General features: G+C 38.2%; 5 protein-coding genes, 2 long non-coding RNA genes and 2 pseudogenes across 8 annotated transcripts in view; 5 read left to right on the forward strand and 4 right to left on the reverse strand.

The window, feature by feature from the left end:
* Positions 1-19, forward strand: part of LOC147509213 (non-structural maintenance of chromosomes element 4 homolog A-like) — a 1,909-nt gene extending 1,890 nt beyond the window's left edge. The window contains exon 4 of the mRNA XM_086597739.1: positions 1-19. This exon is cut by the window's left edge and continues 49 nt beyond it. Within this exon, the coding sequence (XP_086453865.1) occupies positions 1-19 (19 nt within the window).
* A 23,635-nt stretch (positions 20-23,654) lies between these two features.
* Positions 23,655-47,964, reverse strand: LOC147509214 (peroxisome biogenesis protein 12-like; annotated as a pseudogene).
* A 1,502-nt stretch (positions 47,965-49,466) lies between these two features.
* Positions 49,467-49,799, forward strand: LOC147509215 (hsp70-Hsp90 organizing protein 1 pseudogene; annotated as a pseudogene).
* An 8,870-nt stretch (positions 49,800-58,669) lies between these two features.
* LOC147509216 (uncharacterized) lies at positions 58,670-63,049 on the forward strand. Of its 2 annotated transcripts, none has more exons than XM_086601545.1 (5): positions 58,670-58,957; positions 59,190-59,235; positions 59,355-59,493; positions 62,497-62,560; positions 62,664-63,049. In XM_086601545.1, exons 2-5 carry the CDS (start codon positions 59,220-59,222, stop codon positions 62,772-62,774), a joined length of 330 nt encoding a protein of 109 aa, XP_086457671.1. In that variant the 5' UTR covers positions 58,670-58,957; positions 59,190-59,219; the 3' UTR covers positions 62,775-63,049. The 2 variants fall into 2 exon arrangements, with proteins under 2 accessions (XP_086457671.1, XP_086457672.1); XM_086601546.1 differs by having other exon boundaries at positions 58,810-58,957; positions 59,193-59,235.
* A 1,279-nt stretch (positions 63,050-64,328) lies between these two features.
* On the reverse strand, positions 64,329-70,647 carry LOC147509217 (cryptochrome DASH, chloroplastic/mitochondrial-like). Its single transcript, XM_086601544.1, is given in 14 exon segments — positions 64,329-64,791; positions 65,014-65,063; positions 65,393-65,516; positions 66,890-66,959; positions 67,117-67,195; positions 67,345-67,421; positions 67,687-67,733; positions 67,822-67,938; positions 68,651-68,725; positions 68,902-69,042; positions 69,168-69,295; positions 69,298-69,379; positions 69,523-69,662; positions 70,195-70,647. Coding segments are annotated over 14 exon segments (1,767 nt in total). The 5' UTR covers positions 70,637-70,647; the 3' UTR covers positions 64,329-64,596.
* LOC147509218 (uncharacterized) lies at positions 65,873-66,884 on the forward strand. Its single transcript, XR_015218433.1, has 2 exons — positions 65,873-66,122; positions 66,391-66,884. It is a non-coding gene; the product is annotated as an uncharacterized LOC147509218 (long non-coding RNA).
* Positions 70,648-89,969: 19,322 nt separating the features above from the next.
* Positions 89,970-90,392, forward strand: LOC147509219 (uncharacterized). Its single transcript, XM_086597740.1, has one exon. It carries the CDS (start codon positions 89,970-89,972, stop codon positions 90,390-90,392), a length of 423 nt encoding a protein of 140 aa, XP_086453866.1.
* An 18,261-nt stretch (positions 90,393-108,653) lies between these two features.
* On the reverse strand, positions 108,654-110,383 carry LOC147509220 (peptide-N4-(N-acetyl-beta-glucosaminyl)asparagine amidase A-like). The gene is made up of 2 exons (XM_086601547.1): positions 108,965-110,383; positions 108,654-108,788 (listed from the first exon to the last, which is right to left on the reverse strand). The coding sequence occupies exons 1-2, from the start codon at positions 110,252-110,254 to the stop codon at positions 108,786-108,788; spliced, it is 1,293 nt and encodes a 430-aa protein (XP_086457673.1). The 5' UTR covers positions 110,255-110,383; the 3' UTR covers positions 108,654-108,785.
* Positions 110,384-115,603: 5,220 nt separating this feature from the next.
* On the reverse strand, positions 115,604-116,693 carry LOC147509221 (uncharacterized). The gene is made up of 3 exons (XR_015217479.1): positions 116,514-116,693; positions 115,770-115,816; positions 115,604-115,691 (listed from the first exon to the last, which is right to left on the reverse strand). It is a non-coding gene; the product is annotated as an uncharacterized LOC147509221 (long non-coding RNA).
* Positions 116,694-144,179: the final 27,486 nt, after the last annotated feature.

The raw sequence follows: 144,179 nt of genomic DNA on the forward strand, positions 1-144,179 counted from the left end.
CGATACGGCTTTCATTTAATTTCTACGCTGAGATGCGGGGGTTGGTAATTACTTTTCATTGGTTTTTTAAAACATGTTTTCATCAGTTTTCTCTTCTTTTTAGCTGGCTTGATGTTAAGTGTGAGTGGTCATTTCAGGTATCTTTGTTCACAAATCCTATTTGGCTTGTTAAGACTAGATTGCACTTGAGACTCCCTTGCATCGAGCCGGCCGTGATTCGGGTTTAATGGTTTGCTCTATGTTTCATTTTTTCATATTGGTAACTTGAGAGTTAGCTACGCCTTGTCATGGAAGAAATATCTCCCAAGTTTTTAGCTAAATGATTATTTCGTTTTTGGGATGCTCTATTTTATTGTCTTAACGGCTATTTCGTATTATACAATGCTTGCTACTTTCTTTTTAGTTTTTCATTTCCATGTTTATGTGCATTTGATGGTCTAGAATATGCTTTATCTTGAACAGGAAATGAAAGATCGAACATAAATGATTTGAATTTTGAGCTGCTCAATCCATCTTGGTAGTCGTTGCACATGCATTTCATTGGTAGTTATGATATATGTGTATGCAAGACTCTCTGAGAATATGTTAGTCTAGAAGTGTAGTTGTAAATGTATAGGGTATGATGATATCCGTGGTCGTGTTGTCGGTCATAAAAGTCTTAGTTATACCACCAAATTGGTTTATTTGGTCTCGCTACAAAATATGAGAAATTATTATTTTTTATTAGCAACCCATTAGCAACGGTTTATAACCGTTACAAACGAATTTTAAATTATTTTTTTTTAAATTAACTAACAACTTTGCAACGGTTAAAAACCGTTGGTAAAAATTTTAACAAATTACCAACGCTTAAAAAGCGTTGCAAAGGTTTTAAATATGTGTACGAAATAGTTATAATAAGTGTTGAAAAGTTCTGCTTGCAACGCTTTTTAAGCGTTGGAAATTTCTGTTTGCAACTCTTTTTAAGCGTTGCAAATATTTCCAACACTTTACCGATGCCATATTTGCAACGCTTAAAAAACGTTGCGAAAATTATTAGCAACGTTTTTTTGCCGTTGCAAATAGCCTGTTATGGTGTAGTGCCCTTAGATCAATTATTTTGAAAATTTTAGCCGGCTACCCATAGAACGGGAATAATTGAGGGAAATTTTAGAAAAATATGGATATGATAAAATAAAAAACGAGTAACAAAAAAAGAGAGAAATAGAATGATTATAGTTATAAACGACCCGATTTTTTGATCCTCTGTTTTGAGCGCTCTGAAAAGACCTTTTTTTTTTTTTTTTTTTGAAACGTTTATGAGGGGTTTGGCAGACCCCAACCTGTATTAATCAAACTCTCTGGTACAACTTACCAATAGCATCTTCCTCTACTATTACATTAAGCTCATACGTAAGAGGAGGCATGCTTACAAAAGTAACTCCAGGATTTATAATTCTATCCCGAGTAGTACTAGACTTAGCCATCAAGTCTGCTGCTCTATTCTTTTCCCTATACACATGGGACACACTAACCGACCCACCTTTGGTTCATTAGCCTCCGGATGCCTTCCATCAGATCGAGATAGTACAAAGGGCTCATCTCCAATGCATTAATAACTTGACTGCTCTTAGAGAATCGGATTCAACCGGAATCATATTACGCTTAACACCGAGCTGCCGGAAGACCCGCCTTTAATTCCTTTTAACTCTTGGATAATCACCGATCGTGAAGTTCACATTTCCCATGTATAAGAGTATAGGAGACCCCTCATGGTTCCTCAATATACCGCCATAACCAAAGACTATCTTGACCACCCGACCCATCCAAATTAATCTTGACGAACCCAAAAGGTGGTTTGGTCCACTTAACTAGCTCAGACGCTCGCTGCCTTATAGTGATCTCAATACCAAGTCTCGCAATCAAATTCCTTGTCGCTAAAGAAGAGTCCTCAGTGGACTTGATTACTCACTGCAAGTAGGTTTTCATCTTCTCCATGATGTAGCTGCTAATCGACTCTGCAGAATGTGCTCTGTTCCTGAACCTCCTGCTATTCCTCTCGTTCCAAATCCCATACACAGTTGCACAAATCATCACCCTTGTTATCTCACTTGAGATCAAGTTCGATCTTGTCGTGCGCAATAGAAACTGCCACTCAGCAGTGGATTCGCGCACCACTCCCAGCCCCAGATTATCTTTTACCACAGCCCAAATCTTTTTTGTGAACGCACAATTGAAGTAGAGATGCTTCAAATTTTCTGGGAGTTTGTCGTTACACAAGCAACACTCTGAATGAGAGAGAATCTTCCTATGAATCAGCCGATCTTGTGTTGCCAGACATCCCAAAACGGATTGCCGGTGATGAAAGAATGTTTCGAAACATTATATTTGCCCCACACCAATTTATACCAACCAACCTTTTCTCTCATCTTCTTGATGGACATGTAAGCTGACTTAGTGGAGAACCTACCTGAACTTGTAGCAGTCCACACTACCAAATCCTGAGCCATATTGACATTGATGGGAGTCTCAGAAGATTTTTGATTTCAACTCACCGTCTGGCAAGTTGAGGACCTTATCGTTCCAAGTACCGTTCGTAATCAGCTCACTTACTTTAGCATCATCTGGTTCATGGATGAAATTTCTAGCTTGTGCATTGTGGATTAGCAACATAGAGGCTATCCAAGGATCGTGCCATAAACTAGTTCCTTCTCCGTTAGCAATCAAGCATCTAATATATTTCCGAGCAATCTTTCTGTGTTTCAGTATACTCCTCCACACCCACACCCACGAGCAATCTGAAAAGACTTAAGCTAAGTTGTTATATAACAAAATTTATGAGGTCCTTACTCAATGCTGCGAAAGCATTAATTCTTCAATTCATTTCAAAATACTTCAATTGGTACACGCAAAAAATAGGCCAACTCCGCAGCCCTTTTTTCAATTTCTCGCGGAGTTAAATTCTCATCAGTACGAGTCAAGGGGATGGCACCCTGGCCTCTAATTTCCATATAAAGTACACGCCGAGGATAAATACCTTCTTTAACCTCTATTCTAATCGACTGAATATCTCTCATAAGGAATCGAAGGAAGATGCGACGATTTCTTCCATGGAATCCCAACGAAAAATGTACAATATTCCCTTTTTTCTATCGAATCTATCATAACCACTACCTACATTCCACGAAATTGTGCACCACAAATAGGAGCTAATGAACAAACCTGCGATCCCATAGAAAGACATCACGATCCCTTGTGGAAAATTGCTGAGAAGGAAATAAGGATATAAGATTCCTACCAAGGTAACTAGAAATTCCAACCAATAAGAATCCTAGTGAGCCTAAAAAAAGGATACAGTCCCAACAGAAATTACTTGTTTTTCAAGACCCCGCTATAAGTTCTATCCATATACGTTCTGATCGCCAGTTCATACTAGATCCAGTTGTTTCATTTTATTGGAATTGAGAGAATAACCCAAATTAATTTGACTTTCTTTATTATTTTTTTTATTCCCGAAGTAACTCTCATCAACTAGCACTATTATTATCATGTGAACCATTTGGAACCAGTTAGTTATATATATTATATATATATATATATATATATATATATATATATATATATATATATATATATATGATCCCACTATGGATATCTACATCCATATAGATACTTTTACTTTTAATTTCAGACATTTGCTAATTCCTTTTAAATAAAAATAAAATAGATATAATGCACCATACCATATATCATGTCATGGTTACACGTGCATACAACTTTTTCGTTTGTGTTCGGAAGAAGACTCGCACCGTACCCTATTCTACTAAATGGATATATATATTATGATCCAAGTCCGAGCCTTGAAAAAAATGGATGAGATTAGATCCTGAATAATCTAGACAATATTGTTTTTTTGAACATGAAGAGATAGAGAAGCCATTGCAAGTGCCGGAAATACTAGACCCACTAAAGGCACACAAAAAGAGGGTAAGTTGAAAGTTGTCATAGAATGGATACCTCGATTTAATATTTGTACCTATTTTAAAGATATCTTATGATAAGTATATCTATTATCAGTATATAATAATAGGTATAGGTACAAGAAATATAGAACTAAACAAGTGTACCTATTTACCTTTATATTTATGATTATTCTTGTTTTCTTATACTTATCTTCTAATAAAGACCAAAAGAGTTTCTTACAAGTTATCAAAGGATTCGTTAGAATACTATCCAACAGGGATTCCTAGTAAAAAATGGAAGTTATCAGGGAATCTAGAAAAATAAAAGCAAGATTTCTATTCTTTATTTTCTACATTTTAATAAGGTAAGGGAACATTCATTTTTTTTTTTTTCATAACTTATGATAAGAATTGACTCTTTTATCCTATTTATAGAGTTTTTACAATTACTAATTATGAATCTAGGTAGGAATAAAATGGATCTAGAGGAAATAATAAAAAGTAATTATCAAAAACTTCGGATCCTTTATACAATTAGATCTTATGACCTCAAGCAAAACTCCATGCTTATTATTTTTTATTTTTACTTAGAATTTGATTACTATAAGATAAATACTTATGCACCTAAAAAAAAACTGAATTAGAATTAACTGATCTACTTAATTTCATTTTGATTCAAGGAAAAGAAACCGTGAAGCTGAAATAACTCACCCAGAACACCTTTTAAAAGATTACGTGGTACGATTGGGTCGAATAAGCCCTTATGGAATAAATACTTAGCTTCTTGTGAACCGTCCGGTACTGTCTTATTCAATGTTTGTTCAATGACTCTTTTACCCGCAAATGCAATGTATGCATTAGGTTCGGCAATAATGATATCTCCTAACATACCAAAACTAGCGGTCACTCCACCGGTTGTAGGAGATGTAAGGATTAATGCTACGTAGAATAATTTTTTATTTGATTGATAATGATATAAAGCTGAAGATATTTTATAAGAATCAATATGATCTTTATAGGGTTCCTCCTCCGAATGAAATTCAATGGGATCCACGGAAACCATGTCCTCGTCCATAGCATCCCAAGTGCCTGGATCAATCAAAAGTTCGATTCTTTCTGAACCACTCATTTTCAAATGATATCCACATTGTTCACAAATATTAAGTTTTAACCTAAAAAAATTCTTATAATTTAATCCATAACAATTTTTGCATTGAACCCACAAATGCCTATATTTTTGGCTTATATCAAGATCAGTATATCTTCCTATCATATCGAAATCGCTTCCATTTGCGCTAGTTTGTATATTGAAACTCTCACTGTCAATACTATTTACACTTTCACTACAAATGTAACTATAAATATAACTCTTACTGTAATTGTTTCTACCATTTGAAATGGAACTGTCCATATTTATTTCAGAATGAAGATAATTCTCAATGCAACTAGTAATGTGATTATTCCAACTATATTGAGTATCATACATGTAACGGTCATAGTAGTGATTGCCACTCTTAAACCAATCATTTGGATAACTAGAAGAAAAAAAAAAACTTTCCAGTTCACTCAGAAAAGAACGATCATTTTCAATCTCAAAAAAATTATTTTCAATATCAAAATATATGGAATAATTTTCACCATTACTATTCCTAACTAAAAAAATGTCATTAGAGATCAAACTCCGAATGTCTCTGATACCAAAAAAATGATCAACATTATTAGAGCTATCATCCCAACCATAAATCATATTATTCATAACAGGGTCTTCACTCCCGTTGGTATTTTCAATGGGACCAATACCTGCTGGTGATTTACTTAGCCCACACCTGTTTTCTAACTCTTCCTTAGACAACATTGAATTGAACCACCATTTTTCCATAGAGCCTTCCTGTCCCCTATTTGAATGAAAATACAATTGATGAATAGCCGTTCGATGAATAATCATTTGAAAATTTCCTCTCGGAATAAGCATATAGATCCAATCACTAGGATCATTAACTAATAACAAGTAAGTATTGAAAGAAATGATTCTATTGTGGAAATCGGGGTATCACTTCACTATAGATGATGGCACCCCTTCTTCAATTCAAAACATAAAGAGAGGTTTCTCCCATGTTGTGAACAAATTTTCATCATAAAGATAAATATTTTTTCTCTCTTATATATATATTATATATATTCTTATATTATAAATATGAATAATTACTTTTCTTATAATTTCGTACAATAATAAGTTTCTAGTGCAACACGAAACGAAAAGGACAATATACGGGGGTGGGTAGAGGGCGCTGTGCTCCTTGGCTCAATCCATGGTATATAAATATTAAATAATCTACCAATCCCAAGACCCCTAGGATTAATTATGGATACAACAATAGAAAGACACATTTTGGTTGTTTATTCTTAATAATTAAATTATATATGATATGAAAAATATAGTAACTACGGACCTCATTCTTTATTCAATTCGGCTCAATTCTTTTAAGAATTGAGCCGAGTTTAATTGCAATTCAATTAAGGTAACAAGCGGTAATTAAATTACTAGATTACAATTACAAAGTGTCCATTGCTTCAAATTCGAATTTGATCTCCGTCCATACTTCACAAGCAACAGCTAGTTCAAGGCTCCATTTGCAAGCCTCGCGGATAATTTCATTACCTTCACGAGCAAGATCACGTCCCTCATTTACGAGCTTGTACAATGGGCTTCTAGGGCTACTCGATTAGCTATGGCACCGGTGCATTTCCCAAGGGTGTCCTAAAGTTCCTCCACCGAATCAGTAGTAATGTAAATCATCCCCAAAGATCTCGGTCAAAGCGGGGGCATATGCCAAACATGAATACCCCCTCAAGCAACAAAAGTAACACCTAGTAGAAATACCCAATCTTGAGTGAAGTAAATACCGCGACTTCGGTCTTTTTCAATAAAATCATAGTAAATCAACAAAGCCTAGGGTGATCTCTCTTTCCCCTTCTAGTTTACCTACTACGGTCCCAGAGTGAATATGATCTCCACCAGACGTACGTAACGCTTTAGCTAGTGTACACGGAAATGTATACCATGATTTTTCTGTCTATCAATAATTGCATGCATTGCGCGGTGAACAGGGGCGGCCTTGAGTTTTGGGGGGCCCTAGGCGAGATCCTAAAATGTGGCCTCTACCGATAAATGATGAAAAATACATAAGCCAATTTTTTTTTCTTATTTGATCAAAAATTAAGTCCAAATTCCTTCATACTCTTACGGAATCAAATGTGTGGTTAATATCAACAAATTCACACCAAAATTCAATTACAAAAACTAAGCACTACTGAAAAGCTAGTCTTTTTATATTTTTAGCTGCGAAATCTCTAATTAAGTCTTCATAATCAAGTTTTTCTACTAAAGACTTTTCAATAGATAACATAGCTAATCCATTTAATCTTTCTTGATACATGCTCGATCGAAAGTAAGATTTGATCAACTTCAACTTTGAAAATTTTATTTCTGCAGATGCGATGGTAACTGGTATAGTCAACAAAAGAGAGAGGAATGGAGACCGTGGAGTGTAGGTTGGAGAACTGGAGAGACCTTAGAGAATTGCAGAGACCGAGAGATTGAGAGGAGAAGTGGAGTCGTGGAGAACAAGTCTTTGTACAGTTTAGTATCAATGTTTAATGATTTATGTTTGGGCAAAATTTGGAGCCAATGTTGGGCGAAAAAAAAACAGTAGGATGTTTGTTTGCTAAAGTCTTTTTGGGACGAAAAAAAAATAATTGACCACAACTGCTTTCAACCATGGGGGCCCTAATATTTGGCCAACTTTCAGGGCCCCATCCGCCACCTATGGTCCTCAGGGCGGGCCCTGGCGGTTAATGTGAAAAAGTAGACCATTATCTCGGCAATAATGAGACAAGCTAGTATTTACGGTGAATCCCCCCGTTAAGTAGTCATGCATTACGATGGGCACCCCCAACTCTCTGGCAAATACAGCCCTTTTTATCATTTCTTCGCATGTACCCGCAGTAGCATTCAAGTAATTGCTTTAGCAAAAAATAGGAAACGGTCTCTCCAACCCATAAATGGTTGGGAGTTCACGTTCTCATCATCCTTGGTAAAATCAAGCCCACCGCGGAGACATTCATAAACCGCTCTACCGTAGTTCTTAGCAGATAATCCCAATTTTGGTTTAATAGTACATCCCAATAGGGGACGGCCATACTTGTTCAATTTATCTCTCTCAACTTGGATACCATGGGGCGGCCCCCGGAAAGTTTTAACATGAGCAATAGGAATTTGCAGATCCTCCAAACGTAGGTAGCACTTTGAACCCAAAACATTACCCACAATGGAAGTAAACATGTTAGTAATGTAACCCTCTTCAAAAGGTCTAAAGGATAGGCTACATAACAAATATATTGATTTTTTTCTCCAAAGAACGGGCTCGATGTCGTAGCATCGCCCTTTGTAACGATCAAGGCTGGTAAGTCCATCGGTCCACACAGTTGTCCATGTACTGTAGAAGATTCGGCAGCTATAGCGGCCGCCCGCTTCTTCCGGTGGAACTGTGTTGAGGAGTTACTCGAATCTTTGCCGTGGTATCAATATCTTTGGGTGTATATTGAGGAGTATAATAAGTCAATTTGTAATCTTTAACACCCGCTTTGAAGTCAACACTTGCTTTAGTCTCTGTTTGTGGTGACATAAGTCCCTCCCTATAACTCATGAATTAAGAATTCTCACAAGGACAAGGTATACTTAACATGGATTAGGCTTTAATGAAAACCTTTCACAGGAATCCTTCACAAAATTATCAACAAATCTTATCAACTAATTCGAATGGTTCGTTATTACACCATGGTATTTAATTCGCCAAATAAATCTATTTTATATGTATGGCGTCAACCCAATCCCCTTTTTTGCAAGTTTTGAATCACTCACTTTGTGAACTTGTGTAGCAGCTGGAGGCCCTAAATATTAGCAATCAAATGGGGGCCCTAGGCGGTGGCCTATGCTGCCTACCCCTCAGAGCCGGCCCTGGGGACTGCCTGGGGAGGTTTGTTAAGATGATTCAAGATTTGATGTCGAACCCTAAGAATCATTTAGACTTGCTTTTGAAAGAACAACAAATGATATTTGCACTTGAAAGTTTGCTTGAATGGGATATAATCTTTTTAATCTGCAGGGCAAATAGGTTTATGCTAGATGATGTTGTATTAAAGTAACATGTGAAAACAATGTTTTAACATACTAAATCATGCATTCAATCAATCTATTATACTCTCAATATCATGTGATAAAGAGGAGAGTAATCGTGTTCGAACCACTCTTGTTGTTACTTACTTGACACAAATCTAAACTAAACTACTATTAACTAATGAGAGTAATATGAAAACATTAAAAAGTATATACTAAAACAATGAATTAAATTAATGAAAGAGAGGTATAGAGAGGCAAAAATCCACCACGTAATTCAAATGGCTATTAGTTAGTCATTGAATCGATTTCCTTGGTCCCTAACAAACTTATGATTATCTCTAATCATAGTTTTGTTAGCTAGAGAGATTGCACCCCACAAATCTCTTTGATGGGGCTACAAATCTCTAGCCCATTGTTATGAGGTTTATCTCTAAACCACATCCCAATGGACTTAAATTTTATTCTAAACAACAACCAAATTAATTAACAAATTATCCTCATGTGGTTTCTTTAACCCCCTATAATGGAGGTTTAGCCTCGAGTCATGGGATGAGATATATCAAAGCAATAATAATAAAAAGACATTAAAGTAAAGAGATTTCAATTAGAACTTGAAGCTTTTATTGATTGGGTTTTATGGAGGCTACACTACAAACTAATTAATTTAAACTAAACTAAAACTAGTGAAGGAGAGAGAGAACCCTAAACTATATTAAACTAAAGTGGGAGAAGCCAAGTTTAGTTCAGCATTAACCCTCTTTATATAGGAGAAGGTTAGGATTATATTTTCGTGCATGGGCCAAAAAGGAAGACTTTAGGTCTCTAATGTGAGCCCAAAGTCCATTAGGTTAAGTCTAAAGCGCCACAGGTTCCGGAAATTACTTGATCGCCATTTTCATCCATTTTACAGCTCTAATTGGGGGCAAGACCGGGTCCATTGGAAAGTTTATTCGAGCGGTCATTTTGACAAAAAAAGTAGGCCCAAGTCAAAGATACAGCCTGTTGAAGTTCGTTGACTTTTATGTTCTTTTTCTATCCGGATTGACTTTGACTTTCCAGCTTTGACTGGGCTTGAAAAAGGCTTTTCTTCATGATTCTTGGGCTTTAAACGTAGAACTTCCTCGACAACCATCTTGACTCGTTTTCTATGCAAAAATGATGTCATTAGTCACGTAATCAGCTTCAAGTCCTGAAATACACAAAAACATGTAAATAGTGCTAACTTTTATTTATTATAAACATAATTGACCTAAATGTAATACTATTAAGGGTTCAAAACTACAGTTTTTGGTGCTTATTAACCACCCCAAACAGCATTTTGTGTGTCCTCAAGCAAAGATGAGAACTTAAAACAGATAAGTGGCAAAAAATGTGGTCCTAATTAATCTTGTTTCAAAGAGTGTGATTGCATTGACCATATGCATAAGGCCTTTAACTACTAGGAATTCCCTAGTGGGTGAGTTATAGCCTCGTGAGAGTTTTCTAGAGAAGATACTCATAAACTTCATTTATACTACAACGACTAAGAAATAAAAGTAATTGTTCCCTAATTTTATCTCAGAATCTATACATCTCACTAGTAGTTAAACAAGGATTATCAATCTAACTCCTAAATTAATACATGCTTAATAATCAAATCATCTTAAGATAAACAACTATACAATGAACTATGCTATGAAATGCAATGGCAGGTCCGTTTCTAAAACTTTTGGGTAGCGTGCCTAAGTAGGTTCTCACAAGGAATGTGTCAAGACACATAACACTCTGATTTTTCCACTCAAGTTTGCTAACTCCAGTATGCAGTGGGCACACGTTTCCTCACAATCTTAATGACAATTAATCTAAGGAAACTGAGGTCGATCAAACATATCTACCACTTACTATCACACCAACCTATTCCTAATTGAGCTAGAGGTCTTTATTAGGTGATCTGCTGCATAGGTGTTGGTTAAAAAATGAAAGATATGGATAATCAAAAAGACAAGTTTGAGATAATAGGGTCTTCATATTATGTAACTAGAGAAAATCTTATTCTTACTTTGCTTCTACACTTTGTCTTAGCCCTTTTGTTTTGGCTTTTGACTCCTTTGATTCTGTTTTTGGAGTTCTAACTTTTTATTTTATTATTCTTGTCTTTGGATGGAAACTTTCTTTTCTTTTCTTTTTATATTTCTTTTTCTTTTGAAGCGACTAACTAATTTTTGTTTACACAGGTTTTTCTCTTCTCTTTTCTTCACTCATCTTATTTCTCAAACTTATCCATATAGGTAGGCTGATTTTATTTTTTATTTTGCTTTATTGGGTAAAGGATTTGTGGTTTGTGAAAAGGCTAATGAAGAAGACTCAGTGGGGCAACTAGCAGATAATTACTTATAGGTATGAATTTTTAGCTATATCGATCCAAAAATAGCCTAAATTCTCGCTTAGGATATGGTATGGTGATCAAGCAAGTGGATGTGTGATTTCTCTACTTGGAATTTACTTCTCCCTTATGTCATCACTCAGATATTTCACTCTTATGAGGCTTTTAGGCTAGATGCTCATAGGATATGTATTAAGTACTCTAACCTAGGTCTCAGAAAAATACTGCCATGTACAATCATAGATGCTCATACAAGATGTCCATGAAAAGATGCAATGACTATTACCTACATATTAATCTAAGTTTTAAAAATTAAATCCTAATTCAAGTACTACGTGAGATTTCTAGACTAGCTAATATCATCATAAAGAAGAGAACAATACCATTATACACTAAGTGCATAGTATAAACTATTTTTATGATTTTTATACTTATCTAATTTTTATACAACAAATAATACTACGTAATATGCAACCTAATATGTGCTTAAACATTTACAACATGTTTCTATACCACCCCCAAACAGAATCATGCTTTGTCCCCAAAGTATGGAATGAAAATAAATGATAGAGAGTACCATAGAAACGTGCTTGTAAATAAGAGTACCTGAAAAAGAAAGTTAATCTATACTAATATAAATAAATAAAAACATACGGAACTCCTATATGAGTTCCTCCCATTATGGGGATAACATTAAATAATAATTAGCGCTTGGGACATAAGCGAACTCTAACAGAAATAAAATAATATCATATGTTCACAAATCAAATAGCATTATCATGACTCCTATAAGATTAGCTTTTGAAATGCCGTGAAATAGGAAAATTTTAGGAAATTAAGGTACCTAATTACATTATGCATCAACAAGGCCCATGGGTTATATATTTTAAAATTCCTACATGCAATTTTAATATGTGAATGTACAATGTGCCAAAATTAAATATACTACCCCCAAACAATTTGGGAGAAGGGGGTTCATGAAATAATTCAATAGCACAATTAAATTACTTAACTAACTAACCTAGACTCTATTGGCGTAAATATGACAGGCAAAGGGTGGCAAAAAGTTTTGAAAAGAAAGACCAAAATACGCCACCCCCAAACAAAATTTGAAAACTCTTTTTAGTTAGAAAAATTTTGTTTGGCCTATACTCTAGAAAGTTGGTATTTTACAAAAACTTGGGTCTTTTAAAGTCAGATTCCCTAGACTTACTCATATATGTTTTTAATTTTTAATTTTTAATTTTTATAGGTTTAATTTTTGAAAAACAAAATTACGACGAAATAAAATGAGTCGTTTATAGTCATATACTCAAGACTTTATCTAAAACAGGTATTAACATGCAATTTACCATATATCAACAACCTAAATAGTTGTGGATCTTTCTATAAATAGTTAACACAAAAAGCACGTTCAAACAGAATTAAGCACCAAAACTTCCTACGACGTGGCTTAGCGGAATGAGAGTGAAGTCTAATGGACCTAGAACCTAATCGAGCATGTAGTTTCTTTTTTTTTTCCTCCAATAAAAGGGTGTCTAAGTGAATGATTATGAGAAAATGGATGGTTATGGAAGATATATGTGGGATATGGTAAGTTTTAAAATGAAAGAATGATTGTATTGTCTCACATCGGAAAATGAATGGATTGGGTTGCTTATCCTTGAGTATTATTTCCTTACCATCTGGGTTTAGAAAATCATGAAGCACAGGAGAAGCAAGAAGGTCAAGTGCAAACTCACGGTTGTTTTGAAAAGGTGGAGGGTGGGGAACATTCGTGATGGAAGGTGAATGAGTGACAGGATGATGTGAGGTGGGTGAATGGTGCTCGGCTAGTGTTCTTAGTTCTAGGTCATTAGAAGCTTTGAGATATGCAAGACATTCCTCAATAGGTGGGTTAGAAGGGTCACTAGGATAGAAGGTGAAAAATTCTTCTTCCGTCATGGTGTCAAAGGATGAATGGATGTTAATAAAAGAGGACTCGCGAGGTGGCAAAGAAGGGTTGCAAAAGAGTTGAAGGAAATCTTCCTCGATTTCATTAATGTTTAGGGAGTCAAAATTATGATCTTTGTCTTCTTCCCTAAGAGGGGTACCGACTAGGGTGGGGGTCAGCCGTACTTATGTGAGAGAAAAAATTCTCAATATAATTTATTTCTTCTTCTACAGGCAAACCTAGTTGTTCATGCAGTGTTTTATCCCTATACCGGCCTAGCATGAGGGGGAACATATGTATTAACCGTTGCTTTATCTTTTATTGGATTCCCTTTTGGTTGTGGTTTAACTGGGACTTTTATAGTTGTAGGATCTTCAGTTTCTATTACAGTATTATGTAAGGTTCTATTTTCAGTTTCCGTTTGCGGGTGATCTTCAGGCATAGTCACTTTGTTATCAACTACTCTACCCAAACGAAGGGTAGTGAGTGTCTTTAGCTCACCCTGGTTTAGATTACCATTTATCAATAATTCGCTCACTTCGGCTGTGATCGTTTCCTTTGAATATTGTTGACTTAGGAGTAGGCATTGCTTGACCTAGAAACACTCCCTGTTGATTATTATTTTGGTTAGGAGATAGATCAATAACCTTTTGGCACAAAGACTACATCATTTGCATCGTTTGTTGTAGCATATTAGAGTTTTGATCATGCTGATCTTTCATAAATCTAGAGTTTTGTTCATTTTGTTGCTTCATCAAGTTGGAGTTTTGTTGCATAATTTGATTTTGATGTTGCAGAAAAGTTACTATTACATCCTCTGTAGATGGGTTAAGTGGTGGAGTGGTCATAGGAGGAGTGACTGGAACTAAGGCTTGTTGAGCGTTGATGTCTGGATGTTAATAGTTCTGGGTAATAGGCACTAAACCTCTGTTCTGGCCACCTAAATCTTCTTGTCCTAGATGTTGGTTAAATTGGTGGAAGTCTATAGTGGGCCTAACATTTTGATTATTAAAACATGGTTGTTGTTGTTGATTATAATTAGTGTTCTGCCTCTATTGTGTGTTAGGGTTGTTATTAAAAGCACAAACATTGTCTGGCTGTGGTGGTGGATGTTCATGGACAATAGGACAATAGAAGTTAGAATGCTCAGGACTAAAACATAAATTACAACGAGGAGAGTTGATGTTCATGACTGGAGTGGGTTTCAGTTCATGTTAATTTGTTAACAGTGAGGGCATCGACCTTTCTAGTGAGGGATTCAATTATAGATAGTAACCTAGGGTTGGGTGTGGCCTCAACTATATTGGTTACCGTAGTTGTTGATGAACAAGTATTGGAACGGGAGTACTCACTACCTCCCCAGTTGCTACTTTTATTGGATTGATTATCTAAGAAGTTATATGCATCTGTGACTCCTTTACTTAAGAAATTACCTACATTCATGATATCTAAAGTCTCCTTATGGTGTTGGGATATGCCTTTGTAGAAGGCACGAACTAATGTGTCTTTACCAAGATGGGGACATTCTACTAGAAGATCAGTGAAACGATTCCAAACCTTAGAAAAAGATTCTTGAGGCTTTTGGCAAAAGAAGTGAATATTTTGTAGCATTTCATCAGTCTTCTGTAGTGGGTAAAATTGTTCCATAAATATTTCAACTAGTTTTTCCTATGTGTCGACAGAGTTTGGCTTTTCTGCTGTTAGCCAAGCTGCTGCTTTGTCAGCTAGGGTGAAAGGAAACACCCTTAGCTTTATTTGTTCAAGTGTTACGTTAGGATGATGGAAGGTGGTTAGTACGTACTTGTTGTATCCTACGTAAGTGTTGATAGGGTTTCTTATGGTCTAAGTCATGGAAAACAAGTAGCAGATTAAATATATTGTGGGATTCTAAAATCTCCCGTAGTATCTGCAAGAATTATGTAGGACTTAGGTCCATCGTTTAAAGCCTTATAAAAATCAGAGAGGGGTATCTTTGCTATTTCTTCACCCATTACAGATGTAATGGGGTGGGTGTAGGTGTTATGTGTGTGGTGATGTGTGATTTTCTAGATAGACGATTATTTTTGCATTGTGTCTATGATAAACTAATAAGGCAGGTTTATGCGTAGCAGATCTTAATCTCATGCAAGTTTTAAGTCTAATAGGCAATTTCTAATGAGCATGCAAAAATTAGCCTGATTACTACTAGAAATAGAATCTTCTGACAGTAGATTCAAGGATGTATAAAGGTGTTACCTGGAGCGTCCTTGCTACGTGTATAAATAGCACCTTCAACAACCTTGAAGCACATCTATGTTATTTGAACAATTATACGGGTACTGGTCCAGGTGCACGAGGTGGGTAGTGAAGTCCTGTAAAAAGTTTTGACCTGATTAGTTCAATAGTTTTAAGAATTAGGTTAAGGCTTTTTACTATGGGGTTCGTGTTGGGCCTAGATGTTAGGCCTGTGAAACGGGTAGTGGGTAGGTTTTACTAATTTAACTAATATTAATTATTATTTTTTTGTATTTTTTTCATCAAACCAACGGCCAGGTCACTTAAGAATTGAGAGAGATTGTTCGTGCGTGCACGTTCTTTAATTAGAGAACCCCGATTCTTTCAGTTTCCTTAGACACCGTATAGAATGAAAAATTAATTTTAAAACTTTGTAGTTGGTAGCATACGAGTACTATACTGTACTCGTGAGATAATATAACAATTAATATAAAAAATTGAACTTAAAATAATTAATTTAGGACACGTGCGCGCTCGGAGACAGAGCAAATTGGGCGTGTGGCACACTCAAGCAGTAAGTCACGGGCCGTGCTCACTCAAGGCAAATTGAGGGCGCGTGCGTGCTTGTAAGTTAAAACAGCAGGTTGAAATTTTTAGGGTATGGTCACGGGAATGCAGGGAGTTGGTTTCTCAACTCGTATGCACTCAGGCAGTAGCAGAATTTTTTTGGAATTTCATGAACAGTGAAAACAGTAGAGAATAGTGAAAATAGTTTTTCGCAGTTTTAATCTAAACACGCAATACATAAACAAACAAGATGGCAAGCGGCGCCATTTGATGTTGGAGAAAAGTAAGATGTGGAAACAGTAGATATGAATTGATGAAGAAGAATTAGAGAGGGGTTATTCCACCACGTGATTCAATTGGCTATTAGTTATCTATCGAATCGCTTTATTGATCCCTAGTGAATACCAAGTCCTCTCGGAGCAAGGATTCACTAGCATGAGAGACTAGCACCCCCACAAATCTCTTTGGTGGGATTTCTATTCTCTAGCCCTTTAGTTATGAGTTCTATCTCTAGAAACTCACAACTAAGGACTTGAAATTCTATTGCAATACGATAATAACTAAAGACTAATCATCCTCACTTGGCTTCATAAACCCCCTCTAATGGAGGTTTAGCCTCGAGTTATGGGATGAGATATATCAAAGAAATAATAATAAAAAGACATTAAAGTAAAGAGAATTGAATTAGAACTTGAAGCTTTTATTGATTGGGTTTTATGGAGGCTACACTACAAACTAATTAATTTAAACTAAACTAAATATAAAACTAGAGAGGGAGAGAGAGAGAGAGAGAGAGAACCTTACACTATATTAAACTAAAGTAGGAGAAGCCAAATTTTGTTTAGCCTTAACCCTCTTTATATAGGAGAGGGTTACCGTTACATTTTCGTGCATGGGCCAAAAGAGAGGACTTTGGGCCTCTAATGTGTGCCCAAAGTCTATTAGGTTAAGTCTAAATAGGCCACAACTATTGGAAATTACTTTAGTACCCTTTTCGTCCACTGTTATAGCTATGATTGAGACAAGACTGGGTCCATTGGAAAGCTTATTCCAAGCCGGTCGTTTTGACATAAAGTAGGCCCAATTCCAAGGCCCGAGTCCAACGATATGGCCTATTGAAGTTTGTTGACTTTTCTGTTCTTTTTCTACTCGGATTGACTTTGAATTCCCAGCTTTGACTGGGCTTGAAAAAAGATTTTTCTTCATGATTCTTGGGCTTTAAACGTAGAACTTCCTCTGCAATCATCTTGACTCATTTTTCATGCAAAAATGGTGTCATTAGTCACCAGCTTCAAGTCCTGAAATACACAAAAATATGTAAACAGTGCTAACTTTTATTTATTATAAACATAATCAGTCCAGCTAAGTAAACATCAATTTCGTAGACAACAATCTTACAGCAAAATTTCGACCGTTGGATCACCAAATCTAAATCAGGCCCAAATCTAAATAGAGCAGGGGTATTTTAGTAAATTTAATTATTTCTCTCCCAAATTTCATTTCTACTCTGCGATAAAAAAAAAACCCTTACCTTTCAAGGCTCTCTCTCTCTCCTCCCACTATTGGAATCGAGATGGGTTCTTCAAATTTGGGTCTTTGAAAATCAAAAGAATAGTTGGTTGCTTGCTTTGATTTTGGGTTGGAAATTTTGGGTTATTTTGAAGTTTTGTTGGGGTTAGCAATTTCAATTTTAGATTTCAGTGAGTGGAGGAAAGAGAGAGCACGAGAAGTTAAAGGTTTTTATCGTGAGAATAAAAATGAAATTTGGGAGAGAAATAATTAAATTTACAAAAAAATACCCCTATTCTATTTAGATTTGGGTTTTGATTTTTGATTTAGATTTGGTGATCGAACAGTGAAAATTTTCTTTGTAAGATTGTTGTTCATTTAAATTGATGTCTACCTAGGCTGGAGGCTAGGGAGACATGAGTTTCAGCTTGACCAAAAAGCGCCAAAAACAGCCATTGGATCCAAACCATCCTGAATCAAGATTAAAAAACAAAAATTGGAAATTAACCTCACAAAATACGAAACAAAATTTTGAAAACTCGGAATTTTCGTAAACTCACAGAAACAAACTCACGAAGGGTTTTGAATTGGGCGTTTTCATATCACCGAAAATTAAACCACCAAAAATTAAACCGTTTTCATATCACCGAAAATTAAACAAACAACAAACAAACTCAACAAAAGAAGGAAGGACGAAGCTAATCACGAGTTTTTTTTTTTCCAAAATTGAAGGTAATTTAGATTAAGTTTATAACTTTGATTAAGTTTGAGTTTTCCCTTGCTAGCTAGCATTTGAACTCGAACCCAAAATTTAGAAATGGAGTCAATAGGAGATAATGTAAGAATCAGTATCGACAAGGACGTAGTTATTGGGTCTTCGTCGAATAAATCCCCGGATAGACTAGTTGCTCCATTTGTAGGTATGGTTTTTAGTAGTGTTGACGACGCAAAGACTTACTACAAACAATATGGTCAACAAGAGGGATTTGAGACTCGTGTTCGGTCGACAGAATGGGGAAAAGGCGGTGTGGATTTTGTTACGAGATGTTTAATAGTTTGTTCATGTGAAGAGGTCCATAACAAGAGATAAGTGGGAGAAGTGGGTGTTTCTAGAAATACTAGCACTGTCAAGTGTAGTTGCCCCGCTAGAATGTGTGTTACAAAAAGAAAACACAAAGATATATATTATCTAAGTTGCGCTGATAATGACCATAGCCACAGTTTGGTTAGTCCAGCAAAGAGAAATTGCATGAGATCGAACAAAAATATGCATGAAGCAGCGAAGAAGTTGACTGAGACTTTTGGTGAACATGGTTTACTTGTCGGTAAAGTTGCAGTTGTTTTTAGTGGAGAAGAATTTAGGTTTACAAATAAGGATTGCGTTGGAACCATCATTATGGTTTGACTAGAAATATGCCTAAATAAGGTTATGCAACTGCCGTGCTTAAATATTTTATGCAGAAGAATGCCGAGAATCTCCAATTTTACTACGCTATTGATCTAGATCAAAATAGGACTGCAGTAAACTTTTTCTGGGCTAATGGGAGGTCTCGAGTGCAGTATGAGTATTTCAGGGATGTTGTCTCTTTTGATACCACATATCATACGAATGCATACTCTATGCCTTTTGCCCCTTTTACTGGAGTCAATCATCATATGTAGTCGATTCAGTTTGGTTGCGCGCTGTTACTTGATGAGACATAAGATACATTCATATGGTTGTTTAAGGCCTGGCTTGCAACCATAGGTGGTCGTGCGCCAACTGCAATCATCACTGACCAGGATAGAGCGATGACTGCAGCTATTGCAAAAGTATTCCCTGATACTTCGTCATCGTTATCGTCTTTGGCATATTATACGAAATTTCAAGAGAAACTATCCTTTACTAAAATTGAGATGCCGGGTAAGTGACACGAAAAACATTATTTCTTACTCGTATAAGATTGCTGATTTTGAAAGAAGATGGTGTACAATAATAGAGAAGAATGAGTTGTCCGCAAATCCTTGGTTGACGAAATTTATAATATGTGGGAGAAATGGGTTCCTTATTATCTCGGTGACACATTTTTTTTCTTTGGTATGCATCTGATTGGGAGGAGTGAATCGATGAATTCTCATTACGACCAATTCATAAATCGAAAGCACTATGTTGATGGAGTTTATACATGGTAATGAGAGATCTTTGGCTTTGATTGCTAGGAATTAAAGAGATGTTGATTACGCGACGGAAAGCATAGTTCGAATTGTGGCTAAAGATGTTTTCCTCCTTATGCATGCTGCGAAGGTCTATACGATTAATGCATTCAATAAATTTAAGGAGCAATTAGAGAAGGCAAAGATGGAGTACAAAATTGATGGGGACGAGATTGTCAACAATGGAATCGGAAGCTACATGGTGAAATTCAGAGACCCATAGAAAAAGTCCATTAGGAAAGTGAGTTTCAATAGAGGAACCTTAGAGGGAGACTGTGAATGTAAGTATTTTCAATTTATAGGGTTACTTTGTGGTCACATGTTAAAGATTTTTCAGCATTACAAAATCGAAGAGATTCCAAGGCCTTTTCTTTTGAAGCAGTGGATGCAAAAGGCAAACACGTATAGAACGGAGTTTCATACTGGATTAGTGGCTGGACATGAAAACCATGAACTTTTGAGAGTGGCTCATTGTAACAAGGTTGCTTCTCAAGTGGCTTACGATGCGGGGAGTAGTGTTAAGGCTTATTCATATTTTATAGAAAAGATGGATGAAATGGCTAAGCATGACTCAACGTTGAATATAGCTTCGAACGAAGGAGACGAAGATAATGAAGATGATCTAGTTGAAGAGTCTTTTGTTGATACCTCACAGGTTATGATTGTGATATTAATGTTTAATTTGATATAAGTTTTGTGTTTAATGTTATTTGATTTTTATTTGATTTATTATAATGTTTAATTTGATATAATTTTTTTTTTTATTTTGACTTTCAAATCTTTATTTCAGATATTGATTTTGAATCCCAACATTTCTCAAACAGAAGGGAGGAAGAAGAAAGCAGAGAGATGGAAATCCCCCAGAGAGATAGCCATAAACAATCCAAGAAGAATGTGTAGAAACTGTGGAAAGATTGTTAACCATGACTCGAGAAATTGTCCAGAGAAAAATAAGACGTAATTTGTGAAATGTAAGTATTTTTGGTTGCTTGGTTTGTTGGTTAATACATAATCTATGATATGTTAAAGGAGTGCACATACTTTGTGCATTTTGGTATTTCTCTGACCCTCTACTTGATATATGAAAGTGATTATGCTGTGGTTGTTCATACCTATTTGGGGTATGAACAATCACTATTCATACCCCAATATGAGCTATGAACACTCATTGTTCATATGAACAATTATTGTTCATATCTATTTGGGGTATGAACAATCAATGTTCATACCACAATATAATATATGATCAATAAGAACACATGAGCAATTATTGTTCATATCTTAACATGAGCTATAAACACTAATTGTTCATATGAACAATCATTGATGATGCAGTAGCCAATGCATATGTCAATGAACTTGGCATATGTGATGCAGTACAAGTTGCCAATGCATATGTCAATGAACTGGAAAAGTGGGTTGAGTACAGGTTGAGTTTGTTTGTTGTTTGTTTAATTTTCAGTGATATGAAAACAGTTTAATTTTTGGTGGTTTAATTTTCGGTGATATGAAAACGCCCAATTCAAAACCCTTCGTGAGTTTGTTTCTATAAGTTTACGAAAATTTCAAGTTTTCGAAATTTTGTTTCGTATTTTATGAGGTTAATTTTGAAATTTCGTTTTTTAATCTTGATTCAGGATTGTTTGGATCTAATGGCTGTTTTTGACAGTTTTTTTGGCTGTTTCAGAAACTCATGTCTCCCTAACCAAATCGTGTGTGTATATATATATATATATATATATATATATATAGTCATATGGAAGTATTCAAAATTTCAAACATTTTCAGAAAAATGAAATGGAGTCAGGTGGTACATATGACTATTTGATTGCATATTCGTATTTGTAGGAAATTATCATTGCATCCAAGTGGAAACAAGGACATAAATGAGAAAGATCATATTTCTCTCTATTTGGCTATAGCCGAGAGTCCGAGACCAACTCTCTTCCAACTAGTTGGGAAGTAAATGTATTTTTCAGGTTTTTTCTGTATGATCAGATCCAAGACAAATGTGAAGGTGGAAGGTAATCTCTTGTCCAATTTTCTTTTATGTAGTTTGTCATGCCAACACTTTTGCTTCACAATATTGGTAAGAATCTGAGAGAATTGTTACTGCCACTTAATTATTGCAACAATTAGACCACGCACACCCAAATTTGTGACATTGAATTTGAGCCGTAAGAATATTGTGATGCTTAATGGACGGAGAGTTCGCCGCTTTCGTGCAATATCATCCAATATCGAGTAAGCAATTTAAAATCTCCTTATTTATTTAATTTAGAAATACCTTCCTCACTAAATTTAGAATAAATTCCACTTTTATTAATATAATTTAAATAAGGTCTTTTTTTTTTTTATTAATAATTTAGAAACACCTCTCTAATGCGACTTAAATTAAATAATTACCTCCATTTCCCACATTGAAATTAAAACAAACCCTATTTTATTATTGATAATTTAAAAGAATCTCCCTAATATCACTTAAATAACATAATTATCTCCCATTTTGTTTTTAAAAAAAAAAATAGATGAGTCTCTCCTATATAATTACAATTACCATTAACAATTAAAATCCAAAAAAACCGTGCTAACTATTGATCTCGAGAGACGGGTTTCAAGACTTAAAAAAACCAATGCGGAGGAAGGTTTGCATACTTGTGAAGACAGAATGGGGCTTCCCCACTTCATATCCCTTACAACTTTTAATGACCCTTCTAATGGATACCTTCTCAATGACACTTTTGTTTTCGGAGCTGAGGTTTTTGTTTGCAAGAATAAAGGACAAGGTGAATGTCTCTCACTTATAACAGACGCAAGTAGTATAAACTATATTCATGGAAGATTGAAAGATTTTCACAGTTGAAGGATGATTTTTATTACTTAAGTTCTTTTATGGCTGGAGACTACAAATGGTAAATAAAATGGAACTATCCATTCGGCATGTGACTTCTGTCATTTTCAGCTTACGAACAAGAAGAATCTTCAACTCTTCTCCATCTTATCTTCTTTGTTTCTCACTTGATTCAGGCAAATTAAGCTATGTCCCAGGGGCTCTGAAATGACCAAAGATGCTAGCATTTCTATGTATTTAGCATTGGATCGTTCAACACCATTTCCTGAAGGTCAGAAAGTGTATGTAGACTACACACTGAGAAGAAAAGTAAAATCTTAACTTACATTACTACATGATTCTCACGGAGTTTTCTCATAACGTAAGTCTGAACCCTTTATTTTTTCTTGGCAACTAACTTTTGGTTTACTGAGCAAGGAATTGGCTATGGCTTTCCAAATTTCGTGTCACTTGATGCTCTTAACGACAATACAAAGGGTTTCCTGCTGAAAGATACATGCATCATTGAGGCAGAGGTTCTTGTACTTGGGACAGTTAGTAAATTTCCATAGACCCTAAACCCTAAACCCTAAGGAGCAAGGTCCAACACCACTATAACCTTTTAGACTCAGTTATTAACTACAACTTAATACCTTATATTTCCTGTGACCTCGATCCCCTCAAGGTTCTCTAAATTGTTCATCTTCGTTTTCATCTTGGATTCAGATCTATCTGGTACAAACTATGAAAATATTATTTAAGCTTTTTCGTTTTGTAAATTTGAATTGCTCTTCATGAATATATTTGCTCTTGCCAGTTATCAATCATACAATGCAGTATTTAGACACATTATTTCTGGACTCCACGTTAGTAGCCTCCTTTTCTGCTCTAAATTACTGGTGACGAGAACATAGGTGACCAGTCTATTATACAACCATAGTAGAAATTTGAGATTATCATACAAACATCCATGTTCGTTATTTTCGTAATACAAACACTTCAATTAAGTGTGCCAAGGACATCACGCTTGAGATGACTGCATTATCTCAAATGAATTGACTAATTTTACACCATTTCAGCAGATAACAAAGGGAAAAGGAACAATAACAAGGATGAATATTTTGACATTATTTTAACGACATATGGTGTGTTCCTGTGTACATTTCCTGATTTTCCATTTGCGCTTCTTTGGGAGCATACCTGAGTCAGGTCCTACAAGCTAAGTATAATTGGTTTCCTAACTTCTGAGTTCTGACTGGATTATTTCTACATATCATGAAAAAGCCTCCGTATTTGCTTAACAGTTGTAGGCATCAAGGTCACTGGACAGCGCTTATACTGTTGTGCAAACAATGAATAAACAAGATCATTTAAAGGTGAAAATTGACATGGTTCTGTTGGAGTTATCCCTCACATGAGGAGAGAAAATAGAAATTTGGAGCCGTAAACGGCGAATTTGGCGTTGGAAATGCAGGCGCCAGCTGCTCGGATAGATCAAGCGACTGTGGTTCCGGGGGTTCGATAGAATAGAGGCGACCAGCGCTTCATAGAGGCGACCAGCTTCGGCTTCCGGTGTCTTAGCGCGACTTCGGGCCTTTTCAGTCTATTTTTCGTGGGCTTGCTGCTACGATACCTTGAAAGTTGGTTTTGGAGATAAAACCAAAAATCAAGATTTTGGAAAATCTAACCAAACAAGGAAAGGATTGAAATCTAGACTAAAACAAAAGAGAACCTTTACTGAGAGATCTGACCACAGTAAAGAGATAAGAGTGATCTAGTAAAGAGATCTGAAAGAGAGATTGTAATCTTCCTTCCCACTTTATTAAGAAGCGGCTCTTGTGGAAGTAGGCATCATTGGCCGAACCACGGTAAATCTTTGTGTTGTGGTTTGCCTTTTACTGCTTTACATTATTATTTGTTGTTGATAGTTGTTTTTAGCGAGTTGGGCATGTTAGTATAGGTTGTAGTTGATATTTAGATTTTTGTCAGGAGTTGAATTGTGTTCAAATACAAGTTATCTCAGTAGTGGGGAACCGATTGGTATTGGTGTAATCCCTGACAAGTGGTATCGAGCCTTGGTTAGAATAGCCACAAGGGTGTTATCCGAATCTTGGTCGGGAAGGTGTTTGTGAAATTCACGAGAGAAGATTTGAGGTTAAATAACTTGTAGAGATGGACCATTCCGTGAACACACTCGTATGATGAGTCCGAATAGGAAGAACTACACCATCACGGAAAGCCAAGATGGAAGACTTGCTATCTTGCAAGGACTTGGCACTTCCATTGAGAATGAGGGGAGTAAAACCGAGAAAAGGCGATGAGGCCGAGTGGAAAAAGCTTGACGTAAAAGCGATTGGATACATTCGACAGTGGATTGGATTGCGGTGTCTTTCACCATGTGGCCCAGAGAGACTGACCCCCGGTCATGGAAGAAACTTCGAAGACCTTTATGAGAGGAAGTCGGGTGGAAACAAAGTGCTAGTCGTTAAGAAGTTCTGGAACCACGAAGTACCAAGAAAGGTTCTTCAATGTCCGAGCATCTTAATGAAGTACAGAATATCATCAATCGGATGCATTTGATGAAGATCAATTTGGGAGACGAAGTTGAGGCCTTGTTTCTATTAGGCTCTCTACGAAAGTTGGGAGACATTAGCGGTTTCTCTACATGGAGCGACCAAAGGATGGAATTGTTACCATGGAGATGGCTACCACGTCTTTGTTGAATGAGGAGACTAGAAGGAGTGCAGAAAGCGACTCTTCTCACTCGAGAGATCCTTTTCACAGAGAAACGGGGAGAGGTCGAAAGCAGAAAACCATCTCGTACTAGGGTGATGCCGTATAAATCTAGGGGGTGAAGCTAGAACTCCTAAAGGCGAGAGGCAATGTTACTATTGTGCCACAAAAGGCCACTTCGGATATGAGTGCGAGAAACATGAAGAGGGATGAGAAGAATAAGCGCGGTACATGAAGACATGGTGCGGAGGAACGGAAACACTGGCGAGATACTACCGCACCTGGTCGGCGACCTAGTGGGAATTGTGTCGATTGTGGTGTGTCTTTGTCTTAGTACCTCATCGGGATCTGAGTGGGTGATAGATCTGAGGAGCATCCTATCCGTCACACCGCCGCGGGGATTCTTCACTACCTACGGTGTGGTGAATATGGTGAAATAAGGATGGGTAACGATGGCGTCTCAAAGATAATAGGCATTGGAGATGTTCATATAGAAACCAATGTCGGCTACACCTTGACACTCGAGGATGTAAGACATGTCCACGACATACGGTTAAGCCTAATTTAAATTTTGGGAAATTAGATGACGATGGCTTTGTAAACTTCGTTTGGTAACGGGGTATGGAACCGGGCGAGAGGTTCCATTGTAGCGGAGAGGAAGGAAAGAAAAATTTGCTCTCTTTACAAAACACGAGGCTAGTTTGTGTAAAAGCGCGAATTGCGAAAGAAGAAGCTTCATCTGAGGCGGGTGGCACAAGAGGCGCGGTCACATGGGCATAAAAGGGATGGAAGTTCTTGCTAAGCAAAAGGCCATGCCGGACATTAGAGGTACACATTTAAATACATGTACCCCTGTTGTTTGGTAGGAAAGCAACACAGGGTGTCTTTCCAAAGATTCCGTCTCCTCGAAAGGACAGCGTCCTTGAGCTAGTGCACCACGGACTTATGTGGTCCTATGAGAGTGAAGTCCCACCCGGGGAGGCCGTGACTTCTTGACATTCATTGATGATCGTCAAAGAAAGATATGGGCCTATAGTCGAAGACCAAGGATGAAGTACTTGGCGTGTTTGAAAAATTCCACATGGTGGAAAAGAGGCTGGGAAGTTGTTAAAGTGTATTGGGTCGGATAATGGGGGTGAAGTACATTGGGCCATTTGAAGAGTATTGCGAGTCATGGGATTAAATCATGAGCGCACCGTTCCCAAGACACCGCAAACAGAATGGAATAATAAAGAGAGAATGAACCGTACCATTGTAGAGAGGATGAGATGCATGCTATCTCACTCCAAAAGCTACCTAGAAACTCTTGGGTAGAAGCAATCGCGTCACACCCGTGCATGTGATCAACTTTGTCACCGGCAAAGCCTACGAATAGTGACTATCGAGGAGAGAGAGTATGGTCGGCAGAGATGTTGATTATGGATACTTGAGGGGTATTTGGAGTGCGGGGCATTTGTGCATATTCCGAAGGATGAGAGATCCAAGCTTGATGACAAAGCAAAAGCGATTGCATTTTTCTGGGTTATGGAGATGAAAAGTTTGGTTACAAACTCTATGATCCGATTAACAAGAAGGTAATCGAAGTCGAGATGTTGTGTTCTGGAAGACCAAACCATAGCGGACTTTGAGGAGGGTGAGAAGCTCTGAGGGCTTTCACCAATGATCTTGTTGATTGAGAACCCGAAGTTCCTCTCGTGGAGCGTGCGAGAAGGCATTGAGAATGCAGAGAACCATGAGTTTGAAGCTCATGATGAGAATCCTATTGCTCATGATGGGATAGAACCTATTGGTATAGAAGATGAGATGAGATGCATGAACCACCACCTGAGCAAGTAAGTGCAACCTCACGAGGCACCCGATAGATGGGGCAGCGAGGTCCGAGGAAGGAGACTAGCTTCAACCGGTATCCACCACATAATGCGTGCTACTATCGGATGGTGGAGAACCTATGTACTATCAAGAGGCACTTGAAGGTGCAGACAAAGAAAAGTGGTTGAAGGCCATGCATGACGAGATGGATTCTTTGCATAAGAATCACACTTATGAAGTTAGTTGAAAACCAGCGGGGAGAAAAGTTCTCAAGAATAAGTGGATATACAAAGTCAAGCATGAGGAGAACAATCCTCACCCAAGGCACAAAGCTCGCCTTGTTGTGAAGGGATTCGGTCAAAGGAAAGGAATTGACTTTGATGAGATTTTTCTCTCGTAGTGAAGATGACTTCTATCCGGGTGGTATTGGGTATGACCCATGAAGTATGAACCTAGAGGTTGAAAGCACTAGATGTTAAAGGCGACTTTTCTTCATGGAGACCTTGAAGAAGATGTCTACATGGACCGCCGAGGAGGGTTTGAGGTCAAAGGCAAGGAGCACCTAGTATGCAAAAGTGATAAAGAGCTTGTATGGGTTGAAACAAACAGAGACGATTGGTACATAAAGTTTGATTCCTTTATGGCGAAAGCAAGGATACAAGAAGTCCGCTTCCGATCATTGTGTGTTTGTTGAGAGATTTCGGATGGGGATTTCATTGTGCTATTCTTTGTATGTGGATGATATATGTTGATAGTTGGCCCAAACATCAACAAGATATCAAAGCTGAAGAAAGACTTGAGTAAGTCCTTTGAGATGAAGGATTTGGGTCAAGCAAAGCGGATACTTGGGATCGCGGATCACTTTCGTGTGAGAAAGAGTGGGAAGTTGTGGCTTTCTCAAGAAAGCTACATTGAAAGGTGTTAAAGAGATTCAACATGGATCAAAGCGAAGCCCGGTCGGTTATCCGCTTGGTGGCCAGTTCGCATGACCAAAGAGATGTGTCCTAAGGGTGAGCATGAGCAGAGTCGGATGGATGGAAAAAGATTCCTTATGCATCCATGATGGGAGGTTTTTGATGTATGCCATGGTGTGTACTAGACGGATATTGCTTTTCGCCGTTGGGGTGGTAAGCGAGATTTACGCCGAATTCGGGTAAAGAGCATTGGGAAGGTGTTAAGTGGATATTGAGATATCTCAAAGGCACTTCAAATCATGTTTGTGCTTTGGTGGAAGTAAGCCACTTACTTGAAGGCTACTGCTTGATCGGAACATGGCGGTGATGTTGATTTCGATGAAGTCCACCTCCGGTTATCTGGTTACTTTTTTTGGGGGGGCGGTTTCTTGGCAATCTAAGTTGCAAAAGTGTGTTGCCCTCTCCCCTTCTGAAGCCGAGTATATTGCAGCCAGCGAGTGTTGCAAAGAGTTGCTATGGATGAAGAGGTTCTTCGACGAACTAGGGCTAAAGCGAGAAACAGTTTTAGTTCTATGTGGCGGTCGAGGCGCCATCCACTTGAGCAAGAATCCGAAGTTTTCATTCTAGATCCAAGCACGCATTACGTCGCGTTATCATTGGATTAGAGAAGTACTTTCGAAGACAAGCATTTGTGTATCGAGAAGATCCATACCGACAAGAGCGGGTGGGATATGATGACCAAAGTCTTACCGCAAAAGGTAAGTTTGATGTTTCTTGTGCTATTGCGGAATGGCAAAGACACTCCTCCCTATTGATTTGGCAATTGCATGGAGGTATCCCCTCATTTGCCGGGAGGGAGATTGTGGAGTTATCCCTCACATGAGGAGAGAATTTGGGCCGACAGTAAACGGCGTTGGAAATGCGGGAGGTGGAAAGCGCTTCGAGATGAAGCGCGACTTCGCTCGGGGTTCGATAGAATAGAAGGCGACCATCATCGTAGAGGCGACCAGCTTCGGCTTCCAGTGTCTTAAGCGACGACTTCGCTCACATGGAAGGCGCTTCGCTTTCAGGTCTATTTTTCGTGGGCTTGCTTACATTACGCGAAAGTTGGTTTTGGAGATAAAACCAAAAATCAAGGTTTTGGAAAATCTAACCAAACAAGTCGGAAGGATTGAAAATCGGACTAAAACAAAAAGAGAACCTTTACAAAGATCTGACCACAGTAAAGAGATAAGAGTGATCTAGTAAGGTGAGATTTGAAAGGAGAGATTGTAATCTTCCTTCCCACTTTATTAACCGGCTCTTGTGGAAGTAGGCATCATTGGCGAACCACGGTAAATCTTTGTGTTGTGGTTTTGCCTTTTTCTTGCTTTTACATTATTATTTGTTGTTGATAGTTGTTTAGCGAGTTGGGCATGTTAGTATAGGTTGTAGTTGATATTTAGATTTTGTCCGGAGTTGAATTGTGTTCAAATACAAGTTATCTGTGTAGTGGGGGAACCGATTGGTATTGGTGTAATCCCCAACAGGTTCAAATATTTGTAAGGAATGGCATGAAGTTTCCCACCTGCAATACATATCTGAATATGCATGGGCAGCAGAAAACAAACCCTGAGACTGCAACCACCGATGGATTTACACGCTTCTGCGAGCACAGGGGGCAACTTGTTCCATCGGGGTGTAATGGAATTCCCGCCTCTGCAACCTCCTTTACGTGTGTTTTTTCCACAGAGTTGGATTTTATTAATTGGGAAATGAAATTATCTAAACTTAAAGAAATCACTATCCAATAGAAGCTAACTCTGGAATCACTAGTAGATGACACCATAACACCTAGTGGGTAGAAAGACTAAGATGTCATTGGTTGCGTCTCCTACCAAACAATAAACATGTAACAAAGTTGCAGGTTCTAAATTACTTTTCTTATTAAGAAGCCCAATCTTGCAACTCAAACATTCTATGAGAGCAATTAAAATGCAAAGATTAGAGTTGATGTGAAAGGAGACAGTAAGGAAATATGTGACAGCATGCACAACTGATTCGATATTAAATAGGTTACATGCTCCTATATTAGCTATTGAGATTTGTTTGTGTGATCATGATTTATTTACCAATCTTAAGTGTGTTGTGACTGTGCAAGACGAAAAGCATTTGATTTAGTAAATCCCTTGCTACTTGGAACATAGACCACATGAGGGAAAATGCAGAAATGTATTAAACAATATGAGTGAAAAGGTACATGACAATTACCTTTGGAGGTGGTGGCGGAGGAGGTGGTGGATATACATTAGGAGCTGACATTCTTTCTTCCATGAGACTGGTACCACCACTCCATCATATGTAAAATTTCAGTGGTGTGTTAGTTTCTATTAAACTTTGGTGCATTCAACTCAAAACTAATTGGTGATGAGTGGAGATGCCCAGGAACTTATATCTTGTTATGCAAGGTATTCAATATCCCATATGGGACTATATTCTCAACAGCCCCTCACATGTGCCGTTACTTGACCCTAATCGTGGACAACATGCAGGGGCGATGGAATAAACAGGGCCCTTGGGAAAAATACAATAGCCTGCTCTAATACCATATTAAACCCTAAAGCATCCAACTCGCAACCAATTGGTGGTGAGTGGAGAAGCCCGGGAACTAATAACTTTTTAGTTTTTTTTATAAGCCCGGGAACTAATATACTGTTATGCAAGGCACTCAAAATCCAATTTGGGACTGTATTCTCAACTCTTCCAAACTTTTATGGTAGGTGACGCTAGATGAAGGAAAAGAGCAAGCCTGAGTTTAATGCTTTGACTGATGAAGCATCTAAACTAATCAAATGCATGCATCTCCTTTTATGTCTTTTGAACTAAACATCACCAATATTCTAATTTGGTATGAGTGCAATCATCTTGCTTAATACCAGCAAAACAAACTTCCCATTGGCTCCTAGGGTCCAAGGAAAACAAAACCAATCTGACTTCCCTCCTTGATTATCCGCCCATTAAAAACAAATCAAAACAACAATCATTCATTTCCACCTATTCATCAAACAAGAAACATTTTAATGAATGACATCAACCAAGGAACATTATGTCCATATGCAGTCATTCACGTGCACTATTGACATGATGTCTATGTCCATTGTGATAATAATTAAAGAATAGGACAGAGTGAATGCAACATGAACCAAAGAATTGTTATATAAGATATGAAAGTATTACATTACCAACCACAGATCACACAGCAGTGTTCACAAAATAGCAATGGCACACTCACTTTGAAGAAGAACACTGCAGCAATGAGACCAGTTTGTGCATAGTCCAGTGTGGTGTACATACAACTCAGTAACACTCTTTGTAATGTCTGAAAAATGAAAAGGCATTCGAACGAGAAAATTAGATAGAGCTCAAACACTATCAATCACATGTAAACTGTGTAAGATAATTTATACCTTTAACCAAGGAGGTCCACGAAGTCTCTCACGCTCCCGGCTCCTTATTTTTGAAATTCTAGAAGAAGTGTCCATCTACCTTGACATCAAAATAAATTAAAATTAAGTACAAGGTACTGAGCTTTTGGAAGGAAGGAAAACAAGTCTAAATGGCCCTATCATGTCCTATTTATGAGGATAAAGGCAACAGAAGCATAAGAACAGAAAAGCGGGCTTATAAAGCCATGTTACCAAGGCACGCCAACTTTCACTAGGTAATAATAAGAATAACCCCAACGGCTACAAGATGATTTAGTAATGGGGGTCATCCCTAACTACCCTAATAATTATTCGATATAGAGGTCAACATGGATAGTTGTATATCTGGTTTTCGCCTTTACTAAGCCAACACCATAACAAGGAAATCATATGCCATCATCACAACCCATCAAAAGGACAATCAAGTCAACATTGCTTGGGGCATCCACATTGCCAAAAAAATTCTGATAAGGGTATTATTGTCCACATAAACTTAAATTTGCAGGTGAAATATTATCACAAGTATTGTAACCAGCCCTTGGCTCATCTCCATGCAGGCCCATGAGACGACCTCAATTTAGTGTAGTAGTCTACTATCTACTATCTATATACTAAAGCAGAGACCTCTAATAGAGGATTTTCTCTCTCCTATGTGGCACTCTAATATGAGAGTTAGTTTTTTTTTCTTATGTGAAACTCTAATATGAAAGATAATCTTTTAATAGCCTACAATCCGCGTACATAGAATCTCTTTGAAGAGTTTGAGTGTATTTTAATTCTTATATTTGGAGAGTTGGAGTGTATTACAACTTCTTATATATTTGATCGAGGATAAACAAAATTGCTAAAAATAGGTGATTTATAAAAGGTAATTTCCTATTACGAATCAAATATTTTTAGTGTTCCAATTCTTATATATTTGATCAAATAAAAAAATTGCTAAAAATATGTGATTTGTAGAAACTAATTCCTATTACAAATCATACAATTTTAATAAGCACCGACTTATTTGAATATATCCTTAACACTTTGCCACATAGTTAAAAACAATTATACAAAAAATAACATCACAAAATATATAATGGAAAATTTTTAAAAAAAATAACGCAAAACAATAATGACAAATATTTTTAAAAATATATAATCTTGAATGAAACTAACGTGAAAAAAACAATTAATGGGAACCGAAATTTGGATGCAAATGCATCAAACTATAACCTCAAATAATATTTTAAAAAGAAAATCGAAACCTGGATGCAAATGCAAGTATTAAATTAATCTTAAAAAGTAATTAATAGAAAATTGGAATATGAATACAACTGCATTAAACTAACCTTAAAGAATAATTAACAGAAAATCAAAACTTTGATACAAATACATCAAACTAACATAAAAAATAATTTGTCGGAAAATCGAATTTGGATGCAAATGCATTGAGCTAACCCTCAAAGATTAAATTAATGGGAAATCGAAACTGGATGCAACTGCATTGAACTAACCTCGAAGAAAAATTAATTATAAATTAGAAACATGATGCAAATGTGTGGAACTAATCTTAAAAATTAATTAACGGGAAATCGAAAATCGGAAACTAGATGCAAATTCAATCTTATCAAATAATAAACGAGAAATCAGAAACTAGATGAAAATGCATTAAACTAATCTCACAAAATAATTAATGGGAAATAAAAAACTGGATGCAAATGCATTGAACTGACCTCAAATAACAATTGACATGAAATTGAAAATTAGATGCAAATGTATTGAACTAATCGAAAAAAGAATAATTAACGAGAAATCGAAACTGGATGCAACTACATTGGTGATCTCAAAAATAAATAACGGAAATTGGAAATTGGATGCAACTACATTGAACTAACCTCAAAATATAAATAATGAAAAATCGAGGAAACTACATGCAAATACATTGAACTAACCTCAAAACATAGTTGGGTTATATTGTGGTAATATCTCGATAAGTATAGTTTTGCATTTAAAATGGTGTTTATCTTATCTCCAAAGGTATGATTGGGAACTCCTTGCTATTCAAGTAGCTTCAATATATATGAACTTCACCTTATTAGGCAATATATCTCACAAAACTTCAATCAAACTTCTATTATTAAACAACAAAATGAAGTTGAAGGATTTTATCAAATGCGAGTTATTTTTTTTTAATGGAGAGTGAGGTTTTCATGTTATAAGAAATTTGGTTGAGTGATTAATATAATATTAATATATAATAGTTATGCATATTTACAAATATTTTTCAGAATAATTAATATAACAACACCCGTTCATAGATAATCTTTGAATATTCCACATAGTGAGTCATGCATAATTTAAATAATAATTAATGGAAAATGAAGGCTGGATAATCTTCGATGATCCCACATAGTAAATCAAGCATAATTTACTTTCTATGTCATGTTTGCAAAGGACACTTGAGATGAATCGATAGAAGTTGGTATTACACACCACATTGGATAATTAAAAGGAAATCTTAAACTGGATTTAAATACATAATAGAGCTCAAAAGAGTAATTAACTGAAAAATCGAAATTTTATGCAAATGCAATAAACTAAACTTAAAAAGTAATTAACTAAAAATCGAAACGGGTGCAATTGCATTAAACTAACGTCGGATAATAACTAATGGGAAATTAGAAATTGGATGAAAATCCACGAAAAATAATTAATGAGAAAATCGAAAGCGGTATGCAAATACATCAAACAAACCTCATATAATAATTAATGGAAAATCGAAACTGGATGCAAATGCATTGAACTAACCTCATAGAATAATTGGTGGGAAATCGGAACTAAATGCAAATACATTGAAATAATCTCAAAGAATAATTAACGGAAATGAAACTTGATATAATTGCATCGAACTAACCTCAAAGCATAAATAATCGAAACTAAATCACGGATGCATTGAACTAACTTTTAAAGAGTTATTAACAAGAAATCGAAAACTGAATCAAATGCAATGAACTAATATCAAAGACTAATTAATTAAACATTGAAAAATGGATAAAAACTGTATTGAACTAATCTAAATGAATAATTAACGGAAATTATAAATTTGATGTAACTGCATTGAACTAACCTTAAAAATAATTAACGGAAATCGGAAACTTGATGCAAATGCATTGAACTAACTTTAAAGAACAATTAACAAAAAATCGAAAATTGGATGCAACTGCATTGAACTAACCTCAAAGAATAATTAAAGGAAAACTAAAACTGGATGCTGTTGCATTAAACTAAAATCAGAGATTAATTAACGAGAAATCAAAAATTGGATGCAAATGCATTGAAATAGCCTAAAAATAGTTAAGCTGGAAATCGAGTCGGATGTAAGCGCATCACGGTGACCTCAAAGCATAAATGTATGCATTTTTTAGCCTTCTCACATGAGTAATTAGGAACAAAAAAGCGAAAGTGAGTTTATAAAAACAGAGACTCTTATATGTATGCAAACTGTATAGAAATTGTAAACTATCGAACTAACCTAGAAAAACAATTAATGGGAAATCAGAAACTGGATGCAAATGTATTGAACTAATCTCAAAGAGTAATTAATGGGAGATTGGAACCTAGATGCAAATACAATGAACTAATCTCAAATACTAATTAACGAAACATCAAAAATTGGATGCAACTTTACTGAATTAACCTTAATGAATAACTAACGAAAAATCATAAAGTGGATGCAATTGCACTGAACTAACCTCAAATAATAATTAACGAGAAATCGGAAACTTGATGCTGTGCATTGAACTAACCTCAAAGAATAATTAATGAGAATTTGGAAACTAGATGCAGCGTACTACATTAAACTAACCTCAAAGAATAATTAATGGAAAATCAGAAACTTGATGCAAATGTATTGAACTAATAACCCTAAAACATATTTGTATTATATGTAGGGGGAATAAATGTCTCGACAAATATAGTTTTACATTTTAAGTAGTGTTTATCATAATTCTTTTATTGTGATTGGGAATGTTTTGCTATTCAAGTAGCTTCAATATTATCTTCGCCACATTGGGCATTCTCACAAAACTTCAATCAAACTTCTATTGTTAAACCTAACAATAAAAAGAAGTCGGTAAGTTTTATCAAGGTTTGATGCTTCCTTTTTATAGAGCTATGCATAGTGGTGCAAGAAATTTAAATGAGTAATTAATATAATTTTTATATCTCATAGCTATGCATAGTTGCTAATATTTTTTTAGAATAATTTAATATAACGCACCCGTTAAGTAAACACGTTCATATGACAAATCTGTTCAAGTGGGAGTAGTGTATTATTTGAGGATATGGAAACAATCAATCTGTTTTTTAGTGATTTGTACATATTAATACGTAGTAAAAGGCGGTGATGATTTCTTGCTAAATCACAATAAATATAATAAAACTATTATACAAGCTAGATCGAGTTTAAGATAATTCTATTTGAAAATTACGGATTAATATCCTAAACCACAAAGTGAAGAGGCTATTTCAATTTGATCTCTTAGTTTCCAAATACTTATGCACCATAATCACTTTGCCCATTAAACGTATTTCGGTTTATTTTTAAATAAAAATATATTGTGATTAAAATTTGCCGCTAAATCACCATAAATCTAAAAAACTATTATACAAGCTAGATCGAGTTTAAGATAATTCTATTTGAAAATTACCGATTAATATCACGAACCACAAAGTGAAGAGGTTATCTCAATTTGATCTCTTAGTTTCCAAGTACTTATGCACCATTATCACTGCTTTCATTAATGTATTTAGGTTTATTTTCAATAAAAATATATTATAATTCAAAATTTGCCGCTAAATCACCATAAATCTAAAAACTATTATACAAGCTAGATCGAGTTTAAGATAATTATATTTGAAAATTATGGATTAATATCATAAACCACAAACCTGAAGAGGCTATCTCAATTTGATCCCTTAGTTTCCAAGTATTTATGCACCATAATCATTTGTTCATTAACTTATTTCAGTTTATTTTCAATAAAAATATATTCTGATTCAAAAATTTGTGTAAAACATTTTGTGAAAACCTTTTCAGCACACAAAATATTTAATAGATCCCGGGCGTATGCCCGGGTTCAAAATCTAGTATCAAACATAAATTTGTGTCATGATAGTTCTCAATTCTCATAAATATGTTATCTACGTGTTTGGGATGGTAAGCAGGTAATCCAACCATAAAGTTCAATGCAATTTGAGTAAATAGAAAACTTATTTGGAGAAAGATTACCTGACTCTTGTCTGTTAGACTACGCGGACATGAATGCCAAGTGCATGCAATCCAGGGGAATAAAATCCAAGTAGCATCAACAGAGATATAACAGCTGGTAAGCAAATGTGAGTCCCTGCACCAATTTACTTTAAAGTGAGAGCGAGAGATCGAAAGCATTCAATGGCGGATATTTAGAAGATGCTTGTTCGCCCCCACAAATGTGGTGGTGTGTTTTAGCAAATCTTCTTTCAAAGCAGTACAATGAAAATAAAAGTCAACAGAGAGACTATAACTCTTATGATTACTTAAGGATAGCTAAGAGTGCCTAGAAATCATTAATCTGGTACTCTCATCCAAGTTGATGTTAAATGCAGATAAAAGTCAAATCAATGTAGAACTGTGAAGGAGATCATCCAATAGTCTTATTTTTTGTTCAAAATTCTTTACATCATTAAACCGAGAGAACTTTTATCATGGAACTAAATTAGTGTATAAAGGTAATGCCATGCTCAAAATACAACATTGACGGGTTGTTCTGCATCCATAACTTTTGAAGAAAAGGATCATGAAAAACAATCTAAATATGAATTAGATATAATGGTTAGCAAGATATTCATTAAAATCGGTTCAAGAATGGTAGTTTCATTAAAACAAAGAATGGTGCATTTTTCTTCAAGATGGGCACGAAGTCGAGCTACAAATATAAAACATGAAATTTCAACTCCTATGTCATATAAATAGAAGACATGTAAGCAACAATTACAATGTGATGCATTTGATAGTCTCGGAGGAATATTAGGCCTCATGCATAATGCTTTAAGTAAAGACCTTCAACAACATTTAATAGACTGACCGAGTTTTATCATCGTCAATAAGCTCCACTAGTGTAGTAACATTGGCTTAAACTCATATTCACTTTGCATAAATTGCTTCCACTAAATAAGCCATTTTATAGGAGACTCAAACCCCGTACCACTCGGAAACCAATTTTTATATTTGCCTACTTTTTCCCACTATTACTTCATTACATGTTTCTTCCTACTTTCACGGTTTGCCCCTCGTAGAAGTCGTAACCCTTAGGGCATCTCCAATGGGGGGTGTAAAATTACACCTCCACCTAGGCTCCACGTAGGTGCCATTAGGATTTTACACCTCTAATTGTATAGTATTGTATAGCTCATAAATATCCACACTCTATACTCTCCAATGGAAGAGTAAAAAAAAATAGATTTTAAACTTCGGACGTCACTCCAAGTGGCGTCCCCTTTAATTTAAACTGGGGCGTCACTTGGAGTGGCGTCCGAAAGTTAAAATAAAGCTTCAAGCGTGTGTTGAAGTGGCGTCGAGTTTTTAAGTTAAGCAGGCGTTATTTTAAGTGGCGTCCGGGCTTTTTATTAACTAATAGCGAGAGGGGGAATTCCCCACCCTCTCTATTAGCTAATACACTATTACCTAGGGTTTAGCACCCCTATTGGAGAGAGTTTTTTTATATTTGGAGTGTAAAATTTCCACTCTATACAGTTTACACCCCCCATTGGAGATGCCCTTAGTGTTCCCGATTTCCCACATCAAGCAAAAAAGTTCAGAGGCCATTTCCAATTTAGCTTTACCGAATCATTTATGACACGCCCTTCATACTATGGCAACTCCGTAATCAACAACAATATTACATAGCCACACCTGACTAATGACTAATATGCACTTCAGAATAATATGTAAGATCTAGATACTCATACAACAAGGATATTAAAATGATGTGAGTGAGTTTCTTGTTTGAAAGTTTGTTGGAAATAAAAATTTGGATAAGCGCCACGAGGATAAGGATAAACCACCAAGATAAGGATAACCACCGGTATTAGGATGAGTGTAGGACTCTATCCTATCTTATATTAGATGAGTATAGGACTCTATCCCTATCGATATTAGATGAGTATAAGACTCTATCTTATCAATATTGAGGAGGTGGGAGAGCTCTATAAATAGACCCCCCAACCCTCACATATTGATCATCCCAATAAAGAAAAGCTCTTTCTCTTTTAATGGTGGCCTCCAACATTTTCTAAAGAAGAAGCTAGTAATTTGTGGAGATTCCAAAGGTGGTAACCTCCCTAGCCATTGTCGGTTATTGGTTCGTGAACAAAGGTTGCTTCCCGTTCGTGGTTAGAACTTGACTCCAGCTAAGTTGAGAAGAAGAAGATCTTGGTTGTGCCAAGAACATCATCTTCTCCTGTAGATCAAAGCTTGGAACTTCAAATTGAAAGCTATGACCAAGGTACGATCTTCTGTTTCCGCTGCGCTATTTTATGCATGTGATATAGTGTAATTATACATATCGTAGGAATCATGTATGAGATATCGGTAAAAACCCTACATTGGCATCGAGTCAGGTTTTCCATGGTTTGCATGCTTTTGTTTGTAGTTTTGATATTGTGATCTACATTTTTTTTGGAAAACTGTTTTTTTTTTCAAAATCTTTTAATTAATTTTTAAATAATTAGGTTGTTTAAAATTAATTAGAAATTGCTTAATTTTTTTGCAAAATAAATTATTTATGAGAAATAATTTGGCTATTTTAGGGGAAATTTTTTTTTAGGAAAATTTTTTTCCTTTAAATTTTTTATTTTTCCACGATTAAAAATTGGCATTAGGATGTTTATTTTTACTATACAGTAATTATTTAAATCTAGATTTTTACTATTGCATGTAAATAAAATTGTATGTTTTCTATCAACGGTCATATGAAAACTAAGGCACAATGCCTAAGTCGCATAGACCCGAGACTTGTAGGAAAATTGAACCAGATCTTGGGAGACGGGCTTCCAAGAAACGCATGATTGCAAAGCAATATAGGAGAGTTTTGCAGCGTATTGTCTTGAAATCTGATAAGATAAAGACAGAGCCACCATCACCAAAATATACACCAAAGCCCCCAGTCCTATTCGGGATAGGAATGAGGCTCGACCACTTAAATCTCTCCTACATCGATTATGGGACGATCTTTGAGGAACCAAATCCATATGATGTGTCATCGGGGTTTATTTTCCCACCTCACAGGAAACAAAGGAAGTGGCTAGTAATTTTCAAATAGCCGATAGTATTTGTGAGGATGAGGATGACTCCCACAGGCACCGGGGCGTTTCTATGTTCATGGTTGGACTGGCTCTTTTTAGTTCCACATTGTTTTGAAAAATAGAAAACTCCTTTGTGTAGAAACAATTTTATTAAATGGAAATTTAAGTAGTAGATTTTTTGTATATTCTATGCTATTGATAGTCAAATGCATTGATTTTATTTAATGGCTAGAATCATGCTAGTAGATTATAATGATCATCTCATATGTGAAAATATGGATTACTTAGATTTATTTTAAGAGATGATTCTTATTCGTAGTATCTTATTTTTGGAATTCAAACTTGATAGAATGGCACCCGATGGAAAATCCCCATTTACGATGCTACCTAAAAAGGACTTGTTAAACGATAAAATTACGAACTTTCGTCTAGGAAAGTTAGGCTAATTCTCGCGGAGATAGGAAGGTCATTGACGTAATAAGCGACAACCGATAGCATAACCTACATGCCAAAGGAATAACACAAGCTGCTTATCTGCTGCACTTAGGAAGTACAATGAGTATACAAGTAGAGACAATGTTGCCCGAATTGCCATACTTGGCACCATGAGGAATGACTTCATGATCTTGATTATGATGGCCTTGGATCGGCTAAAGAGCTATGGGAAGCGGTAAAAAGGCGGACCTTGGGGTGCGACTATTGCACACGGTGAGGAGGCTACAAATGAGCTTTGACAAATTTATCAAAGCTGCCCCATACCTCTATGACACAACATTGCGGTGATGAGGAACATGGTTCTTTGAGTTAGCCCAAGCAGCCAGTCTGTCAAATGAACAAACAAATTCAAAGCTGTCATTAGGTCTTTACCTAAAACTTGGGAACAATTTCGTCTTATCTTAACGCATGACGACAGTATCACAAACTTTGCACAGGTGTAGAGGAAATGTGAGCATGAGGAACAAAGGTTTCTCAATGAAAAGCATGTTGTTCAAACTGAAGCAAATGTTGTCAACTCCAAAAAGAGGAAGGCTCCTTGGAACAAGAAAAGTGGAAAAGGGAAAGGCAAGGAAAAGGCCAAGCCTGACCCACAACAAAAGAAACCTAGGAAGTCGATAGACATGACTAGTGTTGAATGCTTCCGTTGTCATCAGATGGGACACTATGCTAGGGCATGTCCTTCTCCTGAGGTAAGTTTTACTTTAAGTACTGTCAATGTGATAAAATCTTGTCATCTTTGTCCGATTCATCACAATATTGGATTGTAGATTTAGAAGCGACAGACCACATAAGCCGGGATAGGTCCCTATTTGAAGATTTCCGGAAACTTCCACAAGGAACTCGGAGAATCCACATGGGAAACCAAAGTGTAGCTGATGTTTTGGGCACAGGCACTTGTAGGTTGGATTTTGCGAGTGGGAGATATATCCTTATTGAAGAAGTACTTTTTGTACCCTCAATTAGGAGAAATCTTTTATCAATTTTGAAATTACTTCAAGAATCCTATGTGTTTAATTTTTCCCAGAACTCGCTTGAGATATCTTTAAATAACAGTTTGATAGGTCATGCTTATTTAATGAATTCTTTTATGACATTACACTAAGCACAAACTGAAGTTTTTATGTCTAAAATGGTTGGTTGCCAATTATGGCATGCTAGACTAGGACATATTGGACACAGTAAGATAGACCGCTTAGCAAGGGGAGGGTTGTTAGGTAACTTAACCTCTGTTAAAATGGAAACCTGTGAAAGTTGTCTTGCTGGAAAAGCCACCAAGAAACCTTTTGGGAAAGCCCAAAGGGCAACTTATCCTTTACAACTTATTCACTCGACATCGTGGACCAATGAATGTAGCAAACAAGGCATGGGGCTTTGTATTTCATTACCTTCACAGATGACTATACACGTTATGGGGACCGTGTACTTGATGTCTCACAAATCGAGGCCTTGGACTGTTTTTAAAAAGTACAAGAACCTTGTTGAGAATCAACTTGATAGGACAATAAAGGCCTTAAGAACCCAGCGGGCGTGAATATCTTTACGATGAGTTTAAGGAACTCTGTGAAAATAAGGGTATAGCTAGGCGACTAACTATTCCTTATACCCCTCATTGAGAATAGTGTCTCGAGAGAAGGAATAGAACCCCTGCTGGAAATGGTTAGATCTATGATGGCTCGGGCTAACTTGCCCATCTCATTTTTGGGGTGATGCATTGTTAACGGCTGCGTACATACTTAACCTAGTTCCTTCAAAATCTGTTGACAAAACACCCTATGAATTATGGACTGGTAGACAACCTAGTTTTGAACTACCTTAAACCATGGGGGTGTGCAGCCTTTGTCACTTCTCAAAATCGAGAATTTAGGAAGTTGAGTGCTCCTGGAAAGAAGTGTGTCTTTATAAGATACAGTGAGACTTCTAAGGGGTATGTCTTCCTAGAGGAGGATACTCAAGGGCATGTCACAGAAATAGAAACACGTAACGTCAGATTCTTAGAGGATCAATACCCAATGAGGGGTGAGGTTAATAAGGATATACAACTTTACGAAGTTGACAACCTTATAACTGCTGATGAACAAGGCGAAGATGAAACTTTCATCAACCCTGATTCCAGTGACAATAGCATTGGTCAACTGATTGATCAATCCCAACCTCGTAAGAATGTTAGAGGCCATATCCCCAAACGTCGGTTTGAGATTGAAGGGGAGATAAATATGACCAATGCACTTACAGAAATATCGATGAACCTAAAAGCGTTCAAGGAGGCTATTTCTGGGTCCAATACAAGTAAGTGGATGGAAGCTATGAAGGAAGAATTGGAGTCGATGAAGAAAAACAAAGTATGGGACTTAGTTGATCTACCTCCAAACAGGAGATCTATTGGGAACAGGTAGGTTCTCAAGATCAAGAAAAATGCGGAAGGGAACATAGACAAATTCAAAACCAGGCTTGTTGCAAAAGGTTACACCCAAAAAGAAGGAATAAACTATGAGGACACCTTCTCACCAGTAGTGAGATTTGCCTCTATACGTCTCCTCTTGTCGATGGTTGCCCACTTAGATTTAGGGCTTTACCAGATGGATGTCAAAACTGCTTTTCTCAATGGAGAATTGCAAGAGGAAATCTATATGGATTAACCCACTGGTTTTTCAATCAAGGGTCAGGAACACAAAGTGTGTAAACTGAACAGATCCATTTATAGTTTAAAACAAGCCTCTAGACAGTGGAATCTGAGATTCCATGAAGCTATGCTTCAAGACAAATTTGAAATGGTAAATGAGGACCATTGCGTATATGTCAAGACATCTAAAAATGGTTTTGTGATTCTATCTCTATATGTGGATGACATTTTGTTAGCAGGTAACAATAAGGCATTGATAAATTTCACTAAGGAGTGGTTGTCATTAAACTTCGAAATGAAGGACATGGGTGAAGCTAGTTATGTCTTAGGAGTTAAAATAACTCGGGATCAGCCCAAACGCTTGTTATCTTTGTTTCAGGAGACATATATCAAGAAGATTTTGGAAAGATTCAACATGGTGATTGCAAGCAAGTGGATCTCCAAAGAAGTCTAGGAGAGTCTTTGAGTTCTAAAATGTCTCCCAAGAATCCCATCAAACTCGGGCTATGAAAAATATACCATACTCAAGCAAATCGGAAGCCTTATGTATACAATGTTGTGTATTAAGGCCGGACATCTGCTATGCGATTGGGTTAGTATCAAGGTTCCAAACAAATCCACGGGTCGCGCTTTGGAAGGCATGTCAAGAAGATAATGAGGTATCTTAAAGGCACCGTGGACTACTCACTTGTCTACCAAGGGAAAGATCTTAAAGTTGATTGGGTACTCCGATGCGACCGGGGAGACCTTGATAAGAGGAAGTCAACTTCAGGATATACCTACATAATGAATGGAGGTGCTATATCCTAGAGCAGCAAGAAGCAAACTTCCATAACACTTTCAACTATGGAAGCTGAGTATATTGCATGCTGCTCTGCCACACAAGAGATTGTGTGGCTCAGACGATTCATCAAACACTTGTCAGTGTTCAAGAAATTTCTTGAACCGGTTCACATCCGGTGGCGGACATGGCTGCTCTTGCATATGCTAAAGATCCAAAGTACCATGGAAGAACCAAGCATATAGAGTTAAAGTACCACTACGTATGACAAATAATACTAAAGAAGAAAATGGTTCTACAACATATATCCACTGATCAGATGGTCATGGATCCACCGACCAAACCTATTCGAAAGGAACTCTTCCTTGCACATGTAAAAATGCTTGGGTTAAAGAGGATGTGATTATGCTAAGAACACTTTGATGGTTTAATGAATAAGCGTGCATTCTTTCGGATCGATTGCATTCTCATTATCTTTGTTTATCATCTCATATGTATGTCGGTAGGGTTATTTGGTTCACTCACATGAGCGATCACTTCCATTTTAAAACAAGTGAGAGTTTAGCTTGACAAGTCACTAAACCTTATGGGAAGGGTGGACCTAGTGCGAGTCATGCCCCTTCTTATAATTGGATAAGAAGAAACAAGCTTCATAGAAGATTCTCATCTAAACCTACAAGCGGTTGTTGCCAAGTAGAGACAAAGTATCCTTGGAATTGTCATTAGGGATGACAACACTTGCATGGTATGAGTGGACATACAGATATCTATTGTTGAGTAAACAAATTAGATACTCTTGCCATGACATGTTTTCACACAACATGTGTATAGTTGACCACCTAAGAGCAAGAAAATAAATATCCCTAAAAATTCTTGCTATGTGAGCTCTATTGATATGTTTTTTGTTTAAGACATATCGAATGGTACCCTCCTTGAACTTTTGACTCGTAACTTTGGTTTGCTCCCCATAAGCTCTTACTAAAAGGATGACTGGATGCATACTGGGAAGTTGGTAGAACTCTGACGACAATGACTTGCGTGCAAAAGGTAAAAGAACTGAAGGTTTATCACACAATCACTGGGGATTCTACGGCGGGACAATTGATGATAATTATGAATCATGTGATACGTTTTTTGATTTTATGGTGTGGACTCATAGGGATGAGTGCTATTTTTCAAAGTGATGAAACAAACAGATCTTCGGGTATACACACACTCTCCGGATATTAGGTTTCTGGATTCGTCTTCTTTAAGATCACTTTCATGGTGGATCACTGTGTCGTGCTTTTCATTGAGACTTGCTACTTCACAGATATCATGATACGTGTGCTAGGGTCACACGAACCATTTGTCGTGTGAGACACACAAATGGCTGAGCATTCTACTTAAATGCTTATCTTAGAAACCTTCTTCACCGTTGTGGGCGAGTGGGAGATGTTGGAAATAAAAATTTGGATAAGCGCCTACCGGGATAAGGATAAACCACCAAGATAAGGATAACCACCGGTATTAGGATGAGTGTAGGACTCTATCCTATCTCGATATTAGATGAGTATAAGACTCTATCCTATCCAATATTGAAGAGGTGGGAGAGCTCTATAAATAGACCCCCACCCTCACATATTGATCATCCCAACAAAGAAAAGCTCTCTCTCTCCTTTAATGGTGGCCTCAATATTTTCTAAAGAAGAAGCTAGTAATTTGTGGAGATTCCATAGGTGGTAACCTCCTAGCCATTGTCGGTTCTTGGTTCGTGAACAAAGGTTGCTTCCGTTAAGTGGTTGGAACTTGACTCCGGCTAAGTTGAGAAGAAGAAGATCTTGAATGTGCCAAGAACATCATCTTCTCCTGTAGATCAAAGCTTGGAACTTCAAATTGAAAGCTGTGACCAAGGTACGATCTTCTGTTTCCGCGGCACTATTTTATGCATGTGATATAGTGTAATTATACATATCGTAGGAATCATGCATGAGATATCGGTAAAAACCCTACAAAAGCAAACCAAAATAATCCTTCAAACTGATGTAGCTTATAAACAGCGAAATGTACCTTCATTGCCTGCGTGTATCCATGGGTAGCAAGCACCAATAATTGCCTCAATCCTCTTCTGAATGCATGTCCATTGCAAATCTTCCGAACTCAAAGTTCCTGAGGTAACATGAGAAGTTTCACCGCTATCAAAATAGTCAAAATCATCAAATCTCACATCACTAGGTCCCCATAGACTAGCTTGAAGTGTAGCTTCCCTCTCTTTGTTGTAGATAGAATGCAACTTTGATTTAAAATATGGCAGAACCACCTACAAGATCAAGTAGAAACTGAATATCAATGTGTGAACTTGAACGGGGGAATACACATACACATACAGAGAAATATGTGTGCTCCAAAAGATTGTAAGCAAATTAGATAACATAGTTTATTCCAGGAAGCAAAGGCAAAAACTATCACAATAATGAAATACAATCTAAAAAGTAAAAAAGATATGTAAAAGCGATTGCAAAACGCTACAAAAAGGCGCAACAGAGATTGCTAAAGAAGAAGGTTATACCAGAAATGCAATAGAGAGGACTCTTTGGTGCTTCTCTAGTCCCGAATGATGAAGCCTATCACCTTCTTTTGTACGAGAATTGTCCTTGCTCGCTTTTAACTTCACTGCTCTCCTTCATGAAGCCATACGAGACTTCGGCAAAAGAAGCCTCTGCAAAACAAGTTAAGTAAACCGAGGAAAACAAGTGTGAAACGTCAAGTGAGGTAATGACTACAAGTTAGGAACTCTATTCAACCAATTCATCCTTATCAAGACCAACCAACTCAAATATTATTGGAAAGGAAATCAAACTCCCAAATCCCAATAACTAGATCTCAGCCAAGTCACTGTTCAACAATCTTTACATAAAATACATTGATGACATGCATATGACAGCATGACCAAGTGCTAAATCACACATGGATGACATATATAGAAAAGCAGTAATAATCAACATGAATGACGTGGACATGACAATATGTTGATAGTTGATACATCAACTCTCACTAGGAATTTGTCATGCGCCTATTAGTCACCTTAGACCTTGCACAATTCTAATAGATGTTTTCGTTCATCAAGCACATAAGTTTTTGTGGCTCAGTAGTTGTGTGACACTGCCATACTGTGGGAGGTCGTGGGTTCAAACCGAAAGCAGTGACTAGGGAGTTTAATTACTCGTGCAACGATGACTCTTCAATAGTCAATACGTTCTGGAGCTGGTGCCCTTGAGACACGGTGACATGGTTTCCGAGAAGTCGAATAGTTTCTGAGCCAAAATGTGCTCCTAGAAGTCGTATATTTGTTGTCAATGTCCAAGACAAACAACGTTCAATGAGATCCACTTTGTGGATTTCCAAGAAGAAGTAAACTACATATTTAGTTAGAGCAATGCTAAAGCAGACTACCCACTTTGCGAATTCCATACATGTCACCTCAAAAATAAATGTCTTGGGATTCAACAATGTACTTCATAGTTCAAACCCCAAGACCAAAATAATTTCTTTTAGTGATGTGGCATGTATGAAATTCACAAAGTGGGCTGCCTTCTAGCTTTGCTCTAATCCTCGTTCGAAAATCCCAACGAACTCTTTGAAACTTTAATACCAAAATTAAGATGATATGCAGTCTGCTAAACAAACAAAACAATGGGTAATCTCTAAAACACCTGAAAACACAAGCAATAACACAAAATTAACAAAAGCAGGGTGACATAACAAGAAGAAAAACAAACACAGTAGTTCTCAAGCTATGAGTTTCAAGGACCAGCATCAACAATGCAAAGAACTCATCATCATAATCCAACACTTTATGTAGAAAAGGTCTTCTCAAAGCCAAAACCTGCATCAAACCAACCAAAAAACCAATTATCCAAACCTTAAATTAACTAAATACATCCAAAAATCATAAATTTAAAAGAACCCACTCAAGTAAAAAACAAACAGGTGAGACTTACACCAATGGAGTATGTTAAAGCAGCTGTTATACTTGCTGGAAGTTGTTGTGCTGCTGCCATTTCAAAGAAAGTGGGACGAAACCCCTTGTCCACCCACTAGAAACAACATCTTTTTTTAGATGAAAGCTAGATTTGAAGTTTGATTAAGTGTTGGGGTTTTAGGAATGAGCTCAATGAAGCACAGAAAGAAGAGGGTTTTTCAAATTGAATTTTAAGAGGGTTCTTCAAATCGAAAGAATAGTTGGTTTGGGTTATTTTGAGTTTTGTTGGGGTTAGCAAATTCCAATTTTCGATTTCCAGCGGAACAGTTGAATGAGTTGAAGTCTTCGGGAGTGTTGGACATTGATCTTTATATTGCCTCGTTGGTAGCTTTTTTAAAAAATCCTGGGCATGACAAGATGTTATCAACTCCAATTTTAGTCCATAGTGATCAGAATTTCAATTAGAGTTGTATGCCTCATCCGATCCGAACAACACTAGTACAGAAAGTCAGTACTGTGGTTAGTTCTCGTCTCTTTCATCGATTTTAACTTTTTCGTACTAAAAACTTTTCGTTTTTGCAATTTATCTGCCCATTTCTTGGTTGTGCTTCATTTATGACTTGTACTTGAGATTGAGTTTCATATCCCACTTCCACTCCATCTCCATTTGAATCTGCTTCCCTTTCCTCTTCTTGAGTAGTCGGCACTTCATTGTTGTTAATAACCACCCGGGGAGTACTAGGACTTCTAGTAAGAATATTGTCAACAATGTCTCTTGAACAATGACATCCCCTTCCGGAGTTGGTGAAACTAATAACACCAACAAAAAATTATGCAAGAGTCAACGGGTCTATGAAGGACACTAGGATTTTCATGTGACCCGTCGCCCTATTATATGTAATGCGGAATGCCCGCTCACGAGAAACCAAAAAGGAAAAAAATAGGAATGCTTTTGACTTTAATAATATATGTTAAATACGAAATATCATATTACTAGATAACTGCTAAACAGTTGGGGCGAGAGTGGAGAGTGGAGAAAGGAGAAAAGAGAGAGAGAGTTAGGATTTGGTTGAAAGGGAGAGGCAAAAGTGACTACAGATAGACAGAAACCAACCAATTTAGTTTTTGTCCGTATAACCTCTCTTTCTGCCCCAGATAGTTCGATTATGATATATATCACTAAGTGTTGTTGCTTTCCAGTTAAAAACACCACAAAATCCCTCCTTCCTCAACTCGCCCTAGCTATGTAGCTCTATCTCCATATCACGCCAAGGTAACTGCTGTTTTTAATGGATGAAATTTCAGTGCATTTGCAATTATTTGCTTGTCTTGTCGTGTGGGTACATTGCTTTGACTTTATAACAATGACATGCTTTTTGAAGTACTTACTTTGTAACTTGCCATACACATTTAGATGATAATCATGATACATCTTGCTTATCTTTATTACTTTGTAGTTGGGATTTGTAAGAACTTGAAATCCTTGTTCACCTTGAAGAATGGTGTTGTTTTTTTGTACTAGTATTCTGTTCAAGTAACGATATTATATGCTAAACCTTACATACTCTAGGGACTCTTGGAAGCTCAGAACATGAATACAATGAGCAAACCAAACCCCCAAGCTCTTTCAATGGCGGAAGCCAAAGCCAGAGGTGAAGCTGATTTCTCATCTGGTAAGTTTTGGCAAGCTGTTGGTCACTTCTCTTTAGCAGTCCAACTTGCCCCACAGAACCATGTCATGCACTCATATCTTGCTGCTTGTTATTTTTTTCTTGGTAAACATGACTTGGCTGTAGTGATTGCAAAGCAAGCGATTAAACTTAAACCAGACTGGCCCAACGGCTACATTCGTCTTGGTGAATCTTATTTGGAGTTGGGTAAACTGGATGAAGCTATAACCACTTATCAAAAAGGTGTAACATTGGATCCGTTCAATAAAGCTTTTAATTTTTGTTGGAAATAAGGTTGGATAGACGCCCACCAAGATAAGGATAAACCACTGAGTATAGGACTCTATCCTATCTGATATTAGATGAGTATAGGACTCTATCCTATCAGATATTAGATGAGTATAGGATTCTATCCTATCAGATATTAGATGAGTATATGACTCTATCCTATCGATATTAGATGAGTATAGGACTCTATCATATCGATATTATATGAGTATAGGACTCTATCATATCGATATTAGAGGAGGTATGGGACTCTATCCTAAATATTGAGGAGGTGGGAACCTCCCCCCACCTCTCACATATTAATCATCCAGAACAACAAAAAAGCTCTCTCTCCTTTAATGGCGACCTCCAACATTTTCTAAAGTAGAAGCCCGGTAATTTGTGGAGATTCCATAGGTGGTATCCTCCCTAGCCATTGTGGGTTCTTGGTTCTTGGTTCGTGAAAAAAGGTTGCTTCCCGTTCGTGGTTGGAACTTGACTCCAGCAAAGTTAAGAAGAAGAAGATCTTGAGTGTGCCAAGAACATCTTCTCCTGTAGATCAAAGCTTGGAACTTCAAATTGAAAGCTGTGACCAAGGTACAATCTTCTGTTTCCGCTGCGCTATTTTATGCATGTGGTATAACGTAATTGTATATATCGTAGGAATCATGCATGAGATATCGATAAAATCCTACATTGGCATCGAGCCAGTTTTCCATGGTTTGCATGCTTTTGTTTGCGGTTTTGATCTTGTGATCTACAATTTTTGAAAACTGCGATTTTTCAAAATCTTTTAATTAATTTTTAAATAATTAGGTTGTTTAAAATTAATTAGATATTGCTTAATTTTTTGCAAAATAAATTATTTATGGGAAATAATTAGTGGAAATTTTTTTTCTAGGAAATTTTTTTTCTTAGAAATTTTTACATGGAAATTTATTTACGAGATTATTTCTCTATAAATTTTAGAATTTTTTTTCACATGTATTTTTCCACAATTAAAATTGACATTAGGATGTTTATTTTTACCATGCAGTAATTATTTGAATCTAGATTTTTACTATTGCATGTATATAAAATTGTTTGTTTTCTATCAGCGGTCATATGAAAACTAAAGGCACAATGCCTAAGTCACATAGACCGAAACTTGTAGGAAAATCCAACCGGATCTTGGGAGGCGGGCTTCCAAGAAACGCATGACCGCTAAGCAATATAGGAGAACTTTCAAAGTAATCTTGTCTTGAAATCGATAAGATAGAGACAGAGCCACCATCACCGGAATATACACCAAAGAGCCCCGGTCCTATTCAGGGATAGGAATGAGGCTCGACCCTTAAATCTCTCCTACATCGATTATGGGACGATGCTAAGGAACCAAATCCATATGATGTGTCATCGGGGTTTATTTTCCCCTCCTCACGGGGAAACAGAGGAAGTGGCTAGTAATTTTCAAATGGTGATAGTATTTGTGAGGATGAGGATGACTCCCACAGGCACCCGGGCGCTTCTATGTTCATGGTTGACTAGCTCTGTTTAGTTCTACATTGTTTTTGAAAGATAGGAAACTCTTTTTGTAGAAACAATTTTATGAAATGGAAATTTAAGTAGTAGATTTTTGCATATTCTATGTTATTGATAGTCAAATGCATTGATTTTATTTAATGTGGCTAGAATCATGTTAGTAGATTATCATGATCATCTCATATGTGAAAATGTGGATTACTTAGATTTAATTTAAGAGATGATTCTTATTAAGTAGTATCTTATTTTTGGAATTCAAACTTGATAGAATGGCACCCGATGGAAAATCCCCGTTCACGATGCTACGAAAAGGACTTATTAAACGATAAAATTACGAACTTTGGTCTAGGAAAGTTAGGCTAATTCGCGATAGGATAGGAAGGTCATTGATGTAATAAGCGGAGGCGATAGCAAAACCTACATTTGAAGGATTAACACAAGTCGCTTATATCTTTGTGTACTAAAAAAAGTACAATGAGTATACAAGCAAAGATAATGTTGCCCGAATTGCCATACTTGGCACCATGAGGAATGACTTCATGAAGCGGTATGATGGCCTTGGATCGGCTAAAGAGCTATGGGAAGCGATAAAGGTGGACCTGGGGGTACGACTATTGCCGGTGAGGAGGCTACAAATGAGCTTTGACAAATTTATCAAGCTGCCCCCATACCTCTATGACCTGACATTGCGCGGTGATGAGAAACATGGTTCTTTGAGTTAGCCCAGCGGGACATGTCTGTCAAATGAACAACAAATTCAAGCTGTCATTAGGTCTTTACCTAAAACTTGGGAACAATTTCATCTTATCTTGACGATGACGACAAAGATTATCACAAACTTTGCACAGTGCAAAAGAAATGTGAGCTTGAGGAACAAAGGCTTCTCAATGAAAAGCCTGTTGTTCAAACTGAAGCAAATGTTGTCAACTCCAAAAGAGGAAGGCTCCTTGGAACAAGAAAAGTGGAAAAGGAAAGGCAAGGAAAAGGCCAAGCCTAACCCACGACAAAAGAAACCTAGGAAGTCGATAGACATGACTAGTGTTGAATGCTTCCGTTGTCATCGGATGGGACACTATGCTAGGGCATGTCCTTCTCCCCGAGGTGAGTTTTACTTTAAGAAATCTTGTCAATGTGATAAGTATCTTGTCATCTTTATCTCGATTCATCACAATATTGGATTGTAGATTCAGCAGAATGACGGACCACATAAGCCGGGATAGGTCCCTGTTTGAAGATTTCAGGAAACTTCCACAAGGAACTTCGGAGAGTCCACATGGGAAACCAAAGTGTAGGCGATATTTTGGGCACGAGGCACTTGTAGGTTGGATTTTTTGCGAGTGGGAGATCCATCCTTATTGAAGAAGTACTCTTTGTACCCTCAATTAGGAGAAATCTTTTATCAGTTTTGAAATTACTTCAAGAATCCTATGTGTTTAATTTTTCCCAAAACTCGCTTGAGATATCTTTAAATAACAGTTTGATAGGTCATGCTTATTTAATGAATTCTTTTATGACATTACACTTAGCACAAACTGAAGTTTTATGTCTAAAATGGTTGGTTGCCAATTGTGGCATGCTAGACTAGGACATATTGGACACGATGGGATAGACCGCTTAGCAAGGGGAGGGTTGTTAGGTAACTTAACCTCTGTTAAAATGGAAACCTGTGAAAGTTGTCTTGCTGGAAAAGCCACCAAGAAACCTTTTGGGAAAGCCCAAAGGGTAACTTATCCTTTACAACTTATTCACTCGGACATCCGTGGACCAATGAATGTGACAAGGCATGGGGCTTTGTATTTCATTACCTTCACAGGATGACTATACACGTTATGGGACCGTGTATTTGATGTCTCACAAATCGAGGCCTTGGACTGTTTTAAAAGTACAAGAACCTAGTTGAGAATCAACTTGATAGGACAATAAAGGCCTTAAGAACTGACCCCGGGGCGTGAATATCTTTACGATGAGTTTAAGGAACTCTGTGAAAATAAGGGTATAGCTAGGCGACTAACTATTCCTTATACCCCCCCGTGAGAATGGTGTCTCTCGAGAGAAGGAATAGAACCCTCTTTGGACATGGTTAGATCAATGATGGCTCGGGCTAACTTGCCTATCTCATTTTGGGGTGATGCATTGTTAACGGCCGCATACATACTTAACCTAGTTCCTTCAAAACTGTTGACAAAACACCCTATGAACTATGGATTTGGTAGACAACCCGTTTTGAACTACCTTAGACCATGGGGGTGTCTTGCCTTTGTCACTTCTCAAAATCGAGAATTTGGAAAGTTGAGTGCTCTGGAAAGAAGTGTATCTTTATAAGATACGATTGAGACTTCTAAGGGGTATGTTTTCCTAGGGGAGGATACTTCGAGGGCATGTCACGAGAAATAGAAGCACGTAACGTCCGATTCTTAGAGGATCAATACCCAATGAGGGGTGAGGTTGATAAGGATATACAACTTTACAAAGTTGATAACCTTATAATTGCGATGAACAAAGGCGAAGATGAAACTTTCATCAACCCCCGATTCTAGTAACAATGGCATTGGTCAAATGATTGATCAATCCCAACCTCGTAAAGAGTGTTAGAGGCCATATCCCCAAACGTCGGTTTGAGATTGAAGGGAGATAAATATGACCAATGCACTTTAAAGAAATATCGATGAACCTAAAACGTTCAAGGAGGCTATTTCGGGTCCAATACAAGTAAGTGGATATGGAAGCTATGAAGGAAGAATTGGAGTCGATGAAGAAAAACAAAGAATGGGACTTAGTTGATCTACCTCCAAACGGGGGAGATCTATTGGGAACAAGTGGGTTCTCAAGATCAAAAAAATCGCGGAAGGAACATAGACAAATTCAAAGCTAGGCTTGTTGCAAAAGGTTACACCCAAAAAGAAGGAATAGACTATGAGGACACCTTCTCACCAAAGAGTGAGATTTGACTCCATCGTCTCCTCTTGTCAATGGTTGCCCATTTAGATTTAGAGCTTTACGGATGGATGTCAAAACGCTTTTCTCAATGGAGAATTACAAGAGGAAATCTATATGGATCAACCCAATCGGTTTTTCAATCAAGGGTCGAGGAACACAAAATGTGTAAACCCGAATGCATCCATATATGGTTTAAAACAGGCCTCTAGCGGTGGAAATCGAGATTCCATGAAGCAATGCTTCAAGACAAATTGAAATGGTAAATGAGGACCATTACGTATATGTCAAGACATCTAAAAATGGTTTTGTGATTCTATCTCTATATGTGGATGACATTTTGTTAGCAGGTAACAATAAGGCATTGATAAATTCCACTAAGGAGTGGTTGTCATTAAACTTGAAATGAAGGACATGGGTGAAGCTAGTTATGTCTTAGGAGTTAAAATAATTCGCGGATCGCCCAAACGCTTGTTATCTTTGTCTTAGGAGACATATATCAAGAAGGTTTTGGAAAGATTCAACATGATTTGATTGTAAGCAAGTGGATCTCCCAAGAAGTCTAGGAGAGTCTTTGAGTTCTAAAATGTCTCCCAAGAATCTTATCAAACTCGAGGCTATGTAAAATGTACCATACTAAGCGCTTGATCGGAAGCCTTATGTATGCAATGTTGTGTACAAGGCCGGACATCCGCTATGCAGTTGGGTTAGTATCAAGGTTCCAAACAAATCCCGGGTCGCATTTGCTGGAAGGTCATCCAAGAAGATAATGAGGTATCTAAAAGGCACCGTGGACTACTCGGCACTTGTCTACCAAGGGAAAGATCTTAACCGATTGGGTACTCCGATGCCGACCGGGTGGAGACCTTGATGAGAGGAAGTCAACTTCGGATATACCTACATAATGAATGGAGGTGCTATATCCCGGAGCAAAGAAAAGCAAACTTCCATAGCACTTTCAACTATGGAAGCCGAAAGTATATTGCATGTGTTTCCGCCACACGGAGGAGGTGTGTGGCTCGACGATTCATCAAACACTTGTCGGTGTTCTCAAAATTTGGCGAACTAGTTCACATGACCGATCGACATGGTCGCTCTTGCATATGCTAAAGATCCAAAGTACCATGGAAGAACCAAGCATATAGAGTTAAAATACCACTACGCACGACAAATGATCGAAGAAGAAAGTGGTTCTACAACATATATCCACCGATCGGATGGTGCGGATCCATCGACCAAACCTATTCCAAAGGAACTCTTCCTTGCACATGTAAAAATGTTTGGGTTAAAGAGGATGTGATTATGTTAAGAACACTTTGATGGTTTAATGAATAAAAGTGCATTCTTTCTAGATCGATTGTATTCTCATTATAATCATTTTATCATCTCATATGTATGTCAAGTAGGGTTGATGGTTCACTCACATGAATAGTCACTTCCATTTTAAGCGATGGGAGTTTAGCTTGACAAGTCACTAAACCTTATAGGAAGGGTGGACCTAGTCTTCGAGTCATGCCCCTTCTTATAATTGGATAAGAAGAAACAGGCTTTATAGGAAGATTCGTCTAAACCTACAAGCGGTTGTTGCCAAGTGGGAGCATAGTATCCTTGGAATTGTCATTAGGGATGACAACACTTGCATGGTATGAGTGGACATACTGAGATATATATTGTTGAGTAAACAAATTAGATACTCTTGCCATGACATGTTTTCACACAACATGTGTATAGTTGACCACCGAGAGCAAGAAAAGAAATATCCCTAAAATTCTTGCTATGTGAGCTCTATTAATATATTTTTGTTTAAAACATATCGAATGGTACCCCTCCTTGAACTTTTGACCTTGTCAAGAAAATAAGATGACTACTCGTAACTTTGGTTTGCTCCCCACAAGCTCTTACTAAAAGGATGACTGGATGCATACTGGGAAGTTGGTAGAACTCTGACGACAATGACTTGCGTGCAAAGGGTAAAAGAACTGAAGGTTTATCACACAATCACTGGGATTCTACGGCGGGACAATTGATGATAATTGTGAATCATGTGATACGTTTTTGACTTTATGGTGTGGACTCATAGGGATGAGTGCTATTTGTCAAAGTGATGAAACAAACAGATCTTGGGGTATACACACACTCTCCGGATATTAGGTTTTCGGATTCATCTTCTTTAAGATCACTTTCATGGTAGATCATTGCGCTGTGCCGTGCTTTTCATTGCGACTTGCTACTTCACAGATATCATGATACGTGTGCTAGGGTCACACGAACCATTTGCCGTGTGAGACACACAAATGGCTAAGCATTCTACTTAAATGCTTCTCTTAGAAACCTTCTTTCGCCCGTTGTGGCGAGTGGGAGATGTTGGAAATAAGGTTGGATAGGCGCCCACCAAGATAAGGATAAACCATCGAGTATAGGACTTTATCATATCCGATATTAGATGAGTATATGATTCTATCCTATCGGATATTAGATGAGTATATGATCTATCCTATCTATCCTATCGATATTAGATGAGTATATGACATCGGATATTAGATATCCTATCGATATTAGATGAGTATAGGACTCTATCCTATCCAATATTGAGGAGGTGGGAACCTCTATAAATAAATAGACCCCCACCTCTCACATATTAATCATCCCAACAACAAGAAAAGCTCTCTCTCCTTTAATGGCAACCTCCAACATTTTCTAAAAAGTAGAAGCCCGGTAATTTGTGGAGATTCCATAGGTGGTATCCTCCCTAGCCATTGTCGAGTTCTTGGTTCTTGGTTTGTGAAAAAGGTTGCTTCCGTTAAGTGGTTGGAACTTGACTCAAAGAAAGTTAAGAAGAAGAAGATCTTGAGTGTGCCAAGAACATCTTTTCCGTAGATCAAAGCTTGGAACTTCAAATTGAAAGTTGTGACCAAGGTACGATCTTACATTTTCGGCCGCTTATTTTATTTTATGCATGTGGTATAACGTAATTGTATATATCGTAGGAATCATGCATGAGATATCGATAAAATCCTACAATTTTGGTTTAGCTGAAGCACATTTTCGTGCTCAAGCGCGGCATGAGTTGCAAATGAAGTTAGTTAATGATCAGTCGGCAAGGGAGTCTTTGCCGCGTTTTGTTAAGATGGTTCAGGATCTGTTAGCAAACCCTCATCAAATTGATTTGCATTTGAAAGAAGAGAAAATGATGAAAGCACTTGGAGTTTTGCTTAATGTCAAAGTGAGGGGTTCGAGTGGCAGTGAGAAGAAGAGTGTTATGCTCGATGTGGAACCTGAACAACAGCCATTGCCCGAGTTGGGGAAAAGGAAGGGACAGGCAGATAAGGAGTTGGAAAATGTGGCTAACAAAAAAATGAAATTTGAGAAAACTATTGATTTTAGTAGCAAGCCAGTTGAACTTGACCACAATGGGGATTCACGCAATGCTCCTCCATTACAACAAGGAGAGCGAGGATGGCCGCCTGGCAACAGGCTGCGATGTGAATGTTTTATGCACTGGCACATAAGGAGATGGAATTGGGGAAATGTAACAATGGGAATGTGCTGCGCCCTCCTGGATCACAACAAAGACAGCTAGTGAATCATCCTTTGCAACAGCTGGTACCGGCAGAGACCCCATGGAATGCACTAGCACAAAAGGAGAAGGAATTGGGAAAGTTTGGGAAATATAAAAATGGGAATGCGCTGCGCCCTCCTGGATCACTACGTAGACATCAAAAGGTTAATCCTTTGCCGGTAGAGATCCCATGGAATGCACATGCACATAAGGAGAAGGACTTGGAGAAATCTGAAAAATCAGGGGACAGTGATGCAAGTGTACACGACGGTGATGCAAGTAGCTCACGAGTTTCAGGATGTCGATGTAAAAGAGCTACTTTTAAGGAGGATCCCTTGGTAAAGAAAATTGGAGAGCTTGTGGACTTAATGAAGAGTCAGTACAAGCCGGAGGGACAAGTCTTAAATGAAGCCATGGATCAGTTAAATGAGTTGAAGTCTTCCGGCGTGTTGGATACCGATCTTTATTATATCCTGGTGTTGGTAGCTTTTGGAAAACATCCTGGGCATTACAAGATGTTCTTGAGCATTAAAAGTACTGAACTCAAAGTTCGTTTTCTTAAGAACATCATAGCACGTTAAGAATATTGGTATGTACTGAACTTAGGAATGTATTGTTCTAGATGATGTTATTTTTATTTTGGTAATCTGTTGTCAGTAGTACTGTTCTTAGCATTTTGATATAATAAACATTGTGATATGTTGTTATTATATACCGTAAGTGCATTAAACCTTTAGTGTTTTATATTGGAAGGTGGAAGAGTAGATTTTTATATTTGTACCTATTTAAATCTATGAAAGAATGCATAGCGTAATAAGCGTAAGCATCAACTATCCAATGTAATGCTCCATTTGCCAGTGTCGGAGCTTTGGAACAAAAAATAATGTTGGAGATCCATGTAAATGAATTATGGATCTAGTGACAATCTTATCCTAACAATAAAATCTTCCCCACGTGTGCAGATGACGCAATCAATCTTTTATCTGTCTGAATATAAAAAGGCCTTTTCCGTAAAAACACATAAGATTCCTATGTGGTATCTCCCCGTGCCAACTTATATTATCACACTGGCGGTAGAGAAAAGAGAGAGCATCTCAAAAGATTGAGAGAGATAATAATATAACAAACAAACAAAGACAATCTCTCTCTCTCTCTCTCTCAGACAGCAAGGTCAGTTTTTTTTCTTCATTTATGTTCAAGTTTTAAGATGGCATATTAATATTCATTTAGTTGTCAGCTGGAATTTTTTATTTATGTTTTAATTTCAGAATAACTAATGAATTGTAGCTGCCAAATTATGAATTCTATTGAATTGAAATTACATGATTAATGAAAGAAAAATCAATTGAAATTGTGTTTGCTTGCTTTTCTTATTAGCTAAGCCTGTACCATTTTTTCGCAGAAGATCGTGTAAGTGGTCAATAAATTTTCAATGGAGACCTTGGAAGGTATTACACTATTTGTTATACTGTTTTTTTGAAAATGGTAATTTGAGTAATACAAGCTTTATTGTTTAATGAAGTCTTTTGACATGGTAGTTAAGGTTTTGAATGTAAATTATTTGTAGTGAGTTCGAGAATGCATCAGAAGAGTTTGTTTGATGAAATAAAGGAATTAAGGAAACTCAGAACTGCTGCCATGATGGAGAAATGTATGGTGAAGAATGAAATAGTAGTGTGTCCTAAGCCACGAAGACGAGATTTGAGGTTTGCCAATCCTACTTTTGTTATTTAGTAATGGGAAAAGGACATGTGTTGCTTACGTAGATGTTGCTGAGATAAAGCTGTTATATAGAATATGTTGTCTCTTAACTAAATATAACAGTATTACCGAGCAAAAGAAAAGGATATATAACAGTATTTTGTCATTTCTGTGTAAAAACCGGTTCTGTTATTATTAATCTCCCCTAAATTGCACTGTTACCATAATTTCAACCGAGTAACAACATTAACTGCATAGTCATAATTGCCTGCTATTGGAGCATCAAAAGTGAAAACAACTTCTCCACATCTCACCTTGTTTTGTCCTTTTCTTGTTTTTTTAACTTTTAGGTCTATGCTGGTTAGTGATTGCAATATCTCGTGCATACATTCCAAGATATGCTGGATATGTTTGTTACCATTAGCTGCTATACATTTCGAGATGATAGATTATTTTGCAAAAATGAAAGTCCACATTTAAAAAAGTTAATTTATATTTACAACATAACAGTACCTTGAATAAAAGAAATTGGAACATCAAGATCCAACAGTAGTATCAGTATGACATTAAAGTGCCAATCAAAACTTTGACACCCCAAAATCTCCGCATATGCTGGATATTTCTACCACTGTTTCAATAAATTGCATTTTCTTCTCGTGGGTGAAAATCAGTTACCGTCATTACTGAATGAAAACTATGACACAGAATACTTCATTGCTTGTTTCTAAAACTTTGGAGGATATCGCTATATCTTGCATTGTTTGTTGTATTATCATTATGGAAATCATCAATTGAAGCATTTCTAAGTTATGAACAATAAAGGGAATTTGCACTACCTGTTGTTAGCTAGTGAAGGAAGTCACATATATTAGTAGCAACCATAGTTGAATCCTTGCATGACCATGTTTTCATTGTTACAGAACCAGATATTGTCTTGTTTCCAAACATAGACAAAGACTGCCATGCTGTCTCAAATACAGTATCTGTACTTAATCCTCATTCCTCGCCATCAATACTCTGAGCAGAAGGAAAGAGATTATTGTAACTTTTCATGCCTTGTGTATTCAGGATGGTGAAACAAATCTTTCTTCCATGTCCCATTTCTTAGGAAATTCCGTGTCTTCATAGAACTTAATTGCCTTTGGATTTTTCTGGGAAAGATGATAGACCTCCTTACCCATTTACTCCAAACTGAAAGCAGGTATGCATTGTCTCAAGATTTGTGGTTAGAGCGCGACAATTGTCATTCTGGGGCATTTTAACTAGGCATAGGAGATAGAGAATTAAGTGCCTGTTAGTCTCTTAAGTTAGCCCTTTAGGAGTTGAGACGGTTTTCTTTTGACTAATTGAGCTGTATATGCTTGTCTTTTTGGTCATTTTGTTTCTTTAAATGCGCCTTCTATACTTGTCGAGTATTTCAACCTACTTCCTTTTCTGTTCGGTATTATCGGGATGCTACTTTTTTCCATCCGTTGTTGTTAGTTGATAGTTGACACTCATTATTGAGCAAAAGTATTTTTTTTAAAATGATAAAAGTAAATATACCCCTGCAGAGCAATACATGGTTGACAGATGATTTACAAGGAGAACAGCAGTTGATTGTGCATTATGCAGTCAAAAGTGTGCCTATGCTCTAAACCCCTATTACCTCGGCCTAAGACCGCCTAGGATCAGAAGTCAGGCTTACGGCCTCTAAAATTGCTTATTTTATCACGTTGCTCGTAGATTGGCCCCTAATTTGTAATCAGTGCAAGCGCCTTTAACTGCATGGATTAATAACTTCTTTCTTTCTGTTAGATTTCAACGGTACTCACTGCTCCACACATACACACACAAAGAAAATAAGGAAAATCAGTAGTAATTATGGTTCCTAATAATATGTCATACATCGCTGATATGCTTTTTCTACTTGATAGTTTGGTCCATCTAAGATAAATATCTCTGTAGATATGGGGGTGATATTTAAGGGTGTTGATCACTTCTGTCTTCTGAAATGTCTCAAAGGGGCGTCATACAAGCCTCCCCTCACACAAATAACTGTATAAAACAGTTTTCAGGGTGTAAAACAGTTGTTTCACCTTTTATGCCTAGTCAGCTGATCATTAATCATTTGAGTTCAGGTACCTGACTCTACATGTGCATACCCTATTAATGTTGCTTTATTTTTAGTCCCAATTTATTTCTTAATATCATATCGTGGTGTGCATGTTCATATGTAGTTTAATATGCTCTTTACTTTACTTTCTGCTCTTTAGTATTTATGTGCTTCAGGTGATGTTATAGCATTTCACAATAGCATATCATCTTTATTAATTCCCCCCTCCCCCTCCTCTTTCTTAACCTAAAGCCACCCTCTCTGAAAGTATAATTTTGGGTATAGGAAACAATAAATTGGCAGAATTTTTACAGAAAAGCTTTTGTCCAAGTTTTACCTAATAATGTAAATAAAAAATGGAGCTATTCTTTTTGGACATACTCACTCCCAATGGCTTTCTAGGTCATGTATGGCTGGCTACCTCTGCATGTCATTAAGTATTATCTGCATGCCTACTTTTTAAGGTCAAAGAAAACAAACAATTCGCAGAATTTTGTGTTTCTGGAAAAGCTTTTTTCCCTGTTTACCTTTGAAGCTACGGTGGAGCTATAGTTTTGGGGACAGACAGGTCTCAAATCTGAACTCCCAATGATTTTCCTAAAGAAAGATAATGTAGGGTTTGTTCTGAACGTATTATTTTATTGTCCGCATTCCTAGGAAGTTGGAAAAGAGAACAGAGGCTATTAGGTGTATGAGAAAATACATCTGCATATCTAATCATACAGGCACACTTAAACACGTATATGCTCATTTTATAATTGTCTATATGTATGTCGATATATATTCTCTAACATGTGCTAATCTTCTATCACTACTTTGACAAGCTGTTAATCCTTTTGCTGTTATTCTGTCGCATTTAGCATTGTACGTGTACATCATTAATGACATTAACTGATAACGTTACAACCTTCAGGCAATGTTGGGAGCAAGTTGACGTGAAAGTTGGATCAGAGCTTTCTGATATTATCATGAATAAGGTTTGTCTCTTGTCGGCTGTTGAAAGGCTCATGTTGTTTACACTCTAGCTTTCATCTTCACCGAAGAAGTTTTTGATGTTTTGTATGTCATTGCTTTTGGCAGGCATCCCCACCCTACTATTCAGGTTCTCCTCCTGTCCGTGCTAACAACCCACTTATCCAAGATGTGCGGTTCCACAAGCAAAGTGTCCAGCAAACTCCTAGTTTGGTGTAGATGGTGGTGCTGTTCAGTGTCCTTAGCATCCCAGCAATGACGTGAAGCAACTTTTGCATTACCACTGCAGCTTTTATGATGTACAGGGTTTCTATTAAGCTGAGAAGTGTCTTCAGTTTGATCAATGGTTAGTTGTTCAGTTTATCCTGGACTTCATGTACATATATAACTTGTCTCTGTGTCTGAGTGATGGCGAGGGTCTCTCTATATGTATAACTACTGTCTTGGACGTAAGAGCCTTGTTGAATAAAGCTATTTGACTTGGGATCTGAAAACGATGTTCTGTGTGTGTGTGTGTGTGTGTGTCAACAGCATATGCCTTGTTTTTGTTTCTGTTATTTTGCCCCAACAAATGACTTTGGACCGCCAAGTGATCTCTCCCCCTATCCTCAAATACCTTTGGTGTTTTTATTTTTCGATGATAATATACCTTTGATGTTGAATGTTGATGCTTACTTTCTGATGGTTAACCTGGAGTGACTAATAAATCTTGATGTCGTATACTCGTATAACTGATCCATAAATAAAATGAAATCCATAAGAAATTCAATGAACAGAGTAACTAATAAGACCGGGATCAAGTTTCTTCAGTGTTTTTGTCTTACATTCTTACATGAGAAAGTTTTGGAGGTTTTGTCCGACGCTGGACCCCTCATATTTGTCGTCTCTCGTTATTTTCACAGTTGGATGCCCTACCTTCATAAATCCAGTTAACTTTTTTTCTTTTCTTTTCCTTTTTCTTTTTTGTTTTATAATTGAAAATGTTATTATAAATCCAGTTAACAAAATCCGAATGAAGGACATTTATTGGATTCAGTTTTATGAAAGAAAGAAACTTGGACTAGAAAGTCAAATTCCTTCATCGTTTCTGTGGTAGATGTTCTACACTTTTACTGATCTTTACACGGTGAGGTTTCTGAAGTGCACATAATCCTAGAATGATCGTCCCTATAGACATCATGTATGGCCATGAAGGTATTCATATGTTAATCTGTGACTTGTTGGGATACTGTATCATTGCAACATCTAGCTAGCAGCGTTGTCATACCCTTATGCTCAAGCACCGAAGCCAGGGGACTGCCTTCAAAACAACGAAACCTAGAGCTATCAATACATTTTTGAGCCCTACAGTTTTTTCGTTTATATATATTTCTCAGGAGAAACCTGCCTTGTATCCAAACTTTGTCAGTAGAGAAGGCCGGATGAGAGCTCTTGGGAGTCGTCAGGCCGCTATCCTAGAGGTCTCCACCCCAAGAGGGGATTGCTAACACCACCCTTTTTCCTCCCATTGCATATGAAAAAAGAAAAAATGATGGACCCTAAGGGCGTCACTGCCTAGTGGAATTGATTGATGTGCTTCTTCACGATATCGTTCCTCCCGTCCAATATGTCTTCGTGTGGTCTTCTAGCTAAGAAGAATTCATATCCTCCTAGAAACCCTGGCTCTTCTCTAATGAGTCCTGCGTCTCAATCAAGTTTTGTTGCAACAATTATTTTGAAAAAAAATCATAGTAAAACTAGCTAGCAGTTCTGCGAGAGTCCAGATAGAAGATAGGGCATAAAAGACCGATGCACTTCATTTTTTACTTTATTTTTCTTTAAAAAAAAGTAAATTGTTATACAAAGTCAATAAACCAACCCAGTAATTGTAGTGTCTATTGCACGCGTTAGGTGTTATACGTCAGTACATACTCTTCTGTGCTTACTGCTCCCGCTTTGGCTTGGTACTCTTGCCTTTGAACCCTCACTTCACAAAGAGCCTCGATAAAAGGACAGAGTGAAGGTTCTCAACATTCTACTTTGAAATGACTAGAATAGCGACTCACTTCCTCTTCCATATGTTCTGTCTCCTACTGCTATTGCTCTGACCATGCCCATGGTTGCTGTTTCCAAACTTCAAAGGTACAATTTGCTTAATATAAGATTTCCCAGGGGAGTTCCTTTTATCTTTTGAAAGTGCTTGTAGCTCCGGCAACCAGTAAGCAACATATTCCCCTTCAGGGTCATAATTTTGTGCCTGAGAAAATTATAACAAGAGTCAGTTACTCTATTTTCCATAAAAACAAATAATTTCATCATTAATATTGTAGACTAGTTTATATCTGGGTATCCTACTAGCCGCTATCAAGGGGTGAACTTAAATAATTCTTTCAAATTAACAGTAGAAAAATGACTTTGTTAATTGAAAAGGGTTCTTTAAATTACTAAAAAGTTAAGAAAGAACAATTGTTACACATACTTGCTTGGGAATACTGAAGTATCGATCCTCCCTTGGGTCGTTCCCCACACCTATTAGTATAGAAACAAGAAGAAGTGTCAGCACAGTTGTGATGGGATTTTATGTTTCTGGTGTTGGACAACCATCAAATTTTTTCTCTCCAATCATTCACTCTAAGGAAGTATCTTTTCGACAAAAAAGATTAATGGATCAGACTTTTTATCTTTGAAAGGTTGGAGAAGTTCTACACCCATGAGCACTGGTTTATATGGTGTATTTGAAAGGGAGAATGATCATGCTTGGAAAATTCAGAATGATCAAATCAATATGAGTTATTATTTTAATGGTTAAATATGGATATTACTAATTTCAACGTTCCAACAGAAGATAGACAAATAACCTGCACCATAGGTCCAGTTTCCATAATTTGAGCATGGATCGTAGTCTAAGAGGCATGTTTCAAACCACTCAGCTCCCATACGCCAATCAATGCCCATATCGCGAACGAGAAAAGAGCAAACAATCTGTTCAAATTGCAAAGAGTAGACATTAGGTTTCTTGTAAATACTCCAAGAAACCCAAACAGGCCAGAAATCTACTTGGGCAATCAAAACAATACTCAGGCATTCCTACAAATCTTCAAGTCACAGCGCTAAAAAACTTCTCACAAGATACAACTTCAGACAATGAATGCTTATTTGAATATGAACAATTAGAATGTGAAACTAGATGTTGCTTTGATTGCCTTGTGTGCCTGAAAAGTTAAATTTGCACTTAAACTCAAGAATAGCAAGTATAAAGATATCCTTAACATCGAAAAAAGAAGTACAGAGTGAAACTATTGCTAGCGTATATAAGGCACTAAGCGTTATATGTGCAGTATTACAGGGGAACCAAACTTTCTGCTATGCTGAGCATTGGAACTGTATAATAGTGCGCAAGAACTGATTGTACTCCAAAGACTTGGTGTCGCTTGTAGATCTCGATCTGCTCCTGATATTCGAGAAGTCAAATGGACTAACACAGATGGTTCCAAGCTTTTGGCAGATTGGGTCGGTGGTAAGGCACAGGTGCCATGGTACTTTTGCAACATTGTGGCTTTTGTTAGAGACTTTATGTCTTATTTAGAGGTTTGTAAGAGCATCAGATCATTGTTATTGTTGCATAATTGTGGATTAGGGAACCTACACATCTAGCCACTAGATAGGTGTAGTTGTTTTTCTTCCAATTCTTTGAATGTAAGTTTTGAGTAGGGGTAAGGTTAATGTCCCCCCTTGTAATCCATTACTAGTTTGTTTTCTTTTAATTAACTGGTAGGGAGCCTGCCAAACCCCCACCCTCCTCTTGGGTGATTTTTCTTAAAAAAAAAACACTGATGGTAATCAGGAATTCTGACAGAATTGGAACTGGAGCAATATTCAGGAACAGCGCAAATCAGATGGTTGGTGTCTTAGCCCATGGGTGAGGAAATGCAACAAACGTTGAAGTTTGGGCATTCTCCTGAAAGTGGAGAGAGCAGTACAGATGAGCTGGATGCAAATTTGGGTAGAATCTGATTCCAAGACTTGGTGCTTAGCCTTAATGGTGATAGCACACCTTGGAGTATCAGAGCAAGCTGGAAGAAAGCAACTTCAAACCTTACTAGCTGAAGACTACACTCACACTTGTCATGTAGCCAACATCATACAGAGGGTGAACCTATACCTGATTTTGTTCCTAAAGGGACCTGTCCATTCAGGATTTATTACAGGTTTTGCTAAGTCGGCTGTATTGTGACACACCCTTTAAGCCTTGTAACATTGCACATCACTCTAGTATAATTCCTTGTTTGCATGCAAAAGACAATGTTACATGTTGTGAATGGCAGTTTTTCATATATTAAGTTTTTGATCCTTACCTGCCGTCCTCGGTTTGACATGAAACCAGTGGTGGCTAGTTCCTTCATATTTGCATCTATGAGAGGGTACCTACAGTTTACCACAACGAAAAATATGGAGCACAAGTCATGTTATTGAAGCGTAATTGGGAGTCGATTTGGAATTCTTTACATTACCTCACAGAGTTGAGAGAGGGGGCCAAAAAAAAGAATGAAAAGAAAGAAAAGAGAAAAGAAAGAAAGATTACCCTGTATTGCCTTCTCTCCAAGACTCAAACAGAACTCTGTCCTGGCTCCACTTCTTGGTCTCGACTTTTCTTGGGCCTCCTGTATAATGGCATGATAAGAATTAGATTCAACATTCGTCGATGTTCAAACAAGGAGTCGAGAACACAGAATCACAGTCTAACCGGTAATATTGAATATCACACAAAGTACAAGCTGTTACTATCACTAGATTCATTGTGACCATTTACCTATTTGGAACAAGGAATTTCCATACTTGACAGATAAAAACCTGAAGTAGTCCCTCCATATTAATTCAAACAACACCCTGAAGTCAAAACAAAAAATGAACTGAGATAAACTATGACGTCTTGAACTTATTTGATTAGTTAAAAAAAAAAAAAAAAAAAAAAAAAAAAAAAAAAAAAACCATCCTCATTCATCATGTAAGTTTATTGAACAATATCTCTATTCATGTAAGCTGATTTCACATTACTTCTTACTATTAACAAGCACTGAATCTTCAAATTAAAGATAAACTTCCATTCTTACAGATTTTAAGGAATACCAGCTAACAGAAGTGGAAGGTATACCAATATGTTGAATCATTTGCAAGCCTTTCCTTTTCATATCTCTTTACCTATTGAAATTGTGGGATTCATGAGCTGGATTAGAATCATTAAAAAATGAAATATGTAATAAGCAAGTATCGCCAAGACATCTCTTACCTCCTCAAACACCAGACGTGGAGAAAGACATCCCGATGCAAGCCAAGGAGAGAATTTTGTTGAATAATCAGGTCCTAACATTCCATTTCTTGTCTCTTTGTAAACCCTAATCAAATCCTACATGAAGAGTTTAATAGAACCTGATAATCATGTAATCTTTTTCATAAACATTTACCAAATTGTAAGACGATATAGATTATGGCGCCAAGACATATACTGGATATAAAAACGCTGGTGCTGAAATTTCTATGAACAAAAAAAAGATAGAAAATGAATATTGGATGTATAAGGGCACTCACACTTAGAGGAACTTAAGTTACCCAACTCTTTGGTGCACTAATACATGCAGTGCAAGTAAAGGGGTGGGATCTACTGTTCATGCCTGTATGCTTTCTGCAGGACATTACCACCACATGTATACTTCTCCTGATAGCACTACCCTCGTCACTAAAAACTATGTTTCATCACAGAAAGTATACAATAAATTGTTTCATTTTTCCTACCTGCCAAAAATTAACTGTAGATTTCCAATTTTCCATAATTTCTTAAAGGGAAAAGAAGACAACCTTTACCGACATTGAAGGGAAGACTGTAGAATTTTTCTTTTTCTTTTTTTCTTTTATTCATACTTAGTTTGGTCTTACTGAAAAAAAATCCAACGGAGAGACTTGGTCAGCAGATAAGTTGAAAGGTATATCTCATTTTCTTAAAAATGTAATGCAACTTTTACACTTTTTACATATATTTTCAGTTTTTCAACAATGCATCTTTACTTTCAGAAACAATATGCAATTCCATGCCAAGAAAATTATAAGGAGCAATTTGTTACCTTACTCCAAAAGTACTCATTGACTCTGCTCAATGCTGCACTTTCACCTCCAAGACAGCACATACCTTTGCTCACCTGCATCTCATATAAAAATAGCAGAGAAACACAGGTTCAGTAGGATTCTCTTTCAACCTCAACTCTGATGGATATAATACCAGGTCAGTTTTCTACATATTACAGTCAATTTATTTTGAATTTGAATACTGTCAAGAATCTCCAAGTGATGAAGCACGGAATAGTAGTTAGCTTGCCTCTTCATGGTGAAGCCCTAGCTGGCCAACTGAAGGGAAACATCCCCATCCCCCGATTTCATTGAAATCACAACAGGGAAGTGGCCCAAGTGATGATGGAAGCTTGAAGCAACTTCGAACTGTGCATTTGGATTCAACAGACTGAAAATTGTTCACATCAAAACAACTTTAGTTAAATTGCTTTGGTGAGTTTGTATTTTCGGACCTATCATAAGCTTTAAGACCAAGTACAACCCACAAAGAGTGATACATGATTCTGAATTTACCTTACGAAACTGAGTATACACATCTGGTAAATCACGTGGAGGAAATGGAAGATCATCAATATGGTACATAGTACTGCCCCACAAAAGCTCTAACTTCACGCCCTGGGTTTTCCATTTGGCCCCCGTGGTTGTCCTGCAACATTTTGGAGGCCTTTCCTGACGCGTCGCTCCACCGTCAACTCTTCACAACAAGTTTCTGTATGGGCATAGACCTGAGAGCACAATAGAAAATCAGCCAGTCATTCTGAATTGCAAGAACCAACTACTTAGACCTTATCTAGGCTTCTGAAATAAGCTTAGCTAGGGTAATATTTCATCTACTTCCAGCTCAACTCAAAAGAAAGATATACATAACTGTGTGGGCTCCAATAGCTTTTGCTATTGAAGGGATAACATCCTCGGGTTTCCCATTTTGTATAAGCAAGTTCAGGCCACGCTTCATTAGATTCTTTTTCAAGTCATGCAAGCACTCTATCAGAAATTGTGCCCTCAAAGCTGTCAAAAAAGCAGTAGAGATTACAATACCAATGCTACATGTTTCACTTCATGTTGAGCTCAACTTAATCAACCAACTACAAAAGGCTTCAATTTGTCGGCTCCATACCCTGGCAATTGCCCATTACATTATTCTTTGATCTTCTCATTAATTGTTTCAGGAATTTATTTGATTGCCCACGAATTCAGGTTAGCTAGATGTGATCGATAGGGAATGGCAGATTTTAAGTTTTAAAGGGTGTCTTTACGTCCTCGGTCCTCCCTACTTGGTGATGATACTAAAATGTATATATTGCTGTGTTTGCAGTATGACCTTTCTCAAGAATCAAGATCAACAAGACTTCTAAGTTCACTTTCAGGTAAACAAACAGAAATTAACTGTTAATTTCTCCATATGTACATTTTCCTAATTCCTAACAATAGCTTCACCATAGAATTTTACAATCAACATTATCAACAACGAATAAAAGTAATCCAAACTGACAACAAAAATTCTTAATACTAGTTACTATATAATAATGTAACCAATTACCTCCAGTTTTAGGGAATCCAAAGTAATGAGTAGTACCAAAAAGCCGAGGATCGACACAATATACCGGCAAAACAGCCTCCGATGACATCCAAGCTCGATACAATGCTTCATTATCCAACAACCTCAGATCATTTCTAAACCAAACAATGGCAACCCCAGCTCCATTTCTTTCCACATTGGAAGACGTAGTGTATCTTTGAAAGGTTTCATTGGTAATTTGATCAACTTCATCAGAACTTAGACTAGGAACATGAAAAGATGTAGTGGAGGAATGAGGTTTGGGTTGGGAGTTTGAAGCAATATTGTTCATGATATGGATATGGTTTGAGAGAAGAAGTTGAGTGGAGAAGAAGAGTTTTGAGATGGGTCTTGTTGATGAGAATGTGACAAGTTTAGAAGTAGATGAGGACATTAAGGAGAGGGAGAGTGTAACAGTCATCATGAAAGTTAGTTAAGTTTGTTGGGGAGAGAAAGTAGGACTACATGTGTTGTTGGGCAAGTGACACGTGTCCTTTTGAAGTTTGTGTTGACGTGGAGCACTATATAGCATTCACAATATACTAGTTTTGAGCACGTGGGCTACGCCACGTGTTTATGCCACAATTTTTTTTCAAAATACTCTTAATATTTTTTACCCCTAAAGTATAGCAATTATTACAATGTTATAAAAACAATTATTTTGTAATTTAAGATGCAAAATAGGGACACAATTGTCTAAATAATTTGTATTTGATAGAAACAACTCAATTCAAAATTTGGCCAAGTAAACCTAACCAACCAAAACCAACTAAAGCTTTATCTTTATAGTATATTACATATTAACCCCAAAAAATACAATAAATATTACAATTGCAATTTAACTGATTCTATTTTTAATTTAAAATGGAAATCTGGGGACAAAACCGAATCAAAAGTTTTGGGTTGTGAACGGATTTGCCACGCCCAAACGGCTCACTTGCATGCGCCTCATTACAGGATAGAATAGATTTACACTCCGCTAAACAACTGGGCAATTTTGATATAACTTTTTAAAATATTTATTTGCTCTGGTTTTTTGTGCAGGGTCCTTCACAAAACGATTAGCTCTCGATTCATTCTGTAACTCCAGTTTTTAGGAGTGGAGTAAGGCTGGAGTTACTATGAATTATAAAACAGGGAGCAACTCTAGAGGACAAATCAACCCAAAAATAAACTCTTGACGCGAAATAACAACGGTTCAGATAGATGAAAGATCAAGTATACCCCTGAAGAAAAAAAAAACGGCCCGACCCAACCGAAACAATCCGATTATGAATATTGATTGTTCATACCCACGATAGATATGAACAATGATTGTTCATACCTATCCATGTATGAACATTAGCTATGAACATTGATTGTTCATACCCACAATAGGTATGAACATTGATTGTTCATATCTACCCATGTTAAACATTAGCTATGAACATTGATTGTGGCTATGAAAACATGAACCCAAAACAAATATGAACAATAACTGTTCATACCCAAAACAGATATGAACAATCATGATTTATACCCCCAATTATGAACATTAACTATGAACAATGAGTGTTCATACCTATTAGACTATGAACAAAACAAATATGAACAATAAATGTTCATACCCAAAATAGATATGGACATTGATTGTTCATAGTTAATGTTCATACCCAAAACAAATATGAACATTGATTGTTCATACCCAAAACATATATGAAATAATAAATGTTCATACCCAAAATAGATATGAACATTGATGAGTCTCAACATTGATTATTCATACCCAAAATATATATGAACATTGATTATTTATACCTATTTTAAGTATGAACAATATGTGTTTATACTTAAAGTACGTATGAACAATACGTGTTCAACAGTAAAAAATAAACAATCATTGTTTGATTAACGTTAAAATTTTAGAGGATCTTGGTGGAATCGAACCACCATCACCTTTGGATATCTCCAAAGTGCTCGGCAATTTGAGCTAAAGATCCACCAGGGTTTAATTAAAAAAAAAAAAAAGATATAAAATGATAATGGTGTGGTACTTCATCTTCGATGTCTTTGATTTTTTGGATAATGGTTGCCGTCTTTGTTCAACTTCTTTAAAATAACTAAAGTTTCGCACAACTTCGTCTATTTATCGACTTTGGTTTTGGGTTTTCTCTATCGTAATTTCGTTTGATTAAAATAGGGAAGAGATTCGATTTGTAGTTTGATGAGGTAGGTCATGAATCAAAAAGTCTAGTCAGTTGGAGAAGAAAGGGGTTTTGGGTTTTCTCACTCGTAATTTTGTTTATTAATAGGAAATGGTAAAAGTGGTATTTAAGAAATATAAAATAAACCGGGCCAACTTATTTTGTCCTTGAGAGTTATTAAAATTAAAAAATTGGGTTCGTGAGTTATTTCATTGATGAAAATGGTTTTGTGAGTCATTATCAAAAAACTTTGTCCTCTAAAGTTGTTTTGAATCCAAAATGGGCCTTGGGACCAATTTCTTGATTATAAAAAGTAGAGTTAATATCTATCTATCTTCCTAGAGTCCACTGACTTAATTTCTTCTTGATTCAACCATTTTGAGAGCAACAAATGGTTGGTACTTGAAAAGAGACTACCAACTAATCTTATAAAGTTATGAGACATGATTGGTGGGCGACGATTTTTTGAAGAGGTGTTTGTTTTGTTTCCTGGTCTTGTTGGTTCAAATGTTAGCTTCATTTTGCAATCACATATTGTAGAGGTAGTATTTGTTTGACTGAACTCGGTTATGTCGAACTGCCTACGTATCGAGTTCTTTAGTGAACTCAAATCAAGTCGGATGTAGTTCAAGCTTTTGATTGGTTGATTGGATGGGAGATGGAGATAGATGATCGAGAAGATGGAGAATTGGCCTCCCTTGAGAATGGAGAAGACGCCTCCTTTTATAGGCGTAGATCCCTTTTTGCGTTGTCTTGATGATTGCTTTTACTTTTTCCGTTATGAAGTAATGATCTTTCATTAATGATATTGTTGACTAGCTTGCAGCGGTTATGTTTCTTAGGTCATTTGGACGACCTAACTTTAAGTCGTATGCATGACCTGTTTGTAGTCTGGACACGTGGTCTGCCACGAGTGTTTGAGAGTGAAGGATACATATGATATATATATATATATATATATATATATATATATATATATATATATATATATATATATATATTTTGAGGAACAATTTTAACATTTACTATTTCACTTGTCTTGGTTTCCGATGAGATTGAATCCATATACCTCACATATATGGTTGATAAAAATACAAATGGTTCTCATCACTTGTCATGAACTACTAGCATGTTTTTTACATACATAGTTCAGCTGCCCCTTCACTTACCACTCTACTCTTCCGGCCAGCTTCAGCAGTGCTGATTTTCGAACTTATTTGTGATGTTGTATGTGTTCAACATGAAAAATTGAAAACTATACCTACATGTGCATGCAATTATATCACTTGGAATGTGTATGCCTACGCTTCCTTCTATAACACCACCTTAATACCCTTGATTTTATTGAGTGTTACTTTGTCCTGCGTGCATCTCTGAACCTGCTTAGAAATGACCATGATAGCTATACAATGCATTGTATGCTCTATAATAACCCACGATCATGACATTATGTCTGCCTATTGTGTACAAGTATGCAAACCTTATTACGCATCGGTTTTTTTAAGTCTTGAAACCCGTCCTTAGCATGGTTTTTTTGGATTATAATTGTAAATTGTAATTATAATTATATAGGAGAGACTCATCTATTTATTTTTTTAAAACAAAATGAGAGATAATTATGTTATTTAAGTGATATTAGGGAGGTTTTTTTAAATTATCAATAATAAAATAGAACTTGTTTTAATTTTAATGTGGAAAATGGGGGTAATTATTTAATTTAAGTGACCATTAGAGAGGTGTTTCTAAATTATTAATAAAAAAATGTATTATTTAAATTATATTAATAAAAGTGAAACTTATTCTAAATTTAATGAGAGAGGTATTTCTAAATTAAGTAAACTAGTAAATGGGCACGTGCGTTGCACGTGGTACGAAATAAATTGAAGCAAACTACAAAAAAAAAAATTCTACGAAAAAATGTTGTGGATTAAAAAAAATGAATGAACGCAATTACATTAGAATAGTGACAATGTCCATGCGGTATGTATTGAATGAATTCGTAAATGAAATCTAAAACAACATTATTTCTATGAAAAATTGGGATTGAAAAGAGAAATGAAAGTAAGTACATTGATATAAGTATTATAAAATTAGATCAAAAAAAAAAAAAAACATAATTCATTCATAAACCAACTTCAATACGATAAGTGTATTTTCCAGTATTGGCTTCCTCTTCGATCAATTTGATCTTAGCTGCTTTTTCACGTTGCGAATAAATATATTTGAAGAGGTATTTAACCGCCTATATGTTAGTTTGTTTTTGTATAATCCATTAGATAAGAGAGAATATATGTCTTAGAAACAGGACATAGGCAAACAACTAATGAAGAAAGAAACATGTATTGTTGATGTTAAACTTTGTGCTACTGTTGGTGTAATCCTCTTCTAGAGCATTTAGATGTGATGGAGGAACATTGTTGGATTCCGATGAATGTAAGACCTGTAAGATGCAAAACATTATGCAATGGTAAGAAGCATGATTGCTATTCTATATTGGAATAACATTTTTCTTTTTCTCATTGTATTCAACATTGACGGCTGCAATCGTTTCGTAGGCATGTGTGACTCGCCATTTTGGGTGGGGAATCAAGTTCGGAATAGTCAAATAATCAACTGGTTCATCACTTCATTGTAGATAACATGTGTGAGTCTAAGCGAAGGGTAGCAATTGAGACCCTCCTTCTGGGCTGATAAACCTGAGTTGAAGCTTGAGGAGGCCGCACTGCAATTAAGACTCGCCTTGGTTGCATCAGAATTTTGGTGTTGCTTGTTCTCACTGTCCTAAAAATATTCTCTTTTTCATCTGTTGATGATGAGGTACGATGGGCAGTGCTTGTTTTACAGGGGAGCTTGGACATTGAAGGAAGGTTAGTGATGCATCTTGGAGGCCTCAAGTTGGAGGGTCCAAGTGGTGGCTTTTTCTATGTCCGGACTTTATGATTTTGGTATGAAATCCCGTTTACATCAAAAAAGTGCAAAAGCGAAGTTAAAACTTTGATTAGATCCAGATAAAAATAATTTAATCAATATTCTCAAGTCGTTATCTTTACCTTCTCTTGAAGACTCCTCGCCGAAGTTGTTCACGAGGGCATACCTCACCGCAATGCAATGATTGGAAGTTATTATGTAATTTCATTATTACCCTCTAATCCCGCCTTTGCTTCTCGGTTTGCTCGTAACATAAGAAAAGGGAAGCATTTATACAATCATCAAGAATAAGTACCTTCGATACGAAAAACCCTTTTGATAGTATTAGTGTACAGATATGAGAAACATACCATTTGCTTGTACTTGAACATACAACTCCTGAGAATCTGCTTGTTATGTGCATGTCCATGCTCAAAGAAAGATGCCTTTGATCGAGCAAAGACTGCGAAGACATCAGCTTTGAGCTCGGCCAACCAAGAGCGAACCAAGAGAAACGGTAAGGGGGGCAAAGGCCGGAGCGCAACACTTACTGTATTTAGTGTAGTTCAGCAGTCTCTCTCTCTTTGAATGAACACTTGAAGACTGGTTGTAGTCTGATATCCTCGACTCTGAAGCAATATAGCCATCATTTGCATCTGTTTTATATTTTTAACTGTTCCGCTCTCGCTACCAACCATTTCAACTCTGCTTTGCGTCGGTTTTGGTGACATCGATGAGGTTCCTTTCATAAATATTTTCTTTGCTTCTTCGGTGAGGGAGGTCCGATCCGATTTCTCTGAATTGATAAATAACGTTGACCCCTAATGTGTAAATCGTGAATAAAAAGCGGGATCGATACTCACCAAAACAAAGTGTCCTACTCGCTCACGGCTTCTAGAGTTGGATCGAAGTCTCATAGACCAATTTAGTACCCGCTTCAATCGCTTGAGCGGGCTTCGATAAATGGGCGATATAAGGTCGGTGCCTCCCCGACTTGTGAAGTTCAGCAAACAGAGGGTCTCTACTGAGTCTGCAAAACTTGGGCTGATTTGAACAAACATAACCATCTTGCAATCCCACTGTATTTCACAAAGCATTTTTTATTTCCACTTTCAAGGATATTCTCAAGGAGCGTCAACTGATTCTGACTTTATACACTTAAGAGGTAAGACTGATGTGACATATTGGTAGAAAATCAACTTTTAGGAAATATTGAAAGCAATGTTTTGAGTTTTGAATGGAGGTATTTCAGACTAATGTTTCCCAGAATAGAAGCACATCCTAAAACAGTAAAATAGACACAAAACCTAAAATAAAAACAGAAATTTACCTAGTGAGCTCTGCGGCAAATGGATGCGCTTAGAGTTCCTGCTAGAGTCCCAAGATAAAATCAATGAATAACTAAAACACACATTTGGATTTCGGAGCCTGAAGCAACTATGAATAAGTAATATGTGCATACCAATAAAAAAAATTCAAAGTGAAACTTATTCTAAATTTAATGAGAGAGGTATTTCTAAATTAAGTAAATAAGGAGATTTAAATTTGCCTCCGAAAGACCCGGTTATTATATAGTGGTGTAGAGATGCTCATTGTTGCAAGTTCATCCTTCTGTACGTCAAAATAAAATGGTAAATGAAAATCTTGTTGGAAATCGGGAAGAACAAGATGCAAAACATGGTATAAACTGACCTCTATATAATTCAAAGCACGAAAGGGGATGCAATCTCCACGTACTTTCTTTTTGTTTATTTAAGTTCAATAACAAAAAAAAAAAAAAGTTAATGCTACTATCTCTTTAACACACTTCTTTTCAGATCTTCTGTTGAACTTTCCTACTTAGATTTCTGCCAGCTTACGTGACTGTTCTTTAATCAGTTTATAAATAGATGACAGACCAAATTCAGTAAATAGTGCAGGTTTCTTTAGAATATGGTCACCATCATAAATGTGAGAAAGCATCCATTCTTAGACAAATTTCAGTTTGTCTTCGATTTCTTGGCCGTTTTTCTTGATTATAATTGTACACTGTAGATGTACTGTTCTCAAGGTTGTGGTTTTGAGATCGATAGAGGTAAAGTCGATATTTGAGATCTTGGAGTTACGAATAAAATCAGAACCCAAGCTAATTGCCCAGTCTCTCGGATTCTTTCTCAATTTTTCGGGGCTTGTAGAACCATAAAAGCCTTCAAAACCCACTGTAAGTAGATGATTCTTGTCAATTAATTTTACGAACCTTGCCATTTCTTCAATCTAATCCTGCAATTCTTTATGAGACAATTTAATTGAACACAAAAATATCAATAATCTACATTACTGTTGAGGATAAACAACTGCGGAAACAACGCTATCCACTAAAAATAGATTAACCCTACACTAGGATTGATCTTTCTCTCTAGACAAGACTTCAACACCCTCAAAGTACTATCCCAACACTTCTCAATATCAACTAACAAGCATATAAAGTAAATAGAAAAGATAAAAGCATACTCACACAAGACCAAGTTTTACGTAGTTCAACAATTTGCCTACGTCCACACGGCGAGCCTTTGATAGATTAGATGTACTAGATACAATATTACAAAGAGGAGCACTCAACACTCACTTAAAATGTATCACTCACACTCATAAAGAATGTTCACTCTCTTTTCTTCTTGCTTTAGTTCTCTTACAATCTCTCTCACTTAGAAAAAGATTTCTCTCACAAAGAAATGTTAAGTTTTTAGAAAAAAAAACTTTTCTTTTTGTACTGGACCGAAAATGATCGAAAAACTGTAAATTCGATTGGCGTAATGCTTGGCGCTTTGGCAAAAGGCATAGTAGAAGCAAGCGCCAGCCTCTACTTTTCCAACTTCAACTTCCAGTACTGTAGGTGTGTGCGCCCCTTGGGCCTGGGCGTAGAAGAGCGCGTGTGCGCCCTCTTCTCTGATAGCAAAAAACGAACAGTACTAAAAAACAATATTCTCCACTTCGGTGAGATTTTAACACATAAAATCGAGCCAAACACTATTCACTATCCACCAAGAATCACTAGTATTCAAACCTCATCTTGAACTCACCGTCAATCACCCCGAAGTGTCATGCCCATGAAGAGCACCCACAAAGAGTCATGCCCACAAAGGGCTATCTTCACAGAGAGTCATGCTCACTAAGAGCAATCATGCCCACGAAGGCCCATGCCTACGAAAGGCATTAATCAACAATGCATTAGCCTCCACCGTTTGTGGAGTACCTCCAACCAATGTTGGAACTCAACTCTATAGTGAACCTTCTACAATCCAAATGAAACAAATTCCCAAGTACAAAATTTGTCACGAGCTTCCACCATTTCATGCATATCCACTGACCAGTCTTTGCAATGACCATCTCTAATAATTTCTTCGAAGTTGTTTGGTTCATCACCCTCGATATTCAGTGTGTAAGCAATCAAGTCCGGTCGACCATAATGCTTCACTAGCTTATCATGCTCATACTTCATAACTTGTTTCACACTTCTTTTGGCTTTGATCTAGCCAAAGCTTCCTACTCATGTTGTTGTAGCTCTACTTCTTGTTGAATAGTTCTTTCATTAAGAGCCTCACTCTTTATAGCATCCTCTGACGCTTCCATCTCAATCGCTTGAGATTCTATAGAATCATTACTATTTTTAGCCTTCTTCGACCTACTAAAATGTAGCACCAAAGTCTTATCAAAGGTAACCTCACTACTGACCAGGAACTTGTGGTTCTCAAGACACCACAATCCGTATCCCTTTCCTCCCTTTGCATAGCCCAAGAATATAGCTTTCTTAGCTTTAGAATCAAACTTACTATCCTTCATATGGTAGTAAGCACTAGATCCAAACACGCGCAAAGTATCATAATCAGCTGGTTTTCATGTCCACACCTCATAAGGTGTCTTGTAGTCTATCACTGGAACTGGTGATTTATTATACAAGTAACACGCCATGGCTACTGCATCTGCCCATAACTCTTTGCTAAGATTGGCATTAGAAAGCAAACACCGAGCTTTCTCAAGCAATGTGCGATTCATTCTATAAAAACCTCAATTTTTAAACAACATAAATTACATTATTTGAATTGAAAATAACTATTATATTATGAAGTCTAGCTTGTTCTAGAATTTGTATGGCTGTTGTTGATTTTTCAAATTTGTTTTTACTTGAATTGTTTGTTAGAACTTGTGTGGGCATTTTAGAATCTTTTTTTTTTCTTGAAAACATTGTTAAAATGTACCCATTTATATAGGTATGGACCGTACCTTGGGTGTTTTTAGACCCATTTGAGGCCCATAGGTTAACTTAAACAGACTTAAAACATTGAAAAAAGAATACATGTGAAATTCCTCTGTAAAAATCTTATTATTCAAAAACAAAACCCTAGCCTCCATTAAAAAGAATATTTTTGATTGAAAGAAATTAAAAAAAAAAAAAAAAAAAAAAAATGAGAAGAAGAAGAAAGGGATTAGAGAAAAGGAAGCATTGGTATTCTTTTGCAAATTCAATTTCAGGTGAGTAGACATAATTTTATCAAAAATATATATATAAATCGTTTTTTTTTTGTGATTTTTTTTGTTTGCTTCATAAATGCTTCATTATCATTTTATAAAAGTTTCATATTTAATTATGAACGTTTGCTATTTGTTTTGCAATTTTGATTGTTGTTTGGAACGATGATATGTTTGCAGAATTTTGAACAAGTACTAACTTGTGACTTGAATTCAACTAATTAGATGATGTAACTAATTTTTCAACATAACTAAACAATTTTAGTTCTCTGAGTCATCTTTCATTTCCAATTGGCCTTGACTGATTCCAGTTTATATTCTATTTGATGTGAATTTTACAAGAAATTGCGTCAGAAAATTGAAGCAGAATTTAAGTTGTTGGGTCTGTTCTATCACATAGTTTAGGGTATATATTAAACGAATTAGTGTTTATGAATTTTTGTATTGAAATGCATTTTCTATCTAATTTTCAGAATGGTATAATTGATTAAAAACTTTCATTATATGAATTCTCTAGAATTTTTAGAATGGACAAAGTTCAAACTGTCCTAACCAATTTCTCATGCATAGAACAATATACGTAACTTATTTGTGTAGGTTTTAGTTGTACAAGAAAAAATATAATGATCATGCAATTTGTATCGTATTAATATTTCAAATAAATGTGTATTGATTGGAGGAGTAATTATTTTATTTGCCTAAAGAGTTTTATTACATGTATTAGAATAAAAGTTGCATGCATAATTGTTTGATGAATATTGTATGTATAGAGCGTATATTGGTAGCTAAAGATTTGGCGTGGTATTATGTAATTATATATATTAGCACTGATGGACTTTGACTTTGACTATGTGGCTGATAAGAACTACAAAGGCTTGATTCCAATCTTGAAAGATTGGATACGTATGCAGCCTTATATACAGGTGCATCCACTATATTATATATTATATATTAGTTTTTGTGATAACTATATGTGTATAATGTTAGTATTTAATTGTGTGCGTGATTGTGGATGTTTGAATTATATTTGATTGATGACCATTCGTGTTGCGTTCAATGATATTGAAATGCGTGATTGATTTGCATTGATGTGTAAAAATAACTTTTTGCACGTGTGATCAATTGTTGTGCATGATTAATGCTAGTACAATGATAAGTGAGCTAAGAATAATATTTTCAACAAGTCGACCACACCTTTAGAACTCTCCACACCTCAAGATTTGGTAATGATATATTATGACTTGAGATGTCATGTGATAGGAAGGTATTCATTGAATGTGCCATGAATTACTTGTTAGTGTTATGATGGGTATTCCTTAAATGTAGCGGGAATGACCCAATGTATTCATTGAATGTGTCATGAATGACCTGGTAGTATTATGATGGGTATTCCTTGAATGTGGCGGGAATGACCCAAGGTATTCATTGAATGTGCCATGAATGATCTGAGATATTGAATGCCCATAAGAGGTTATGATTATATGCATGGAAAGCCCAGAGATGGCTGTGACTCACAAGTTATGAGTTTGCAAGATGTAAATATGTTATTGGAGGCGATATCCCTGCTTGGGACATATGTCTTGTAGTAGTACTCGTTGTGAGAGAGGCACACGGGTATGTGTGATTTGGCAAATGTGTGAAGTGCAAATCGTGGAGTAGGAACTAAAGATGAGGTCAGTAAATAAGTGATTAATAAACAAGATACATTGTGAAATTGAATGAACAAAAAGTATGTGAATTTGTGTGATGTTATGGATGTGAAGTGTGACTGTGAATAATATTAGTGAATGTTTGTGATCTTTTATGTGATTGCAAAATGATTATAACTTGATATGTTATTATGAAAATATTAATGACTTGTGATAGTCTAAGATCTATGGTTATGCACGCAGAAACTTTATGATGTAATGATATCATGTGAATGACTACCCTTGATATAGGTATTATGATAAGTGGTATTCCCCGAATATGCGGGACGAACCAAGTTGTATAAATTAGACTTAAATGTCTTAAATGAGGTTTGCTTATGAATAAAAATTTGACTGGCTGAGATAAATCATTTTATTATGATGTCTAACTCTGTTTTGCAGGAGGGTAGGATCTATTAATCTTTTATACAGGAACGTAAATATCCTACCCTAAGACGACGTGTTGGCTTAAAGGTAAGGTATTGATAGGGTTATATACTAAAAACATTACTTTTGTATTAACTCGAATTCTTTATATTTTGAATGAGAATCATATATATGGGCAAATGTCATACATATTATATATGTCATTAGTTTTATGCATGCGTTTAATACTTTATGTTGTAGATGATATGGTGTGTGGTGACACATAGAAGATCATATCATCAGTACCTTATAAAGTATAAGTAAACGCTCACAACTTAGATGGATTTGGACAAACCATTGGTACGGTTGTAGTATAATCTGGTATTAGTCTATCTTGACTACAGGATTACACTAGTACACTTTGTGTGTATTGAATAGGACCAAGTGAGGTTGTTTCTCTTTATACTGACTATATAAGAGAATAAACACCTCTGTTATTATGGATATTTGTCCTCTTAATCCGGATATAATAACGGGCACTTACGTGCATTGTACATTGCTTTAAATCATCAATGAGTGAGATTCATTTGTGAATCAACAAACTCGATGGATTGGGTAATGACATTGTATGTAAGGTGTCTTTATTGATTATAGAAGGAATCCGTGACCCGCAAGAAGTCGGGTTGATGATGTCCCCTTGAGGAGCTCATAAGGATTGTCATGTAAACCCTGCAGGTGGATTTAATCCGACATGATAATGAGGTTGAGTGATACTACTCAAGGATATAAGAAGTTGATTAATGTAGTTGTCAGTAACTTGACTAAATCAACGGGCATTCGATATCTTAAACACGGGGAGATCCACAAACATATAATATGGAGCCCATAAACATAACACGTAATTTGGGATTAGGCGGTAGTGCAACAATAGCCTTTAGTGGAATAAACCATTTATTGACGGAGTTGGGCCGTGTGTTTTGGGCAAACATGGGAAGCCCAATCCCGTCAGGAGGCCCAACCCTAATTTCTCCTCATGATCCCTGTTGTAACCTATAAATAGAAACTTCTTTCTCTGGCCATTTTTAACACAACAAAAACTCAGGTTTTGCTCAAGGAAAGATAGATCCAAAATCGGTTCTAACTTTGTGAGTGAGAGAGGTCAAGAGAGAAAGAAAGAGGTTGGAAGATCGTTTCCCACATAACGTCCAATCTAAGGATAGAAATACAACAGAAGATCAAGAGGTTGCTAATTTTGTAGATCTTGAATTCTCAGAGATATCACAGCCGATCTAAAGGTATGAATTTCTAAACCAAATCGTGAACACCTTTATTCTGCTGCGCATGGTGTTTCGCGGTTCGTAGTCATTCGATGTGACCATAACGGTTCTTATAGGTATATCAAACTCATATTTAATTAATTATCATATGTGCATTTACTAAGTAGAATGTAAATGGTATTTATGTTGTGAGTTATTTTGGAAAGTGGAAATGATGAGTATTGTTATATGAGATTCTTGGAATTGTATATTGGGGGTGAAATCTTACTTAGGAAGAAACTACATGCCGTTTTGAGAAAACGGAACTAACTTGTCTTCCAAGTTGAAATGATTGTTGTGTGTACCCTACGTCATATTTCCGGTCCAAAGTATACTCGGACTATGAACCGGGTGTAAGACCAGCGGCGGACCAGTTTGGGGGCAAACACTTTGGATAATCCGGTCCTCTAATCCGTTAGAGTTTACAACGGGTTTAGGGCCCATCCGGGTGGCCCAAGTTCATGGACCCAATCCGTCCAGATCATTCTGATCCAGTCACCCGATAAGATCCTAATGCAATCCGATAAGATCTTGCACAAGGATAGAATGGAATCTTAGAAAATGATCCTATTTTAGATAGAGTCATGATAGGATTCATGAAAGAACGCAATCTCGAGAATCACTTTCTTTGCCGCCAAGGCGGGAGATTGCTATATATATGGAGCTCCTGCGGTCTCGAACCACGTGAAAAAAGAGACTTGATCCCGGTTCCTCACTTGGACGAGGGCAGGCAACCGAGCGTTGGTGCGATCTCTCTTCCTAAAAATCCCAATCCCCATCTCTTTCGAGCGCCGGAAGCACCATCACATCGGGAGTGTCGGGTTAACGTTTTGCCCCGACATTCTTTGGCGCCGTCTGTGGGGACCGAACCCACGACCACGTGGTATTTCGTTGGAGTTTGATATCATCGGCCTTATTTTTCATATGTCCTTGTTACCATGGCTGAACAAATTGCGATGAAAGAAATTCTGCTGCCAGTCGGCATGTAGCAACTCTGCAAAACATGGAGACAATTCCAGGCACCATTACGGAGGTGGGGCAGTCGAGCCGTCGTAGATCTTTCTCTCATAACGGAGGAAACAGACTGTCTGAAGTAGTTCCACACACTCTGGAGCCAATAGGGACTCGGGAATCTAATCCCCGTGTCCCTCGCCGCCAATCTTTGTCGCGGAGCACAAGAGTCGCCAGAATCCACGTCGAGGGGATGGTCCTGAACCCACTCGATGATGCTCTTTGGCGGCGTCAATATACCACTCGGGAGGCCGACATGCTAACCACGCCTCCATCCGGAACTTGCAATACCAATCGGATCCAGCTCTAATCTCTCTTTTGACAAGAGTAGTTGCGGAAAACGAAAATTTGAGAAATCAACTAGGCAAACGGCCTAGAGACCCTGTGGAGCACCAATCGGTCGAGTCCCCTTTATCTGCACGTAGGCAAAGGCAATGGGCCGAACCGGGACAGCGCGAAGATCCTAATAATGGCCAAAACCTTATTCACAATAATGGTCAAGCTAGAGATCCAAGCCAAAGCCGGTTGTCCCACCTATCGGTTAATGCGTCCACACTCATTCACAAATCAAACAATGTATGCGGGATCGTTTGGGCACAAATCCTCGAACACACCGATCCACAACAATGAACGCTTAGCAAATGCATTGAGTTCCGGTTGAAACGCCAAACATCCGTGGATGTGTCCGGATCAAGATATGAATCCCAACACACAAATCGGAATGAGAGTCCGCTACCGCGCTAGCAGTGGTGGCGTAGCGGTGGTAGAATCGAACATCGGCAACGACCAAATCCCCTTCGAATCTTAGCCCCGCAATGAAGCGGATCTGGAGAGAAGAGAATCAAGATGAGGACATTTGTGAGAATATGAATGAACAAAGGGTTAAGGAATTGATTAACCAAGCCGTGACCGGGCAAACCATCCGGACGATCCACTCTTGGAAAGGGTTGTATGCGAGGTCTGAAATTTTCACCCTTTGTAAATGACATTCGGATCGTGGTTTGCTCATCCGAGGCATTCAAACAGCCCCCTCTTCCGACTTACGATGGCGTGGATGGCTGTCGAATGAGCACGCGTCATGAGCTACCAAGCGGCTATGACCTTATGGGAATTTCATGAGTCGTTAATGTGTATATTTTCAGCGACGTTGAAAGGATACGACTATCCCCGATTCAACAAGTTGCCTCAGCGTTCAATTGATTCATTCACCAAGCTTAGCGATATGTTCATTGAGCGTTTTCAATGACAACATGAAGGCGAAGAAGAGTCCGAGCATAATCGTTCAATCTCGCTATGGAGAAAGGCGAAACAATTAAGAGTTTGATACGACGGTTCGGGAAGCTTCGCGAAGTTCAGGATGTGAGTGATGCTTTCGCCAATACAAGCATTCCATCAAGCGTTGCATTTACCGAGATGGACTTTACAACTCTCTCACTCGAAAGCCACCTACCACCCCCTTTCGATTTATTCGCCGAGTGGAAGGGTGCGTTCGAGTGGAAGATGATCAAAAGTCTCGACAGAGAAAGGATGGCTCGGATCCCGCTTCCAAGGACTCCACAAAGGATAAGATTGTCGGTCAAAGGTAACAAAAGGAGTACTTTCGAGAATAATACAAAGGCCCCAAATATAGAGGAAAAGGTATTCACCCTTTAACTCTTGGCCTTGCGACTGTATGAAAAATCAGAACTAAAAATGTTATGCCCCGGCCACCACTACCGAAGATCCTACGGGTAGGCGGGATAAAATCGAAAATGCAAATATCACGATGATATTGGGCATGAAACAAATCACTGCAGAGCTTTGAAGAAAGAAGTTCAACGCCTCGTTGACAAGGGACAACTTACTGAGTTTGTTAAAAACAAACCTCGGTCAGCCCATATCAACTTGGCTGAACACAACGTTATCGACGTATGCCACGCGCGTGTTGATAGCGTCTCGTGTCGTCAGCGCAAGATAGAAACACGCTTGAAACTTTGTCATATACAAGATCATTACCAGGTCAACAGTTTCAATTTTGGCCAAGGTATCAATACGGAAACCTATGAAGGTCACGAGTTGAAGTTCACTGAGAATGACGAAAAGGGGGTGTATTATCCTCATAATGACGATGTTGTCATTACTGCATGGATAGGAATCTTTAGGGTGCAAAAGATTCTTATCGACACAGGAAGCTCAGCTAGCGTGTTATTCACCAGGGCTTACTCCAGAATGAAACTTTCAGAGGACTTGATCATAGAAGACCGTAACCCAATCATTGGATTCAACGGCGAACCAGCCCATGCCATTGGAAAGGGTCATCTCCCTGTCACAGTTGGGCATCAATCTGTCGGGATAAATTTCCTTTTGATAGATTGTGGTTCTTGTTACAATGCAATTTTTGGTAGGGATTGGATCCATGCAAATCGGTGTTGTATCCACCTTCCACCAGCGTTGAAATTCCCACGCTACTGGGGAGTATGTAAGATCGCGGTGACGGATGATGTCACATCAGTGTCATGATTTGGCACTAGAAGATACACGGAAATCCGAAGTCCGGGGCAACATGATCCTCCAAGTTGATCACGCCAAATAGCAATTACAGAAATGTTGGGCTTATCAGGTACGAGAAGCCCGACGCTCTGGAGAAGGTCCCTCGATCGATCAGTTGGAGGAAGTTCAGATAGGGGGCGAGAGCAACGAAACTACTTTCATCGCTGCCGGCTTACCTCTAACCGAAAAAAAAGCTCTAATTCACCTATTAAGGGATTATCAAGAAATATTTGCCTGGGATATCAACCAAATGCCCGAGTCGACCACGGATGTCGCCTTGCCAATTTCGATATTGACCGAGATTCAAACCGGTTCGACAAAAGACCAAGGCGATGGCTCCTGGCTTAAAAACTGAAGGTCAATGACGAGATTGGTAAACTGCTTGGAGCAGGGTTCATCAAGCCCATCCAATACCCGACTTGGGTATCCAATATCGTCGCAGTTCCAAAGAAAAATGGGAAGCTCAGGGTTTGCATTGACTTCACCAACCTAAACAAAGCTTGCCCAGTGCATCCATACCCATTACCTCGCATCTCAGATCTAGTCGATGCGACCTCGGGTTTTGAGCGTTTGTCGTTCATGGACGCTTCCTCTGGTTATAACCAAATATCTTTGCTTGAGGAGGACCAGGAACACACGGCGTTAAATAATGCACCGACCCTGTATTGCTTTAGAGTCATGCCATTCGGTCTGAAAAATGCAGGCGCCACCTATCAGAGGATGATGAATACTATGTTTGCCAATCTGCTTGGGCGTATCATGGAAGTTTACATCGATGACATGGTGGTCAAATCCAAAGAAACACCCGATCACCTTCAAAATTTACAAGAGGTATTCGATAGGCTCGTACGATATAAACTGAAGTTGAACCCTTCGAAGTGTTCTTTTGGGTTAGCATCTGGAAAGTTCTTAGGTTTTCTGATGACTCGACGGGGTATTGAGGCAAACCCTGAACAGATTCGGGCCATCCTCGAAATGTCCCCACTATCGAATAAAAAAGAAATTCAGCGGCTCGTCGGTTGATTGGCAGCCCTGAATAGATTTATATCAAAGTATTCAGATCGATGCAGGCCATTTTTTCAAACGCTGAAAGGTGCCTCAGTTTGGAACGAGGACTGTGATAGGGCTTTAAAGAAATTAAAGCATATTTGGTATCACCCCGTCTGGTTAGTCCAGAACCGCCAAGACATTGGAATTTATTTGGCGACTTCGAGATCGCGATAAAGCGCAAATATTGTTTGTGGACAACCCGAGGAGCTTCCAATATACTTCATTAGCAAAATGTTGATTTGGATCGGAGAGTAGATATTCTAAGATTGAGAAAATCGCTTTGCTTGCCCTGGTGCATGCAAACCGCGTGGACTTAAGCCATATTTTTCGGGGGACGTGTGGTTAAAGTGTATCTGAGAATATCCCCTTCGGAAGGCACTTTCGGACGAGCGAAGAGTCCCTTTGTTGATTGGTCTAGCTACCTAAGTGCTTACCACATCTTATATGAGCCTCGCGACCGCAGAAAAAGGTCATGCATTAGCTTCTTTGATAGCGGATTTCCCAGTAAAAGATATCGTGGTTTCACCCGAGTTATTCGAGGAAGAACAACTGCCAGATTTTCCCAACCACCAACGACTCCGTTGAAGAGAATTTCACCGAGGCGCAGTGGGTTAGGTTATATCTGATGGTTCAAGTAATAGGAAGGGGTCCGGGATCGGTTGTGTGATAGTCGACCCAAACGGTAGCCGAATCGAGAGGTCCGTCCGACTTTGCTTTCCTGCTTCCAACAACGAAGCCGAATATGAGGCAGCAATATTTGGAATGAGAGCGGCACTCGAAATGAGGGCAAAGGAAATCAATATGGTAACGGACTCTAAGCTAGTTGCTTGTCAGTTTGGAGGGTCATATCAAGCACGAGATGAGCGAATGGCGGCTTATTTAGATGTGATACGCGATCCCGCTGCAAAATTTGAGCGCATCTCAATTTCGCAAAGACCAAGGAATGATGTTCGGCACGCTAATGCATTGGCCTACCTTTCAGCAGCAGTTGATTCAATTGAACCTCGCAATATCAGGGTAGAGGTCTAGTTACTGCCTAGCATTGACCTCCCATTGCCCGATATCGACGGCGTCTATCTTTGCCGAATCGCGCGGCATTTCACGCAGATTTATCACGATCACTATCGCAACAAAGTCGCGGGACAAGCACCAAGAGCATCTCACTCAGGATTCTCCTCACAGCCATGAGGAGGATGCCGACATCTCCCCCACGGTGGATACTGATTCTGCAGTGGCGAAAAATGAGGTTATGCGGGGAGGGCGACTCTGCGAATCGATTCGACACGGATCTTAGCGACAATGCTCCTGAAATACCAGATGATCATTTTTCCAACATTGAGTCAATGGAACTTCTATTTCCCGATTGGCGTCAGAATATGGTTGAATTCTTACGAACTGGAGAACTCCCCTTAGACAGGGCTTTATCTGACAAAGTCAAACGAGATGCATGGCGGTTTGTGTTGTTACCTACCTCGGGGGGATCCGCCTTCTGAGAAAACCCATGGGTTCGGCCCATCTCCTCCGGTGCCTTACTCTGAACAGGGGACAACAAATTTTAAAAGAAATTCATGAAGGCATTTGTGGTAATCATTACGGTGGTCGGAGCCTCGCCACAAAGCTCTCACCCAAGGATATTGGTGGCCATATATGCAAAAAGATGCCAAACGGTTTGTCCAAATATGTGTACCATGCCAAAACATGCTTTCGGATCGTTAAGCTTTCTCGCGAATGAGCTTCATCCCATTCTTAGCCCTTGGCCATTTGCTAAGTGGGGACTTCGACATTGTGGGTCCTTTACCTAAGGCCCCCGAGGTAATGTGAGGTTTCTCTTGGTCTGAACCGATTACTTCACTAAGTGGGTTGAAGTTGTATCCTTGAGTCGATTCGGTCTTCGAGGGCGTCAAACGGTTCATCCGGGCGCGATATTGTGTGCCGATTCGGTGTCCAAAATTTGAAATGGTATCGGACAAGTGCCGCTTAATTTGATTCTGGCGAGATCCACATCTTACGCAAATCCAAGAAGATACGCAGATAACTTCTCCCAGACCCTATTATCCCTGTGGAAATGGACAGGCGGAAGCAACGAACCGGGTTATTCTGGACACGTTGAAGAAAAGGCTTGAATCAGCTAAAGGAAACTGGGTTAAACAGTTACCAGGGGTGCTTTGGGTTTATAGGACAACCCCCGTCATTCAACAAGAATGTCTCCCTTTTCATTGGCATATGGAATGGAAGCAGTACTCCCAACTGAAATAATCTCCCCAACAGTGCGCTCACAAGCCATCTCCACAGAGGTCAATGCTGACATCTTGGCTCGCGACAGAGCCATGGTGGTGGACCTTAGAGATGAAGCCCTGCAGAATCTCATGACTTACCAGGATTCTATGAAGCGCAGTTATGACAAGAAGTTATGCGCACAAGCATTCAAACCAGGCGATTGGGTTTTACGTACAAGGCAAAGGAGCAACGAAGAACCCAACAGCGGGAAACTCGGTGAGAACTGGGAGGGGCCTTTTATCATTGAAAGGATCGCATCCAAAGGTTCTTATTTTCTCAAGAACTTGGCTGGCGATGTCCTAACCAAACCATGGAATGCGTACCATTTGCGCTTATTTCACAAGTAATTTACTTATCATTAGTTCCACCAATAAATTTCACATACATTGTACTTTCCTTCCATTTTTCATCAATAAAATTCTTTTCCATTTATGTTGTGTTTTAATTTCAAATGGGTCATTTAGTTTTAAATTTATTAAACCCGGGTGGCGAAGGCAATCCTACACTTTAGTTTCGGCTTGCGTGGTGCAGTGTGCCTACGCCTTGCATCATGGTTCGACAATGAAAATCCAAGAACGATAATGTATCGCTTTTGGTCTGGGTGCGATTGTTTAAAGTACATCAAGCGTATACCCTTGGTGGCGGAGTCTAAGCTACACTCTGATTTAAACCCAACTACTGAGGCACTTCTGGGTTGTCTGTTGGTCTCCTCAAAGATCGTCTATGGGAGAATCTTTGCAGTGTCACTACGCTTGTTCGTCAAGTGACTTAGTGGCATTGTTATCGTCGTGGCAACAGTAGACCACCGTATAATATTTTATAAAGATGGTTAGATATTACACATATTCTATCCGTGTTATGTCCACTTTCGCAGGTTCTATGAAGAGAATCTTACGGATTAGTGTCGATTCGGTTAGAGATGTTGTCCCAATTCCAAAGATTCAAATTCTATTTCTCCTGATTTGGCTTCCATATTTCTATACCGGGACGTGTAACACAAGCGGGGGCATTTTAGTTGATCCATTTACGAAGTCAGCCATGTCGGCTAGATTTGCCGCATAGAGCATATATAGTTTAAGGCTTGACTATCAAATAATTGATCAGCCACAAGCCCAGTCGTTCAAGACATCCGAAATTCATTTTTCGAATAGCCTCCCATGTATTCAACAAAAGCCCATCCAAAGGGCCCATTCAAAAAAACCGCGACACGCACCGCCGGTTCAGGCATTTTTCCAACCGGTTCAGGTGGTTTCCATCCGGTTTCGACATTTTTCCAGCCGGTTCAGGCATTTTTCCAACCGGTTCAGGTGGTTTCCATCCGGTTTCGACATTTTACCAGCCGGTTCAGGCATTTTCCAACTTGTCCAGGCGGTTTTCCTCCTAGGTCCAAAGCACTTCCCAGCCGATTCAGTCGGTATACAGGCCGGTTCAGGCCTACTTAGATCTGGGTCTGGTGAATTTCCTACATTTTCAGGCCGGGTCATCATTTTTTTCTTCCTGGGTCAGTAGTGTGCTTGCCGAATCAACCGGTTTTCTAGCCAATTTTAGTCTTTTTTCGACCAGGTTAGCCTCTTCCATGGTCATATCATTTAATTGGCCACTCGTTTTATCCACTCAAGTGTTTAAGCTTTTCAAACTTTCTGGCCTATCTCCATTACACGTTCCTTCTTACTTCATTTTGGTTTTTTCGATACTTTAATTATTCAACACATCATCTTCATCTTCGTTTTGATCATTTGTTGAAGAGGGGGCAATGTGTGTACCCTACGTCATATTTCCGGTCCAAAGTATACTCGGACTATGAACCGGGTGTAAGACCAGCGGCGGACCAGTTTGGGGGCAAACACTTTGGATAATCCGGTCCTTTAATCCGTTAGAGTTCACAACGGGTTTAGGGGCCCATCACGGGTGGCCCAAGTTCGTGGACCTTAATCCGGCCCGGATCATTTCGATCCAAATACCGATAAGATCCTAATGCAATCCGATAAGATCTTGCACAAGGATAGAATGGAATCTTAGATAATGATCCTATTTTAGATAGAGTCATGATAGGATTCATGAAAGAACGCAATCTCCAAGAATCACTTTCTTGGCCGCTAAGGCAGGAGATTGCTATATATATGGAGGCTTCTGCAGTTTCCAGAACTAGGTGAAAAAGAGACTTGATCCCGGATTTCTCACTGGGTACGTAGGCAACCAGAACGTTGGTGCAGTATCTCTTCCTCAAAAATCCCAATCCCCCATCTCTTTCGAGCCTTCGGAAGCACCATCACATCGGGAGTGTCGGGTTAACGTTTTGCCCCGACAATTGTAATAGTATATTCTTTTATTTGAAATATTGAACATATTGTTTTTATATTTTGTCACACCCTGAATTTCGACAGAATTCGAAAAAACAATATTTGTTCCTGACTCTTCGATTTTCGAGGTGTGAAGCACTCTCAACTTCCAAAAACTCATAAACAGTTTAAACATGCGGAAAATTTAAAAACCAATAAAAAGTTTAACTTAAACAAAAGTCCTCTTCATTACTAAAATTCACAAATAAGATTAGGTTACAAATCTCTTTTCAATAACTCTTTATTTAAAATTACAAATTAAAATACAAATAACATTGTCTCAACTGAAAATTTATATCACCTCAAAGGAAAACAAAGCCTATCTTGAAATGCGACGCTAACGCAAACCACAAGCAGCAACCAACCTTTTTCAACACTAAACCTGTCAAGACTTATCAACTATGTTCATTTAATGAACACACCCGAATAAGCAAATATACAAATCAAGTCAGCATTATAAACAATGCTGGTGTGAGTAGCCCTAAAATACAATATATATTTATACATATATTTACACACTAAATAAGGCAATTAGTTCCTCCATCGAGGCGCCTTAACATCCAACGAATAATACAACATCCTTAAGTACCATAATTAAAGGCGGTAGTTCCTCCATCGAGGCTTTTAGCTTTCGACAATAATACAAAGGCATTTAGTTCCTCCACAAGGCGCCTTAGGTTCTAACTAAACTAATAACCAGCCAAGCATATTTTATACTTACCGCATTTCATGCTCAATTACAGAGTGGGTCGTCTCTGCACAAGTAATTAGTTTGACCCACCCTTATGCAAAACCATATATAATCATCTGTCTAAAGATATATCATTAACCAACATATTACCATAATTATATAATTTAAGGCTTTCTTTGCGTGTCCCTAAAATCACGTCGTATCTATGTCTTACCTAGTTTCTTTGGCTACCACAATCGCTACCCAACGCCGAACATGTACATCCACATGTCTCCCCTCACATAACGGACCACTCTGTGCGCAATTATCCTGAGCGAGATGCCGAACACCAGGTAACCCTCACACGAAAGCCATTATGTGAGTACTGCCATTATTCGGCATAAAATATCGCGATCTCGTTCTAATTTTGTGAACGGAATAATCAAGCCACTATTCGGCTACGCCAGAAGGGCCATTCAGATTCACTGAAACGCCAAAAGGGCCAATCACATTACTTTCGCCAGAAGGGCCATTCATATTCACTGAAACGCCAGAAGGGCCAATCATATCACATACGCCCATCACCAAGGCAAATCCCATGAGTTGTGGTAGCTAGGTTCTAGGATTTTCGTTACGTAATTTATTCAAGTGTCAGACATATATATCTCAGAATAATTCTTATTCTATCCCATGCCAGTATACTTAATTGTATTGAAGCTCAACGTTTCTCGTTATAATACAATCCACATTATCACGTACCAATACTATTCATTGCACGATATCTAAATATCTCTATATCAAATCTCAAAACTTATTATTTCACGTGCCAATTATATATTGCACTACACCATATAGAATATCTCAAGCCTTCATAAATACTACAATTTATTTAAGTAGCAACTCATAATAGTAATCAATCATGTAACGTATTCGTTCAATATATTTATGTAAACTCAAGTCACCATCAAAGCCCAATACTAAAGTCCATGAATCTAAGTTTGTATATAATTTAGGGTTAGATAGACTTACCCCCCCCCCCCCCCATTTTCAAAAATATTAGTGATACCCCCCTCCATTTGTGAGATCCAACGGTCAGATTTCTTCATCTGAAAAAAAAATCATCTCGCAGCCGTTAGATCTTGCAGTTGGGGGGGTATCACTAATATTTTTGAAAATGGCGGGGGTAAGTCTTACTAACCCTATAATTTAATTCTCATAAAAACGTATATATCTAAGTCTTATAAGAATTTCCCTCTTGTTACGTGCCAGTACTTATATTTTTTACACACTACTCACGTTAAATCTGAATTAGATAATGACAAACAAAGTTATACAATTTTCGACAATATTTTCTTACTACATTTGTCCATATTCTTAAATATGTGAAAATCTGGAAAAAGTCAACATTCCACAGTCAACGGTTAATGTCAAAGTCAACCTGTCATTGACAAAGTCAAACTGTCGTTTCCATGTTCAACAGGTTCAGGGTCATAGCCCTGGTTCATGGCTAAGGGCAAAGGTGCATGGCTCATGGGCTCATGACTAAGGAAACGGTTCGGACCCAACTAGCCGAGCCCAAACCCAAACCTTAGAACCCGGCCCCAAAACAAACTTGAAACTGGCCCAAAACTTTAATTGGTTCAGCCCAAAGAAAATAAAATAGAACGGCCCAAAATAACTAATGTGGTTTGGCCCAAAACAAACTAACCAAATTGGCCCACGGAAACTAATCGAATCTGGCCCAAAACAAAAGGCTAATTTCGACCCAACACTAACAAAATAAAACTGGCCCAAAGGAAAACCAACTAAGGCCCAACTAACACAACTAAAGGCTTTGGCCCAAAGCCCAAGCCCAACTGGTCATCTTCTTCACCTCACCAGGCAGCCTCTCCTCCACCACCAGCCACCACTAGTTCTTCTCCTCCACCACACAAAACCTAACTGAAACTACTCCAATGCAAAACCCCTACCACTTTAATTAAGGCAAAAACCTCAAATCCTCAAATCCAAACCCTTCATCCAATCTAAATCTCAAATTTGCGCCGCCATTAACCGCCATTAACAACCCTTCAAAGCTCCGAACAGCACCCAAATCTCCAGCACTCCATCACCCCACTACCACCAAACATAAACTAACCCACAACCACCACAGTATAAACATTAACAAGGTTAAAAATAGTTAACAATACCGATTTCTATGGGTTGGCGGCTCCATTAACGCCGGTTCAACGCTTCCACAACACCCCAAATCGTATACAACAACAACCCAACATCCATCCCTAAACACAGTTCAATCAACACACTTCACCCATCCACCCCGACAATTTAACCATTGATTTCAATCTCGACAGTTTAACCACCGATTTCAACCAACAAATACCCCAATCCACAGTTCAAATATAAATATCTACACCACCACAGTATGGGTTCAAAACCACAACCAAGAGAGTTCAAATACTAGACCTGATCGATTCTCTCTTTTGGGCTTGGCGACGCCATTAACAGCCCATCAAGCTTCGACAGTTAAATGTCGAATTTTCGAGTCTCAACAGAGTTTCAAAAGACAATTTAACCAATTTTAACAACTACAGGATGAATGATAATAACAGAATAATGAACCGAAAACATGAGCAGAAACTTTTAACAGTAAAGTTAGACGTGAACTAAAAAACTAATCTACTCACCTTTATTAACAGCTCGACGAATCCCTCCTAGTCCGAATCGTCGTGCTCCAACGCTCTAGCTAACAAGCTTTTATCTCCGCCTCCATTTTTTTTATTTTATTTTTATCTCTCAACCCTAATCTCTAGAAAAATATGAATATATACTCGGGTTTGAAACCTAAGCCCAACACAGACTTGGGCCCAGAAATCAGGTCCACATATCCCAAATCCAATCCAACAAATTTTAAATAAATAAATAAATACATACATATTTTAAATACGGGAGTTACATATTTAGTCTTACTCATACCAACAAATTCAATTTGCTGACCCATGTTTGCTTTGTTTTGCAATGTGGGTGTGTTCTTGGAAACATAGATGGTGGAGTGCAGTGGATGAGGACACGTGATTTGGATTTGCTCTTGGAGTCTTATGGTTTAAGTTTTTCTGAAGTGTACGGTTTTGTTTTGAGATAGATGTAATAAAGTTGGTTAGTTTCTTTGTAGTTTAGTAATGTGATTGAAAGATTGTTCCTTTTGGTTTTAAATTTGATCTCATATTTTAATATCGTGGTTGATAATATGTTATTAGGGTTTCGTTTCATCCTAGGTTTTTAGATGATTGAATAGGGTGACGATTGAGATAATTATATCTTTGATAATTCCCTATTTCAAATTTTCTGGAAATTTGGGGTGTAACACATTCTTTCTGCTAACCCATTCTACTGTGGCATGCCCCTCACTGTCTAGTGTCTAGCAATACCCTATGCGCACATAACTCTTTGAAAGGACCATAGGTATACTCAATATACCATTATCAGACCTCAAAGTCTTTATCTTTCTTTCTATGTGTTTCTCAACTATTGCTTTCCACCTTTTAAATGTCTCAAAAACTTCATCCTTGGACTTCAAGATATATACCCACACATAGCGTGTATAATCATCGACGAAAGAGACATAATACCGATTACCTCCCTTAGAAGCCACTCTAGAGGGTCCCCACACATCCAAATGCACATAATCCAGGATGTCTCTCGTCTTGTGTTTGCTTGTACCGAACTTGACTCTGCACTGCTTGCCATAGACACAATGCTCACAGAATTCCATATATACTTGGTTTCTCTAAGTCTTTCAGTATCCCTCACTTGCACAACTCAAACAATCTCTTTTGGCTCATATGCCCAAGGCGCATATGCCATAATTTTGTGCACTCAAAATCAGCACCACATATACCCACTGCTACATCGCCTATCACTGTACTACCCAACAAAGTATATGAGTTTCCATGTCTTTGACCCTTCATAATGACTAAAGAGCCACTAAGAATCTTTAGGACTCCACCATTTCCCACAAACTTGTGGCCTTTGGAATCCAAGGTACCAAGAGAAATAAGGTTCTTCTTTAGCTCAGGAACATGCCTCACATCGGTTAAAGTCCTCACTACACCATCATGCATCTTGACCCGAATAGTTCAAATTCCTACCATCTTACAAGCAACGTCATTACCCATCAAAACGGAACCTCCACTCAAGTTCTCATAGGTAGAAAATCACTTCCTATTTAGACACATGTGGTAGGAACACCCGGAATCAAGAATTCACTTTTCGGTCATGTGGTTGTCTTGTGTAGACACCAAAAAACTTACATCATCCCCATTGAAGCTGGAAGCAAGACTTGCTTCACTAACATCCTCATTCTCAAACTTACCACTAATCTTGTTACCCTTTTTCAGGCTAGGGCAATCACATAGATAATGTCCCTTTTCCTTGCAATTGTAGCACCTTACATGTTTTAAAGGCTTCTTAGAACTACCCTTCCACTTGCTTATGGAAGTCATATCATTCGACATCACCATCGTCGTCTTTTCTTATGCTTCTTTATCAAACTTTTCTTGTTTAAACTTTGTTATTGACATCTTGGGAGCCATTTCTACAAGTCACACAAAGTAACCCACAAGACAACTCACTCGGGAATTTTATCAAACACCTTGTCTACGCAAATTCCGAGCACTATGGTTCTTCACCAAAACTCAAAATCCTAAGTCGTATACCGCTCTCTGATACCAATTGTTGATGATAAACAACTGCAGAAACAACGTTATCCACTATAAATAGATCAACCCTACACAAGGATTGATCATTCTCTCTAGACAAGACTTCAACACCCTCCAAGTATTATCCCAACACTTCTCAATATCAACTAACAATCATATAAAGTAAATAGAGAAGATAAAAGCATACTCACACAAGACCATGTTTTACGTGGTTCGACAATTTGCCTACGTCCACACTGTGAGCCTTTGATGGATTAGATGTACTAGATACAAGATTACAAAGAGGATCACTCAACACTCACTTAGAATGTATCACTCACACTCACAAAGAATGTTCACTCTCTTTTCTTCTTGGTTTAGTTCTCTCATAATCTCTCTTTCTTAGAAAAAGATTTCTCTCACAAAGAAATGTTAAGTTTTAGAAAAAAAAACTTTTCTTTTTGTACTAGACCGAAAATGACGAAAATGAGATCGATTGGACTCGCATCTTGGCGCTTTGGGCAAAAGGCATAGTAAAAGCTAGCGCCCTCTACTTTTCCAACTTCAACTTCCAGTATTGTGGGCACATGTGCCCCTTGGGCCTGGCTAAAGAAGAGCGCGTGCACGCCCTCTTCTCTGACAGCAAAAAATGAACAATACTAAAAAAACAACAATTACTATCTTGTTATCAGTACTACTCCTAGGAGTCCTAGCACATAAAAAGGAGAGAACTGATGATGACCAAGACCGGTATCTTAAAAATACCCATAAGAGCATTCCTAATGCAAGTCATTATTTTTCCCCTCTTTTCACCTCCACGTAGGCAGTATTTTCTCTCTTTTTCACTGTTTTGGTGAAAAACAAGGTGAAGCTGCCCAATGCAAATGTGAATATTAACCTCGGATGGGATGTTAGATTCTGTCTGGATGTAAAAATCGAAAAAACGCTCTGAACGGAATGAAATATCCCGTCTGAAATTTTAAAAAAAAACCGAAAAAAAGTTGAAAATCATGCGAGACGGAATGAAAAAAAAAAACCCCATTTAAATTTAAATAAATAAATAAATAAAAAAAAACACACACACACACACACACACACACACACACACACACACACACACACACACACACACACACACGAAACGGAATCCAACATCCCGTCCGAAGTTCACAATTCAGCCACTATCTCAGTTGAAGGTTTCACCTTCGTTTTGACTTGGGAAAATAGTCACCTTAGTATTCACCTTTGCATTGGGCAAATAGTTTAAACCATTTGGAGGTGAATAAAGTCACAAACCCACCATAATGACTTACATTAGGAATGCTCTAAAGCGAAACATATGCATGTATTTGTAAACATCTTATCAAAACGAATTCTTCTATTGTTTATGGTTATCATTTGCATTTCGCTAAGAGACTTGCAATAAATGGATCTTAAATAAATGGCAGAGAAAATAAAACGTCTTTGTGGAATAGGTGGAAATGGGTGAGTTTCCTCGAATAAATGTTTGTGGATAAATCCTTTAATTCATTAATAGTTATTAAAGTTCAATCTTTCAGAGATGTTTCAAAATGTTTCCAACAATATTTTGAAAAAAAAGGAGAAGAGATAAATCATGTGAGGGAGTAATATCCTCATTAAAGAATATTAAGCACGCGTTGAGCATAAATAGAGATCGCTGCGTAATCAGGACGTCGTCCCCCAAGATCGATCCGCGAGCAGCTCGCTTTACGTAGGTGGTACACTCCAGATCGCTCAAGAAGATTGAACGACCTAGAGTGGAACGCTGCGGATAAAGACATTTTCCTTAATCCAAGGGTAATCATTACCAAAGCCATATCTGTACTTCCAATTACCGGGAATTATGAACTACTGCACCCACTCCCAATGATCACCGCCTTCCTACCAGAACCAACCTAACACTCATTCGTAATCTCCACCCTACATATGTATAAGGGGATACACGTGTCTGAAAGATGAACACCCTTTTGTGCCTATAAATACCACCTACATGAACTACGTCAGACCTGATTCTTCTCTGCCCCAGAATCAAGAGAAGATACGTAGGCAACTCGCTACTTAGCGAACTCGGTCTAAACCAAATCCAATCCCTTTCTTCTTCCACCCGTATATGTAAAGGAAGAACGCACCTTTACATTGGCGCCGTTTGTAGTCTCGATTACTTGAGATACTAATTCCACACAGATCATCAAAACACAAAAACGAAAATTTTCAAGCCCACGAAGCATGGCAAGCCTCGAAGCTCAAGTTCAAAGCCTTGCGAACCAGTTAGTTAGGTTTGACCAACGAAAGCATTTCCTTGCTCCGGCAGGAAAATGTCGCTCTTCGTGCGCAAGTGGACGCACAACAACAACCAGCTGGGGAATGTTGCTGAGAACGGCATCAATGAAGTTAATCAACAAATTAATGAATTATCGCAAAGGATTGGTCAAAGCGCAATGAGAAAAGACGTAACCCAAATCGTTCAGAAAATGCTCAAGACGTATCGTGCATCGCCATTCACCACAGAGGTACTAAATAAACCCTCTCCTCAGGATTTCGTTCATCCACGTTTTCCGATGTACGACGGCAACACATGTCCTGGGCAACATGTGGCTCGTTATATCCAAAGCTTGGCATTATATAGTGCACCAGAGTTCGATCATCTCCACTGTCGCTTGTTCCCTGCAAGTCTAAAAAATGGAGCACTCGATTTGTTTTTCTCACTCGAGCCGGACTCGATAAAGACCTTCAAGCAACTTACCGATTCATTTGCTAGCCAGTATGTGCATAACAGACGAAAGAAACCTGATCTAGACTCGCTGTTCCAGCTCTCACTAGGTGAAGACGAAACAATTCATGAATTTTTAAGTCGGTTCAAAGCCCGAACTCCATCGCGGCATGGAAGCAGGATTGAAAGAGTCTTTTGCCACCTTGGCATTTTACAACGCTTGTCGTGTGCGCAACACAGCACTCGCCAAATCGCTGATGAAAGAGCGTCCCGAGACTTTGTCCGAGCTATACGCTCGAGTCGACAAGTATATAAAGTTGCAAGAAGGCCTGAAGCGTCAAGGCCTACCGGAAGAAGAAGAGGTCGCAGCAATATCAGATGATCCCCCAATCTCCAAAAAAAGCCCGCATAAATGAGAGAAAGAAAGGGTGTGAGAATAAATAGCAACCGCGAGCTCACCATCCTGACACGCTCGCCCAATTACATCCTAGAAAAGATCAAGCGAGCTTCATATTTCCGACCTGATGTGCGGTAACCAGTGGACCGACCTAACAAACCGTACTGTGCATTTCACCGAGCCAAGTGTCACGAGACTGATGCATGCTGGGGTAGGGGTGCAAGTGGATATCCAAATATTCGAATCCGATTCGAATTCATATTCGAAAAATCGATATTATCCGAAAATTTCAGATTCGAATTCGGATATTTTTTTTTATGTTCGAACTGGTTTCGATACGGATTCGATACTGACATATCCGCATCCGATAATATCCGATCCGATTTAAAAAATTAATAGTTTTTATATATAATTTATTTATTTATTTTTTATTGTATAAAATATTATATAAAATCATAAACTAATAATATAAAACTATAATAACAAAATAATAATAATAAATGACAAATATATATATATTTATACTAGTTTTTATAGTGGTAAAATGAATTATTCAAAGCAAATAAAATTTAAATTAATTTTTATTTTCGGATCGGATATTATCCGATATCTGTTTTGGATATCCAAATCGGATTCGATAAATTTTTAATATCCATCGGATTCGGATTCGATTCGATATCGGTATAAATTTTCGGATTCGGATTCGGATACAGACATATCCACATCCGAACATATCCGTTTGCACCCCTATGCTGGGGGCTAAAGCACTACCTCCAAGATCTCATCGAAGTAGGGCATATCAAACAGTACACTAACATAGCCGACGGAGATTTATGCCATAAACTCATGGCTCACCGAGTGCGCAGTAGATCCCCACCTCGCCATAATCATCACAAGATTCAAGCTCATTCCAGCAGCAGAGGACGTCCCCGCGACCGTGACCGTTCTCGCCAAGAATGCCGACAACATTCGTCAGATCGCGACAATGCCAGAACTATTCATATGATCAGTTTCCCTGATGATTCTGTGACATCTTCCAGAGAAAAATGCAGGCGCGTCGGCGCTCTCCAAGAAGTATATCACTTTTCTTCGCAGGCGTCACACGCTCCGCGGAGTTCAGGGCGCAACACAGGGGATATTACGTTTACTAAGGACGACCTCAACAAGGTTTGCCTCCCACACAACGATGCACTTGTTGTCCATGTCAAGATCAACGACTGGATAGTCAAACACCTCCTGATAGACCCTGGCAGTTCGTGCGACATCTTGTTCTATCATACAATTCAAGAGATGAACCTACCTAAGTCAGTCTTTATAGATCCGATTGCTCCTCTTTACGGGTTTAATGGCTCCAGGGCCGACCCAATCGGAGTTATCATACTTCCAGTGTCAGTGAGATCTAGAGAGGACAAAGTCAGCTTCAATACACGCTTCAGCGTTCTAGACATCAAGTCATCCTATAATGCTATTCTAGGGCGGCGCTGGATTTACCAAATACAAGCTATACCATCCACGCTGCATCAAGTTCTCTGCTTCCCAGGACCAAGAGGCATGATGGAGCTTCGAAGCAATCAACTTGAAGCTTATCATTGTAATCAAATCCTTTCTGCAAATAAGACCGCTGACATGTATGTTCACACAAGGAACGAGCCCACCAGCTACACAATGGCCAAAGACGGTCACGAGGTCGAGCCAAAACATCAGCAAAAGACGGGGGCTCCAGAAGAAGGTTCATCGCCCTTTTTCGACTCCAGAAAGTAATCCAGTCATTGTCGCTCCACCAGGTTGGATCCCCGAAGTTACATCAGTTATTGTCAATCCAGCAGTTAAGAACCCAGAAGTCACATCCGCCGTTGTTGTTCCACCAGTTAGCACATCAGAAATCGCGCCGCCAGATGGTGCACAACAAATCTCAATCCTGAAGGCCACTCCAGAATCTGTTGTCATAACCACAGAGGCCATTCCAGCCCCTGTTGTCATCGCCACAGACATCACTCCAGCTCATGCGGCCAATTCCACTCTCCCTCGGATCGATAAAGTATCCCCATCTGAGGACGCATCCGTACCAAAGACAACATCTCAACAGGCAGACAAAGAGCGAGTGAACCTAGGAACCGAAGATGATCCCAAATCCGTATATGTAGGGGCTAACCTTGACCCCACACTCAAGGCCCAAATTTTGTAAACTTTTTGGCCATGAATAAAGATGTTTTCAGTGGTCGATATCGATGTTTTGGAATAGATCCTAATGTTGCGTGTCATAGACTAAACGTGAACCCTAATGTCAGACTAGTTCGCCAACGACCTAGAAGACTCTTTCTGCGATTCCAAAAGCCATCAATGATGAAGTCGAAAAACTGAAGCAAGTAAGGTTCATTAGAAAAGTAGACTATCCGTGATCGATCGCTAACATTGTCGCAGGTTCAAAAAGAATGGCGGTTAGATGCCTTTTAAGCGTCGACTTCACGAATGTCAACCAAAAAACGCCAAAGGATAGCTTCCCCCTACCTCGCATTGACCGACTTGTCGATCAAACGTGTGGCCATGAGCTCATCTCTTTCATGGACGCATACAGTGGATATAACCAAATTCCACTCGCTGAAGAGGACCAAGAAAAAACATCATTAATCACAGAACAAGGAATCTATTGTTACAACGTCCCTCCCCTCGGACTTAAGAATGCTGGAGCAATGTACCAGCGTCTTGTCACTGACATGTTCCAGGACATGTTAGGTGACACCATGGAAGTTTACATTGACGACATGGTCGTCAAAAGCAAGAAAGTGGAAGATCACCTCACTCATCTCGAGAAAACGTTCTCCAGGTTGCGCCAAACTCAAATGAAACTTAATCCTGAGAAGTGTCTCTTTGGAGCATCCTCCGGGAAGTTCCTGGGATATCAAGTATCACAAAGAGGGATCGAAGCTAATCCAGATCAAATCCGAGCGTTCTTGGACATGCCCGACCCACAGACAAAGAAGCAAATTCAGAAATTGTCGGGAATGGTCGCGGCACTTAACCGATTTATATCAAGGGCGTCAGACAAGTGCCGACCTTTCTTGCAACTTCTCAAAAAGGGACAAGTTTTTAGGTGGAGCGACCAATGCCACCAAGCCGTTCTCCACCCTCAAAGAGTACTGACTACACCCCCATCCCGCCAAGCTTCTACGGATGGCTTAAACGCCGGGCTATATTTTGGCAAAGGTCGACTTTGCCATTAGCTCAGTTCTTTTCAAAGAAGAAAACACTGAAAAAACCCGCCTACTTTACAAGTAAAACGCCATCTAACCGAGAAGAATTACTCGTACATTGAAAGAGCAGTACTCACATTGTTGTACTCAGCAAGAAAATTCAGGCCCTACTTTCAAGCACATCCAATCAAGATTCTCACCGACTTACCTTTGAAGAAAATTCTTCACAAAGAAAATAAGACAACTTGCATGGCAGTATGGGCAGAAGAGCTCGGAGAACACCACATGGAGTTCACCCCTCGCACTTCACAGAAAGGGTAGGTCGTGGCTGACTTCCTAGCAGATTTCCCTGTAGATGACCCAAATTAGGAACCATAAGCAGAGGTCATACCTGCAAAGGAAACCACCAAATCAATATGGTCCCTTTTCGTCGACAGTTCTAGTAATCTTGGAGGAAGTGGAGTCGGCGTCGTCTTAACATCCCCAGAGGGAGCTATGGTCGAGAAGTCAGTTCGCATTGACTTCGCGACCTCTAACAATGAAGCCGAGTACGAAGCGTTAATAATGGGACTTCGCATGGCGATGCAACTCGGTGTCAAGGAGCTTCAGGTCTTCAGTGACTCACAACTGGTTGTTCCCCAAATTGCAAAAGAATACATTACTCATGAAGGTAACCTCGCTAAATACCTTCAAGTAGTTAATCAGTTACTTCCTTCTTTCAACAAAGTCACGGTACACCATTTTCTGCATGACGAGAACCGTCACTCAGACAGTTTAGCTTATTTGGCCACTCAAACATCGAACTGCGCCCCTAGACAATTACTCATTGAAGTAGTTGACCGACCTACTTATCAAGTAGAACAGGTATTAGAGATCAGCGACCTATGCCCGCTCTCTGCCAATCAAATGAGCCAAACATGGATGCAGCCCATCATTGAATACATCCAACATGGCGTGCTCCCAGACGAGCGTACCAAGGCCAAGCAAATCCCATATCAAGCGCGCCCTGTTTACTGCGTGCAATAACAAGTTATTCAGAAAATCCGCTGGCGGCCCTCACTTGAGGTGCGTAACCCCAAAACAAGGCCAACTGATTTTCGCGGAGATTCATGAAGGAGAGTGTGGCAACCATTCGGGAGGTCGCTCGTTGGCTCACAAAGCGATCTCACAGGGATACTTTTGGCCTCGCATGCAGATCGACGCCAAAGCATATGTACTCAAGTCGTCAAATGCCGGACCTTTGGCCCACAACATCATACCCATTTCAAAAGTTGATTAGCATCGCGAGCCCTTGGCCATTTCATATGTGGGGCATGGACATCATGGGACCATTCATCCCACAAAAAAGTACTAGATTCCGTTTCGTCTTAGCTGCAACTGACTATTTCACTAAATGGGTCGAAGCCATTCCACTAGCAAATGTCAAAGAATCACATGTCAGAAACTTCATCTAGACTCATATCATCACCAGATTTGGTTTGCCGCATACACTGGTGATGGATAACGGATCACAGTTCAAAGGCAAAACGGTCAAAGAATTTCTGGCTAAGTGGAAAATAGTGCATGCATTTTCTACTACTCAGTACGCACAAAGTAATGGTCAAGCTAAGGCTAGCAACAAGGCAATTTTAGAAAATTTGAAGAAAAAGATTGAGAAGACCAAAAGCCAATGGCCAAATCAGCTAGAAAACATTTTGTGGGCTCATCGCACCATAGCTCGCGCAAGTACAGGCAAGTCGCCATTCTCCTTATGTTACGGCACAGAAGCCGTTATTCCAACCGAGCTAACAGTCACCACTACTCGGTCGGAACTTGTCGAGTCGGGAGACAATGATTCCGTGTTAGCACGAGAGGTCGATCTGCTGGAAGAACGGCGCGACCTAGCCGCTATCAGAGTAGCATCCTATCAGCAAATTCTAAAGAAGTCCTACAACAAGCGAGTGCATCCTCGATCTTTTCAACCCGGTGATCTAGTTTTGAAAAAGACTCGGGATGACTCCAAATTAGCTCCAACTTGAGAAGGCCCATACATAGTGGAACGCGTTGTAGGCAACGGAGCATACTGGATCAAAACTCAAGAAGGAAAATTATTACCACGACCCTGAAATACCTTTTTGTTGAAGAAGTTTTATCAATAAAATTACGTTGTTGTATACCCCATATTTTCTTTTACTGTAAATTTCTAGTTACTCTACTTTTGTTGATCATTACAATTCACTACATCTACTCACAATGGTGAATCTAGCAATATGCTTTCATAAGCCCAAATGCTCCCTGTGAGCAGAACGCTCTCAAAGAGCTTACAGGCTCCACAGCCTCTCCGAGTCTCGCTAGTCAAGGACCTATACTTCTAGGATCGACTCAGCGAGAACGCTCTCAGTGAGCATCACGCTTTCATAAGCCCAAACGCTCTCCGTGAGCAGAACGCTCTCAAGAGCTTACAGGCTCCACAGCCTCTCCGAGTCTCACTAGTCGAGGACCTATACTTCTAGGATCGACTTAGCGAGAACGCGCTCAGTGAGCATCACGCTTTCATAAGCCCAAACACTTCCCGTGAGCAGAACGCTCCCAAAGAGCTTACAGGCCCCACAACCTCTCCGAGTCTCGCTAATTGAGGACCTATACTTCTAGGATCGACTCAGTGAGAACGCTCTAAGTGAGCATCACGCTTTCATAAGCCCACACGCTCTCAGTGAGCAGTACGCTTTATTAGGCCAACACGTTGTCTACGGGCAGAACACCATTTCCAGCTTACAGGCTCCAACGCCTTACCAACTCACCTAGTGAGAAATCCTTAATATTAAGCTCAGCTCGACGAGAGTACTCCCAATGAGCCTCACAGCAGAGCGCAACAACTATGAAAGAAAGTGATAACTACAAGCATAACGTTTTCTTAAGTTAAATCACAGGTTCCTTAGACATTCCATCCCATACGCATTATAAACAAGAAGCTAGCTACAAACATTCAAGCAGAAACACTCACCTGAGAAACCCTAGCTTGCAGTTTTGCTGAAGACGAAAACAAAAAATAGCTTTTCAGTTGTCCCAACTTTGATTTTGTGCAACCGCCGTTCATTTACCAAGGAGTTATGATTACAACCTACGGCCTAGCCCACACACGTGGCACAAGGAACTGTCTTTTCACGATTCCGGGAAATGCGGCGACACGTTTTCTCTACCAACTGCTATGAGTCAGTCATATGCCAACCACGTGACAACTTTTGTTTTCCAACCGAATCGCCATGCAACCCAAAGAGAACGTTACAGCGTGCCAATCACTTAACCTACACTAGCCGTTGGTCCACTTATGCTCAACACGTATGATTGTTTTCTCTCAGTAGATCGCTTTCATGAACATCACAATCTACTGAGAGGGGGCTGTGTGAGGGAGTAATATCCTCAATAAAGAATATTAAGCACGCGTTGAGCATAAATAGAGATCGCTGCGTAATCAGGACGTCGTCCCCCAAGATCGATTCGCGAGCAGCTCGCTTTACGTATGTGGTACACTCCAGATCGCTCAAGAAGACTGAACGACCTAGAGTGGAACGCTGCGGATAAAGACATTTTCCTTAATCCAAGGGTAATCATTACCAAAGCCATATCTGTACTTCCAATTACCGGGAATTATGAACTACTGCACCCACTCCCAATGATCACCGCCTTCCTACCAGAACCAACCTAACACTCATTCATAATCTCCACCCTATATATGTATAAGAGGATACACGTGTATGAAAGATGAACACCCTCTTGTGCCTATAAATACCACCTACATGAACTACGTCAGACCTGATTCTTCTCTGCCCCAGAATCAAGAGAAGATACGTAGGCAACTCGCTACTTAGCGAACTCGTCTAAACCAAATCCAATCCCTTTCTTCTTCCACCCGTATATGTAAAGGAAGAACGCACCTTTACAAATCACATGAGCATAACCTGCAAGGCTGTAACCACTACCACACATTGCATTATGTTTTCCAGTATCGAAGCTTCCTAGCTTGGAAAAAGACAAACCATTCTTCCAAGGCCAGTTTATTGATTTCAAAAAATAACATAACATCAAATTATTCACTACTTTAAACAAGCATTGGCATTGACAAATCACAACAACATGCTCAAGAGATACTATGCAATAATTGATTCAGTGAAATATTGAAGCAAATTACGAAAAGATGATGAGATATCCAGTGAAGAGTTCTTCTATGTTGAATCCAAAGAGAGTTACTCGCTTCCCTGTTGGGTGTGACAATGGTGCATAGCTTTTTGAAAAGTATCCCATTATATCCTGGATTATGTGAACTTCTAGCTTAAACACGTCTAAAATGACATAAACCATGTTCATAATTCATATTGTATTATACAAATCAAATGGAAACGAAAGGGATCTTCCAACAGATAGCCTGAACTATGTCGTTTGCTCAATTGCTCCCACTGCAATGGTTTCCTGATTTATCATATAGAATGATGTAGTTTGAACTACTTACATTCCTAAAGTAGCAACCTCCAGTACCATCAAAGTTGTATACTTGTTGAGTGCTTACCAGTGCACTGGTCACCGAGTTTCCCTTTACCACTATAAAAACTTGTCCATTCTGCACATTCTTGAGCGAGCTAGATACGAAGCCAAACCGGCTTTGACCCAAAATCCTGTCCTCGTTGTATCCCAGGGAGAGGTTCGTGATTAAAGTGTAACTGCCATTTCCTTGGCCCACATTCTCACTGTACAAATAAAGGGGAAAATTTTGGAATAATCTGGCCTTGTAGATATGAGATGGGAGTTTGGAATCAACGCTGTAGTTAGAGTTAATTGTTTGATTCAAAATTTGCAAACTTCCATTTTTCCCCATCTGCATAAAGTTAGTGAAACTAAATTCTTGGGTGGAATGTGTAACTACCTTTCCATGAGATGACTCCACCCATCCACTTGAATAGATCGACCTACTCGCCTTAGTCAAGAAAGTCCCGTCAAGACCACTAAAGTTTGAAACCAAAGACACCACAGGAGTTGGGCTCTCGTATTTGATCAAATTTCCCTTAGTTTCCACGCTCTTACTGTCCAACCATATATGCAAATTTGCGTCAATGTACCACACATCCAAAGCATTTGTAACACCAAATCCAAACTTATGTTCCTTTCCATCCAAAATCTTCCCTAGAAAAGGAGTAACTTCGATGTCGTAAGAAGGAAGATCAAATGAACCAATTCCAGTAATTGGTCTCCAAAGGAGTGGATTAATTCCTCCGGTATAGATCACAGTAAAAGGATAAACAGCACCAACTACCACACCATCAAGGCTGATCAAAATTTCTCTAAAAGGTCCATTCCCAGGCACCGTAAGATTATTGGCAACTATATAATCATTAGGAGGATTCCCATACCAGAATTCATCTTTCTGATGGAATGACACGTACACTTCCAATACCGCCCTATATCCATTTTGAGGTATCGTAAATTCCTTCAATTGTACATCAGTAGGACTCTGAACTAAAAACCATAGCCCATCAGTCAATGGCAGATTCCGGGAAATGGGTAGGACTATATCAGCAGGGGAATCATACCCAGATTCTAAATTTGCAGAATTTGGCTTAAACATATGATGGGGTTGCTCTTGTTCAGCAGGATAAAAATGGAATGTTATATTAACATGGTATATTCCGGTATAAGTTGAATCAACAAGATTACCAAGATAAACAGCTAATGTTTGAGGATTCTTAAGCAATGAAGAATACCTTGTAATATCTTTCTCAACACTCCAAACTATCCCAGTTGCTCTTGGTTCAGCAGTGCAACTTCTTAAAATCTCAACACCACCCAACCAAACACCAAAAATGCGATCAAATTGCCTTCCTTTAGAAGTTGCCTTCCATTCAAGTACTATTTTTGAGATGTTTTGAGATGGGCAGTCTCTAGGTGGGGTGTAGTTAGCAAAAGCAGGTGGTAAACCAAAAGTGAAACCAAAATCATGTTGAAGGACAAGTGTAGAACATGGTTTTGTTTTTGGTAGTTTTATTGGTTTTGTTACTTGGAAATATTTTGTAATGGGTGTGTCTTGCTTTTCATTTTGAGAGAGTAGCAGTTGTGATCCTAAGAGTTTAGTTTTGTGGAGATTTGCATTTGATGTAGAAGGTTGGTAAAGAAAGATAAGAGAGAATGTAAAGAAAGCTAGAAGAGAAGAAGCAGCCATTGTTGGTGATGTTGCTTGTTTCTCAACTGAATCGAAATGTGAAGAGATTGAAAAAAAAAAAGTATGTGGTTTTAAGGAAGAGACTCGAGATAGGAGGAGTGTAGTGTCGGTGGAATCCTATGATTTTGCTTGGAATGTTTTACATTGACTCATCATTAAGCTAAGTTACTCAGAAGCAGTGAAAAGGACAAATCTGTCGCTTTAAATGCCCAGCCAAGACCACTTCTATTTCAAAATAACCCATATGGAAGGGACGGTAAATTGACAAGTTTATCCTTGACGTCAATAAAAAGCAGCCCGGCCCGACCAGAACAGCCGCCATATTGAGGTCTGGCAGTATCCACCGATTATGGCATGTACAGCAACAAATCAGTTTGAATACCTAAAATAGGTATGCACAATCTGTGTACCTTAAGGTATGCACAACGATTGATTTGAATACCTAAAATATGCATACCTAGTGGGTATGCAACACAATTTATGTGTATAAATATTGAGGCATGCACATTCACATAATATGTGTATAAGTATTACACTAGCTTTCGAATCCGTCCTACCAAGGGGTGCCATTATATTAAATTATCTTAAAAAATATTAGCAACTATACATAGTTATTATGAGATATGAAAATTATATTAATCACTCATTCAAATTTCTTGCATCACTCTATATAAAAATGAAGCACAAAATCTTGATAAAACTCATCGACTTTTTTTTTTTATTAGATTTAATAATTGAAGTTTAATTGAAGTTTTGTGAGAATACCCAATGTGGCGAAGATAATATTGAAACTACTTGAATAACAAGTCATTCTCAATCATAATAAAAAAATTATGATAAACACTACTTAAAATGCAAAACTATATTTGTTAAGACATTTATTCTCACACTACATATAATACAAACATGTTTTAGGGTTATTAGTTCAGTGCATTTGCATCAAGTTTCTAATTTTTCATTAATTATTTTTTGAGGTTAGTTCAATGTAATACGTTGCATCCAATTTTCAATTTCTCATTAATTATTCTTTGAGATTAGTTCACTACAGTTGCATCAAGTTTTCGATTTCCCGTTAATTATTATTTGTGGTTAGTTCGGTGCAATTGCATCCACTTTATGATTTTCCGTTAGTTATTCATTAAGGTTAATTAAGTACAGTTGCATCCAATTTTTGATGTTTCATTAATTAGTCTTTGAGATTAGTTTATTGCATTTACATCAAGGTTCCAATATCCCATTAATTACTCTTTAAGGTTAGTTCAATACATTTGCATCCGGTTTCTGATTTCCTATTAATTATTTTTCTAGGTTAGTTCGATAGTTTATAATTTCTAGTTATTTATGACTTTGAGGTCAGTGCGATGCAGTTACATCCGGCTTTCGATTTCCAGTTAACTATTTTTTTATATTATTTAAATACATTTGCATCCAATTTCTGATTTCTCGTTAGTTAATTTCTGATTTTAGTTTAATACAGTTGCATCCAGTTTCTAATTTTCCGTTAATTATTATTTGAGGTTAGTTCAATACAGTTGCATCCAATTTCCGATTTTATGTTAATTGTTCTCTGAGGTTAGTTTAATGCATTTGCATCAAGTTTCCGATTTCCTGGTATTTAGTTTTTGAGGTTAGTTCAATACAATTACATCAAATTTATAATTTCCCGTTAATTATTCATTTAGGTTAGTTCTATTAGTGCAGTTTCATCCATTTTTCAATGTTTCATTAATTAGTCTTTGAAGATTAGTTCATTGCATTTGCATCCAGTTTCCGATTTTCCGTTAATAACTCTTTAATGTTAGTTTAATACATCTGCATCTAGTTTTAATTATTTATGTTTTGATATTAGTTTTATACAATTATATCCAGTTTCTGATTTCCCGTTAACTATTTGGATTTGTATTTAGTTTCCGATTTCCCACCAATTATTCTATAAGGTTAGTTCAATGCAGTTGCATTCGGTTTTTTATTTTCTGTTAATTATTTTTTGAGTTTAGTTCAATGCATTTGCATCAAGTTTTCGATTTCCCATTAATTATTATTTGAAGTTTATTTAATGTATTTGCATACCGTTTCTGATTTTCCATTAAATATTTTTTAAGGATTTGCATACAATTCTAATTTCCCGTTAGTTATTCTCTGACGTTAGTTTAATGCAATTGCATCCGGCCAGTTTCCGATTTCTAGTTAAGTACTTTTTTAGTTTACTTTATTACATTTACATAAAGTTTCCGATTTCCCATTAATTACTCTTTGAGCTCAGTTGTGTATTTGAATCCAGTTTCCGATTTCATTTTAATTATCCAATGTGGTGTGTAATACCAACTTCTACTGATCCATCTATAGTGTCCTTGCAAACATGACATAAAAAAATAAATTATGCTTGATTTACTATATGGGATTATCGAAGATTATCCAGTTCCCAATTTCCCGTTAATTATTTTTTAAATTATGTATGACTCATTATGTGGAATCTTCAAAGATTATCTACGAACGGTATTGTTATATTACACTACAAAAGGAACGACTTTACCCGACAGACAATAACTGTCGCCAAAGGTATTACCCAGCAGCCAAAAACCGCCGCACGACTGTCGGAAAATGCTCGGTCGGCATAGGCTTCCGACATTTATTAACGGTCAAAACAAGCCATCGGGGTTGATGATCTATGCTGACGGTTATTCCCACTGCTTTGGACCATTGGGTATTCCTGCTGTCATTGACCGTCGAGTAGGCCTGCTGTCATCGACCATCGGGTATTCCTGCTGTTTTGGACCGTCGGATATGCCATCTGTTGTTAACTGTCTGAAATGTTTCTTGAGCGATAGTTTATGTTTGTCGGATATTAGTTTTTTTAACTAAAAAAAATATTTGTCATCCCAACTTCACATTCTTTCAAGTATCCTAACATCACAATTATTACAGAAGAATTGATAGAATCCCCAACATCACATTCTTTCAAGTATCCTAACATCACAATTATTACAGAAGAATTGATAGAATCCCCAACATCACATTCTTTCAAGTATCCTAACATCACAATTATTACATAAGAATTGAGAGAATCTTAAGAAACTAATCATATTCCTTTCTCATTCAAAGGGGAGTCAAATGTCAATAACAACAATTAAAATCAAGGTTTTGCTGGTATCTAACTGGCTAATCTTCCACTTAAGATGATTGCAATGACATCCACCTGTTAAACAAATTGAAGTAGTATAAGAACATGTGTGCATTTAGTGAATATATTGCAAAGCTCAACATCACATTTCATGATCAATTTGACTAGTTCAACTCCTACTCAGCAACCATGTGCAACTACAAGTACACTTACTGCTAGATGTTCACACAACACCTACACATGCAAACCCAACACCAAGTACAGGCAAAAGAATATAAGACATACAAATAAACAACACACAGGAAGTTCTGAAAGTTTAAAACCCATAATCAACTGTTAAACCATGAAGAAGATAATAAAGGAAATGTCGTAAAAGTCTTAATGACAAGTAGTACACCTGCTATCGCAAGATAGGAAACTTAATATTGCAACAATCAACCCATCACCTAAATCATAATGAAAACGTATTGCTGCAAAAACCAACCCAACATCAGAAATATAATGGGTGTCTTAAGATTTACTAAACAAGTGTGGTCAAGGATAAAGAGAGCCATGGGACTCATTATAACAGTAATGAACAATAACGGATTGGCTACTTAGGACAACAATGAAAACTGAAGTAGATTTTGAGATCACTAGATCTATGGTGTGTGCCACAGTGTATGGCGTATGGAATGAAAGGAACTGTCGACAGTTTGAAGGAGGGGGTCATGGTTCTAAGATCACATTCGACCAGCCCCTTGACGTCCATGTTGAACCACAAAAAAGATGGTGGTAACAACTAACACGATTCCATGTAAAAGAGTATCATACACAAAAGGAACTTACACTAGCATGACATCCTCAATTGTTGCTGCAATTGTTCAAATTATTCTACCATTCCAGTCACATATTGACCTGCCAAATAGAAGTTCAAAAATTAAAAAGTTTGTGTGAATGGTGGTGCTGAAGATACAGGTGCAGCAACAGGTTCATGAAGAGGCCTTGATATACTATAATGTGCTTCAAAGTTCAAAAGACGATTGTTTTAGTAGTTCTCGCAGAAAAAGAAGTGGTGCCTATGGGCTAATTCCTAACGGCCCCAAATAAGAAAAAATAATGTTTAGACAACAACCGTAATTGATTTAATGACCATTTGCAGAACTTTAAAGTTTAAACAAATGAACGTATATTTTCATATTTCAGTCTTAAGTACCTCTAACCATAACCAAATGCCTAAAATGATTTAGCTACTTGATTAGAAATATGCAGATTTCCTGTTTCACTAGAAAATGAAAAGACTCAAATGATTTAGCTTCAGGATTTAAAAAAGACGCATGAAAATCCAACCCGAAGATGCATGGAACAACCAATATATTAGTCAAAATATAGGAATGACTACATGAGTTTTAACAAAATGTTATATGTTAATGAGACAATATTGCTTTAAAAAGCTTATAGTGGGCGAGTGTATGTTGTAGCTAGACATTGAACAAATTCTAACTCGAACAAAAATCATTGGAACCCATCATCAGGATCCTTGTACAAGATAGGTGGACTGGGCAAAGTAGCCAAAATGAAAAAAAATTATTAATATATAACACGATTCACCATAAAACTAGAAAATACAGTAATACTAATGGGAGTAATGGCTTTAGGTGATTAAATCATTAAGCGCTCTACTGTAACGTGATTCTATCAATAACATGATATATTCTAATAAGATGCTTGAAGTAAAATACCGAGCAAAACAAAACTATATTAATATAAGAAACCCACGAGCAGGTAGACAACTAGCAATAGTGAAAAAACAATATACTGCACAAACCATAGTTAATAAGCGTATCTACCAAGTATACAGACTATAAAACATCACCTCAATAGCTAGTATCCAACATTGACGAGGACGAAATCCACAATAACAACCGTCTGATAAATTTAAATAACAAATAGACAAAATCCAATTCCTTTAAAGAGTAAAAAAAACAAAAGAAGAATAGAAAGAAAGAAAGAAAGAAAGGAAGAAACAAATAATATCTCAATGTAAAAGTAGTAAGAATTCTACAAAATCTGGTCATAGACCATAGATGACTTGAAACCCCAGTGACTAAAGAAACTCAAATAATCCAATTACTATCATCTTCCTTAATTATCTGAAACATGCAATATCTCAACAATCCAATGTTCCTTATTCGAATTAATAAGACAATAAACCCGGTATTCAAATATCATCGAAATCGTTAACTTACCTTTTAAAGAGGACTGATGTGTGTCATATGCAAATTGACCATGGTGTGTTCAGACCTCTCTCAACAAGCATTCTCCTTGTCAGCATCACTAACAAAAAATAAAATATACCAATAAGTAAATTGTCATCATATTGTGCAAGATATCAAAATATTTGGGATTACCCACCATCTTCTCCCTCCTCCTTTATCTGGGCTTGGGACCAGCAATGCAAACTTCTCATAAGTATGCACAGGCAGAGTTAAAGAGGAGTTTAGTATAACATAACTCCATTGCTTGCCTAAGAATCATATTACTTGGTCATTAAAGCATAGACATCACAACCACGAAATCCAAAAGGAATTAGCAAAAAGCCCATAGATAATGAATTTCAAATTCCACAACAGAAATAAAGGTAGAATTTCAATACTTCTATCGAAGCAAGAAATTGAAAACTTGCATCGAAAAAGTATCACAAACATCAAAACTGCATCAGAAAATTAGCATTCCAAGCAACATTCATAATAAGTTACTAACAACAAACTGGTCTTACCAAGCCCTAGAGAACTTAATGACAAAGTCATTCTGCAATTCATGCATAAAAGTATTTTTTTTAATAAAAAACAGATGAACAAACCAGAAAAATGAACTGATTTGTTGACACCATGTATATTAAAACATAGAGAACTGAAAATGTGTCATTGTATACCCACAAATAACTTACAAAGAATACTTGACAGTTGAAACAAAGACAATTAACAATACTCTTGAGTGACCAAGTATACATAGGTAAATTTATTATGTAAGCAGGGACAACTTGTTTAATAAATTCAGAAATGAAACAAAATCTCCCATTTCAACATTCAAACATAAGACTGGAAAATTAACATAGACAAATTAACTTATAAAAAAAAAGGAGTGAAGCTTGTGTACTTGGGCAAGTTACAATCTTTGGGTTGCCAACGCCACTTAGTATAGAAACATCAGGTCTACCATTCTCAGAACTCCTAAAACCTTCATCCAAAAACAAACAATCTTTTTCCTGATACAATGTATTTGTTTCATTCTATACCCATTTCCCTTTAAACAAATCACACTATTCACCACCATTTTCAAAAACCCACATTTCTTAAATAATCAAATTATTTTAGAAAATAATTAGATTAACCCCAATTACTTACTTTGATGGCTTCAACCTGATGAAGAGTTACAAAACAACCTACAAAATCACCAAAACAAAAGATTAGTACATATGAAATTAAAACTTGATTTAAAAATATATATTTTGTGTTTAGTTGAGTGTGAGAGCTAGTGAGTGAGAGTGAGAGTGAGAGATTTGAGAGTGAGTGCACCTTCTTGGAGTGGTAATGAGAGAGGGATGAAGCGGCTACAACAAGGCTGAGAGAGGGATAACAGTTTTTGGGTTATATTTTTTGACTATTTGTTTTTTATTTTTCCAAAAAATTAAGTGTGGGAAGTGAATTAGTTTGGGTGTTGCTGTATTTGCCTATTTGGAAGAGATATGTCGACAGCCCAAACTGGTAAGAGCAAATCTGATGGCTCGAAAACATTGAAAAGTATTGAAGCAACAATCGAGAAATTACTCAGTCCGCCCAAAATTAACAACAATTAAAAACCGTCGAAATATCTGACGGTCAATAACTCTCTTACAACCGTCGGCCACATGTAAAACAAATGAAGTACCTAGGGAGCTGACTCGACAGATGGAAATATTTTACCCGACGGAAAAAATTTGTCGGGCACTTCCTGTAGACATAAACAGTTGGATATTCTTTATGACATCTCTCGGGTAAACTCATTTTTTTGGTAGTGTTAATTATTCTGAAAAATATTTGTAAATATGCAAAACTATTATATATTAATATTATATTGATGACTCATCCAAGTTTCTTATAACATGAAAACCTCACTATCCATTACAAAAAAAAACACCTTTGATAAAACCCTTCAACTTCATTTTGTTGTTTAATAATAGAAGTTTGATTGAAATTTTGTGAGATTGCCTAATAAGGCGAAGTTCATATATATTGAAACTACTTGAATAGCAAGGAGTTCCCAATCATACGGAAAGAGATAAGATAAACACCATTTTAAATGCAAAAATATACTTATCGAGACATTCCCACAACATATAGCCCAACTATATTTTGAGGTTAGTTCAATGCATTTGCATTTAGTTTCTGATTTTCCGTTACTTATATTTTGAGGTTAGTTCAATGCAGTTGCATCCCATTTCCGATTCCCGCATTATTTATTTTTTGAGGTTAGTTCAATACAGTTATATCCAATTTCCGATTTCTCGTTAATTATTCTTTGCGGTTAGTTCAATACATTTGCTGTCACACCCCAAATTTCGACAGAATTCGGAAAAACAACATTATTTCCCGACTCTTCGATTTTCGAGGTGTGATGCACTCTCAACTCCCAAAAACCCATAATCAGTTTAAATACGCCGATAATTAAAAACCAATAAAAATTTCAAATAAACAAAAGTCCTCTTCATTACAAAAATTCACAATTATGATTAGGTTACAAATCTCTTTTCAATAACTCTTTAATTATAATTACAAATGAAAATACAAAAACATTGTCTCAACTGAATATATATTTCACCTCAAGAGAAAACAAAACATATCCTGAAATGCGACGCTAACACAAACCACAAGCAGCAACCAACCTTCTTCAACACTAAACATGTCAAGACTTATCAACTATGTTCATTTAATGAACACACCCGATAAGCAAACATGCAAATCGGGTCAGCATTATAAACAATGCTGGTGTGAGTAGCCCAAAAATACAAATTATACTAATACATATATATATACACAATCCATAAGGCAGTTAGTTTCTCCCCCGATGCGCCTTAACTTCCAACGACTAATACAACATTCTTATATACACTAATTAAGGCAGGTAATTCCTCCACTGAGGCACCTTAGCTTCCAATTCATTAATAGTAAGGCATTTAGTTTCTCCGCCGAGGCGCCTTAGCTTCAAACCGTACTATATCAACTATATCTAATAATCAAATAATAAACATAAACTTACTCCTTACTTACTCTGGTATAGGCCAAATCACAGAGTGGGTCACACCTGCATAACTAATCAATTCAACCCACCCTTCTGTAAAACCTTGTGAATGCAATCTAAGTTACAATAGAACAAGCATATCATATACCAAATTCTAAACATCTCATTTGAACCAACAAGAACCATCTCAAAGACCAATTTCACAACCACCATAAATCATTTATTATTGATTTAACGTACGCTTCAATATATCGTCACAAATATTATTTAGAGTTTATTCAAGTGTCTCTAGAATCACGTCGTCTCTATGTTTTACCTAGTTTCCCTGGTTACCACAATCGCTACCCAACGCTGAACATGTACATCCACATGCCTCCCCTCACATAATGAACCACTCCGTGCGTAGCTACCCTAAGCGAGATATTGCATACCAGGTAACCCTCATACGAAAGCCATTATGTGAGTACTACCACTATTCGGCATAAAATATTGCGCGTCTCGTTCTAATTTTGCGAACGGAATAATCAAGCCACTATTTCGCCGAGTAAGGGCCATTCAAATTCACTGAAATGCCAGAAGGGCCAATCAAATTACTTACGCCAGAAGGGCCATTTAGATTCACTGAAACGCCCGAAGGGCCAATCATATCACATACGCCCATCACAAAGGCAAATCACATGAGTTGTGGTAACTAGGTTCTAGGATTTTCGTTACGTAATTTATTCAGGTGTCATACATTTATATCTCATAACCATTTCACTATATAACGTGCATGTCAAATACATTATTGTACTAAGCCACAATATTTAGAAATATCTCAATACATCTTATAACAATTTTTATTCTTTCACGTGCCAATATATTATTGCACTAAGCCACAATCCCGTGAAAAATATCTACAATTATTATACTACCTCATAGTAGCATCTCACAAAAATGATAATGAAGCGTTTACCTTTATTTCTTCCAAAAATATTGCATTTAATAAATATCCTAACATATGATATCATTTAACAGAACGACACTTTCAACATACCAGCGACATAACGTCGCAATTAGGGGTGTCAAAATGGCCCTCAAACCCTTAGCCCACACCGGCCCATGGGCCCAAAAAGCCCTCAAAATGAGGCCCTCACACATTCGTGGGCTGGGCCGACCCGGCCCTCAAGCCTTTGAGGGGAGGGTAAGGGCCTAGACTTTGAAACTTAAGCCCGGCCCTCATTAGGCCCTCAACATTTATTACATATATTTTAATAAATTTTTTTACAATATAGTTTATTTTAATATTAATATACTAAAAATCACTTAAAAAAATGTTTATCTATTAAGTTTGTCAACCTTATAATTTAATTATAATATTTTATGAAATGAATTTAATTGATCTTAATTGACTAATACAACTTTAACAAGTTTTTTTAGTAGTTTGAAGGTTTAATTGTGAAGTGCATTCGATTTTATCATTTTTAACTAATGTTTCTAAATTTATTTTGTAAATTAAATGTATAACATTATCCGCCCTCACGTTCTTTTTTTTTTCAAGCCCTTGGCCCTAAAGCCCGAGGGGAGGGTTGACAATTAAAGGCTTCGAAGATTTAAGCATTGGCCCGACCCCGACCCGCCCTCAAAGTAAATGAGGGTAGGGCTGGCCCGGCCCTCAAAGCATGAGGGCTTCATTATTTGAGGGCCGGGCCAGCCCGGCCCGGCCCATTTGACACCACTAGTCGCAATAGCTCCAAACGTACCGCATAACATTTTTTATAGCGTTTTAGGAATATTATGTCTCCTAACATTTCAATCTCGTCACGTGTAAAAAATACACAACATTAACGTCAAATCTTTTTTTTTTTAGATAATGACTAACCAATTATGCAGGCTTCCGCACCATTTTTGCATTTGATTTGTCCATACAATTTACAACATAAAACATAGCACAATTAAACAGTCAAAAGTCCACAGTCAAAGCCCAAAAGTCTAAATATTTAAAGACCCATTTGGATCTATATTAAGTCCTATGGACTGGCCCAAACAATATTAGAAACTGGCCCCAAACAATTAATGATTCGGCCCAAAGAAAGTAAAATAAAACTGGCCCAACCAAACAACCTAAAATCGGGCCCAAAGAAAACCAACTAAGGCCCAAGCCCACTAATAGATTTCGGCCCAAAACGAATCCGGCCCATGTAGTGGCAGGATGTATCAACGGAATAGGAATAGTGAGTTGGGCCGAATCAGCCAGAATAACCGAAGTCCCGGTCCACCGATCAGGCCGACAAAGATGGGGTCGCATGAGACGGAAACCCTACACATGGAGCTAAGAGGACCGCGAGATGGAGGGACAGGTGGAGGGCCATGATGGATGGAAAGAAAGGTATAAAGGGTAATAGTGGGGAAGAGAGAAAAAGAGGAGGAGGTGGATTCATTAACCAAAGAGGAGAGAGACCTAAGAGAGGGGGGGTGAGTGAGAGGGCGGAAGGAGGGAATAGGTGTAAGGGTTAGGGAATAGGCTCATAAGAGAAAGGGTTGTAACATTTGGCGCCGTCTGTGGGGATAGTAGAAATGGCACCAAAGAAGGCGGCGGGTAGGCCACGAAAGATAAGGGTCCCAGAACAGATGCCGGACCGTGGAAGACCGAGGGGAAGAAATAGAGAATGAAAAGGTGGAGGACGAAGGGGAACAAGGACCAACCTTGGTGGATAATCGGTGACCGGGTTAACGGCTGAACAAGTGCACAACAAATGATTAACGGTGACCGAAAGTGGCTTAATCTTCATCAAACAAGGGTCCAAACAGCGAAAATGCCAAGTGGTGGCGGGGCTAAACCGCAACCCACTTGCAGATCGCGATATGGACCGGAGGTACCAAAACGCTTTAACCGGCCGAGATTCGAGAGATATGATGGAACGGGGACCCGGCAGATCACATCCATCATTTTAGGCGATAGATGCCTCTTTGGCAAGAGGTAGGTATGATGGTCATGCGGTGCATGATGTTCCCCCGATCTTAAAGGGTGGAGCTTCCGACTGGTACTACCGGTTGCCTTCGAAGAGCATAACCAATTTCCAGGAGTTAGAGCAGGCGTTTGTTGACCACTTTATACATCAGAAAAGGAGGGTTGTGGACATCGCGGCCCTATTCAACGTCAGACAAAGATCCGCGGAATCGGTCAGAGAGTACCTGTGTCGCTTCAAGGCAAAGACCCTAAAGGTAGAGAATCTGGATGAGAGGACGGCGGTAATAGCATTCGAAAGGGGGCTGCGTCCTGGAACGGCAGTTCACCAGTCCGTGGCAAAGAACGAGATAGCAACACTGCACGAGTTATATCCGAGGGTAGAGAAGTATATAAGATATGAAGACACCATGCAGAAGGAGTCGAAGAAAGGAGCCAAGACAGTATCGGCGGTAGAGAAAGGGGGTGAACGCAGAAAGACCGAGGGAAATAGCCGAGGCGGGGAGAGGTACCGCGGACAGTCCTCGAGGCCAGAAAGAGGAAGGGAGATAGCGCGGAGAGAGCAAAGGGAGCGGAAGCCATACCGCGAGGTGGAGCACGTCCCGTTGGTGAAACCATTGAGTGAGATACTACCGCTGATTAAGAATGTGCGAGGGGATATGAGGGTCGCGAACCATTCCGCGGAAATGCCCAACAAGCCATCTTGTGAATATCACCGCGCGCAATCACGAAACCAATGATTGTTATGCCTTGAAATGGTTAGTCCAGAGATTAATAGAGAAGGGGATGCTGAGGGAATTCGTGGGGGAAAACCCAAAACCGGAGCCGGGCCCGCGGGGACGGATATTGGGAACCATAAATGTTATCTTGTTGGGGGAAGCGGCCGAGTCACAATGCCCATGGGATAAGGTTATAAGGAAGGGCGAAAGTATCCAGCAGGTCAATGAGACCCATAGCGGGCGAGAGATCTGAGCGATTCAATGAGCGGGAAGGAGAAAATCACGTTCTCCAAGGCAGACCTCCGAGGCGTGGATCGCCCACACGAGGACGCGTTGGTTATTTGTCTGATGGCGATGGGCAATTATGTGGTCAAAAAGGGTCCGATAGGCGGCGGTAGCGCCGTGGATCCGCTTATTCGAGGAGCTCTTGAGGAGATGGGGATCAACCCGGGCAACCGAGGCCTCCGCGGACAAATTTATATGGATTCAATGGGGTGTGATGAGCCTATGGGAGAACTTCGCTGCCCGGTAACAACGGGCCCGTGGCGGTGATTTCTCAAGGTTCATGGTGGTCGACTCCAATTCCCAATACAACGCAATCTTGGGAAGGAGATGGATACACGAGATGAGGGCGGTGCCGCCGACTTACTATCAAGTTATCCGGTTCCCACCCCAACGGGAACATATGAGGTCCCGGAGATCAGGTAGCATCCAAGAACAAATCCGAGAATACAATCAAGAGGATGGCCCGCTGGACCCGAAGAGGGGTCGACGAGCTCTAGGGAAGAGGCATAGCGCATAGCAATTCAAGGCGGGGCCGTGGAGGAGGGAGGGAGGTCGAGGAGGATCCCAAGACTTTAGATGAGATAGAGATAGTAAACTTGGGAGAGGCGAGGAGGAAAAGTTCACATCGATAGGGTCGAAGTCTTACGAGAAGAATGGAAGGATAAGTTGGTCCAATGCTTGATGAGGAGCGAGACGCGTCTTTGCGTGGGGATAGAGGATGTCACCGGGTTAGATCCAGGAGTTTGCGTGTCATCGGTTGCACATGAGGGAGGATGCGAAGCCAGTGAGATAGAAGATGAGAAGCATGAGGTCCAAATATGTAGAAGGAATCCGAGAAGAGGTGGCGAGGCTAAAGGGTGCATGGATAATAAGGGAGGTGGAGTTCACGCATCGGTTGTTGTCAATGTGGTCGCAGCGGTCGAAGAAAAATGGGAAGGTACGGATGTGTGTGGACTTCACGGACGTAAATTCAGAATGTCCGAAGGACAGTTATCCAATGCCGCGAGTGGATGAGTTGGTAGACAGGACGGCGGGGTTTAGCTTCTTCTCGTTTATGGATGCATCTATGGGGTACAATCAGGTGGCAATGTATGGGCCTGATCAGGAAAAAACGGCCTTCATAGTAGAGGGGGGCACATACTGCTATACCAGAATGCCATTTGGATTAAAGAATGGGGGGGCCACCTTCCAGCGCTTGGGGGAGAAGATGTTTGAGGGCAAGATCCGAAAGGGCATTGAGGTATACATTGATGATATGGTGGAGAAGAGTATGTCCGAACAGGAGCACTTGGAAGGGTTGGAGGAGACATTTCAGATACTATGAACGCACAACTTGAAACTCAACCCCGAGAAGTGTACGTTTGGAGTCACCACAAGGAAATTTCTGGGGTATATTGTGACACAGCGAGGTATAGAGGCCAACCCAGAGCAAATAAGATCGTTGGTGGAGATGCCATCACCCAAGACAGTGAAGGAGGTGCAGCGGTTGGTTGTTTTGGAAAGCGGTCGGCTCTCTCAACAGGTTCATATCAAAATCATCCGACAAATGTAGGCATTTGCATTGCAGACTATTGAGAAACACCACAAATTTCGGATGGGCCGGAGTGTGGCGAAAGGCATTTCGAGGGTCTTAAAAGGTATTTAGAAGGTATGCATTTGTTGTCGCGGCCGAAGAGGGAGAAAAATTGTATTTATACCTGGGGGTCACAGATTATGCAATCAGCTCGGTCCTCGTTCGAAGTAGTGGATAAGATAGAAAGGCCAATATACTTCGAGTAAAGGCGTTGTTGGATGCATAAAACCGGATCTGATCGGGTGGAGAAATGCATACCTCGCTTTGATATTTTTCAGGAAATTTGAAGCCCTATTTTGAAGCCCACGCAGATGATTGTGGTCCTTAACTTGAAAGCGGGCTTTGAGAGCAGAGAAGTCGGGGAAGAATGTTGAAATGGGCCATAATGCTAAGTTCGTATGACATCCAATATCAGGTGAGAACAAATGAGAGAAGGCTCAGCAAAGGGCGAGTTCTTGGCGAGTTTCCATGAAGGATCCTACATGGGGGGAGGAGATGGTTTTGGAACCAGAAAGGGAAGAGGAGCTGGATAGCTTGAACCCATGGGACGAACGAAACGGTTGGAGAGTGTTTGCGGATGGGTCAGCGACAGATGCTGGCAGCGGAATTGGTGTAGTATTGGTCACGCCCGACAACAACAGGCTAGAGCTGACAATGAAATTGGGTTTCGCAGCATCCAACAACGAAGCGGAGTATGAGGTAGTAATCGCCGGCATGAGAATGGCAAAGGGCCTGGGGGTGAAGGAACTCGCTGTATACTCCGACTCCAATTTGGTAGTGTGCCAGGCGAATGGAGGGTTTACGGCGAGGTGCCCTAGGATGGCGAGATATTTGGGAGTCTTGCGAAGCTGGGCGTCGAGGTTCACAAAAATCCGCTTTGTACATTTGAATCGAGGGGAGAATCGCCACGCAGACGCTCTGGCGTATGTAGCGGCGGCCATGCCGGGGTCCGAAGAAAGGACCCTCCAAGTAAAGAAGTTGGACAGGCCGAGTGTCGAGGAAGCATGGGGAGTGATGAACACCGCGGAGGGTGACGATGGATGGATGATGCCAATCAAGTGGTTTTTGACAGGGGGTGAGGGGATTTGCCCCAGAGAAAGACGAAAGCTGGAACAGACATCACGAAGATACATATTGGTGGGAGGGGAATTATATCGGAGGAATTTCAATGGACCTTTGTTAAGATGCTTGGGGCCGAAATGGGCTCAAGAGGTACTCAGTGAGTTGCACGAAGGGGACTGTGGGAGCCACTCGGCAGGCAGGACAACGGTACACAGGTTGCTAACACAAGGCTACTTCTGGCCTCACATGAAAAAGAGATGTAGAATTTGCCAAAAATGTGAGAAGTGCGGAGGTTTTTCGGTTGATATTGGCCCCGATAAAGAGTGCCGCGACAAGTGTGTCCAGCCCGTGGCCGTTCGCGATGTGGGCCCTTGACATAGTGGGATCGCTGCCCATGGCTCGCGGTAAAAGGAGATTCTTATTGGCCGCGATAGACTATTTTACAAAGTGGATCGAAGCGGTGCCATTGCAGCAGGTAAAAGAGGTGCAAGTGATCAAGTTCTTGTGGGAAAACATCATATGCCGTTTCGGGGTGCCCTATACTATCATTGCGGATAATAGAACCCAGTTCACGGGATCAAGGGTAAAGAATTTTCTGCAAACATATCATATCAAACAGGGGTTCTCGGCCCCCTACAACCCCGAGGGGAACGGGCAAGCGGAGTCCTCTAACAAAACCATACTTAACAATCTCAAGAGGAAACCGGAGGGCAAGAAGGGGACTGGGCAATTTAACTAAATCGGGTGCTTTGGCGATCGGACAACCCCGCGGGACCTCGACCAAGGAAACCCCTTTGCATTGGCGTGATGGAGTAGAGGCCGTGATACCGAAGCGGAAATGGTGGCAAAGAACCACTAGGACCCGGCTATAAATGATGGATCAAAGTGGGGCATCCTGGCTAGAGACATGAATCTAGCGGAAGAGAGGAGAGACACTGCGCGCGTCAAACTGGAAGAATATCAGCGCCGTCTGCAAAGGTAGTACAACAAGAAATTGAGAGTGAGGAAATTTATGGTGGGAGACAAGGTGCTTAGCGGTGACACCCGGCACCAAGAAGGCGTGGCGGAAATTGGGTCCGACACGGGAAGGGCCATACGTGGTGGTCGAGGTGGGGGGAACAGGCACTTATAGGTTACAAACTGTGGAGGGCACAGCTGTGGATAGGCCGTGGAATGTAAGGTTGCTGAAAAAATTTCACGAGTAGATGTAATGGAAGAAATGGGGAATGGTGTGAGCTATCTGTACATATATAAAACCGTAGCACTTTTGAGTTAAATATTATTGCTTGAGTTTTCATTGCCCCTCAGAGTGAAGGGAAGGGAGGGGGTGAGCCCTCCAAGGACGAGAGGTCCAAACTTTAGTGGGGAACAACTAATTGCCTCGCGAAGATGAGTTCCCCGCAATGCCGGGGTGAGAGGAGTTGCCCCGGACCTATGTGGGATAAAGGCGAACGGAAGCAAAGAGGCTTCCAGACGCGCAGAAAGTACACCGCCGAGTTTAGAGAGTGGCGGAGGCCTGGTCTGGGCGTGGGGCAAGCAAATCAAACATTCCCAACCAATGGGGGCGAATACACTAATAGGGTCCTGTTATTGCTCATACACGAGTAAGATTATCAACGAAACACTCCAGATAAACAGACATAGCATAATATAAACATCCCAACAAGAGGGGGTGGAAAGACAACAAACGGTAGCAAAAATAGTGTTACAAAGTAGCATCAAAGGAAGCCTAGCCGGGGTAAAAACAAGCTAATTTCAAGCCGCAGTGCTTTCGCGGATCACGGACTCGGCGACCTCGGCTATAATTTCATCCGCCGCCTCATCTATCGCCCCAGAGACCAGCTCAGCGACATCTTGTATGGCAGGAGGGGAGTCCGGGATGGGCACAGAGACCTCGGGTAGGGGAGCAGCGGCAGCGGCTTCGGGAAGGAGTCGACCCTCTTTGGTGAGCCGGTCAAATTCCTCCTTGACCTTCTTGGCCACCCTCTTTTTGGCCTGGGCCCGAAAGCTGTCCCGGAGCTCGTCCATATCGGCTTCGTGTTGATTCAGGAGAGTCGATACCTCCTCTTGATGCTTCTGGGAGAGGGCGTCCAGAGCGGCGGCATGCTTCGCTTGGAGGGTCTCGCGTTGATTACTCAAGCGGTCATTAACCTTGTCCATGTAAGCAAGGTGGGCGGCTTCTGCAACTTTAAGCTCATCCTGGGCCCTGAGCTTGTCCATGTCCGTGGCAGACTTATCCTTTTCCAGCTGGGCAACCTCCTTGTCCAGTTCATCGATCCGCGCCCGGGCACCGAAGAGGCCGCGGATCATGAAGGAGATATCCAAACCCATCTGTGGAAGAGAATAGAAGTTAGAGTACTTAGAGAAAGGGAAGGGAGATACTTGAGAGAAAGAGAGGTTTACCTTCTCCCAGCCAGTGTAGAACGAAGTCCGGTGAGACTCAAAGGTGCCCCCCTCAGCGTATGCCATGTCTTTGAGGAGATGAGACCCAAAGAATAGGGAGGAAGCCACAGCTGGATTTTCCAAGGCAGAGTCGTTGATGGTTAGATGGCGGTTGTGAAGTTTGAAAGCGGGGCATGAATGGAGGAACGGGCCCTGCGGCCCCCTCGATCCCCCGCCTCTTTCCCGGCCATATGCATCACCGAGGAAGCGCGGTAGGTGGAGAGGCGTTTGTAGCTGGGGGACCCTCTTCAGGAGCCGAGGGCCGTGAACGTTTGGAGGCGGGGGGAGGAGAGGAGTGAGCAGCGGCAAGGGGGGCAGTAATGGGGACGACGTCCGAGTCCGAGTCGCTGTCGAAGAGTTTGCGTTTGTTGGCACCCATGTCTGAGTCTTGAGAGGCGGTGGAAGGAGAATGAAAGGATGAGTATTGGTCTTCCCAGGTGGTCAAGGATCGGTAAGGAGTAGGGGCTGCGGAGGGAGAAGGGTTCTTACGAGCAAACTTGGGACGGAGTGGGGGTTTCGTGGTATGGCGTTTTCCCTTAGTGGGTGGATTGTCACGTGGTTTTCTTTCTTTGGGAGGAGGGGGACGGAAAAATAGGGCGCAATATTTCCCTATGGATTTCAGTTCGAGGATCGGACAATAGGGAGTGGTGGTGGCGGGGGTCAATCCCAAGTATCGCGGCTACCGAAAGGAGTCCCAGTCGCGAATTTTGGAAGGTGGTGGAGGAAATGTGGTCGTAAGGTCGCGACTTTGAGTCGGGGCGCCAACCTGAAAAAGAGAGCCGTCAAGTCAGTTGAGAAAACAAAACATATGCATCAAGGGGTGAAGATAAAGAGAGAGACTCACCACTAGGAAGAAAAGCCAAGTGGTTAAGATTCAGTTCGGATGGAAGATATGCGGAGAGGAAGTTGCCTGAGATATAAATAGGGTAGTGGTGCCACAGTTTGTCGGAGGAAGTGATACGAAGAATAAAGTGGTGCTTTCTGGGACGGACACAGAAAGAGTGATAGCCGACACCGACCTCCTTGGTGCTCTTTTTAATGAAGAAGTGAGCGGTCATGTCGCGAACCGTTATCTTGGGTACTTCAGAACGGTTGTAATGGTTCGCGGCATACATGACCCTCCAGAAGTTGTCGATGCCTTGGCAAAGGGGGATGTTAAAGTGATTGCACACCTCGACATTGAGACGGGTGAGGGGCAAACGCATGCCGGCAACAATTTGTCCTACCGTGGCCACAAGGCACCCCGGCCTGTAGGGAACTAGATGGGGGAAGTGAGTTAGGTCAGGCACATGTTCTAGGATGACGTCAGCGGGTATCCCATAAGCCGCTTTAACAGCCTCAAGATTAGGTCTACGGCCGCGCGGTGGAGGCGGCGGGAGGGCAAAAGCTTGTCCAGAGGTTGAAGGGGCCTCGGTCTGGTCGGGGAGAGGGGGGGAAGCACGGCTATGGGACTGGGAAGAGGAAGAGGTGGCGGATCTCGCTGCCGACATCATGGTCGGAGTGGAAGACAATCAGTCACAACAAGGCGGAGAAGGAAGGGAAAATGAACAGACTCTAACACCAAGAACAAAGGAGAAATGCGCAATATAGCAATTAAAGGGAGCTAGAGAGAAGAGAAAACCAACCTGAGGTAAGAGGAAAAGCAGCCAGAGCAAGAATTTCCACAGAGGAAACCAGAGAAGACGACCGTGAAAGCAACCGGTGCTGGAAAACAAGAAGAAAGGTAGAAAGAGAGGTTGAGAGGAACTGAAAGGCAAGAGAAAAGCTAAGTGAGAGAGGAAAAATCGAGCGGGGTTTTTATAAGAGGAGGGGGTAATTTGAGGGGAGCTAAAATCGAGGGGACACCAAAAGGAACCAGCCAATGAAGGACGCGTGGATGCACAAGAAACGAGGGGGCGTCAGCTGTAGTCACATGGAAACGCGTGAATCCAGCGGTGAAAGGAAGACGGAAGGCTACGATTGAAAAGGTGAATGTGGAGAACTCTCGACTCCCCGACCGACATACTATCGCGGACTCAGGAGGGGCATCTGTAGTGGCAGGATGCATCAATGGAATAGGAATAGTGAGTTGGGCCGAATCAGCGTAACTTCGAAGTCCGCGGTCCACCAGATCGAGCTGACAGCATGGGGTCACAGTACGGAAACCCTACACATGGAGCTAAGAGGACCGCGAGATGGAGGGACAGGTGGAGGGCCATGATGGATGGAAAGAAAGGTATAAAGGGTAATAGTGGGGAAAAGAGAAAAAGAGGAGGAGGCGGATTCATTAACCAAAGAGGAGAGAGACCTAAGAGAGGGGGGTGAGTGAGAGGGCGGAAGGAGGGAATAGGTGTAAGGGTTAGGGAATAGGCTCATAAGAGAAAGGGTTGTAACAGCCCAACAACTAACTAGTGTTTAGGCCCAAGCCCAATTGACCAAACAGGTTATCTTCCTCCCTCACCAACAACCTCTCCTTCACCACTTCCACCGATCAACCACCATCAACCACCCACATTTGGCCCCTCAAAACCTAGCGGTTTTAACCCTCATAAAAACCCCCATCTATCGATACCATCATAACCCGATTCCCCTTACATCGAAACTCAACCCCCGACCGTCATTGACGAGTTTTTAAGCTCCCAATAGCCCTCCTCCCAACGTCAAAACACATATCCGACACTTCCCAACAACAACTAATCCTAAATCAATCTTAACCACGACAATAAGAGTTCAACCCACCTCAATTCGGGCAGGCGACGCCATGAAAAACCTGTTTCACAGCTTCAACAGCCCCCACCAAATTTCAATCCCGATAGCACCCAATCCAACCTCAACAACCAATAATATATCCAACTAACACACCACATATTAAACACAATACAAGTTTAAAAAGTATACATAGACGATCTCTGTAACGCCCGTATTTAAAATACGTATTTATTTATTTATTTATTTAATTATTTATATAAAATTTGATTGGGGGATTGGATTTTGGGATATGTGGGCCTGGTTTCTGGGCCCGAGTCTGTGTTGGGCTTGGGTTTCAAACCCAAGTATATAATCACATTGTTCTAGAGAATAGGGTTTTTAGAGAATAAAAAAATAATAAAAATGGAGGCAGATAGGAACTCGTTGGCTGGAGGGTGGAGCGCGACGACTCGGACTCAGAGAAATTCGTAGGAGCTGTTAATACCGGTGAGTAGTTAGTTTTTCTACTTCACCGTGATACGTAAAACAGCTTTTCTTGCTCTCATGTTTTCACTCAATTTGTTACTGCTCATTATCTTTGGCGTCCTGTTGAACTGTTAAACTAGGTAAGGTTAGTATACCATTTTGCGTAGTTATTAAACTGTCAAAACTATGAAGGGGCTGTTAAGGGCGGTGCCCACGCCCAAACTAACCTTTGTATTGAACTCGTTTTACTGTTGTGCGTGGGTTGTTTTTGTTTTGGTCGATGTCGGGAGTTTAGAGAATGGACGTCGGGATTGAAATGGGTGGTTGAACTATCGGTGGTAGTGGGGAGTTTGGGTGTTGATTGAAACTTCAAGGACGCGAGAATGGCGGTGACCGAACCGGTGGTTGGGCTGTTTTTTTTGGGTTTAATTGGAGTGTGGGGCTATATGTTAGACTAGTGTATAGTTGATTGTAGTGTGTGGGGTTGTCAAAGGAGGGTTGTCAAAGCTCAGAGAGAAGCCATTAATGGCGGCGGGAATTTGTCTTAGATCTAGTTTGGTCGAGATGTTGTATTCACGAATTGAGGATTTCATGTTTGTTAAAGTGGTGGGGGTTTGCACCCTCTTCATTTTCAGTTGGTTTGTTTGGGGTGGTGTGTGAAGGTTTTGTGGTGGCCGGTTTTGGTGGTTGGAGGAAGAGAAGCCTGGAGAAGATGAACTAGTAGCCGATTTGGGCTTTGGGCCTTGGGCCAAAGCCTTTAGGTTTGTTAGTTGGGCCGGAGTTAAGTTAGTTGGGTTTGGGCCGGTTTAGATTAAGTTGGTTAGGCCAAAAAAACTAACTAGATTTCTTGGGCCAGTTTCATTAGTGTGTTGGGCCAGTTTTGATTAAGTGTTGGGCCATTTTCAGTTTAGTCTTTGGGCCCAAGATTAGTTTAGTTTGTTATGGGGCGGTTTCATTTTAGTGGTTTGTGGGCGAACCAATTAAGGTTTTGGGCGGTTTAAGTTTCATTTTTTCGTTAGCAGGGGTCGAACCCAATTAGCTTTCTTTGGACCGGTTTTTCTGTTTTTGTTTTGAGCTTGGTCCATATGTTTTAAAGTGGGTCAGGTTGATTCACTAGGCCAGTGTAGACTTTTGGGCCCGGGTTCTAAGGTTTGGGCTTGGCCAGTTGGGTCCGAACCATTTCCTTGGTCATGAGCCCATGAGCCATGCAAATTGCCCTCAGCCATGAACAATGGCTATGATCCTGAACCTGTCGAACATGGAAACGACAGTTTGACTTTGACAATGACGTGTTGACTTTGACCGTTGACCATTGACTGTTGACTTTGACCTTTGACTTTAACAATGACGTGTTGACTGTGACAATGACGTGTTGACTTTGACTTTGACCGTTGACCGTTGACTGTGGAATGTTGACTTTTTCCAGTTTTTCTCCTATTTAAGAATATGGACAACTATAGTAATAAAATATTGTCGAAAATTATATAACGTTGTTTGTCATTATCTAATTAAGATTTGACGTGAGTAGTGTGTAAAGTATATATATATTGGGCTTTGATTGTGGACTGTTGACTGTTTAATTGTGTTATGTTTTTATATATTAAATTGTATGGACAAATCAAATGCTAAAATGTTGTAGAAGCTTGTATAAATTTGGTTGTCAGTATCTAGGAAAGATTTGACGTTGATGCGGTGTATATTTTGACACGTGACGAGATAGAAACTTTAGGAGATATAATATTCTTAAAACGCTATAAAAAATGTATGCGATACGTTTGAAACAATTGTGACACTATGTAATATGTGGGATATATATATTGAATGCAATAGTTTTGGAGACATAGATTTATATAAACACTCTATTATTATATGTGTGAGATGCTACTATGAGGTAGTATAGTATTGGTGAATATTTTCCCACGGGAGTGTGGCGTAGTGCAATAATATATTGGCACGTGAAAGAATGAAAGTGGTTATGAGATATAATGGAGATATTTGTAAATATTGTGGCTTAATGCAATAAGGTAATTGACCTGCACATGATATAATGGAATGATTCTAAGATATAAATGTATGACACTTGAATAAATTACGTAACGAAAATCCTAGAACCTAGCTACCACAACTCATGTGATTTGGCCCTTCTGGCGTTTCAGTGAATCTGAATGGCCTTCGGGCGGTAAGTAATGTGATTGGCCCTTCCGGCGTTTCAGTTGAATCTGAATGGCCCCTTCTAAGCGTAGCCGAATAATGGCTTGATTATTCCGTTTGCAAAATAGAGCGAGGACGACGCGATATTTTTATGCCGAATAGTGGCGATTATTTGCATAATGGCTTCCGTGTGAGGGTTACGGTGTCGCGGCATCCCGCCGTGGTAGTTACACACGGAGTGGTTCATTATGTAAAGGGAGGCATGTGGATGTACATGTTCGGTTGGGAAAGCGATTGTGGTAGCCGGGGGAAACTAGGTAAGACATAGATCTGACGTGAATTTTAGGGACACACAAAGAAAGCCTTAATTAATATAATTATGGTAATATGTTGGTTAATGATATATCGTTAGATAGATAATTGTATATGCTTGGCTGGTTATAGTTTAGTTAGAACCTAAGGCGCCTCGTGGAGGAACTAAATGCCTTTTTATTATGCGTATGGGTTGTTGTGTGGTTAGTGGGAAGTTAAGGCGCCTCCGTGGAGGAACTACCTGCCTTAATTATTGTACTTAAGGATGATGTATTAGTTGTTGAAAGTTAAGGTGCCTCGGGGAAGGAACTAACTGCCTTATGGATTGTGTATGTATATGTATAAGTATATGTTGTATTTTAGAGCTACTCACACCAGCATTTTTATAATGCTGACCCGATTTGCATGTTTGCTTATCGGATGTGTTCATTAAATGAACATAGTTGATAAGTCTTGACAGGTTTAGTGTTGAAGAAGATTAGTTGCTGCTCGTGGTTTACATTAGCGTCGCATTTCAAGATAGGTTTTGTTTTCCTTTGAGGTGATATAGATTTTCAGTTGATATAAGGTTATTTGCATTTTCATTTGTTAATTTTTGTAATGAAGAGGACTTTTGTTAATTTGAAATTTTTATTGGTTTTTAAATTATCCGCATATTTAAACTGTTTATGGGTTTTTGGAAGTGGAAAGTGCGTCACACCTCGGAGATCGAAGAGTCGAGAACAAATAATGTTTTTCCGAATTCTATCGAAATTCGGGGTGTGACAATCTCTCTGTCTCGCGCCGCCATTAACGCTTCTTCGAGCTTCGCCAACACAATAATTTTTTTCAATAATTAAGAACAACGAACCATATATAACAGAAATCAGTTTAACAATAACGACACAGGACGAAGAAGAATGAACAGTAAAAATAAGTGAAAACATTGAACAGTAAGCCTGTTTCTGTATACACGTGAAGTAGAAAAAACTAACTACTCACCTGTATCGCGAAAAAGAAATATAGAAGAAAACTACGCGAGAACCAATCCCAAGCTAGCTCGCACAATCCCTCATAGTCCGAATCGTTGCGCTCCAACTCTCTAGCAATCGAGCTGCCTCCACTTTATTTTATTTTAATCTAAAAACCCTATTCTCTGGAAAAATATTAATAAATACATATTACAAATACGGGCGTTACATTTGCATCCAATTTCTAATTTCCTGTTAATTGTTCTTTGAAGTCAGTTCAATACATTTGCATCCAGTTTCTGATTTTCCTTTAATTATTATGTGATATTAGTTTAATGCATTTGCATCCAGTTTCTGATTTCTCATTTATTATTATTTGATATGGTTGCATTTGCATCTAGTTTTCGATTTCCCGTTAATTATTGTTTGAGGTTAGTTCAATGAATTTGCATCTAGTTTCTAATTTTCCGTTAATTATTTCTTGAGGTTAGTTCAATGCATTTGCATCTAGTTTATTTTTTTAGATTAGTTTAGTGTGGCTGCATCCGGTTTCCGATTTCCCGTTAATTATTCTTTAAAGATTAGTTCAACGCATTTGCATCATGTTTCCAATTTATAATTAATTTTTCTTTGAGGTTAGTTCAATGCAGCTGCATCAGTTTCCGATTTCCCGTTAATTTAATCTTTGAAGGTTAGTTCAATTCATTTGCATCCAGTTTCTGATTTCGCGACAAATATTTTTTAATATTAGTTTAATGTATTTGCATCCAACTTTTGATTTCTCATTAATTATTCTTTGAGGTTAGTTTAATGCTGTTGTATCCATATTCCAATTTTCTATTAATTACTTTTTATGATTAGTTTAATGATTGTATTTGCATCCAGTTTTTGATTTCCCGTTAAATATTATTTGAGGTTAATTCGATGCATTTGTATCCGATTTTGATTCCCATTAATTGTTCTTTGGCGTTAGTTTCATTCAGTATTATATATATTTTAAAATATTTGTCATTATTGCTTTGCCGTTATTTTTTTTTCTATATTAATTATATATATATTTTGGATATTTAATTATATAATTTTATATAATTATATAAATTTAATTATATATATATTCTATAATTTAATTATTAATTCTATATTTTAAACTATATATAATTTTCCACATGTAATTTGTTTTGTTTTGGTATATAATTTATTTAATCCCAATGTCCACTTTAATTAATTTATTCATATTCATAAATTTAATTGGAATATGTCGTAATTATTGTGGCTAGAATTGTGATTTTTGGAATCCTTAACTAAGAATAAATGTCTAAATCCCACCGTGGATGGTGCATCAAATCGAAAGGGTTTTAGGAAAATCGTTTTCGATGGAAACTATTGTTTTTAGCAATTTAGTTTTTTGTCTCATATATTTTTTTTTTCGGAATTAGCTAAATTGTTTAAGAAAAGTTGAAAACTCTGTGAAACTCTAGATGAGATTGTTTTTTCATAATTAACTATAGTGTTTAGGAAAAGTTAGAGACTCGATCCGTGAAACTCTAGATGGGATTGTTTTCTTATTTATATCATACTTTTCTATAGTTAGTAATAGAGTTTAGAAAAAACTGGAGTCTCTGTGAGTGCTCCCAAAAATAGATTAGTGAAGATATATCTATAATATATATCTAAGGAATTGAAATATGTCGTAATTATTGTGGCCATAATTGTGATTTTTAGAATCCTTAACTATGAACAAATGTCTAAATCCCACAGTTGATAGTGCATCAAATCGAAAGGGTTTTAGGAAAATTGTTTTTAGTGGAAACTATTGTTTTTAGCAATTTAGTTTTTTGTCTCCTATTTTTTTTTTCGTAATTAGCTATATTGTTTAGGAAAAATTGAAGACTGTGAAACTCTAGATGAAATTGTTTTTTTTTCGTAATTAGTTATAGTGTTTAGGAAAAATTAGAGACTCTGTAAAACTCTAGATGGGAATTTTTTCCTTATTTAATTTATATCATATTTTTTTATAATTAATAATAGAGTTTAGAAAAAATTGGAGTCTTTGCGATTGCACCCAAAAATAGATTGGTGACGGGTTAACTATAATCTACTATCTATATACTAAAGCAGAGACCTCTAATTGAGGATTTTCTCTTTCCTATGTGGCACTCTAATATAAGAGAGTTAGTTTTTTCTCTCTCCACACTCTAATATGAAAAATAGTCTTTTCTAATAGCCTACAATCTCACATACATAGAACCTCTTAGAAGAGTTTGAGTGCATTTCTAATTATTATATTTGGAGAGTTTGAGTGTATTTCCAATTCTTACATATTTGATCAAATAAAAAAAATTACTAAAAAATAGGTGATTTGTAAAAAGTAATTTCCTATTATGAATCAAACAATTTTAGTGTTCCAATTCTTATATATTTGATCAAAAAAAAAAAAAAAAAAAAAAAAAAAAGAAGAAGGATAATTTGTATAATTTCTTATTACAAATCATACAATTTTAGTGTCTATGATAAAACACTGACTTATTTCGAATATATTCTTAACACGGCCTCAAAACATAGTTAAAAACAATTATACAAAAAATAACATCACAAAATATATAATAGAAAATGAAAAAAAAAAATAACGTCAAAGCAATAATGACAAATATTTTTAAAAATTGCTAAAAAATAGGTAATTTGTAAAGGTAATTTTCTATTACTTAATCAAACACTTTTTAGTGTTCCAATTCTTATATATTTGATCAAATAAAAAATTGCTAAAAAATATGTAATTTGTATAAACTAATTCCTACTACAAATCATACAATTTTAGTGTCTATGATAAAACACCGACTTATTTCGAATATATCATTAACACGGCCTCAAAACATAGTTAAAAACAATTATACAAAAAATAACATTACAAAATATATAATAGAAAATGAAAAAAAAAAAAAAAAAAAAAAAAAAAAAAAAAAAAAAAAAAACCGCAAACCAATAATGACAAATATTTTAAAATATATATAATATTGAATGAAACTAACGTAAAAAAACAATTAATGGGGAACCGAAAACTGGATGCAAATGTATCGAACTAACCTCAAATAATATTTAACGAAAAATTAAAAATTGGATGCAAATGCAAACATTAAACTAATCTTAAAAAGTAATTAATAGAAAATTGGAATATATATAGATACAACTGTATTAAACTAACCTCAAAGAATAATTAACGGAAAATCAAAACTTGGATGCAAATACATCAAACTAACATAAAAAAATAATTGTCGGCAAATTTTGGATGCAAATACATTGAGCTAACCATCAAAGATTAAATTAATAGGAAATCGAAACCTGGATGCATGCAATTGCATTGAATTAACATCAAAGAAAAATTAATTATTAATTGGAAGCATGATGCAAATGCGTGGAACTAATATTAAAAAAGAATTAATGGGAAATCGGAAACCGGATAGAATCGCAGATTGAACTAATCTCAAAAATAAAACTGGATGCAAATGCATTGAACTAACCTCAAGAAATAATTAATGGAAAATAGAAAACTGGATGCAAATTCATTGAACTAATCTCAAACAATAATTAATGAAAAATCGAAACTAGATGCAAATGTAACTTTATCAAATAATAAAGCGAAATCAAACCGGATGCAAATGCATTAAACTAATCTCACAAAATAATTTTGGGAAATCATAAACTGGATGCAAATGCATTGAACTGACCTCAAATAACAATTAACAGGGAATTGGAAATTGGATGCAAATGTATTGAACTAATCGAAAAGAATAATTAACGAGAAATCGAACCTGGATGCAATCGTATTGAACTAACCTCAAAATATAAATAACGGAAAATCAGAACCTGGATACAAATGCATTTAACTAACCTCAAAACATAGTTGGGTTATATGTTGTGGGAATGTCTCGATAAGTATAGTTTTGCATTTAAAATGATGTTTACCTTATCTCTTTCCGTATGATTGGGAACTCTTTGCTATTCAAGTAGCTACAATATATATGAACTTCACCTTATTAGGTAATCTCACAAAACTTCAATCAAACTTCTATTATTAAATAACAAAATGAAGTTGAAGGGTTTTATTAAAGGTACATGAGTTATTTTTTTTTAATGGAGAATGAGGTTTTCACGTTATAAGAAATTTGGTTGAGTGATCAATATAATATTAATATATAATAGTTTTGTATATTTGACCGTTCGTAGATAATCTTTGAATATTCTACATAGTAAGTCATGCATAATTTAAAGAATAATTAATGGAAAATCGGGAACTGGATAATCTTCAATGATCCCACATAATAAATCAAACATAATTTACTTTTTATGTCATGTTTGCAAGGACACTGAGATGGATTTTTAGAAGTTGGTATTATACACCACATTGGATAATTAAAAGGAAATGGAAATTGGATCCAAATGCATAACCGAGCTCAAAAGAGTAATTAACGAGAAATTGGAAACTTTATGCAAATGCAATAAACTAAACTAAAAACTAATTAACTAGAAATTGTTTGGGTGCAATTGCATTAAACTAACGCCGATAATAACTAAAGGGAAATTAGAAATTGTATGCAAATCTTTAAAAATATTTAACGGAAAATCGAAACGGTATCCAAATACATCAAACAAACCTCGATAATAATTAATGGGCCGAGAAATCGAAACCTGGATGCAAATGCATTGAACTAAACTCAAAAATAATTAACATTAAATAAAAACCGAATGCAACCGCATTAAACTAACCTCATAGAATAATTGGTGGGAAATCGAAACTAAATGCAAATGCATTGAAATAATCTTAAAAAATAATTAACGGGAAATAAAAAACCAGATATAATTGCATTGAACTAATCTCAAAGCATAAATAATCAGAGACTAGATGCAGATGTATTGAACTAATCTTAAAGAGTTATTAACGGAAATCGAAAACTAGATCCAAATGCAATGAACTAATCTCAAAGACTAATTAATCTAAACATTGAAAAATAGATGAAACTATTTTGAACTAACCTAAATGAATAATTATCGGAAATTATAAATTTGATGTAATCGCATTGAACTAACCTCAAAAAATAATTAACGGAAATCGAAAACTTGATGCAAATGCATTGAACTAACCTCAAAGAACAATTAACATAAATTCGAAATTGGATGCAATCGCATTAAACTAACCTCAAAGAATAATTAACAATGAAAACAAAAAAACTAGATGCAACGCATTAAACTAAAATAAGATATTAACTAACGGAAATCAGAAATTGGATGCAAATGCATTGAAATATCATAAAAAATAGTTAACTGAAATCGAAAGTCGGATGTAACTGCATCATTAATCGACCTCAAAGCATAAATGTCCGCTTTTTAGCCTTCTCACATGAGTAATTACGAGTAATTAGGAACCCAAAATGAAAGTGAGTTTAAAAACAGACTTTACATGTATGCAAACTGTGATAGAAATTGTAAACTATCGAACTAACTTATAAAAACAATTAATAGGAAATCAGAAACTGGATGCAGATGTATTGAACTAACCTCAAAGAGTAATTAACGAGAGATTAGAACCTCGATGCAAATGCAATAAACTAATCTCAAATACTAATTAACGAAACATCAAAAATTGGATGCAACTGTACTGAATTAACCATAATGAATAAGTAACGGGATATCATAAAATGGATGCAATTGCACTGAACTAACCTTAAATAATAATTGATAGGAAATCGGAAACTTGATGCAACTGCATTGAACTAACCTCAAAGAATAATTAATGAGAATTTGGAAACTGGCTGCAACGTACTACATTAAACTAACCTCAAAGAATAATTAATGGAAAATCATAAACTTGATGCAAATGCATTCAACTAATAACCCTAAAATATATTTGTATTATATGTAGGGGGAATAAATGTCTCGACAAATATAGTTTTGCATTTTAAGTAGTGTTTATCATACTTCTTTTATTGTGATTGGGAATGCCTTGCTATTCAAGTAGCTTCAATATTATCTTCACCAAATTGGACATTCTCAAAAAGCTTCAATCAAACTTCTATTGTTAAAACTAGCAATGAAAAGAAGTCGATGAGTTTTATCAAGGTTTGATGCTTCCTTTTTATAGAGAGTGGTGCAAGAAATTTAATTGAGTAATTAATATAATTTTTATATCTCATAGCTATGCATAGTTGCTAATATTTTTTAGAATAATTTAATATAACGACACCCGTTCGTAGGACACGTTCATGTGATAAATTTTTTCAAGTGGGAGTAGTGTATTCTTTGAGGATATGGAAACAATCAATCTGTTTTAGTGATTTGTACACATTAGTACGTAAGCTGAGCGGTGATGATTTACCGTTAAATCACCATAAATCTAATAAAACTATTATACAAGCTAGATCGAGTTTAAGATAATTTCATTTGAAAATTACGGATTAATATCCTAAACCACAAAGTGAAGAGGCTATCTCAATTTGATCCCTTAGTTTCCAAGTACTTATGTACCATAATCGCTTCTCGGCTATCTCAATTTGATCCCTTAGTTTCCAAGTACTTATGCACCATAATCGCTACTCATTAACGTATTTCGGTTTATTTTCAATAAAAAAATATATTCGATCGAAAAATTTGTCGCTAAATCACCATAAATCTAAGAAAACTATTATACAGGCTAGATCGAGTTTAAGATAATTTTATTTGAAAATTATGGATTAATATCCTAAACCATAAAGTGAAGATGCTATCTCAATTTGATCTCTTAGTTTCTAAGTACTTATGCACCATAATCGCTGCTCATTAACATATTTTGATTTATTTTCAATAAAAATATATTCTGATTCGAAAATTTGTGTGAGACATTTTATAAAGCCTTTTCAGCACACAAAATATTTAATAGATCCCGGGCGTATGCCCAGGTCCAAAATCTAGTATATATCTAAGAATAAAGACAAATATTTGTTTCACAGTGCCCAAATAATTTAAGAATTCATATTTTTTTCTTAATTAGCCATGACACATGGACACTCTAAAAACGCTTTCTCAATTGAAGAGGGTAGAGCTATAATATCTATATAATAAAGAAGGGTGGTGCTGGACATCTAACACCACCCCCTAACCTTTGGATCTAGCTTATGAGGTGGCAAATCCTAGGGCTTATGAGGTGTGGGTTGTTTAATAGTGTGGAACAAGAATGTGACATCATTCTTGAAGTCAACAAATGCGGATGAACTTTTAGTGGACTTCGGTTGGGCTTTTTTGTCGGGCTTCTAATAGGCTTCAATTGGAGTTTTTTTAGTCGGACTTCGGTTGGAGTCTTTTTAGTACGGGGGGATGATACGCGTCGGGGGCACCGAAGGCACGCATATTTGTGTCGTATGGGGGGGGGATGCGCGTCGAGGGTGCCGAAGGCGTGCATATCTATGTCGTACAGGGGGCGGTTGTGCATCGGGGCACCGAAGGCGCGCGTATCTGTAGAACGGGGGCCGGATGCACATCGAGGGCGCCGAAGGCGTGTGTATCTGTGCCATACGGCACGGGCAAATACTAGTATATATATAAAGATATGTATTGTTATGTTTACTAGGAATTGCCAGTGTCGTTATGAGGTACGTGCTTATTATGTTGTTTGTATGTGTGGCCTATGCGGAAATTTGTATACATTTTCTTTTCTAGTGCTTCTACACGTTGTTTAACGTACTCTTCCCTGATGGTGTTTATTTTTTAGATGCCCAAATTGAAGCCACGGAGTGATGGCAATTATGTCAATTATATTATACTCTCACTAATGGATAATAGTTGTGAATTAATGGCTAATGATTAATGTCAGACATTGATGTTTTACATGAAGTGAGAAATTATCCAAAAATCTTTATTAATCTCTTACTAATGTTATAAATTTCAAATAACACTTAATCGATGCTCTCCATGCATTGTGAATTGTTAGGAAAACCACATAGACATTCTGGTTCTGTTGAGACATTTTCTGTCAAAATTGAGTCAAATATGCATTAAATATAGTTTATATATTGGCATCCGTTTGATAGATTTTTATTGGCTAAAAAGTCAAATTGTAATGTAATGGGCTTATAACAAAGACAAACTCTAGAGGACTTTTAAAGTCTCACCCTTTTAGTAATTTCACAAAATTGAAATTTCCGTATCCTCGGTTCCATGAGGCGAAGCGAAATCGCATATCTGATCATTTTATTGTACCCTATTCAGATTCTACTAACTTGCACTCTTTAGTTGTGGTACGGTAGAGCTCTCAACCCTTAGTGAATTTGTCCTCTCACAGGTAATATCCCACTCTCTCTTTTCATGATTACGAATTTATTATGTAGAGTCGGAAATAACTTTGCTGATTCTTTTTTGAAATCAGGGATTCTTCATGGATTGGATTTTACTACTCTCATCTATGCAACAGGTTAGTGTTTCGTATATATAATAATCAGTTATGCACGTTGCTTTGTGTGAAATGCATTTGATGTTTAAGTTGTGAAAAAATCTTACATTTCATTCTTAAGGTTTGTGAACACAATCCAGGCTGAATTTGTATATATGATAACAATTTGATCGTTATTGAATTGGTTGTAAAGTAGGGCGGATTGGAATTGTTAGATAGTTCTAATACTTATTTGATATGCTTATATTGTAGGTATTTATTCTAATTGAAGTCTATGTAGTGGTTTATTCCAATTGTATTAGACCTTCTGTTCAATTCAAAGGATTAGTATGTTGCTTAATTTCCATAGAACTTAACTTATATGTTAATGCATGCCATTCAGGTACACCATCTTAATTATATACCTTTTTCTGATGCAGCTTTTATGATTTATTCTTCATTATTAATTATATTTTTCAAGGTACTACTGTGTATGAATGAAGTATTGGTTGCCAAATAGCGAAATAGTTCTATTATCTTACTATAAGACTTATAGCAGGCACCTCAATAAGAATAGTGGCACTACAATTTTGCCAGAAAAAAAATATGAGCTAATTGTGATTCTTTCATGTTTATATATAGTAATACAATTAGCAATCTGAACTCAATCTACTACTTGAAATTCAAAAATCATCTAATAGACATTTTAGCTAGCTATTTTTATATTTGATTTCGTTTTTATTGATTGTATCTGCTTTGTTCTACTTTTTGTTTTCCTTTTTTCAGTTTATGGTTTCTGCTTTGAAAAGGGCTCATTTTATCATACACTCTCTCGCATGTGTAGCTTCAAATAGTGGTATGCTTTAAAATTCGCAATTCAAGCAAGTATATACACGTTCTCAATCATGAATATATGTTCCTTTGAATTTTTAAGATCTTGCTTGATCGAACAGTAAAATCAATGAGGCATTTACAGAGCGAGATTGACAAAGGTAATACAATTATTTGCTAATTCCAAATGCACCTTGTTGATTTTGTTGCCATAAGTGATGGTCCTGCTGGGATAATCGTAGAGTTGGCATATGAGGCAAGGTCTAATGTAATATCTAATACTACTTATGTTTATAGTACGTGAACACGAGTGACCTAATAAACTCCTATGTCATGTGTCTACAGTCAAATATGCTAAAAGTTGATAATCCGGTTGGATAATTTTTTCCATAGTTCGTTGCAAAGGCCAAAGAGGTATCTGTTTAGTTAGTTTTTCTGTCTTATTCTTCTTGGAAACGAATGGGCAAATAATATTACTGCAAGCAATCGGTTTAAGTTTACTTTAATTAATTTCTACTTATCATGGCATTTGATTTTATTTAAGATCAAGTTGTTTTCTTAGTGTTGAGGTGGTCTTTACATATGTTTATGTTGGTCATTTATATATAGATAATGCATGGTTAAAGGTTTTTACACCAAATAAATCTTCAATCAAGAGCCCACAATGTTTCCAGCAATCTCAAGTTGGTAAGGATTTGGCACATGTCAGATTATGTTCCTTTTAGACA

Source organism: Coptis chinensis, chromosome 3 (genome assembly GCF_015680905.1).
Source record: "Coptis chinensis isolate HL-2020 chromosome 3, ASM1568090v1, whole genome shotgun sequence".
NCBI classification, from domain to species: domain Eukaryota; kingdom Viridiplantae; phylum Streptophyta; class Magnoliopsida; order Ranunculales; family Ranunculaceae; genus Coptis; species Coptis chinensis.

Bases quoted from the DNA above. Each gene is read 5' to 3' on its own strand.
- LOC147509216 (XM_086601545.1), top strand. The intron at 59,494-62,496 runs GTTTGCCAATCC...TACAACCTTCAG, and splicing joins CCACGAAGACGAGATTTGAG to GCAATGTTGGGAGCAAGTTG. The intron at 62,561-62,663 runs GTTTGTCTCTTG...TGCTTTTGGCAG, and splicing joins CTGATATTATCATGAATAAG to GCATCCCCACCCTACTATTC.
- LOC147509219 (XM_086597740.1), top strand. From the start codon at position 89,970: ATGTCTCCCTTTTCATTGGCATATGGAATGGAAGCAGTACTCCCAACT.
- LOC147509220 (XM_086601547.1), bottom strand. From the start codon at position 110,254: ATGGCTGCTTCTTCTCTTCTAGCTTTCTTTACATTCTCTCTTATCTTT.